This window comes from Lissotriton helveticus, chromosome 9 (assembly GCF_964261635.1).
Source record: "Lissotriton helveticus chromosome 9, aLisHel1.1, whole genome shotgun sequence".
In the NCBI taxonomy this organism is placed as follows: Eukaryota; Metazoa; Chordata; class Amphibia; order Caudata; family Salamandridae; genus Lissotriton; species Lissotriton helveticus.
Window position 1 is genome coordinate 573458460 of NC_136070.1, and position 144179 is coordinate 573602638.

General features: G+C 45.7%; 1 protein-coding gene across 1 annotated transcript; it reads right to left on the minus strand.

The window, feature by feature from the left end:
• Positions 1-6815: 6815 nt before the first annotated feature.
• Positions 6816-110537, minus strand: KCNK4 (potassium two pore domain channel subfamily K member 4). Its single transcript, XM_078662309.1, has 7 exons — positions 110514-110537; positions 102672-102863; positions 38423-38543; positions 17300-17460; positions 16752-16938; positions 14002-14141; positions 6816-7373 (listed from the first exon to the last, which is right to left on the minus strand). The coding sequence occupies exons 2-7, from the start codon at positions 102858-102860 to the stop codon at positions 6816-6818; spliced, it is 1356 nt and encodes a 451-aa protein (XP_078518435.1). The 5' UTR covers positions 102861-102863; positions 110514-110537.
• Positions 110538-144179: the final 33642 nt, after the last annotated feature.

Below are 144179 nucleotides of genomic sequence, written 5' to 3' on the forward strand. Positions count from 1 at the left end.
TCTCTCGGCCACGAGCCCCTGTGGAGCTGGCCTCATTTCATTATGTGGTCTTCCGCTTGTCCAGCATGAACTATTACCTCCTAATGTGTGACCCAGAGCATGCGGTAAGGCAAGGAGTCGCAAGTGGCATGGCCGCTGGGACCAGTGGTCTGACAGGCCTTTTGGCATTGAGATAGGTTTGTTATGGTCTGGTCATGTAAAAGGCAGCAGTAGTTAAGGCTTTGTGGTAAGAGACTAAACTCTAAAATACTAAGACAAGCAAACTGGGGGACATTGTTGCAGTTGCCAGCATAGGGAAAGATGGTCTAGCACGCCACTGGAAGAGCACGGTTTGGTGGACAAGCAAAGCACTGCCTTGAACTGCGTCCTCAGAGCAGCAGTGGCCCTTGCGCCACTTTTGCGTCACCTTTCCCATGTTAAAAGTGACGCAAACGTGGCGCAAGGGGCTTGTAAATGTGCCCCAAAGTATTTTTAGGGGAGAGGGTGTGGCTTAACGGCTATGGCCGACTTTGAAGCTGGGGAACCAGGCTCGAGTCTCGGCAGTGACGCGCAAACATCCATGATTCTGGCCAAAACACTAAGGGGCAGATTTATGAAGGCCTTGCGCCGCCGGTGCGTCATTTTTAACATGGGAAAAAGTGATGCACCGGCGGCGCAAGGCTTCATAAATCTGCCCCTAAATTTCCCCGTGCCTAAAAAATGTAATGTGTCCGTCTGTAATGCAACCGGTGCTCATGTAAAGTGCTCTGATACCTTTGGGTCGAGTTTGCGCTAGATAAAACTGCACAAAATAAAAGAAGGGCTTGGAGGCACTGCAGAAGGTAAAAAACTAGGAACACCACAAGCAACACTATCTGCAGCGGCTGACACACCTGAGGGTGTTGTTGTGATCACAGAAGCCACACAAATACGTGTACACAATATACTCTCAGATGAGTTCTGCCCTTCACATGTCTGGTGAGCTACAACTGGGGAGAAAGAAGCTACGGTCAGTTTGTACAAAAATCATGCAAGCTAGCAGCTTCTCTATTCTATAGGCAAGTCTGAGTTTGACATGCAAGCAATTGATCTCTGCAATAGGTGTGCAAGCAAGCAGCCTCTGCAATAAGCGTGCAAGAGAGCAACTTCTGCAACAAGTGCAAACCGGTTCAGCGAGTACGCAAATCAGTAACCCCCATGAGAGCACATGCATGCAACCTCAATGTGATGTTAGTGAGCTGGGTGTGCAAGCCAGCAAGATGAACAATAACTGTGAAAGTCACAGAGCACAATAGTTACTTCTGTAATGTGTGTGAAAGCCAGGCAGTTCTACAATGAGTGTGTAATCCATAACCTCTGTGATGAGTGTGTCAGCCAGGTACATCCGCAGGTGCATATCAGCTAGTGACTTCTGCAAGTCTGTGACCTCTTCAGTAAGTGTAAAAGTCAGCAACTTCTTCAGTGAGTTTGCAAACTAGAGACCTGTTCAATGGTTGTGCAAGTCAGAGGCATCTGCAAAGACCCTACATGTCACTGAACTGAGTGTGTGTGTGTGTGTGTGTGTGTGCCAGAATTCTGGACAATACATTGACAAGTATCAGAGCATGCAAGTTACTTCTGCAATGAGTGTGAAAGCTAGCAATTTTCGAGTGTGGAAACCAAGGGGCATATGTACAAGAAACTGGCGGTGCACGGTGTTACGCCACGCTCCGACATTTTAAAAACACAGGGATGTGCCGTATTCAGAAGAATGCAGCGCACTCCTGTGTTACCCCAGCGCTGGAGCTAAATAACACTGCCTAGCGCCAGCGCAGGCACCCTGGCGGCATGATGAATGGGTGCCTGCGCTACAGGGGGGATTGTTTATGTGCAGAAAGGGACACCTTACTGCACATAAACAATCAATAATGGCGATGTGCTCTACCTTTGTGTGCTGCAGAATGCAGCACAAATGGAAAGAGAAAAATACGAGAAGAAATAAAACCTTTCTCCTTGTATCGCCTGCTTAAGACCAGGTATTCCCTGGCTGTATTTTTGGAGCTGCCCCATACATTATAAATAGGAGGCCGCATCAAAAAGAAATGGGTGTTGCAGCAGAATGCCAACTGCAACACCCATTGCACCCCCTTTCATGCAGGAAACGACCTTAACAACGCGGTCAAAACAACGCAATACATTTACATCGCTGCTTTTACAGCGCAAGTTGTTACCACGATTTGCACTGGAGGGCGCTCTAGACTAAGGAATAGTGTGATTGACTATTCCAACACCTTCCCTACTGTACGTAGACTGGTGTTGGAATAATAAATCATACTATTCCTAAGTCCAGTGCCCTACAGCGCAAGTCGTTGTAACGACTTGCGTTGTAAAAACAGCGATGTAATGTATCGCGATCTAAATGATCGCGTTGTAACGTCATACATCCTTTCATGATGAGTGTGGCATGAATAGGGGCATTGTTTACAAGGTGGCGTTAAGCCACGTTAAGTGGCTTAACGCCGCCTTGTAAATATAGTGATTGAGTTAATGCCACCAGAACATCGGATAAAGTGATGTTCTGGTGGCGTTAACTCCTTGTAAATATGTCTCCAGATGTGAATGAGTGGGATGTATGACATTACAACGCATGCTTTTACATCGCATGCCTTTACAACGCGGTTTTTACAACGCAAACCTTTACAACGCATAGCGCTTTGGGGTGCTGGATAGTGAATAGTTTGATTTACTATTCCAACTCCAGTCCCGGTGGACACTAGGGAAGGTGTTGGATAGTAAATTAAACGTATTCCCTATCCTAGAGCGCTCCCCAGCTCAATGCGTTGTAATGGTTTGCGTTATAGAAGTTGCATCGTAAAGGCACTGCGTGGTAAAAGTTGCGTTGTAAAGGATGTTTCCGGAATGAGTGAGCAGATCAGGAACCTTTACAATAAGTGCCCAAGATAAAAAGTTCTGTGAGTGGAAGCCAACAATGTCAACAGGAAGTGTTTAAGCAAGTGCCTTCTGTAATAACCAAGAATCCCAAAGATAAGTACAAACTATAGATTGCTAAACAAGGGAACGTGATGTGTGTGCAAAGTAGTTACTTCCATAACAAGTGTGAAAATAAGTAATATCTGCAACAAGTAGGCAAATCAGCTACTTCTGCAATGAATGTGAAAGCCATGGACTTTGGTAGTTACCTCTGTAAAGAGTGTGCATGCCAGAAACCTTTGAAATAAGTTGTAAGGCAGCAAGCTGTGCCAAGACTTTAAAGAAAAGTTATTTTTTCTAAAATGTGAATGCAAACCAGAAAACTTAGTAATGAATGTGCAACACTGCACTGCCTTGAGATGTGCAAGCCAAGCACTCTGGTTTAATGCCAAGAGATGTTTGAAGACATATCACACCATTAATGCCCACCAACTTTCAATCAATAGAGCTACGTCAATAAAACTGCAAGTCAGCAACTTCTGAAATGAGTGTAAAAGCCCTAAATGTGTAGTGAAAATGTAAATCAGAAACAGCTGCTATGAGCGTTGAAGACATGGGGCAAGGGGTTGTCTCCTTGCCTCATAAGGCTGGGGCACCATGTTTCAAATCTGGCCAATCATGGAGCAAATATGTCCATTCTGGTACTTATAACTTTGGTTTCTTTGCATAGAACCAGTGGAGCTAGCAAACCCTAAAACAATGGTTTGTAAAAGAAGATCCTAGGACTGCAAACGTGGCATCCAGCTGGCATGGATGGAGAAATCGACATTACGTAGGGTTATGCAATGAGGGTGCATGCCAGGAACATCGTCACTTTGCATGCAAAACATAGATCGTAGTAAATAAATGCGCATGCCAGCCACCTCATTAACGAGTGTGCAAGTCATGGAGCTGTGCAATAAAAGTGCATGTCAACTACCTAAGCAATGAGCTTGCAAGCTACAGTAAGTACTTAACATTCAAGCAGAAACACTCAAGGTTCACAGTTACTGGTGTCAGAACATCACGGCCAGAGAAACCTTGACGACAACCCCAGTGCCTTCTTAGGGGTCTTCTCAAGAGGGTATTCAATCAAACTGTAGACTGTAGACTAACGTGCTACCAGAATATTGTGGCAAAAATATTTAAGAACAAAATATCAAGAAGATAAATTAATATAGGTAAGTAGAGGTGTACATTGATGGTATATATTACAATATATATATATATATATATATATATATATATATATATATATATATATATATATATATATATATATATATATATATATATATATATATATAAGTCCAACACGTTTGGACTGCCCCAGTAGTCTTGAACACGACTGCTGAGGCAGTCGAAACGCGTTATGAGAACTATGAATTAAAGAATTTGCACTGCAACCTGTCCGATCCTGAGTGTGCGTTTTCACTGGACTCGTTGTTTTATGGACTTACCAGCGTGCTCCGCCGGGGAATGCACCATCTCTCATGGGTCCTAGGTTTTGGAAGGAGCAATTTCGTTGGAGAAAGATATATATATATATATACGATCCACCATACCCGGCTGTTTCCTCTGTTTCAATATTGCGGCAAGCCTGCGCGGGTGCCGGACACCCTTAAAATTGCGCTCCAAGTTTTCCTCCCATTCGAAGAATACACGCAGGCTGCTTCTGAATGCTTAAGTGTTTTTATTTAAGGCACAGAATCTGGTAGCTGCCTACCGACTCGTTTCGCCACTAAGGCTTGGTCACGGTCTATAAATAAAAACACTTGAGCATTCAGAAGCAGCCTGCGTGTATTCTTCGAATGGGAGGAAAACTTGGAGCGCAATATATATATATATATATATATATACACACATATATATATTCCACAAACACCGTTGCTGCAACTTCTCTTCCACTGGAACAAACGGATATATATATATATGTTTTTTTTCTTCAAGGTATGTAGTGTGGAGTTAAGACTAATCAGTAAATCTATACTTACCTGCATGGAGTAACCTCCTTGATATTTTGATCCTCATTTTTTTTGCCACAACATTTTGTTAGTATGATATTTCTGTTGTCGATATTTCGACATACATCCTCAAACAGGAAGACCATTCAACAATGGAAGAGGGAGGATGCCCCACCAGCTTGCAACCATCCATACATCTTCCGTTCCTAGATGGGTTTCAATCTCCAGACAAATCAGGCTCAATATTCAAACTTGCATACCTTGTCCTTAGCTGTCCCAAGTTTACTCATTGACAATCCTTGGGGTCAATTTGAGGCTGATACTCATGATTTCTACAATTAATATTTGGAATGGATTTGTGTGCAGCTTCAAAGGCATCTGGCATAAATATTGTGCCCTAAGTATTGTCAACAGTGAAGTTAATAGAACATTTACAACCAGTGGGACAATATTTACGACACAATACATTTGTCATCCAATATTCCTGTACATGATGTTCTGACGTACAACCTTGAAGACCAAGGTAGAGTATCCTGTGACTTTGCTCATTGTATAGTTTGTTGTTTTCTTAGAAAAAAAAAGAATCCCACATGTTCACAAAATCATCAGGACACCCCATTCATTTTCATGCAGAGATCCTTGAATCTCATTAAATTTTCCATAGGAAAAAAATATGATCCGGAAAATTATAATATTCTCTGCAGAACTGAATGGGCTTTTAGTAATATGGGATCCTTTGAAAGTGTTTGTAAGTTTGTTTCTAAAATTACAAGGAGTAGTGATCAGACTTCCCACAGAGATCTGGCATGATCTGAAATAAGTATTCATTGGGACTAAGAAGATGGGTCATATACATAAAACCTCCCTGTTTGAGCAGGAAAGTATGACTATTAAAAGATTCCTTGCACCAGCCACAAGTTGGGCTAGTGTATGGGGAAAACTGGGGGATCACAAACATGGAAGAGCCTCTGAAAGGACAGAAAACTCAATCACGAATAGGCCAGCTGCACAGGAAGCCTATACAAATCAATGGGTTAGACATCTGGATATGTACCATTACAGAACTAGAATCTGAAAGGGTTAGTACCACTCCAGTATAAAACTTTAAGCAATGGAGAAGTTACAAAACAAGCCAGGTGGTCATCAGGTCCTCATTTTAAGGCGTGATATCCCATGAGACCACTTTTTGTTCCCAAGACACGGCTGATCCCCTTTTCCATGCTGAGTAAGGCAGATTGGACATGCAAGAACAATTTTGGAGAAGTCTTTAAAGGCTGTACACCTTGAAATCAGGCGTCTGTGAATTTAATAAATGTGAAGGGTTAGTGGCAGCTAGGACACTTGTTCATGGCCCCAGAATATGGCAAAACAGCAGAGGCATCATCTTTGAAACACAACGTATGTTGGATCTCTGCCTTGTTTGGAAGAACATCACTCCTTGGGAAGTCAAAAGATTTTCACAGTATATTGGTAAATGTTCAAGGCACGACGTAGACTTCTGTATAACTTTTAAGTTGTTTTTTTCTTGCCTTTTGAACATTTTACCTTTTGGTGAGCCCTAAAAAGCCTTCATTGTATTCCAAGTTTAGGTTTGTAATCATTGCTCTTCTGTACGATTCCTGTTTCAAGGAAGTTCAGGTATTTTGTTGGAAGGGGGTGGGAATAACAGCCAAGCCATTCAAGATATAAAACAGCCACATTGCCAAACAGAAGCCTCACAATGGCTGCCTCACACCAAGGGACAATGCACTCAAGCCTCCATTGTGAATCAATTGTGCTCCCAGGTGAATTAAATCAGCTGAATAGATGGTGTAGTTTGGATTCAGGTACACAATGACATTGTATTGGACTGTTGTTTTCTCCACCTAAAGTACAATTGAGCAGTGGAGAAAAGACTGAAGGAAGCAAGCCTAGTGCAAAGTGCTACACATTCTCTCCCTTGTCTCTGGTTCTTGCAACTAGGTCAATTTTGGTGTCCACTTGCCCACTGTCTTCCTTGGTGGCTCGGTGGAGCCGTTGTCTCCTCTTCTTCTTGCCCCTAAGCCGTACATCGTTTGGTCCTCGTTCACTCTGTGTGTCGGAGGACTCATCAATATAAGCCATGTTCTCACCAAAGTAGTCAATAGGATGTGGTTGGTTCGCTGTGTTGAGGCGGTTCATCTCTTCCACCCGCTTGGCCTCTACAGTGCTCGGGGAGGGGTTCCTGGACTTCACTGGAGTTTGAAGCTTCTCCTTGGAGTAGTTGTTTGGGTACTGATCCTCCTCCTCTTCCTCGTAGTCCTCTTCCTCGTCCTCATACTCATCATCATCATATTCTTCCTGGGACCCTTCCTCTTGCCCTGGCACTGTGGACTTCCCTTTTCGTCTCCTGCGTTTATGCAGCTTGTCCGGGAAGTTAATGCTCATCCCTCGATGCGCCATTTTCATTTCAGCCGTCATGTTGGCGGTCCAGCTTGCTGCATGTGCTGTGAGGCCTCCCATCTGGAAACAGAGTAACAAAGCATTGGACAGTTAGAAGAGGAATACCTCATCATCTCTCTCTCACATATCAAGCTCTTCCTTCACAATTAGATAAAACGATTTTGTGGCTCTGTGCTGGCTCAAGGCTATAGATAATTTACACATTCCATGCCATTCAACAGACCAGCGGTCAGATTCGAACATCTCTATGCAAGAAATTGCTTGTATGGTATGTTATTTAAGAAGTGAGCCCCTGTGTGTCTCCTAATAAAATGGGAGAGACACACAGGTAGGTTTAGACATGACTAAGACAAACCAAAGGAGAGCAAATATTTACGCCCCCACCTTCTGCATGGGGCATATATTCTTTCGATGAGAAACACAGAGAAGCAGATGTACAATACCTTTTTGAAGGGAACCATTATTTATGTGAAATTGAACCTCAAAAAATATTAATTTGCCGTGTGTAGGGTTGGTGGTAATTTATGCATGTAAATTTAGTCCTACACTCTTGAGTAACTTTACTACCTTTGACTGTTGACAAAATCCGACTGTAAAGTTATGCAAAAGTGTAGATTTACATGTCTCCACCCCCTAAAAAGGTGCCTAATTTAAAAGTGTGATTTACTACTGTAAAAACAGTTCTAAGTCTAACACTACTAATGGCCATCACTGGTAATGCAACACGTTCACATAGCAAATAATGGAGGTAGGGTCTTTAATTAAACCCCAAAGGAAAGAATGTTAAATTAAATTAAAATAAATTGTTAAAAATATATATAAATAGTACATTATTTAATCAAATCAAAACATATTTCAATAACCACTTTTGCATTTAACAACTATTTTTGACAATACATTTTATTAAATAGTATTAAATAGAATGAAACTGTTTTTCTATAGATTATTTTTAATAATTATTAATGCATAACAAAAAACATATTTACACTTTGAGTGGGAATGATTTTGTTTATTTAACCCTGACAAAAATAATTATTATGTAATTTAAATAATTTTAAATAATTTATTTTTTGTTCAAAATGTAGTTAATTTAAAAATTCTGTTATTTAAAACATATCAAATTACATTAAAATTATGTTTCTCAAAGTTAAATTAAAAAATAAATCCCCACCTAAAGTAAATATTGTGTTTTATTAAGCAATAATAATTATTCAAAGTTATGTATATAATCAATTAAAAGTATCCTGATGTACACTACATTCACAAGTGTGATGATGCGTATATAAATATACGAGCAATTTTGGATTTGAATATATATATATATATATATATATATATATATATATATATATATATATATATATATATGGAGTGGGACTGACAGAACCCCGAAACATGACAAACTGCAGACACTTCTTACATATATGAGTGGGCAGAAACTAATCTCTTGGTTATACAAATCCATGATACCCATAGACAGTGTCAGGGCTACCTGTGTGAAAGCACTGGATAGATGACTGACTGACAAAGAATAGACTGCCGCATTGCAATGCACCCGACAGGTCTCCAGAACTACCAGATGCAAACACACTCAGCTCAACTACCTCCACACTACTTACCCTACACCACACAGACTGAATATGATAGTGGAAACTACAGACAAGGCTTGCCCACTGTGCTCATTGAAGGAGACTGATTTTTTGCATATGGCCGGAGGATGCCCGACAATAGTTGATTTTTTGGGGCACAGAGAAATTCAGGATTTAGAGCACACAACACAATAGCCACACCCTGGCGAACTGAAAATGTGCGTGCTGGGCATGGGTCCCAGACCATCAGCCGTAAAGTTAGGTTCTACACTCATAGACCTGGGCCTAATCATCGCCAAGTAGGTGATTGAGATACACTTGAGATCGCCATATGGACCCCTACATAGGAGGTGGAAGGCAGCATTTATGAATGGGACAACAGACGAAAAATCGGCGCTGAGACTAGAGGAACAAAGGGAGTTTGCGCAGACTACCACTTGCAGACGACTGGGCTCTGCTAATGGGCCCATTTACAGGGCAGGAGGAAGAGCCAGAAAGATCCCTATCTCCATTGTAACTAGCACTCCCCGGAGAGCAACGGCAAAGAGGAAAGAATTGATGGTGCCGGGCGCTGCAGACACTCAGACTTAAACCAAAGGGTGGAAGGGCAATGTGGCCAACAATAAAAACATTGAACTATGGCTGGGTGGGGGTATTTGACGTTCTGGCTTAATTGCTGTTGTTAAACAAACTTTCGGATTCCTTGATGGGACAATAGGACATGTGATTATTCACCTATGTACAACTGTATTCTGAAGATATCTTGCTTGTATTCACTGCTGTGAGACTGTGATTTCCGGATGCTTGACAGCTATGATAATAACCAAATACCATGTACCAAGAATGAATTATATATATTTATATTTAATAAAATGCATTGTTACATTCATTTTGAAAGCAAAAAGGTTGTTAAAGAACTTTGCAATTACATTGAAAATGTATTATTTGGATATATTTTTAACATTAAACTATATTTATTTATATGTTTAAGTATTTAAATTAATGTAATTTAATGTAACAATATTTCCTATGCTGTTTTATTTAAAATCCTTAACTCTATTGATTTATAGGGGAGGGTGTTGCAGTACAAGGGTTTTGCCATGGGTGGTGCTGGACTTACTCCAGCTCTGAGATGGAGCAATGTGCTACCATTTTTAGTCCATTTTTGGATGGAGTAACTTTAGAAGTGCAGTTAGCAAATAGGAATGAGCTTACTCTTTTAGGGGAATTTATTTGTTGCTCCCAAAACCACTCAGCACACTTCCCTTCTCCTAACCCCTCCTTACCCCTACTCATTCCCCTCCAGTTTAGTAGCAAATATTACCCATTTCCCAGCCATTCACCTCCATCCCTCTCACGGTCACTACTAGAGCTTATACATGTGCAGAGACTCCATGCTAGAGGAAGAGATCTCTGCATCCAAAAAGATAGGAAAGGTAGAAGGATAAACTCCGTGTGTAGGTTTGTGAATAGCATTTTGTAGAACATTTTGTAGTACTACAAAACATACAACAAAATGTAGTTTGTGAATAGGCCCCTGCATTTTCTTGGGTGCAAGAGTGATTTGAACTGATACATTCGCCTTGTCTTGTGGCCCTACAATTGCCTCTCTCTGGCTTTCACCTGGGTCTGTTCACTGTGCTAGATGATAGCAACACCTGGTCTTAGCTCCTGCATGATCTTTTGTAAGATGTGGTCACTGTCCTTATTGGTGGGCACGCACGTCACGCTTTTTGGGAGGACCTGGGTCAAAACGTGATGTGTACCCCACAGAGAATGAACTCGTGTGTCAAAGTTAAAAAAACATGTCCTCCAAGCAAACAGAAAATAAAGCAGCTTCAGTTTTTGGGCCCACTGATTGCCTTATCATTAAAAATAAAACAGGACAGGCTTGTTTTAAATCTATATTGACTGAAGCACAATGTGGTGCCCTGAAAAAGCAGGGGGAGAACAACCCTGCCTCTGTCTACCTCCCAATGGGCCTCTTGGTGAGCAGACCACATGAGTCACATGTGAAAGTGGCTGGAAGTGCTGGAAAAAGCACCCAAAGGGGATGAGTTAATTGACCTCTTACAGGGCTGCTGAAGATGTGTGTTTGTGGGATCTCCAGCACCCATAGGAGAAGACTGCACAGCTTTCTGGGTGCCTGGACCTATAGGATCCGACAGCATGATAGACTTGTAACCACCTTCATTCAGGCACCGGTAGTCCTGGGTTTCCAATACAGCGGAAGTGACCAGCTTGCACACTTTCAAGCACCCAGGTGTGAGGACACACAGTGGCAAGTCGCGTCCCCTCCAGCATGGCAGTCCCATGGCAGGCGCAAGCTTCATAATATATCCATGCTGATATGATGCTTATTATGATGTGAAATAAAAGACCCTCTCCTCTGGAAATGAGTGATTTATTCCGAGACCTCTGGGCCTGAGGATGAAGAGGGGGGAAGAGTTGGGGCATTTTATCATACTGGAGTATCCATCAAGAGAGAGAAAAATACTCCTCAGTAAAGTTGCCTAATCATTCTGTAAATTCTTGGGTACCTATGCTGTGTAGGTTATAAGGATAAATACGATCTGTAGTGTTCCTCCGTGGAGAACGTAGAGGTGGAAAACTTCCAGGAGCACCTAAGCGCCAAGAAGCAGGAATCATGGGTCGCTTTGCAAGCGAGCAAGTCCTCTGCCCGGTGACAGCATCCCAGGACTTCTTATGCTATACTGTGACCAAAGTCACTGGGGAGAAAGGAAAGGCATCCTCTCGGTGAACACTGAGGCAGGAAGTCTGTTCTTGTCAACATGTACCCCCTCAATGGGTATGTGGTGGAGAGGGCTTCTTTTTGTTGACAGTTTCCCTTGAACACAATATGGCGCCTGCTCTAGGAAATATGGGTTATTAGGATCCCCAGTGACACCTTGAGGGTTTCCTGGATAGAAAATAAGAAGGATTAAATGACTAAAGTAAACACTGACACCAGTAGGTATAATCTCATAGATGATGAGTGATTCAAAAATATACAATAATATAGAAAGGTTACCTTCTTAATAATGTTTAGTAACTGCAATGTATGTCGAGCAGTCACACACCAAAGGCCCTATTCGCAAAAGCAATCTGAGACAAAAGTCTAAGTTTATGACATTGGTATTCACAGAGGTAATTTACGAGTCATATCTTTACGTCCGCCGTCGGACAGGTGTCTCTGGCTTCAGCCATACTCTGCACACCAGGGCCATAATCTCCTGCTCGGGGTACACTAAGTTGTCTGTAGTGTTGGCACTACAGTCAAAACTGATGGGAGCGCAAATTGTAGACTACATGTACCATGATGCAAAGGAGCAAACTTTTCTGGGTTATGATGTAGTGTCTGACCACACCCTTTTCCCTGCCCAAATTGATGTTCATGACCTTCTCTACCATTTATCACACGTCCCTAAAGTTCCTTTTTGTAAAAATTGCATTCCGGCCCATTGATTACACTTCATCCAGCCCGAGCCGTAGAGTACGACCCATGCCGGAGAGCAAGGCCTGGGTGCGGAGAGTACGGCCGAAGCCGGAGATTCCATCCCGACTACAAACGTAAAGGTACGACTCGTAAATGACATCTGTGAACACCAAAAGTCGTAAAGTTAGACTTTTGTCTCAGATTGCCTTTGTGACTAGGGCCCAAACTTTATAAACACATGTACTATTCTGTAATGGACACCTCTAGGAGAGGAGAAGATCTGTCCCAGAAACAGTGAGTTTACAGGAAGAGGGAGGACCACTCCGATCATCTCCTTCCTAATGATAAGAATTCTGGGAAAACCAGCAGGCACAGGATATTTACCAGTCTCTTATAACATCACAGCACGCGTCTTAACTAAAGTAAAGAATGTTGTCAATACATTACCACTTTTGAAAGGTGCATCTAGCCTAAAAAGAGAATATGCATTTTTGTCTGTACTCAAGTGTGTATCCAATGAAAGTGGGTGGCCATTCAAAATTGTGGGGTAAAACACAGGCTCTGGTGCTCAACTGGTTGACACCTACATCTAATCCCCTTGTTTCTCTCAGTAGCACACTGAGGAGACATTAAGACCCATTGGGATTGAGGACTCACAGATTATGAAAGTCATCTGTATGCACACCAGAGCCCAGTGAATGCACAACTGCCATATGTAAAGTGCAATTTAAAAGGCAGGAGAAACCAAGAACAATGAACCAGTGATTTGTCTGTGTGTTTGACTGATGAATGTTGTGATTGTGTATCTCTGTGTTTTATTGGGGTCAACTGAAAGCATTTCTGGCAAAATCCTGAAAAGTATTTGGCACAATGATGAACGCTGCACGTTATCCTTCGGTCGCAAGGTAGCTACATGCTTGCAAACTAAAAGGTTTTGCTTGCAAATTTGCATTATAAGCCCTCCACCACGGATTATATCAAGTGAGCTTCAACAATAGCAGCTTGAAATGTATTGTCTGGCTTGGCTTGAATTATTCTCTGGTGTGCAGTGGTATGATCTGTATAGCCTCTGTAACTGGGTATTTCTTGTTTGACCTGCTATAAAATGAAGTGCACATATTGATCAAATATAGTCTAGTGCAATCAGATATCCCCTAGAATAACTAAGGTGTTCCCTAATAAGCCATTGAGTACCTTGCTATGACACGTCATGCATTGATATGACCTGATCTGTTCCTAGCACATACTGAGCGTAATTTATGCCGGTGGTTACAGGTGGTGGGCATAGGCTCTCATTGTTTAGGCCCAGGACTTATTTTTGATCACTAGACTTTAGCCGACATCCAAATATAGAAAAGGAACAAGGAACATAAAGAGAGGTGAACACCAACAAAGGGAAAGACTAGACATGAAAATAGTACATGCAAGAGAGAGATTAAAAAAAATGGGAAGTGTATGGTGGAGGAGACAGAGGAATGTAGTAGAATCAAGATTGGCCAGCTTTGGTATTTGCTAACCCCAGCCTTCCATTGTGCTGATGGTGGGCTCGTAAGGAAAACTTTGGGGTCCTGCACTTCTGTTTTTACAAATAAAGCACGGTTAATGCCTGCCCTTTAGAGAAGCCAATTCCCCAGTCTTACAGACCATTAGTCCTCCTTCTTACCTCCGCTTTGGTTTTTCTGGATAGGACCCTCAACCAGTTCCCTATCATGGTGAGGATGGAGGCAAAGTAGGCCAGGCCCAGCAGGATCCAGAACCAGACCAGCGGCTTGTACCACATGTACTCCCGCCCCGAGCTGTCACCTGAAGATGTAAAACACACAGAGAGTTGATCACTCACAAAAGGAACACAACGTACTTCCTCGGGGACATAGAATTTCCTGGGACTTCTAACGCTCCACAGTTTTATTTTTTTATTTTTTTTAAAAAGCCCCTCTCTAACACCGGATTGTCATTTTCAGACAAGTGACTTGAATTTGTACTGTAACAAAGAATAAAGTGCTTTTTTAAAATGTATATAGTTGAGCCCCAGAATCACTTGGTTTAGCATCAGTAAAGTTGTTTTCACAAATCTGCCCTCCAATTGGATTATGGCACTGAGACTGCCACTTGTCAGGTGGATTATCCAGTAGAACTAGCCCCATGATGTCTAATAGGCATATGCTAGGAGTGCAGGGAGCAGAGCTAGCCCTCGGGATACACTGGTCGTGTAGGCCAAAGATAGCAGACATATCCCTTAACTCAATCTGACATGACATTACATGCCCCAGTCAGCAGATTTATCCCTAAGATTATACTGATGTTGAGGGCTGAGGCCTCACACAGCTGAACTATTTGCAGGTTGTACAGTAGGCAGTGCTTAATTTGTAAAAGAATAAGGCAGGGCTCCAAAGATTTGCTCAGAAGCCCGCAGCCAGAGCTACTGAATGTCAGCGTGCCGTATACCAAAATTGGGCAGTCTTGATTCCCCCTCATGCCGCTTTTATCCATCAGACACTTCCTGCTCCTTTAGCTCACTCTTGCAGGTACCTGCTTTCTCCATTTGTTTTGGTTTTTCTGTCTTTCTCTTCCCCCTTCTTACCCCCTTGTGTGTCTTTCCTTCTTTTGCTCTGGGTCAAAGTCTGATGAGGAAAAATAAGTGCTGTTCCCCAAAAATGATTGTAGGTGGGCCCCACCTGCAACCACTGGCTTAAATTAAGCACTAGTGCAGGCATATGCTAAGACCTCAAACCGTAGGTCTATCGCTCAGGTTACAAGACTCATAGGGCCTCATTTACTAGTTTCTCACGCACCCCAGTGTCGCATCCGCAAAATCTGCGCTGGGTGAGAAGGAGAGAGCAGGAGAGCACCATATTTACATAAATATGGCACTCTCCTCCCCTCTCCCTAACGCTGGCAAAGAAATGTGTGTTTGTGCGCCACGGACACACCTTTGCACCATAGTGCAAGGGTGTCTATGTGAGTCTAGCATAGATTTTGTACTAGAAAGATACCTTTTCAGTACAAAATACTATGCTTAGGTTAATTTTACCCTTTTCCCAGTTTATATGTGTGCTGGACAGTGCAGCACAGATGCAAAGTCAGAAAATAAAGGGGGAAAAAGCATTTCCCCTTCATAGCGCCTATCTGAAATAGGCGCTATATTCTGATGCTAAACCTTGTCTACTTTTTTAAGTAAATAGGGTTTAGCAACAGAAACCTTGGATGGTTGCATGGGAATGCCCATGCACCACCCATGGCGCCCCTCCTTGGCGCTAAGTAATGCAAAGCAGCAATATACACTTCTTTGAGTTACTTTCAAGTGATTGTAAAACATGGCGTTATCTTAGTAAATAGACCCCAAAGACTCAACAGAAAGCTTGACTATTCTTCCGGTTGCACAGATTAGTTAGAGATTTAACAAAAGAGCAGAGGCTTGTTGCAGAGATCTTACAGGAACAGGAGAACCATGGGGCATATTTCCAAGGATGTGGTGGAGCGCAGCATTAGCCTTCTTGGCTTAATGCCGCGCCTCGCCACTTCTGAAACTCAGGGCTGCACCTTACTTACAAGAATACGGTGCAGCCTTGCGTTTCTCCGTGCACTGGTGCTAATTTAGCTGCCTAGCGCCAACACAGGCACGCTTGCACTATGGTGCAAGGGTGCCTGTGTTGATGGGAAACACATAAACAGTCTGAAATGGTGTTTTGAAACTACTATGTGTGCTGCTTAATGCAGCACGTATAAAAGTTGGAAAACGTAATTTCTTTTAATGACTGTGTATTTGCAGGAAAGGACACCTTCCTGCACATAAACAATCAATGGCGTTTTGCTGTTTCCATGTGTGCTGAACAACGCAGCACACATGGAAACAGCAAAAACGAGGAGAAATTAAACATGTCTCCTCGTTGCGCCAGGGTAAGACCAAATTTTCCCTGGTCTTAGTTCTGGCGCTGCCGCATATTTACGCCACCCTTGTAAATATAGCGCAGCATCAAAAGCAATGGGTGTTGAGGTGGAACACCCACCCCAACACCCATTGCCGGCCCCCTTCACGCTAAGTATAGCACAAAGGGTGCCTTATTCACGAGGCTTAACGCTGCCATGTGAATAAGGCGAAGCCCCTATTGCCACCTCAACGTCGAGATAGTGACGGTGTATTGGCGATAGGGGCTTGTAAATATGCCCTCATGTGCCAGTTTACCCACAGGCATAGGCCACAGGATGCAGAGCGAATCTTCAGGTTCAGTAGATGTTATGGACTCAGCTATCAGGCAGCAAAGCAACCTCTGGGGACACAGTTCTTCTTATTATGCTATACTTATTTCCAAAATTCACTGCTCATAGATGCACTATTCTCAGGCAAAATAGCAATCCCTCAGATTACAGGGCTCTTACTTGTTTCAGCCAGAAGGTTGCTCAGGTTTTACTCACCTGCCACGTAGTCCCCGAAACCAACAGTGGTCAGGGTGATAACCACAAAGTAGATGGACTCCAGCAGGGTCCAGGCCTCCACCCGCTGAAAGATGAAGGTGGGCAGCATCACAAAAAGCAGGCAACCAACCAGGATAAAGAGCACAGCCGAGATGACGCGGACTATGGTGGGACTGACGCGCCACTTCTACAGACAGAGACATAGAAAGAGAGGAGAAACATGAGTGGAACAGAAATAGGCAATGGCCGGCCTATTGGGGAAAGTCTGGGATCTCCCAAAGTCTCCAACCTATGAAATGATTGGGCAGAGGCAGTCACATGTCAGACAAGTGGGGCGTCTCTCAGCAGCGCCTCCAAAGAGGCAGCACCACTTGAAATGTGAATTAATCTGCCACACTCCGGCCACCTTTCAGAGGTACGGACCTATCCGGGAGGTGTAGTAATTCCTCTACAGGTCAGACCACCATAGGGAAAATGTGACAAAAGTAAACAGGTGGAGATAAAAAGACTGGGCCATTGTTATTGTCCCATTCCTAAAAATCACTTACCAGAAAAATCTGCTCCACTTTGCCAATGGCTTTCCGCAGCGTGGAGCCCAGGTGGTCGCCAACGCCAGCCAGCAGGATGCCAAAGAGTGGGATGCCCACCAGCGCGTAGAAAATGCAGAAGAGTCGCCCTCCATCTGTCTTGGGTGCAGAGTTACCAAACCCTGGATGGGCAGGGGAAAAAACAAATCAGGGTCAGATTACCTGAGTCTTTCCACCTATTCTTCATCTCCACTTTGCCAACCGTCTATCCCTCTTTGACCCACCCCCATAGCAGCTGTCCAGACCCGTTTTCTTCATCTCTGCCCACCACTCTCCATTCCCTCTCCTCTGCTCCCTTATCCCCAACCTCTGCCATCCTCTGTCCTCGGATGTCTTCCTCTTTGAACTTGACCTTTCCCCTTCTTCTCAGTCACTGCTGAGTGTGACTTATACCGCTCTAAATTTCATTAAAAAATATTTGGAACTTTACAAATCCTTGATGACTTTTGTTTCTGGTGATTAGAGGGGTAGGGCATCTGTTGTGAGGCCTGAGCATGCTGCTTATGTCTGCAGGGCTGGCCTTGTATTGTGGGGCCAGTGCATGCTGCTTTGATCTACTGCTGTTAAGTCTGTATTGCCCAAGACATCAGCTCTGATCTGAAACTCTGTAGTAATATTGTAGAGCCACGGCATGCAGCAGTCGCACAGAGGGCTGTCTTTGTGTACTGAGGTCAGACACACTCCTTCGGTCTACAGGGCTGTGTCCGGTGGGTCCTGTGAAGGTAGGTTTGATCCAGAGGCTACTGGTTGTTATTGTGCGGCCAGGGCATGCTGGTCTGATCTCAAGTGTTTCGGTTGTATCGTGGGCCGTGATGTGGTACCTTGATCTGTAGTTTGTATTAAGTGCTCAATTTGTGAAAAAGAAAAGTGCCAGGGCTCTTGTCAGGAGGCCACTGCAGCTTGCACCACACATTGCCCCTGCTGTGCTGCCAGTACTATTTCAGGCCCCCAAACCAATAAAAATGGCTTGGGAGGCAGGTGATAGTCATTTTTAATGTATATTAAATTAGTAATTAGCTGTTTTTGTGGTTATCTCTAAATTAGCCAAACAGCACCACCTTGTGGCAGACTATCACAAGCGCCGGTGATGACAATTAAGTGCTGGTGCTGAGCACCAGAAACCACCTGCTCAAATTAAGCACTAAGTCCCACACATGTTGCCTTGATGTGCAGGATTGCGCTTGTATTGTTGGGCCTTGGCATGCTGCTTTTCTCTAAAGGGCAGTGGTTGTATTGTGAGACTGGAGAATGCGTCTTTAATCTACCAGGCTGAGGATGTGCTTTGGGGCAGTCTAATCTGCTTTTATCTGCAGAACTGTGATTGCATTGGGGCTGGGAGATGCTGCTTTGATGAGCAGGGTTGTGTTTGTATTATGGGGCCTTGCCACGCAGCTTTGATTTACAGGGCGGTGGTTATGTTGCAGACTGATACATGCTGACGAGGTTTTGATGTGGGTCAGGACACATATTTTCAGTTTTGATTTGCAGAAACATGATTTTGATGTTGATTTGGATCTTGTCAGGTTCAGGAACAAGTATTTACATAGTATACATGTAACCCTGCACATCAGAACTGAAAGCATTCTGTCTGAGTCCACAACACAACCAACGCCAAGCTCCTAAAACATTCAATTAACAGGGAAGTTAATTAAAATACTTGACATGGACATATAAACTGTATTTGTAAAGGGCGAAAAATTACCCCTAAGTGTATCAAGGCGATGAGGGCCCTTGGGAAGATTAAGCGAGCTATTGCTCAGAGTCATATGGTGCTGGGCTAACTTGCCGCAGGCAATCGAATCGTGAGCCCCCGTATTCCGGAGTTAGCCGCCCTTGCTGCTGCACCACACCTCTTCCTGTGGGAAGTAGATGCATTTAAGAAGGCACTACTGAAATGAGAGCATAGTGGTAATATGACTACACTAATACCAAGCATTGGCAAAGCCAATAGGTCCTGGCAATCCTGTCTTTCAGCTACGTGTTATGGAGTGGAGTGGATATAGGTGGTGTGTAGTGGAATTATATGGGTTGGATTGAAATCTTTGTTGTGGCTTTGTGTGGTGTGGAAATGTGTGGTGATGTGTGGAGTTATGTGTAGTGGAATCATGAGGTGTGGATTTGTGTGTTGTGGCGCCGTGTGGCACTGGAAACTTGTAACGCATATCCCATAAATATAAAAGGACTCTTGTCATATTCTACCTGAAAAGGCAGATCCATCACAATGACATATTCTACCTATATTTGCACTGAAAAGATGCCCTTGGAGTCACCTTGGGCAGTGGATGTTGATAAGCCACTGCTGAGGTATTACCAGCATCCCTCCTGTACCAATCACCTACGTTTTTACCCACAGAGAGGTGGACACAGCTACCACTTTGGTCAACAAATCCTCTAGGCCCAACCACACCAGAATATACCAAACATTTCAGTAGACCAGAGGGTAGCCATTTTGTGCTCTGTTCCTCGTGGTGATGAGGGAATCAGCATGGGTGACCCGAGCTGCCACCCGTGTGCTAGGGGATGCATTTCAGGATACATCAGTAAGGTATCCGTGGTGGAGACTGAAACCTTAAACACAATATAAGGATCCCTGGACAAGTCTTTCTCCTTAGCTGACTGTAATTTTCCAGCACCTCTACCGCCCAACATACTTCTCAATTGCCACTCTGTCCAAAGCTGGTATCAGAACGATTGTATCGCTTTTCAAGTAGGATAGTCATCTTGACACTTCTGCAGTTGACTTCACCTTAACTACTGTTATGTGTAATTGGCAGCAGCAAACGACCACATCTTACTTAAATTAATTCATTTACAACCACTTCCCTGTACTCAGTTTCAAATATTCACTCTATGTGGCTTTGTTTTTATTTGTCTGTATAAGTTCACAAACCTACTTTTTCTTTCCAAAATATTCAAACTTTGTCAAAGAGATCTGAATAGAAAACAAATCAGTGGCAATGTGCTCGTTCTATTTTCAGTCACACAATATTCAATTTTTGAGCTTCATCACATCCATGAGAGCACTTCTTTTTTACAGAGGTAACAGCAGTTGTATTTTTTCCATTATTGTGTGCTGAGATGATATGATGGTTGGCGCTTGGGGCCCACTCTATGTTTGAAACATTGTGTTGGTCTTGAGAGCCAAATGTATGATGGTGGGCAAGAATTTTGGCACCCCATGGATACGTATTAATGGTATTGACGACTACATGAGAAGCTGTCGGGTTGGGAGGAGCGAAAGGTTGCCAGGGCCTTGCCAGAACTGATCGGGGTGGGTTGTGTCCTAATGTGGTAAGGGAGGATGTCCCCAAGCCCAAGAGTTTGGACAGAGAAGCATCCTTTTGTCAGAGACAAACATGTTCAGATGCTGCTAATACTTAGAGTACTACAAGACTTGCTGACCTGACCGGTCAATTAGGTAAAGGAGGCAAGGCTTCAGTATAATAATGCTAGCGAGGTAAAACACTATTGGAGAAAATGAGCAAATATAAATCTAGAATATTCTCAAAATATATGTTATTCAAATCTAACATGGTCAGCAAAACAAAGCAGTGGTGGCTGGTGGAATTTGAAACTGGTGGGGCGTAAGGATAACGAATCAACGTATGCGAGCGAGCGTAGCCAGCGAGCCCGACAGCAATAAGAGGGGTTCGGGGGGGTTCTTTACTTGAAATGGTTTCTTTAAAAAAGGTGTTCCAATTTTTTCAAAACATTCTTTAGGAGTGGCTCTTTGAACATCCCTGGAAAGGACAACCAAAGTAGGAAGTCCATGATAAATGTGCATATAGAACTACCAGGGAAAAGTCTACCTTTTTGGCAACATTCTTTAAGAATTAAGGTGTAATATTCACCATTTGGTCAAAATGATTTTCATATTCATTTGATGGAGAGAAGCTGCCCTGAATGAGTTCAAGCCTCACTCGCTCCCTCAGTTCCATTTTCATATGGTTCAAAGTGGGGATTATTTTATTTTTCTAATTTCAGGCCAAACTTCTCCCTCTGCTCAAAAAACCCTCACTAAACCCAGCCACTCCGGCTAGCTATCGACCGATCTCACTTCTCCTGGCTGTAGCGAAGGTGTGTGAGAAAGCAGCCCACAAACAGCTATCTGAGTTTGTTGAAACTTCCGGCGCTTTACACCCAGCCCTGTCGGGCTTAAGGTCCTCTTATAGTACAGAGACAGCCCTAGTTGAGATGGGGGAGGCTATTAGAGAGTGCCTAGATTCTGGCGGCAGAGCAGCACTGATTTTACTGGACCTCTTAGCCGCGTTTGACACAGTACCACATCCCCAACTTTTGGCTCGTTTGTCTAATATCGGAATCACCAGCTTGGTGTGGGATTGGATTAAATCTTTCTTGGAGAATAGAACACAGCAAGTGTGGCGGTCCCCTTTCTCTTCCACACTGAGAAGTGTAACCACTGGCGTCCCCCAGGGCTCTACCCTGAGCCCTCTTCTTTTTAATGTTTATGTGACGCCACTTATCTATCTGGTATTGCTGATGATACCCAGCTTCTCTTTACGTGAAAGAAAAACGATCTATCCCCTGATCTAGCAAAAAATTGTCTTGCTGAAGTCTTCAAATGGCTAGCGCAGGCCCATCTTAAATACAACGAGGATAAGTCAGAGGTTCTCCTCTAAGGGTCTTTCCCATCGCACTTTAGGCATGCCATTTGGCCCGAGGGTTACCCCATGCCCAAGTCAATGGGGTGCCCTGTGAAAAACTTGGGGATATGGTTTAGTGGGGACTTCGGCTTCCTACCTCAGATAAAAAAAATGGCTGGAGTATGCTTTGGCACATTGAAACAACTCAAGAAATTTCTACCACTGTTGCCTAAGGCTGCTAAGGAAATAGTGACCCGCGCTCTCATTCTTTCGCGATTGGATTATGCCAATGCATTATACATTAGCCTCCCTGACTAGCAGCTAAAAAAGCTTCAGACCATCCAGAATGCCACCGCCAGAGCACTTTTAGGCATTTTTGGGAGGACTAGCACCAAGCAACTTCTCAGGGATCTGCACTGGCTCCCGGTGCGTCAGCGTGTACTTGTCAAAGCTCTCACTATTGCTCATGGTGCCCTATATAAATCGAGCCCCACGTATGTTAGGAGACGCTTTGACTTCTATGTGCCTCTTAGACATCTTCGCTCCACTGGGCAATGCCTGGCTGCTATCCCTGGCTACCACCTTGCAAGAGCTGGAGGTAGCTCCCTCTCTGTGAGGGCGGCTAAGGCCTGGAATGCCCTGCCCTATGAGCTTTGGAACACCCAGGATCTGAGGCTGTTTAAAAACAGCTAAAAACTTTACTTTTCAACTAACCAGTCAATCTTGGCCCTTGCCGCCTGTCTCCTGCAAATTGGCATTCGAACCGGGACACTTTCAAGTATCTGAGCGCTTTACAAATGGAGGTTAACATAACGTAACATAACTTCTACCCTGGTGGAAGCTTCCCGCACACACAAATGAGGTACTGTAATGGCAGAAGCGGTGTAAGCTTCTCTCACACTTAAATCGGGTCCAGCACTACAAAAGCATTGTAAGTGTCCTTTAGTAGTTGTTGCAGAAGGTCCCCAGCCTTACTGCTTCTCCAGTCATGTGCTAATATCTGAAGGTAGGAGGTGCATTGGTGGCTGCTCCAATTTTGGGGTGGTGGGTCAATGTGGGGCAACGCGAACGGGATTGGGGGTGAAGGGAACAAATTAAAAATAAAAACACTAGCTGCCCCTGAGCCTGCTGCTGTGGTGCTCTTCTCCCGATGCTGTTTAGCTGCACAAGCTCCCAGGGGGCAATCACGGCATTGCTCTCATGCTGGTAATACCAGCATGAGAGCAGTGCTGTGATTGGCTTGAGCGGGCTAACTTGACGCTCACTCAAGCCCAGGGAGCCTGGGGCTTTTCTCCCACCCGGCTGTTGCAATACAGCTTGGTTGCAGAAACATGAGTGTGCATGTCTACTTGGCCGGCCGAAGGTGGCCGGCCAAACTGACATGCACACTTACAAGTGCCCAACACTCTAAAGCGTGAAGCTAGGCAGGATCGCCCCCACCCCTGCCCTAACCTCAGTTGGCAGTAATGAAAAATAAATGATAATAAAATGGTTTCAATAACATTTTATTTTTCAGTGGGGCGACGCTACTCCTCCATATTGGAGGAGCCACCCCTGAGAGGGTGTATTCTGATGTGAGCTTACAGTGATTCCTCTCACTGTGACCGGGGGAGTTGACCGAGGAGAGTGGGTGTAATGGGGCGGCCCCTCATCTACGAATAGATAGACTAGGCTTTGGGAAGCAAGTGCTACTGGGAGCCAGCTGGGAAAATCTGGTGGCTACAAATTGTTGTTTTGTGCACATACCAACCAAACCAAATAATGAGCACACATCCTCCCAATCGATACATCATAGACAGTGCTTGAGATGTACCCAGCACTCCACACCCTTCCAATATCACATAATCTGAACTCCGTCAGATATCTAACAGCACCCTCCTCTCAAAAATATCCATGTACATCATCTTTCCAGATGGACCTGCACATAGTCATCCTTATAAGTCACAAGCCAGACAGAACTCTAAATCACTCATGATCACAAGACGTCAATAAAGCCATAAAGGCGGAAGACCACTGCCAAACAAGCAGCGCTGCCTAAACTTCACCAACATACACCCCAGAAACACCCTGATAAAGTCAGCAGAAAGTCTTCTGTGCACTTAGCCAAACGACTGTGGTGGGGTTGTTGTGTTTGTGGGTGAAAAGTTTGTATTGCCTCTCTTTGTGCATTTCTCTTGGTGCTTTTCTCCAACAAGGCATCAACTGACTCCCAGAACACAACATCTAACACCACGATAACACAGGAAAGTAATTCCAGTTTTGGAGAATAACAGTTTTATTTCCAACTACTCTTCCCATCCAGATCACAAATGTACCCCCAACTTCACCATCAAAGCACTGCTGTAAGCAACCAGAAGCATGCAAATAACCAGTGGGGTAGCTAGGCCTTTTGCCACCCGGGGCGGTCCCAGCCTTTTCCGCCCTGCGGTGGGCATAAGTGCGGGGGTGCTGGCGAACAAATCCTGCTCCAGGTAAGAGCGCAGGGGAGGTCCCCCCCGCTACACCACTGCAAATAACATACCTATGTTAACATGTACCTGTGCTTGATTAAAAATCCAACAGCACTCTATAGCCAACAAAACACCACACACTTTGTTCTAATCTCATCTACTAACGGTCATACTCAGACAGCACACATTAGACAGAACCCCCTCATCCTCAACACACTTACAAACGTATCAAAGCCATATTGCTGGTAAAGAACTACCAGAATCAACACTACTGTCACTTACAACACCAATTTACAACCTAGAAAACATACACATAAAACTAACATAAACAGACCTTCCCCCACCAACATTGCATCATAAGATACCAACCTAGGTTGTGATACATATATACAAAGCCATTTGTTGCAGCAGAGCAGTGGACAATTGATGGCCCTCAACACCCAATGGAGCGAAAAATGGAAAACACTTTAGCACACCAATGGAAAACACCATAAATCTTTCTTGATAAAACTCATAAAACACTCATACTAACTCCTATAAACTACTTAAAAATGTAGCACAAAACAAACTCTAAGAAGTACCAGCAACCAAATAGCACAAATCCAAATATACTATCCAGCAACACTTTCCACCAGTTCAACTAATAGCATTTCAAGAACCACATAAAAATGCCGTCCATATAGGGAATGCGCTAGGGGTTGGCGGAATTTGCGTAATCGCGTTACACAAATCTCCACACAATGGTAAAAAATCTCCGCAACATGCAGAAATTCCGCAAACACGAGGAATTGCTTACTCGCGATGCTTTTTTCCTGTTCGCAATTGGTGTTTGCGTGCCCAGGGGGAAATATCTCGCAAACACATATTTTGAGTACGCGAACAAGCAAAAAAATTCGCAAACTCGTGAAACGCAGAATTTTGGGCAATTTCACGTTCTCCGCGAAACGTGAAATTACTCAAATTCCACGAGCGGAACAGAATTTACCACCCAGGCCTAGAATGCGCTTGAATGTAATGGAAAAGGTAACTGGCAATATTCAAATGTGAAAAGCATAACAAACCACAATACACAAAGCTAATAACACAAAATAGTTGACAAACCTCCCAACACACATCCAACACAACTTCAGCTTGCGCAGAATTACAGTGCATTTGGGTATCACAGTTCTCGCAAAAGAACACCCCCTACACGATGCATCAGACGTCAACCAATCACAGAAAACTTTAAACAGAATGCATAAAACCCTCCTAACATAGGCCAAATAACAAAGCAGATAGATGCCAGGGCACTGCAGCACCACTATTACTTATAGTTAATTCAATTAAATAACAATATGCTAGAACATGGCGACCCCAATTAACCTGAACAGCAAATAAATGGTTTTGGCAACACCTCCGGCCACCCTCATTAAACTTCAAAACCTGTCGAGCGGTTAATAAAAACAACTATCGTAAACAGCTGCACCATAAATACATCACTGGTACTACAGTTCATAAAACCAGCCGGACCCTGAACTAAATCAGCATTATTGCAAGGAGATAACAGATCCCAAGGGCGCTGCAAGGTCAGACTAATGGCAGAATACAAGTCAACCATAGCTTGAAATGGATCAGTTGATCAAGTTTCTACCCAGCACATTTTGCAGCATGATGAACAGCAAAGGAGAGGCGTTTATGCTAAGGCAAAATTCACAATCACAACAATGGCCTGCCTCGTGCACTACTAAGGTAATAACTGCACAGACCTGGAAATACTGGGGGGCATATTTACAAGGGAATAGTGGAGCACGGCTTTAAGCACAAATGCGAACACCACGCTCCGCCATTCAAAAACGCAGGGATGAGCGGTATTTACAACGTTATAGCATATCCCTGCGCTAAATTAAGCTACCTAGTGCCAAACCAGGCACCCTTGCAGCATAGGGCAAGAGTGCCTGCGTTGAGGGAATGATTGTTTGTGCAGCACACATAGAAGTTACACATCGTCATTTTTTAATGATTGTTTATGTGCAGGAAGGAACACCTTCCTGCACACAAACAATAATTCATGGTGTTTTGCTGTTTCTATGTGTGCTGCAGAATGCAGCACACCCAGAAACAGCAAAAAATGAGGAGCAGTTAAGCATTTCTACTCTTTTTGTCATGTTAAGACCAGGTTTTCTCTGTCTTAATTTTGGAACTGCCTCCTATTTACACCACCCTTGTGCATAGGGGGTAGCATCAAAATCAATGGGTGTTGCGGCAGAACATCCACTGCAACATCCTTTGCCCACCCCTTTCACTGTAAGTATAGCGTGAAAGGGTGACTTATTTACACAGCGGTGTTAAGCCACGTTAACACCACCTTGTAAATAAGGTAAAGCACAAAGTGCCGTTCCGGGCTTGTAAATATGCCCCTGGGTCCAATCTAAGGATAAAGCCACCAAACATTTTTCACCTGCTTTCAGCAGGCAGAAAGTGTCTGCGGCAGGGCCGTTCGTGTGAGTATCAGGGGGTTCAGTGCAGGCTTCTGTCTATCTAGTGGAGAGGGGGCGTTATTTGCTACCCCCAGGCTGCTGCACGGGTTGTCAGGGCTCCCAGCTCTGCTTCAGCAAAGTGAGGTTCCGGTCTCCAGACCCAGAATTATCGCATCTTCAGGAACCTATTATTAGAAAAGGCGGTGGAGGTGCATTGATTTGTCATCAGCACCTTTAATATTAGCAACTGATTGCGCTCTACTATTTGGGTGAGTGGACTTTATCCCTGCAAAGTATCTTGGGGAGGAGGTGTGGCCTAGGGGCTAGAGCTGCCAACTTGGCAACTAGGAAAAGAGGTTTGAATCCCAGCCTCGGCTCAATGCGTGATTCCGGGCCAATCACTTCATCTCCTTGTGCTTAAAAACATGTGCAACAGAATATGGTTCTTATGCCTATGTCCTATACAAAACTTCAAAAAATAAAAAAAAATCAGTTACGGCATTCACTCAAATATATGTGCTAGCTTACAAACCAGTAAAGCATCTACTCTCCCAATTAATAGCCCAACTTGAATGTGCCACTTTAGTAGGCAGATTGAATTTTTGCCTCAATAATCCTAAACCCTCAAATATTCAAGGACGACTTCTCATTTTATGATCCTACGTTTTTAAGTCGCGCCTAGCGGCAGCGCGCATGCACTGCTTGCTCTGCGAGGCATGCTGTATTAGAGTATGCACTGGAACCCCCGCCCACTCTCCTCCCATATTTGTCATATGCTTGTGCCATTGTCCTTTGGAAATGCTGGCTTCTGATTTGTAAATAGGCTTGTCAGTCCCTCCTTGGTACCGCCTTGTCTGCATTTGTTACCTCCCATAACGACTGGACCTTTTACAAGGTCTCCTTCATAAGTCGGTGAGCACTATTTTCTTTAATGATATTCCCTATTCCACCCACAACGTCTCAGCAGTTCCTCTGGTTTTACTAATGTATTTATTTAAATTATTGTGCGTCCGCTTTAACTATAGCGGCCACGCTTATTTATTTATTTAATTAATAACACTGTCCGCTTTCGTAATGTAATTATTTACATTATAGTGCATCCACTTTAACTATAGCAGACACGCTTATTTATTTATTGTATTAATAATGTAGGCTGCTTTCGTTAGGCCCAAGCAGAAGACCATTCTGCCGCTAACGATCTAATTAGGAGGTAATTGGCCTTCCTGCTGTTGTTTTTCAGCTAGTATGCATTTTTTTGTTGCTATTTCCACTCCGCCACTGAAGAAGAAATCAAGCATTTGCAATGCAATAGATCTCACATTTACGCAAGTTTAAGCTATTGGCATTGTAAATGACAATACCTTTTATTTATGTTTTAAAAACCAAACATAAATAAAAGGCATTGTCATTTACAATGCCAATAGCTCAAACTGCGTAAATGCGAGACCTATTGCATTGTAAATGATTGTTATCAAGTGCTGAGTGTCACTTTGAGGATGTTTCCGAGAGCTGCAGGCGAGCAAGAGTATGGATAGTTATTATAAGGGGGTTAGAGTCCTATCTGCGCAGGGGGCCACAGCCCAATATTTGTGACTCGCTACCCCTGTTTATGAGGAGTTAGGGTAAAAGTGGTTTACAACATTTCAGTTACCAGGCTTTTTCCTAATCAAATGTAGTTTGGTCAGTCTGCCTTTTCTTAATCAAATGTAGTTCAGTCTGTCTTCTAGCTCAAATTTCAGTAAGTTCTTTTACCGGAGGCCCTCAACTTCCAACAAGATTCCTCCATAGTTTACTTTTTTGTATGATCGATGTGTAAGGAGGTTTGCTGTTGATGATCACAAGTTTCTACTGAAGAAACAAACACATGTGACAAGGATTTTATCTGACTCTATTTATCTTGAAGCCATCGCACCTCAACCCAAAGTTTGGTCTGAGTCATTTGGACCAATTACTCTGCTCTCACTGCTTTCATTAACACTGGGACTGTTGAGGAGTAGGAAGCCTCTAAAATTGACCATCATCAGTCAGTGGAACATAGCTAGCCATGCATCTTTGGATCCACAATTGAACTAGGACATTAGGGGGCCTTATTACGATGTCGGGCAAACTCATGTCTGCCCGACACCGTTGCGGAATCGGGCGACCGACCTCCGGTCGGCGCACCTGACCGCAGCATTAGAATGCGGACGCATATGGTGCGGTCGCATACACCCATTTCTCAATGGGAGCTTGGGCTGCGGCAGTAAATCGGCCATAGCACAAGCTCCTATAGAGAAATAGGAGAAATTGTTTGTCACTACACCGTGTGGCCGGCACCTCAAGGTGCTTGCCACGCAGTGCAAGGATCAACAGGGATGCACCATAGGTGCCCTCTCGGCTCCCAACCGGGGTCTCGTTGAATTAAGTGTGTGGGAGACCGAAACGTCGACGCCATTACACCTTTTGTTGTTTCAAGAATACATTTATGAAAACTGAAGAAATCGAAAATACTTTGAATTGGTGATACTGTATGGCAATTTATCTTATCTGGTCCATACGAATGTGCAGAGGGTGTACGATACTGTTGTGGACACAAAAATTATAACAATAGTTCTTTTGGTTGCCGTATATGAATTGTATATATATTTATGTTTTGCACTAGAAACTTTAAAACTTGAAACTAAAAAAACAAGATTTTCGATAAAAGAAATATCATCGATACAACCTTGTCCTGTGTTATATTGAATTATTCGTTCATGTCTATGACGACACATAAATAAGAAATGGCTTGTGAAAAATGATTCCTCAAGGAGTGCTGTCTATTGAATTGAATATACCCATTTCCTTGGGGAATAGTGGGTTGCCCTATTTACTGTTGGGTCATTGTAATCTCATCGGCGGAAATGCCGTCCATTGGGCTTACCGTCAGGCCTCTGACTGGCCGACGGACTCCTTGAGCCGATGGGAATCCAGCCGTAATAACCGTCCGGTTTCACCTTTGACTGACTGCATCGTAGCACGACGGTCGAAAGTGAAACCCACAGTTAGACTTGGAGGCTTTCCGAGTTTCATCGTAATGAGGGCCCTAGGTTTCTAATTGAGAGCTCTCTTTTCAACTGAATCTTCTCAACCATAGCCTATCAGTAGAGTCTCACTACTAATATATGACAGGTAATCCACTTAATTGTGATAGATGGTAAAAAAGACAAAGTGGACAGTAGAAGTAAATAAAGATTCTATAGACATCTTGAAAAATAATAGGCCATGTCAAATTGAATATCCAGATTATCCTAATTAACTATAGAACAGTGGCTTTATAGCCATTGTTTGGGAAATTAGTCTTGAAATCGCTGTGCTTCACCCTAATTTTAGCAATTTTCTGTGGGGTAACCCAACCAGTTAAAAGTGTGGGGCCACACTTGTTTCCCCACTCGAAAATATGTGTTATTTCAGAAGGGGAATTAAACAATGAGAGGGAGTCCCGGTATGTGTGTTCATTATCTTTTATTGTCCCTTCAACAAAATCACCCTAGGTTTTTTATAGTACTCCCACACACGAGGGGCCTGATTACAAGGGCTGGTAATTTCCAATCCTTGCGTAAACTCCGCTTTACGCATGGGGCGGAATTACAAGTTTGGCTGTATTTAATGCATCTGCTAATGATCAGATTCGTTAAAAACTTCAGCTGTTGTTATATTTCGGCAGGTTAAACCTGCCGAACGTTGACTGAGGAAATTGTATGGTATTTACCGCACCATGCGTATTTTGGTGTGTTAAACCCCAAAATCTGCATGTTATTTCCCACAAACTCATGAGAGGTGTTACTTATCACACAAAATAAATAATGTATGCTGTGGTATCATTATTTATCATGTACGAAAAATAATACTTCAACTCATAATGATCCCCTAAGGTTCCTAGTGGCATTCTTCATCATAGTGTCCTTGTCCAGAAACAACATGTATCTGAATGGGCTCAACATTGAGAATCAAGTAAGCTCTTTGGTATTTATTGGGGGATCCTAAAGTTAAAATTCTCTAAGATACCAAAAGGTATGTGGCAACGTTAAAAGCATTAGATTCCCAAGCTAAATACCTGTTGAAGTGTTGGTGATTTGGCTGAAACATGTTGACCCTGGGACGCTTGAGATACGAATGCTCTTGCAAGGTGTTCCCATCTATTTTTAACATTGCCACGGTTTCCTTGTAAAAAGCACAAACCTCTGGGCACCTTAGACAATTTTAACTTTAGAAATCCCTATAACACCAAAGAGCTGCCTTGATTCTCAACGTTGAGCCCATCCAGATGCGTTAGATATCTGGAAGAGGACACTAAGATGAAGCATGCCGCTAGGAACCCTAGTGTGTGGGAGAACTATAAAAAACCTGGGTGTTGAAGGGGAAAAACACATAGGGAGTAAACATTAAGGGGCTACCTCTTGGTGTTTCTTTAGCTAAATGTTATTGTGAAGTTGAGCAGACCTCTCCAATGCTTCTGAGTAACTTATGTTTCAGAAGGGCTTCTTAAGACCTGTACTAAAAAGTATTGCTTTTTAGCCAAAATCTTTGCAAAATGTTACCATAAAATGGGTCCACGTTTAAGCCCCATTTTTTTCTGAAATTTTCAATAGATTGACATGATAAGGCTTAGTGAGATTTGGGGTTGGTATTGCAAAAAAATATATCAGAGCTGATTTAGGTATATGGTCAAAATATCGAGTCCATAATATAGACTAACACAAATAATCGAGTCCAAAATATAGAATGGACAAAATATCGAATGGACAGAATATAGACATCAAAAATATCGTTTTTAAGGTAAGTAATGTAATATCGATTTAAAAAATATAGAAAGTCAAAATATCGAAGTACATAATTTAGGTCATTAAAAATATCGAATTTTTAATAATATCGAATTTTTTTAAGTGTTTTGTATGTTAGTATATGTGTGAAAAGTGTATATTTTTTTGTAATTTATTTTAAGTAATTAATTTTATATTATTTAATTTTTGCGTAATTTAATTCTGTAGCAGGTTGTGGGTTTATAGGGGAATAGGGTGGGAAGTAATTTAATTATAATTAATTAAATATGTTAATTAATTTATTGGTTTTTTTTAATAAATTGTTAATTCATTTTTAATTGGTAATCAATTAATTCTTAATTGATAATTAATTTTTATTAATTGATAATTATATTAATAATATTAAAATAAAATTCTGTAGTGGGTTGTGGCTTTATAGGGGAATAGGGTGGGAAGTAATTTAATGATAATTAATTAAATATGTAAAAAAATTATTGGTATTTATTTTGAATAAATTGTTAATTAATTTGTAATTGCTAATTAATTAATTCTTAATTGATAATTAATTTGTATTAATTGATTAATAGATAATTAGGTGAACAATATTAATTTATTTTCTGTACCGGGTTGTGGGTTTATAGGGGAATAGGGTGGGAAGTAATTTAATTATAATTAATTAAATATGTAAATTTATTTATTGGTATTTATTTTGAATACATTGTAAATTAATTTTTAATTGGTAATTAATTAATTCTTAATTGATAATTAATTTTTATTAATTGATCAATTGATAATTATGTGAATTATATTAATTTATTTTCACTAGAGTGGGAATAGTAAAATTTACCCCTATGCTATCCAACGCTTTCCCTACTGTTGCACTCACTGGAGTGGGAATAGTAATTTTTACCCCTACGCTATCCAACGCTTTCCCTACTGTTGCACATTCTGGAGTGGGAATAGTAATTTTTACCCCTACACTATCCAACGCTTTCCCTACTCTTGCACTCTCTGGAGTGGGAATAGTAAATTTTACCCCTATGCTATCCAACGCTTTCACTACTGTTGCACTCTTTGGAGTGGGAATAGAAATTTTACCCCTACGCTATCCAATGCTTTCCCTACTGTTGCACTCTTTGAAGTGGGAATAGTAATTTTTACCCCTACGCTATCCAACGCTTTCCCTACTGTTGCACTTCCAGGAGTGGGAATAGTAATTTTTATACTCCCGCTATCCTACGGTAATAATATTGTGTATTTTTATTAATATTATGTTAATATATATATATGTTTTAACATATATGATAGTATGTTTTTTTTATAAGTTAAATTAATTATTTAATAATTTAAAGGTAATTTAAGTATTTTTAACTATATTTTAGCTATTTTTTTTACATTATTTTTAAGAAATTTGATATTTTTACAAAGTATATATTTTTAAACGATATTTTGGATTCGATATTTTGGTACTTACCTGTTTGTAGATAGGAATTCGATATTTTGTCTGTCGATATTTTGGCATCGATATTTTGGGTAGGCTATATTTTGTCCCTCGATATTTAGTCAGTGATCCTTGATTTAGGGTCTCAGTTCAACCCAATGCAGAAAGAACAATTGATGGACAAAATGTTGAACAATGTCAAACATTCACCCCAGTACAGAGATCTGGGCCTACATCCATTGTTTTTTGCTCCCCATGCCATTCCAGTTTAAACCCAGACATATGCAAATCAGTCTTGACCCTGCGCCTCATGGGAACAGTCCAGCCTGAACTGCCAAGCCAGGTCTTCCTTGGACCGGAAACAAGCATCATGGGACTGGTTACGGGGTAATACCCCTCATCAGCCTGGCTAGTTTGACTTGAGTGGCATGGAGAGCACGGGACCCCTGTTTGGGCATAAATACGTGTATTTCATTAAATATGCAGAAGCGTTTCATCATAGTACTAGGGGAGGGCAGTGAACTCTGCTCCGCCAAGGAAGTTTGCAGAGTTTTCCCAACTCCACGCTCTGCGAAAAAACTCTGATTCTGCCGATTGGCGGAGTTTGGACCCACCCCCTACATCCAACATCAACGCAGCCATGCTTCGTCCCTAAAAGAGGAGAGGAGGACTCACTGGCAGTCACCGCTCCAAAAACTTTAGCCATTCTACATGGCCTCTCTGTGGACCCACTGCTCATCCACCTGTTCTGCAGTCATTCTCCCTCCCGCTCAAAATGTCTCAAAGGCCACCTCGATTTCAGCCTCCGACGGCACACTGGATTCATCATGTTCTGCCTGTCTTGTAGAGCAACAGTGCTGAGGCAGAAGCAGGATGCTAACGATGATATCATTGCAGTGTGTCACGTTATGCCCTCCTTCTGATTCTTCCTACGTGGAGAAGTGTGGCTCAATGGTTAGAGCGGCAGACCCTGATGCAGTAGTCTGGCCGGGACCAGGGTTCAATTCCCGCCTCAGCGGATCTTGGACTCAATTTCCCCGGACCTGATAATTCTCGCCTCGGTGCCTAGTCTAATCATGGGTCCCACTCTGAGCAATAGCTTGCTTAATCTCCACAACGGCCCCAGCAGTGCTTGGATGCCTGGCTTCACCTTGGGGGTGCCCAGGAGTGGACATTTCACAGGAAAGCCAGGATGGGTTCCACAGCGGTATGAATACAGCGCTACGAGACCTCTGGGTAGAAGTTATAAATACAAACACATTTACATTTATGTGGAGGGGCAGTACTTTTCCCTCCCTGCCGGGCCCAGGAAGAGCGCTAGATCACCCAGTATCGTGGGACACACATAAAGGAGGCACCCTTCTGCCCCAGGCCTGGTTCCTACCCCCGGCATGCCTGCAGCACTGCCTGAGGCTGGTCCTGCTGTGCTTCATATGAGAGAGTCCACTGGGTGAGGGTGGCATGGGGGGGGGGTGACCTGTGGAAGGAGCCCAAGGACTCCTTGAATCGCCCAGGCTGTGGGTATGCGAGGGGGTTCTCTGTTTCTGGACTCCTTGTGCATCGCAGTGCACTCTGAGGCTTGAAGTCAAAGGCTAAGCTATGTTCTGGTGATATGTGCCATCGCTCAAGGAGTTACTGGAGACATCCCCAGCAAATGCATCAGTTGGCTGCTCTGCAGTTGTTAGCAACTGATTCACAACCAGATTACACATTAGCCTGCTTTGCTTAGTCCAGGAAAAGATGTACCTTGGAATGGTAATCTGGTTTATTTTTCAAATGAACAAACAAGTGCATCCTGTTACAATAGAAGGAAGGAATAGCCTAAATACTGAAAAGTGCATTTAAGGGTTATAGCTATGATAGAAAGGATTGTGGACATAAAGATGTAGAGCACAGGATTATGGGCAGCAGTCGAAGCACATTAAAAAGAAGTTTGCCTGATAAAAGCAAACTGACAACAGAGATGGATGGTGGCTCGTGGGCCCGTCCCTGTCAATCACGGGATGAATTGGCCCTGGAACAGCATGAAGGTAGCATGCTACCAGGGGCGGGTCTAGGCTCATGGCGGCCCTGTGCAGGGAGCGTAGGTAGGGGGCCCCGGAAGAGGGGGTCCGGGCGGGGCGGTGCGGGGAGGCCAGTGAAGAGGGGGGGTCAGGGTGTTTGGAAGTGGAACAGAGGCGGAGGCCGCCAAATCCCTGCCAGGGGCCGCCACCCAAATATGTATCCATCCTCAGAGGATTATTATATTAAGGATATATATTGGCGTGGTGGCCCCTGGGGTTTGGTGGCCCTGTGCAGGTGCACAGCTTGCACATGCCTAAGGCCACCCCTGATGCTACTTTCCCTGAAGGCGTGGAGAGCAAGAAGAGAGTGAGTCACCAATTGGGAAGCTGCATAGAAAAGAACATCACCGGCCTCTGCACTCACTAATAGCAGATTTGCCTGATACAAGAAATCCTCTGTCACAACTAAGGCGGGGCGGAATTCTGCAGAATTCCACTGAGACTTTTTGCAATTCCGCGGAATTCCACGTAGTGCAACTCCGTTAACTCCGTCCACCCTTACTTACTACATCAGACTATATCAATGTATTGAAAAGCATTTTTTAATTTAAAAAAAAACATAAACATTAATACCTCCTCCCACCCTAACAACAATGCCAAGAGTGAACTGAGGGGCAAATAAGTTGTCACATGGAACCCTCTGGGTGGCCTGGGTAGTTATTATACTTGAACAACATTCTAGTTTATTAAACAAAACACAAGAAAAGGTTTTGTGCAGCGCATTTCGTGAACTCATGTATTTCAAAGTGCTAATATGTGGTCATGAAGAAAAAGGAGGCAGAGTGAAATAAAACAATTGCCTAGGATCAGACAATTTGGTCAAGTGGGGAAGCCGGGATTTATACCAAATTTTCTGGTTTCACATTGTTCAATCTTGTTCCATTGCAATGTAATAATCAAGTTACTCCCTGTTTACACTTGAGTCTCCCAAGATAGTGATAGCAAGTAGAGAAGTCTTACCCCAAGGTGCGGTAGAGGTATAGAGATTCAGATACAACATAACACAGTATTGTCAAATCTATACCTCTTCTAGAGACTAGGGGCTTAATTTAGAGGACAGCATGTATGAAACCCTCCAATAACTCAAAGCCTCACTGGCCACACCATCTATACGCTTCGCTTCCTCTATGCCCACCATTTTCCGAATGTATCCTTCCATTGCAAAGGCACACTCCTACCCAGCTGGCATCAATGCGGCCCTCAGGCACACCACAAACCTTACTTTGTGCCCCCAGGGAAATTGTTTGTGAGTATCCATGCTCTAGCAGTTCAGGAGATGGGCTGGTCGCTTATTGGCAGTAGCAGAGCAGGAGACATGTTGACTCAAGTGGGACATAACACATGTTGACCATTGTGGTGCAGGAAATATGTTGTCCCTAGTGGTGCAGGACACATGCTGACTCTAGCAGTGCAGGAGACACTTTGACCTGAGTGGGGTAGGATACATGTTGACCCCATTGGAGCAGGCGACAAGTTGACCCTATGGGTGTGGCACGTGGTGGCTTTAGTGGGGCAGCACACTTTTTACCCCAGCAGTGCAGGACTCAGCTTGACCCTAGCCAATCAGAAGACACGTTGACCTGAGTACGGAAGGATACATTTTGACCCCAGTGGTGCAGAGACACATGTTGACCCATGGGTTGTGGGACATCTTGGCTCTAGTGGTGCATAACACTTTTCACCCCAGCAGTGCAGGACACATGTTGACCCTAGTGGTGCAGCAGACACGTTGACCCAAGTGAGGTAAGATATATGTGAACCCCAGTGGTGCAGAGGACATGTTAACCCTAGGGGTGTGGCACATGTTGGCTCTAGTGGTGCAGCACACTTTTTATCCCAGAAGTGCAGGACACATGTTGACCCTAGCGGTGCAGGAGACACATTGACCTGAGTACGGAAGGATACATTTTGACCCCAGTGGTGCCGGGGGACATGTAAACCCTAGAGGTGTGGGACATGTTGGCTCTTGTGGTACATGACACTTTTCACCCCAGCAGTGCAGGACACATTTTGACTCTACCAGTGCAGTAGCCACTTTGACCAGAGTAGGGTAGGATACATGTTGACCCCAGTGGTGCAGGGGGCATGTTAACCCTAGGGTTGTGGGTCATATTGGATCTAGTGGTGTAGGGCACATGTTGACTCTAATGGTGCAGAAGACACTTTGACCCCAGTGGAGTAGGATACATGTGACCCCCAGTGATGCAGGGGACATGTTAACCCTAGAGGTGTGGCACATGTTGGCTCTGGTGGTGCAGGACAATTTTTACCCCAGCAGTGCAGGACACATGTTGACCCTAGCGGTGCAGGAGACACGTTGACCTGAGTACGGAAGGATACATTTTGACCCCAGTGGTGCCGGGGACATGTAAACCCTAGGGGTGTGGGACATGTTGGCTCTTGTGGAACATGACACTTTTCACCCCAGCAGTGCAGGACACATTTTGACTCTACCAGTGCAGTAGCCACTTTGACCCGAGTAGGGTAGGATACATGTTGACCCCAGTTGTGCAGGGGGCATGTTAACCCTAGGGTTGTGGGACATATTGGATCTAGTGGTGTAGGGCACATGTTGACTCTAATGTTGCAGAAGACACTTTGACCCCAGTGGAGTAGGATACATGTGACCCCCAGTAATGCAGGGGACATGTTAACCCTAGAAGTTTGGCACAAGTTGGCTCTGGTGGTGCAGGACAATTTTTACCCCAGCAGTGCAGGACACATGTTGACCCTAGCGGAGCAGGAGACACGTTGACCTGAGTAGGGTAGGATACATTTTGACCCCAGTGGTGCAGGGTACATGTTGACCCTAAAGGTGTGGGACATGTTGGCTGTAGTGGTGCAGAACACTTTTCTACCCCAGCAGCGCAGGACACATGTTGACCCTAGCGGAGCAGGAGACACGTTGACACAAGTGGGGTAGGATACATGTTGACCCCAGTGATGCCAGATACATGTTGAGCCCAGCAGTACAGGACACATGATGACCTCAGTGGTGCAGAACAAGCACCTAAACTGAGCCGTGTATGACCCATAGTCAAATACAAAGGCCACATGGTGAACCTAGAAGTACAGAAAGAAATACCTAGCTGTGCATTCCATATAGTGAGTGTAGTACTGCAGGACACATGACCTAACGGTACAATATATATGTTTAGGAATTGCACAATATATGACTTAGTTGTGCATTACTCTGATAAGTGGTTGTCTTGGTGTTTCACAACATACACTGGCCCTCACAGTACGTCACTGAGTTGGTATCCTCCTGCCTCCTCACCCAGGTACTCACCGATGGTGGTGATGATGGTTCCAGCAAAAAAGAAGGCGCTGCCCACGTCCCAGTGGGTGCTGCTGCCGTTGGTGGCATTGGCCACTGGGTCTACGCCAGCCCCCATCGCCTCCTTAACTTGCTGAAATGAGAAAGAGAACACTAAGAGTAGAGAACCAAAGGTGAGAGAAAGTCATTGGCTAGCTTACTGCTAACAAGAATAGGGCCTGCTTTCCAATGGTACTGGGGAGGTTTTGACCATTTAAACTCGGGCCTCTCTACCGAGACTGACTGCAACAGTCCCAAATGTACAAAGGGACGCTTTCACAACTGGTAACTGGAATGGCACACCACCCACCCATCAAAGTTAATTTCACTGAGGTCAGCAAGCACATATAATTTTATTCCTGTAGCGCCTCGACTACTAGTGCCCCATGTGGGATGCAATCTTTATCGCACTAGATAGAATTCAGAATTTATAGAATGCAATTAAGGGCATCTATTACCTTTTTTGACCAAACAGGGGTATACCATGTCCATTTTGGTGCTTACTACACCAAAATCCGCATATGCTGGTATTTACTAGGCCTTTTCCTCCAGGTAACGTCTGGCTGGTTTGAGCTGCCAAAATGTATTTCTGAGTGACTTGCACCCAGCCGTTAACAGGTGTGATACATTTCCCACAATCAGTGGTCTCAATCCCTGTGCAAAGCAAAAATCGTAAAAATCATAAGGATAGAATACCTGTTTTATTGTTTAGCAATTTCTCCTGTGGTCAGGGCTGGCTGTAACACTGGTGGCGCCCGGTGCAACAATATATTTTTTACGCCCCCATGACCACCTCCTCGGATTCCCTCACTATCACCCAGCAAAAGTGTCCCTCATCTCTACATAGCCCCTCTCTCACATACATTTATTTTTTTTCAACCGGTGGTAAAGGCTGGCTTTACTAATCCACTCAGCTAGCCATATAAAATACAGTTCTGTTCTTTACAGCAGGTACATTAACCCTCTGCCCTACTTTATGGCGAGTCATACTTACCACTAGACAAAACTGCGATCTCTCGCTCTCTAGTAGGAACATTATTCACAAGGGATATCTTGAAATTTTTATTGCTGCCTGAAAGTTGCAGGCATAAGGAATTCTGCAGCATGTGCTTTTAAATCTTACATTATTGCTAAACACAGCACATCCCTTAGGTCAGTACCCCGCCTCCAGGTCAGCAACCAGTGCAGCTGCACTGGTTGCACTGCCCTCATTGTGGCACATCCCTACCAGCAGAGCTACATCTGTATTTTTGACCACTCTTCTTGTTATCCAGTCCAAGGGAAAAATATATTTAGGAGAGCATTAAATGTGATGAATCATGCCAGGCCCTGAAATTTCTCCCCAAGCCATAAATTGCATCGGACAGGCGTGAGCAGATGTGTTGAATCCTAGACGCCTTATTAACAGTTCATCCCTGTTCCCGCAGCTGGCTCTGTGAGATGAAGGATGCCACTCTGTCCAAGGGAGTAGGCCGAAAATGAAAAATGCCCCAACTTTGAACTAAAGTGCTGATGCCACCAATCAAGCAAAGCAAGTGAGCCGAACCCTCCATAGAAGAGCTTTCTTGTCTCTCCCATACATGTATCAATTTATTAAGTTTTTTTACCCTTACATCCACCTACTGATAACCACTATTTCACCTTTACATTCTGTCATCCATTCATTCTTTCATCCATCATTCCATCTTTCCCTACTTTATCCATTCATTCATCCATTCACCCAATCTGCCCTCCATCCATCTATCCACCACTCTGTCATCCATTCAACCATCCATACATTCTGCCATCCATCCACTCTGCCATCCACCTATCGACGTTGCCACCCATCCATCCACCTTCTTCTCCATCCATCCACTCTGCTATCCATTCATCCATCTTCTACTCTGCTATCCATCCGTCCACTCTACAATCCATCCATCTTGACAATCTACATCTAGACAATCAATCCATCCCTACACTCTGTCATCCATCTATCCATCCTGCCATCTTTGCACCCATCCACTATGCCATCCATCTATCCATTCATCCACTCTGCCATTCATCAACCCCCTCTGCCATCCACACATCCCTCTGTCCAGCCTTCATCCGTACACTCTTCCATCCATCCATTCATCCACTCTTCCATCAATCCATTTATCCATTCTATCTACATCCATTCTGCCATTCATCCATCAAGACATCCACCCTACTACCCAACTATCCATTCATTCACTCAGACATGCATCAATCCACCAATTTTGCCATGTATTCACTCTGCCACCCATCCATACACTCATCCATCCACCCATCCATCCACTCTACTATCCATCCAATCTGCCATTTCTCCATTAATCCATCCATCCATTAATTCAATCACTTTCCCATCCATCCTTTCACTGTGCCATCTAACTCTGTCATCCATTCAATCATCTTTGTACCCCCTTATCTATGCTATCCCTTTGCTCTGCCATCCTTTTAACTGTCCATCCACGTATCCATCTATCCATCCATCCCTTTGCTCTGCCATCCTTTCAACTGTCCATCCACGTATCCATCCATCCATCCATCCTTTTGCTCTGCCATCCTTTCAACTGTCCATCCACGTATCCATCCATCCCTTTGCTCTGCCATCCTTTCAACTTTCATCCGCCTATCCATTCACTCCCATCCATACATCCACTCATCCGTCCCTTTACTCAGCCATCATTTCTCCAGTCTTCCACCTATTCATGAACTCACACATCCATCCACCTATCCCTTTACTGTACCATCTTTTCACCTGTCCAGCCATCGATTATTCACTCATCCTTTCATTCATTCATTCATCCACATACTCATTCGTCCATACCTCCTTCTGTTCACCCTTGCTTCCAGTATTCACTCTTTCTTTCCTTGTTCTATTTAACCAGCTGTTGTTTTCCTTGCTCCTGGCTGCTCTTCTATTGATCTGTATCCCAGATTTAATGATGAGCATTTGTCTGCCGAGTTGCAGGTGGAAGAGGCCCATAAACATCCCCACCCCCTCTGTAGCTGCTAAAAAGGGGGGGGGCGGGGGTAGATGACGCGCCCCGCTCTCATTCACTTTCCGCTTCTTCAGTCTCTACCGCCTGAAGCGAAGACGCGGCCATTACTGAGGTGATCATTCACCCGCGTGACGCCGCCATGTTTATTGTCACACCATTCCCCGTGTCCTGGGGCAGCTATTGGTTACTCGGAAGCTTATTGGCGAGTAAAGATTGTTTACAGCTGGTGTCCCAGGGCCTTGTCTACCATTACACTGCTCACAGACTGGCAGACTGCATTTATAGAGTGAGCCCCATTCAGATGCCAAGTGTGCTGTTTGAGTATTACTTAAGCATGGGCGGATTTTGCGAATTGGCAATCCGCGAAATTGCGTATTTACGGATTCGCAATCCGCAAAATCCGCGAACTCTCGCGAATTTTGCGGATTCCTTTTTTTTTTGTTCGCAAGTGTTTCTGCCATTTCGCGAGGGTTTTTTACCAGTTCGCAAACGCGAACTTACTTGTCGGGTAGCAATGGTCGCGACCATGTTGTTTCTACATCTGGTTCATCACAGCACCCTCTGTTTCACCACTGCCACCCTCTGTTTCACCACTGCCACCCTCTGGCTCACCCATGCCACCCTCTGGCTCACCCATGCCACCCTCTTGTTCATCACTGTAGATTTATGGGGGGAAAAGCACACCTGCCCTGCCTCAACTGACATGAATGAATTTGGGGCTGATTAATGTGTCACTGAATTTGAACTTCCAGGCTGGCACCTGCTTCCTTATCTGTAATTGCTTTCTGTTGCAGTGTAATTTTTTTAACAGGACCTTTGTTGTATACTTGTAGCTATTCTCTGAGCCTGCTGTGAGGGTCAGAGCAGGGTCATAGAATAGTTGCAAGTAGGCAACTGAACTCTGAAGGGGCCCCTCAGGAAGCACTACAGGGAATGGTTACTAATGATAAGATTGAACTTTTGCACCTGCTGAGTGCTTTCAGTTTTGCAAAAATCCAAATATCCAGCAGCATCCACAAAAAGTAATCCTTCCAGGCACTACAGGGAATGGTTACTAATGATAAGATTGAACTTTTGCACCTGCTGAGTGCTTTCAGTTTTGCAAAAATCCAAATATCCAGCAGCATCCACAAAAAGTAATCCTTCCAGGTCAAGATCCAAATTAAAGTGACCAGCACATGAAGAAAGCACTGGGAGGAGCCTGCTGGACAGGAACAGCAAGTTGGAGACTGTGGGGCACTTCCTTCCTCCCCCCCCCCCCCCCCAAAATGGACTCCTTGCAAAAAAAAAGTGCAGGCAAATGTCAACCTGAGGAGTTATTCTGATAAAAATCATAATTTTTAAGGTTTATGCTGCCTGCTGGTGGATTTCTTGTGCAAAATTGCTAATTTTGCAATCTCGCAATTGCGAGATTGTCGCTGCCCGCCGCATCTACGTGTTCGCAAGTGTTTACTCCCGCGAAATTGTATAGTATTCTAGTTGGCAAGTGCGATCAAGCAAAAAATCCGCTTCGCACGGATTTACGAATTTTCGGCAAGTTCGCGAGAGTTCGCGGATTGCGAATTTGCTGAAAATCCGCAAAATCCGCGAGCGGAATGGATTTTACGCTCATGCTTAGTATTACTCTGGGCCGATGTTCTAGGAAGGCCACAGAAGGCAGCTGTGAACGACCACAATAGAGCAGCACGTTCCAAGAAATTACTTCTAAAAAGCTAATTTTGGGAGGGCATGAGGGCTGTTTGGAGCTCCCAAAGGCAAAATGGCATTTTGCTTGGGTTTCCAAAAGTCATGTATGTATGAACAGTCATGTATGGGTTTCCAAAATTTATGTATGTATGAATCCGTGGCGCAACTAGACCCAAACTTTGGAGGTGGGTGGGGGATAGGGGGGGGGGAGGGTTATCACTTTCACCGATAAAGCAGGACAAGCTTTTCCAGAAATGAGGTAGGAACCGTCCTGATAAATACTAGGAAAGAAAGAAGTGATAAACTGTGCAATTTAAACATATTGGAGAAACCCGATATTATAATAAACATATGTTCGTAGATTTGACACTGTTCCTAGGTTACTCACACTGCTCTGTAAAAAAAAAATTAACAACCCCCTTTTTACCAATTCCCTGATTCATGTTGTGTCAGGGCTATCTGTTTGTGAAATATTTATCATTTCAAGTCCGGAAAATGCTCATGACCCATTGTCAGCTTTCGAAGTTACAATTTTAGTTTAACGTATTGCGATGCTTCAAAACTATTCATGGGTGAGGCTGCTCTTGTATTGTATTGTATTATAATCGCATTTATATAGCGCTTACTACCCCTGATGAGGCATCAAAGCGCTTTTTCGGTGAGTAGCGCGCTTTTTCGGTGAGTAGCACACTACTCCGGGACCCATAGAGGATTAGTATTGAATTAGCATACTGAAACATTCAAGTACATTTTAAGTGGTGGATAGGTTAGTCAGTTATTTGGATTCGGATTCGGAAAGATAGCAGAATCTTGAAGCACGCTAATATACAAGTCTCAAAATATTAGGATTAGAACAGTTCTTAATTTGAGCTGGTGGTTGTAAGTAGAACCCAATTACACTCATTTTTGCCGTCCTGCGCTTATTTTTACTCATTAGACTATGTTTCAGAACAAAAGTCTGAAAAGCACAAAAGGGAAAAGAGAAAGATGGAATAATTGTGACAAAGGACGAAAGCAAATGCAAAAAAGAACCTGTAAGAGTGAGATAAAGAGCTTTAAGAATCAAACCTGAGAGAGTGGCTTTGCCTCCTCCCACATTTTGGTTACCTTGAGTACAGTATTTTCTTTGGTAGAAGGTGTTGGCTGCCAGGTATGGTGGGTTCGGGGGACAAAATAAGTAAACACTTTTTTAAAAAAACGTACCTTAAACGCCATAGTCGCTGCCCGCAGCATCGCACTCTTCTTTCTCTGGGCACAGGCTCCCAGACTGCACTGCAGCCAATCCTGATGGTGCATCAACGCAGCATCAGGATCAGCCTGAGCACTGACATCTTGCACACCCATGTAGACTGGGAGTCTGAGCCTGCTCTCTCCAACCCAGCAATGCAGCTGGGGCTGGCGAGAGCTTCACTGCGCATAAGGGTTGGGCCAACCTCAGACGGCCAACCAAACCCTCATGCGCAGTGAAGGAAGGGCACTACCACTCCCCCACCAGCAGTGTCATCACCCTGGACCCGTCCCTAAGACTCGTCAGAGTCCTGGGGGCGAGTCCAGGGGGATTAAAATAAAAGTATAATAAAACAGATTTAAAACCCGTTTTATTATCGTTTAATTGGATGGCCGTGGCTGACACTCGCACATAAAAAAATACAGACACTGATTCTCCCACACAGTTGTAAACACTCTCTTTCTCACTACTTCTCTTGCCATTTTTCCTACATTTGTACTCTGTCACTCAAACAGTCTCACAGACACACACACACTCCCATTGGTCAAATCTGATTTTATTATGTTAGAAAAAGCTTGTACTAAAGATGTTTCGTTATTATCAGTACAGGTTTGGTGGTCATGGGTGATTTTTACAAGAGGAGCACAGTTATCTTTATCCGGGATTGGTCATAACTCTAACTCTTATCACTCTTTTTGGAAACCTGTTGACATATATTTATCTTCTTAAATATATATTTATATCTAGTTTTTATTGCAGTTATAATAGACAAATGTTTTTGTATAGTAGCTTTATAGTTGCTTGTTAATGCAATAATTTTATATTTGTTTCCTTTCCCTCCGCTTTTTATTTTTCATTGATTACTTGTAAGGTTTGTTATCTAATGCAATCCATTTGATGCTCTGGTATATCTATATGATGGTTAGGTATTTTCGCTCAATAATATTTTTCAGTATTGTCTTTATGTTTTGCTTAGTATGAAAACTCAATCAAATCTTTTGAACATAAAAAAAGCTTGCACTGCTGCTTCCCTTGCTATACCAGTCTTGCCTTTCTGTGAAGCTTAGCAAAAACATTTTCTCTATAAACTGTTAAAAAATCATAACATATGGACTCCTTAATGCTTGTTACAAGTTATAACTTGTTATGATGTGAATGAAAACGTGCACTTCCTTAGAATAGCTGTACAGGGCTTGTATTTGGTTTCACTTGTGGATCAAGCAGTTACAGTATTGGAAATGAACAAATCCACTTTCTAAAATCCACTTTCTATTATTATAGCATTTAATTGATCTTATGAAATGCTTGACTGCTTTGGCAACCATGGCTTTTATCCAGTAACACTTTGCATGTTGGGATTTTCAGACCCAACAAAGAATGTTAAAAAAAAAAAAACATTTCCCAGAATGAAGCATTGTGGTGAATGGAAAGCAAGGACTGACTGACAGCATCACACAAGACAGTGGGAAACTACGCAAAACGTTTTAAAACAAGTTTCAGGGTGTGATTTTCAACCTATATTTTTGGAAACAATCAAAGATTATTCAGTGAAGTGGTGAAAGGGTAACAATTGAATTTCATTTATAAATGTCAGAATCCGACTGATAACTGGCAAACATTCAAACCCCTTTAAAACAGTGGAGCTTGCTATAAACATGATTGGCTATCACAACAACAGCCCTGAAGGGCCAATGTCAAAGCACCACCCACAACCCTCACCCCTCCATTGCACATGCTTTGTAGCAGCAGCAACGGAACATGTCTTAATTGACGAGATGAACAGAAAACCTCAAACAGAAAACCTCAGTGCTGGTATTCATGTTCCCATGCACAGCACAGGCTTTAGTGTGCTTTCACAGGCCCCGGCCTCTCAGCCAAAATAATGATGGGGCTTGAGTCCTAGTTTCCTATTTTTTATAACCTTGGTCATAGTTTGCGTAGTAGCGCTACGCAAAGTGCACTTCGCACTATACGAGCTAAGTGAACTGCGTAGTGCACTGTGCAAAATGCTGTTCGCACTGATTGCACAGTGCCGGATGCTTGTCCGCACTGTGCAATCAGTGCAAACAGCATCTTGCACAGTGCAAGCGGTCGTATTCTGCCGCTCGAGTAGATTTGTACTCGAGTGGCAGCTTTCTCAACGCGGATTGGTAGTTTTTCATCACGAGCGGTCGCGAGCATACATGACCACTCGCAATGAGAAACCTGACTTCCCCGCGTTGAGAATCTCGCCGGGATGTTATTTTGCTCGCTCACGGTTGCCAACTTGACGTTGAGTACAGCGAGCAAGTAAAAAATGCTTGCTGCTTTACGCTACGCGTTTTTGCACTGTGCTACGTGCAATTCGCGTAGTGCGTAGTTGCGCAAACTACTCAAACTACACGAGCGTAGCGTAGTCCTACGCCCAGAACAAAATACCCATCATTTTCACTGCTCAACCTTCTCTTTCATGCTCACCCTGAACCGTGCCACATCCTCAGACAGCTCTCCACTGTGGTACCTGTCTCCAGAGACCATGCAGGCCAACGGGGTCCAAATGCTGATCTACACCGTGGCTCCAGCAGCAGCGAAGACAGCAGGCCCCTATCCAGGCCAACGAGGCCCAGGTGCAGGATTAAAGATTTCCTCTGGAGCAAGTCCTGCTGCCCCTACTCACAACACATCGCTGGCCTGAAGTCCCCAGTCAATTCCTTCACCAGCACACAGCCTCTGTCTTCATCCTTAGCATGTTGCGCCTGCTTCCCCCTCTGCAGCCTTTGCATGCATTCTCCTCCTGTACCACCTTACCACCCGCTCCCAGCTCATTCCCATAGCCTCAGACCGATCCTCAATCCCACATCATTCCCTCAAAGCCTCAGCCCTAATATCCCTCCTTGCTCCATCCCACATTTTCAGTCCACTCTCCCTTCTTGCACCGGCCTCACATTTGCTGATGGAACAGACTAGGCATCTAGTACTATGAAAAGAGCAGGTAACCTGTGGGTGCCTTTGTAGAAATACGTGTATATTCATGAGAGTTGGGTAATTTGTATGTGTGCTTCACATAAGAGGTGTGCTCGTGTAAGTGCTGGGTGATGGTGAATAGTGTGAGTGAGAGTAGTGTGAGTGGTGTGGCGTGAGTGTGGGGTGAAAGATGTGCCAATGTGAATGCAGGGCAAGTGAAATCAGTGCAAAGTGAGAGGAGGGCACATGAGATTTCTAGGTGAGAGGAGTGTGTGCACAGTGAGAGGAGTGAGCACAGGGTGAGTGGTGTGAGCAGGGTAAATGCACAATGAAGAGTATGAGTGCCGGGTGACCAGGATGCCTGTGTGAGTGCAGGGTGAGCAGTGAGGGTGAAGGGTGAGAGAGCGCAAACTGACCTAAATGTATGAGTGCATCACACTTACCTGTAGTAAGCACAAATCATGAGGAGAAATGCCATGAGTGCTAATAGTATCTGCAATTATATTCTAAATGTATAGCTAATATAGAGATTTAAGTAGAAGTGGAACTAATACAGAAATGTGTGACACTATATGATTTTATTAGAGGTGATTATTCCTAAATCCATGTCGTGTAGCTGTTAAAATGTAAGATGGTAGGTGGTTAAACGCAGAATGTGGTAGGCCTCAGGGCCAGAGCTGGAGGGAAAGGGAAGGTGTTTCTTTTCACGACACAGATTGTATTAATGTTTTGGTCATTGCATTAATGGGCCAGGATATATAAAAATGTTTTACTGAATAATAGAATAAGAGTATTAACATGCTTTAATTAATGAAGAAGTTGAATGCTATAATCATTATGAAATATTGTAGGCCTGAAATGTTTTAACGTTGATTTACACGTACATGTCTGGGCTGAGAAATGTTGCAAGCCTTTTAGAAAGTCTATGAGAGTTGGGTTCTTGGCTGCAGATATCTGTCTGCAAGGGATAAGGGGGAATCCAATTATAAATGAATGAATAGAGGTCTGTTCAGTAGACGGCCCAGACATGGAGGAGGGTTCCGGAATGTTTAAGGGGTATCAGCGGGCCGGAGAAGAGTCTGAGAAGCAAGGTCAACTCTAACGTATGAGGCCCAATACAAAGCATCATGGAAAAAGCCAGAAGCTACACCACGTGAGGGGCGTCTCGCAAGGGGCGTCTCAAATGTTGTTGACTGTTTTGTATTAGGGACAGCACCCCTGGGTGGAGTTAGAGCAGATACCTGAGGACCCTTTAGAGAGCGGATGGGTAGGCAGAGAGGGGTCATGACTGGAGAACTATAGGTTTTCACCAAGAGACTTAGAGTGAGTGACTTCCCTTGGGGGTCATTCACTGCTGACACCTTTGTTAGGTTGGGGACTTGGTTAAGTAGGGATACCATCTAGAGCAGGGTAGGGACAGCCTAACCTGTGCGTTTTCCTCCAACTTAAATGAAGGAGCGATATGCGTCAATGCTGATAGCTTTATTATTCTTAGAACTTGTGTTAGTGATTTCAGTTGCTCGTCTGAGGGCTTTCCGAGAGCACATGTATGTAATTGGACCTGTGTATCTCGTGAATCTCATTCTGAGATGCCTGTATTTGCAGCTTATCATTTCCTTACAATAAACTTTTGAAAGCTAGAAGTTGTCTGTGATCTTTGAGAGCAGAGTCCTTTATTGGGTGAACTAACTTGGAAATGGGTGTACTTCGACCTTAAAGACAGGCAACAAAGGTTCAGTCGACCAGATCGAGGTTTAGATCAATAGTGCTAAGGTATCGATCAAAATCTCGCCCTTCCAGTTGGTAGCTATAGAGGATGGTTGCCTTCTTGAGGACGGTAACCTAGGCCAGGTTAGCTTACCCCAAGGCCCCTAGAAATCGATGATCGGAAGAACAGCCCGCCGAAGAAGATCCGGATGACGTGAGACAGAAAAAGCAGCAGTATCGGTCGAGAGTGAGTATAAAGGGTTATGCGTGTTAGATTGCGGTGTTTTGTATTGTATCTATGTTGTAATGTCTGGCGGAGTTGAATGTCTGTAGAGTGACTGTGGAACAGGTTGTGAGCGCGCGCAACCGGTGGAAATCTTAAGTTCAAGGAGAGCTTAAGTGGTTCGGGTGTATCGGACACCCAGAGTAATTGTCAACTAGTGTGAAGGGGGTCATGAGGTACCATTGATCACCCGAGAAGACCGAGATAGGGGGAACGTAAGAGTGAGTGCGTGAGTAACGGACGCTGGTCGGAAGTTACTGTGTGTGTAAGCAACCTATCAGAGAGACGATAGACATTTCGTCAGTTGTGTTGACAATTACAGATAGACTGTGGACGTACAGTCGAGAGAAGTGACCGCTTGGTCGGAAGTAGTCATTTTTCGGTGTATGAATGGGACGCATGCATAACCGGGAGACGAGTTGAGAAAGGAGGGGTGCTGCTGCGAAGCGGAGAAAAGTGACGTCAGAAAGGGTCGCGACGTGATTGGCCGACCGGAGAAAGACCGCGCTGTGATAGGCCAGCTAGCAAAGACGTCAGACAGGGTCGCGACGTGATTGGCCGACCGGAGAAAGACCGCGCTGTGATAGGCCAGCTAGCAAACACGTCAGACAGGGTCGCGACGTGATTGGCCGACCGGAGAAAGACCGCGCTGCGATAGGCCAAGTCAGCAAAGCCGCGACAGGATTGGTGGATTGTCATCAGGAAGTAAACAGAGTAGCGAGGCTGGATATTTTGCGCATAATTATGAAGTGTTTTAAATGGTTGAAAGCGGTGTTTAAAAAAGAGAAGCGGGGATCGTATGAAGGGGAAGAAGCCCCGCCAGAGGGTACGCCAGCTCGTTACATGGCAGTGAATGTTGGGTTGCATACGATCCTCTGGATATCAGAGTGGAGTAAGATTACGGAAGGAAATGAGGAACTGACGTTCCCGAAGTACGGGACGTTCAGATTAGAGGTGTTACATCGATTAAAATCAGTCATGACCTCAATGAGACCCTTGCCTAGACCGACCCAGTTTGAAGCCCTTGAAGCATGGATTAGGGCAGCGCATGAAAAGAATATGAACAGACGACAAGAAAGGGTGAAACGATCGGTAAGGGCAGTGCAGGATGCCAGGTGGGATGCGGATGCTAAAAGATGGAGAGTGCATAACCTGGAAGTAAATAAACTGTACCCAGTGTTAGAGGTGCCCGTAAATAAAAGCCCCCTAGAGGAAGATGACGAGAGCGAAACAGAGGACAGCCTGATAAACAGATTATTGACAGACAGGCCACCCCCGTATAATAGAGCAGGGGGAGAGGTCGAGAATACAGAAGGAGAAAAGGGGGGCAATGCAGGAGAGCATAGACCGCTTCCCAGTTCAGAGTGGGATCCTGAGCCAAAGAAAGAGTTGTCCCAGCCTAGTCAGGTGCAGCAGGTGGTCGGTAGGTTTGTGGTGCAAAGAGCGCCGGAAACGGAGAGCGCCACATCCTACCCATTACCAGATGCACTACAGGTACCTGTTACCATAGGTCCTATAATATCGATATATGACCAAGAGAGAGCAAGAGGGGAAGAACGGGTACGGAAGGACAGAGAAAGAGCAGAGAAGGCAAGAAGGAACGATACGATCAATTCCCCAAGTCAGATGCCGATACCAAGAGAGTGGAGCACCCCGATGCACACAGCAGGGGACCCAGGAGGAGATCCTGGGGGCCCTAGATGGCCAATGGATCTGAGGGGATCTGGACGAAAATCCTTTCAAGAGCTAAATGAGTACATGAAGCAGTGGGATGAGGCAGTGAAGGCTCAAAAGAACATCATAGCTGCGGAAGCTGAAAGGGAAAGTCAGGACAGCCGAGCTCGGACTCACTGCGGGGCTGGGGAGAGTAGCCCGGAGTGGGACTGTAGAGAGAGAGATAGTAGGGGAGTCACCCATTGGGCCCGGAGTGGAGGTAGAACAGACCTGGAAAACGGGGGCCCCGGGAGTGAAGGGGTGGCGCGCCCAATTCTCAGTGAAGAGGAGAGGAGAGCACAAGAGTACAGAAACAGCTTTAAGTGTCCACACTGTGTGCCTGGCACCAGAGAACTGAATGGGAGTTGTGAGAGGTCGCACCATAGACCCTGTGATGATGGAAATGAGCGCAGCCCAGGGAATATGGGGAACCAGGAAGGATCGTATCGGATACTGAGTGATACGAGGCAAAGGGAGAGTAGCGACCAGAGGGAAAATAACAGAGAGGTGTACGGTGAGAGGAGAGAAGAAGAAGAGAATGGGCAGAGCAAGAGTAGGGGTAACAGGCCCGTGTTCCATCACCTTCCAAGATCGGATGGCCGAGCATGGGACCTGGAGAGATGGGAGCAAGGGAGGCCACCCATTAACTCTCCCGAGCCCAAACGAAGAGCTCGAAGTTGGGATGGTAGGGAGACCAGTGAGCCCCCTTCAAAAGACATATTGCGAGCTGAGATAAAAGCCAAGAGACTTGATGTCTCCAGCTTAAGGTCAGACCTGGATGACATGGTAGATGGTACCCTGCCTTTAGAAAGAATGGAAATGTATGAGCAGGATGAAATACTGTATATGGCAAAGGACATCACTCGAAAGGCGAGAGCAGTTCATGAGAAGTTAGTCGAACTAGCAGGCAAATATATGGTGGATCTGTCAAGAACCAAAGCATTACAGGGCAACCACAGGCTACATTACACAGATCGAGACCTAGATGAGAGGAGAACGATTGGGCTGAAAACACACATAAGGGAACTGATCGCTGGAATAAGGACATGGAGGGCACTAGATAAGTGGGAAGAGAGGTGGTCCAAGAAAGGGACCGGCAGGAGAAGCACGCTTGGTATGACACCAGGACTGCAGGGAATAGAAGCATACCCTTTGCGGGAAGTCGCAAATGGGAACTATGTGCATGTCCCTTGGAGTAGGGGAGATTTAGCTGCTTTTACCACCTCCTTCCCCAAATTGCGGGAAAACCCTGTGGAGTGGTACAAGCAAGTCGAGAGGTTTGTAAAAATCTCAAAGGTCCTATGGATAGATCTGAACACGCTGTTTGACATTGTAGTACCAGGAGATCTGTGGACAGCATGCAAGGTTAGCGCTGAGTGGCCCACAACGGAGCCAGAGAGAGATGCCAAGACTAATGGGCCGTCCGAGATTGTGATGGCAAAATTCGAGAGAGTGATGACTTGGCTGAAAGAGAAAGTGCCAATGCAAGACATAGATTGGGTCAGAATAGACCGAACCAGACAGGAACCCAAAGAGACAGTCCATGAATATTACGAGAGATTGCTGAAGGCGTTTAAACAGTATAGCGGCTTGGATGTAATGGATCCAAAGGACATAGGGCAATTTGTGTCCAAGTTCGTCCTGGGACTGAGACCGGATATTAGTTTAATGATTCAGCAACACTCGATTTGTTGGCAAAGTAAACCCCTAGACGAAATACTGAGATATGCCAGGTACTGCTGTGATGAGATAGACTCCAAGGCTAAGAAACTAAAAGAAAAGTTGATGGTGGTACAGATGCAGGCAGCAGGAAAGGGGGGACCGCAGCAACAGCAGCAAGGAACAGGTACAGGAGGAAAGAAGCAGTACAGTCAGAACAAGGGTAATGAGGAGAGTACCACCTTTAGACCCAGAGTAGACATAGCTGCCTTGAAGAAAACGACTAGGTGCCACCAGTGTAACGAGGTGGGGCATTGGAAACGCGAGTGTCCCTACAATGTAGAGATAGGAGAACAAGAGATAGAGGAGGAAGAGGTTCAGAGCTCACCTACAAGAGGGGTGACGCCATACCAAGGAAAGGTGCTCAAAGGGGGGGGGGCTCCTCCCCGAGCCCAGTTCCCGCAGCCTCCTCGAGTAGGGACTGTGGGTAAGACCTATAGACAAATGCCCCTGTTTGTGGAAGGTGAAGAGTGCTATTATGTGGACCCATTAACCGGACAGAGAGTGGAAAGAGAAGACTGCACCCTCGGGGCAGCCTTAGAGGTGGATCAGAGGGGACCCTATGTCGAAGCAGAAGTAGCAGGGTGCCCTACGACATTTCTGGTGGACACAGGAGCCACTAGGTCCACGATCAGATCAGCTGCAGTTCCAGACTTGCCCATGTCTGGAGAGACCATACAAGTGGTAGGGGTCGCAAATAGGAGAATAACCAGCCAATTGACAGAACCGGTACAGGTGAAAATAGGGAAGTACAGCGATGAGCACCAGTTTGTGGTTTGCGATTCAAGTCCTGTGTGTCTGCTAGGGAGAGACCTGTTGTGTAAATTGAATTGTACTATATATTGTACACCTCAGGGAGTGGAGGTATTGACCAATGATGATGACGCAGATTTCAAGGTTGCAAACTCAAGAATATGCGTGGAGCTGTACCCTACTTTGACAGTAGATGAGCTCCCCTGGGACTTGAGAGAGACAGTGGCACCAGAAGTATGGGATTTCACTGGGGAAGAGATAGGTTTGGTCAAAGGGGTGGACCCAGTGAAAATTGTAGTGAAACCGCATGCTGAGTTCCCAAGAACACCCCAATATAAATTGACTCCAGAAACGATTGCAGGCATAAAACCCGTGATCGAGTCCATGATTAAACAGGGAATACTGAAAGAAATCGTGGGTAGTCCATGCAACTCCCCGATTATGGGTCTGCAGAAGCCAAATGGGAAATTTCGGATAGTGCAGGACCTCCGAAAGATTAATAACATAGTCGTTTCATGTTGTCCAGTGGTACCGAATCCATCAGTGATACTATTTCAGATTCCATTCCAAGCAGAGTGGTTCACAGTGATCGATCTCTGTCAGGCTTTCTTTTCGATCCCTCTGGACGAAGAAAGCCATTTTCTTTTCGCATTTAAGCTGGAAAATCGCGTCCTAACATGGTGTCGTATCCCTCAAGGGTATACAGAGAGTCCATCGATCTTTAACCAGCTTTTGAAGAAAAATCTTGAAAGTCTAGTGCTGCCCCAGAAGTCAGTTCTGGTCCAGTACATAGACGACCTCCTCGTGGCGTCAGAAACAGAAGAAGCTTGCAGGGAGGACTCCATTGCTTTGTTAAATCACCTAGCTGCCAATGGGCACAAGGTGTCCCCGGGAAAATTGCAGTACTGCCTGACAGAAGTGCAGTACTTAGGACACAGAATAGAGAAAGGCAAACGAAAGGTGTCACCAGACAGGATAGAGGCGATCATGAAAAGGAATGCGCCTAAGACACAGAGAGAGGTCAGGATGTTTCTAGGGATGGTGGGTTATTGCCGACAGTGGATCGCGAACTTTTCACTGAAAGCAAAACCCTTGCAAAAACTGACGCACAAGGAGGTGAGCGATCCGGTACCATGGGACAAAGACTGTTTGATGGCATTCTTACAGCTGCGAGAGGACCTGTGTCGTGCTCCGGCATTGGGAATGCCTGATTACAATAAACAATTTTTTCTTTACTGTTGTGAGAGAGAAGGTTGTGCGTTGTCTGTGTTGGTCCAAATCCATGGGAATGCCCGTAGACCAGTTGCTTATTTCTCGGCTACTTTAGACCCAGTAGCCGCAGCGTTGCCCGGATGTCTCAAATCCGTTGCTGCAACGGGTGTCAGCATTGAAAGATGTGAAAATATCGTCATGGGGCACCCGTTAGAGGTGTGCGTGCCCCATTCTGTTGAACTGTTGATGACCAGGACCAAAACACAGCATCTGACCAACAGCAGGCTCACGCGATATGAGCAAGTTATTCTTGCTGCAGAGAATGTGACCCTCAAGAGATGCTCTGTTTTGAACCCTGCCACCTTGATGCCACTTCCAAATGATATCGATGATGATGATGAATGTACAGACCATGACTGTCTCGATGTGACTGAACTATGCACCAAACCCAGACCCGACATCGTAGATGAGCCACTGACCGACCCAGATGAAGTTTTCTTTGTCGATGGCTCATGTGTAAGAGACGAAGTTGGGCAGTTGAGAGCGGCTTACGCTGTTTGTACAATTGCTGGAGTTGTGGAAGCTGGGTGCCTGGAAGGAGTACACTCCGCTCAGGTAGCCGAGATTATTGCCCTGACACGTGCTTGCTTGGCAAGCAATGGAATTCGAGTCACCATTTACACCGACAGCCAATATGGTTATGGGGTAGTTCATGATTACGGGCAGTTATGGTCTCAAAGAGGATTCATGACCTCTTCAGGCTCTCCCATTCGCAATGGAGAGTTTGTGCGCCTGTTGTTAGAGGCGTTGCAATGCCCAGCAGGTATCGCAGTTGTAAAGTGCACCGCACATACCAAAAATGAGGACTTTGTTTCAAAAGGCAATAGATATGCAGATGAAGTTGCGCGGTATTGCGCGGAGCAAGGGTACTCTTTCACAGAGGTGGAAGTGGGCGGCATAAATGTAAGGACTGAATTAGCCATGATACTGGAAACTGTTGATACTTGGGATGAACTGTCAAACATGCAAGAAAATGCTCCTGATTCTGAAAAAGAAACATGGGAAAAGGCAGGATGTGTAATGGGTGAGTCCCAATTTTGGGTCTCAGCAGACGGCAGAGCAGTGTTGCCCAATGAGATGGTGAGTCCAATGGCCAGACTCATACATGGTCCCGTACACTTAGGGAGAGATGCTATGCTGAGAGTGTTTAGACAGACTTGGTACAATCCTAAGTTTAGAATAGCAGCAGAAGCAGTGTGCCAGCGTTGTGTGACCTGTCAGCAGCTGAACGTAGGAAAAAGAACACCAGTTACACTGAGTCACATAGGAAGGTCTGGAGGTCCATTCAACAGAATGCAGATAGATTTCATTGAAATGCCAAGATGCAACCGCCTTCGCTATGTCCTGGTGGTTGTTTGTGTGTTCTCCAGATGGGTTGAGGCATACCCTACACGTAGGTGCGACACCCTCACAGTGGCCAAGATACTGCTTAGAGAACTCATTCCTCGCTTCGGGGTGCCGGCCTTTTTGGAATCAGATAGGGGAACGCATTTTAACAGCGAGCTTGTGAAGATGATTTGTGTAGCACTAAACATAGATCAAAAGTTGCATTGCAGTTACCGACCAGAAGCTTCAGGGATTGTGGAGCAGATTAATGGCACAATCAAGGCCAGGATAGCGAAAGTGTGCTCCTCAACGACCCTGAGTTGGCCTGACGCTCTGCCATTGGTCCTCATGAGCCTTCGTAGTACCCCAGACAGAAGAACAGGGTTGTCACCACATGAGGTGTTAATGGGGAGAGCAATGAGGCTGCCATCTGTCCCAACTGCTGCACTGTTAAATATCACAGATGATATGATCCTGGACTATTGTAAGGGGCTGTCTGACGCCATTCGTTCTGTGTCCCTTCAGGTGCAGGCTGCCGAGGTTCCATCGTGCCAGGGCCCGTGCCATGACCTGTATCCTGGGGACTGGGTCCTGGTGAAGAAACACGTGAGAAGAAGCTGTCTGGATATTCGTTGGCGTGGGCCTTTCCAGATCATCCTGATCACGAACACAGCTGTGAAGGTGGGAGGCCTGCCCAATTGGATCCACGCGTCACATACGCGAAGGGTTCCAGCACCTCTGGAAGAAACAGCTCCTCTCTCGGATAGACGTCCAGCAGAGGACCGAGAAGCCATAGAGGGGGCTAGCCAAGCTGTAGAGGTGCCAGCGGAAGCAGGGGAAGAGTCTGACCAAGCTGAGGACGGTCAGTACAACAGCGAAACAGAAGACGCTACAGAAGGAGAAAGTAGCTGGGAGTACGAGTCAGACCCCGACAGGTCTGAGAGAGAAAGAGAACAGACAAGAAGGAGAAGGAGTAGAAGGGCACGTGGAGAAGCAAATTGGCCGCAAAGAAGGAGCTCTAGCCTGAGGTCAACTCCAGAAGTAACCCTTCCTCCGATATCAGAAGACTCAGATCCGGAAGAAGGTGCTCAGGGCGCTGAAGCACCAGACCGAAGAAGGTCAAGAAGAGTGCGTGTGCCTAACAGAAGATACTCCACACCTGAGTGGACATATCTGGCGACAAATGTCTGTGAAACCGGAGACAGGGAGGATCCGAGCGGTGGTGGTGTCCAGTTCTGAGCCCATTATCACCGTGGAAATACGACTGTTGGTACCCGGTGTCGAACAAGAAGGGTCACTAACATTCATGCTCCCCAGACCTCCCCGCCTCAGCAAGTTAAAACACATGTTTCTTTCAGAATTGCAATTCCCCGACTTTGGTACAACGATAACAGCACATGAAGAGCACAATCTTCGCTTGGAAATATTGAACTATGCTATTGAAGCAGCAACAACAAATCTGATCGTAGACTGTTAAGGACTTTGTAAATAAAGCAAGCAGAAAAAGAAGATTACCTAGCGCCCAGGAAGCAGAGAATTTTAGGGAACTTCCCTTGAGTTGATGGAGAAGGGCTAGGGTTGTCTTTTTGAACTGTTAAAGGACTTTTTGCGAAAAAGGTTGTCAGCTTCCAGTTGTGTGGATTCTAAAGACAAATGGATTAAAAAGAGACTGTAAAGGAACGAGAGGAAAAGAACTTTTTGCTAAGAAAAGAGAGAGCCATATTGTCTGACGAAATGGAGGCCGGCACCCCGAACCGCAGAGCTAAATGTATAATAGGTACACTAATAGTAGGAGTGATAATATTAATAGCTTTAGTGGTAACAATTTCTTATGTAAAGGGACATAAGGAAGAGGCAAAGGTAACTGATGTGAGTTCTGTAGCAACGCTTACACCTACTGTTGCTGGTGAGAAAAGGGAAAACACTCAAGAGAAAGCGTTATTAGCTGCAGAAGCCCGCAGGTTACACGTAGACGAGTCCCAAGGAGACTTTAGGTCAAATGCTTATGCTAAACTCTTATATGAATACGTGGATGCCATGGAGGTTAAGGATTGCTATGTCTGCATGCAGTTGCCTGCGTCTGTAGATGAAGGAATCCGATATCATCACCTCCCGCTGACATATGGCATTACATGTAGCTTATTGCTTAGTATATTTTATGAGAGAGATAGTTTTGAATACTATTTCTCCAATTATGATTCAGTGTTGCCAGAAGTCCCAAATTATAAGCAGATGAATAAATGGGATTACTGGAAGAGTGAAGACAGATTGGCCAAGTTCTTCATTCCTTGGATTACCTTAGATACTTCACATGCCCGTAGAAATAACCTGACATGCAAGGTGTCAGAAGTCGAGAAGAAGTTCATAGGGCAGGTGGATGATCGATACAGGAGACAAAAGATTTTGAAAAAATCAGGACAATGGAAAACAGATTGGACCGAGGAAGAGAAGGCACACAAGAGAAAGGGTAGTAGTGGTCCAATAGCTTTAGATAAAACGCAGAGAGGAAAGCTATGTCTTCACCGAGCCAAAACGTATTATGAAAATGTATACGTTGGAGAAGTTGACTGTGAACATGCTTTCAACATAGAGTACTATACTAAAGATTTTCTGAAGGGAATGCAAGTGATTCCAAATGTGTATTTTGTATGTGGAAGAAATGCTTACGTGAGACTACCTGACAACTGGTATGGATCATGTTACTTAGCAATTGTCTTCCCCAAAATATATCATGCACAAGACTTAGTGATCATTGAGGGCAAGACATCATCGAGGGGAAGGAGAGATGTAGGAGATGCCGAAATGGTTGGAGATGTCTTTGGAGCTATGTTCCCTCTTTTAGGTCTAATCCTTAATGATGTTAAAATTAGACGGCTGGCAACAGTCGTCGACAGGTTGTCTGCCAGCACTGCTCAGTCCTTAATGCTGGTAGAAGGAGAGATGCAATCGATAAGGGCTATGGTTCTTCAGAACCGTCTTGCATTAGATGTCCTACTAGCAAAAGAGGGCGGAGTCTGTAAGGCTTTGAAGGTCCAGGAATGTTGCACTTACATTCCAGACAATTCAAAACCCCTTGAGAAGGTTATTAGGAACATAACTGGTATTCACAAAGAGATCGAAGACTTGAGTAGAGAAAATGTCTGGGAAAAGGTGGGCCACGGAATGAGTGCAGTTGGTGGGTGGTTTTCCACCTTAGGCAAAAGCTTTGTGTGGTATATTCTAAAACCTGTCATCATAATATTGATCTGTGGGATCAAATTGTGGGGATTGGTGAGGGTATTCAAATGGTACAGAGCAAGAAGGTCAGAAAGGGCCCAAAGAGAGCAGCTGCAGAGATTGGCTGCCATACAAGATAATCAGTACAGGAGTCTGAGGGCTCTGGAAGCGCAGAGACAAGTCATGATACCAATAACTGCAGTTTAAATGTTGGTGATGACCCCGAGAGGTCATCAAAGGGGGGAACTGAGAGAGCGCAAACTGACCTAAATGTATGAGTGCATCACACTTACCTGTAGTAAGCACAAATCATGAGGAGAAATGCCATGAGTGCTAATAGTATCTGCAATTATATTCTAAATGTATAGCTAATATAGAGATTTAAGTAGAAGTGGAACTAATACAGAAATGTGTGACACTATATGATTTTATTAGAGGTGATTATTCCTAAATCCATGTCGTGTAGCTGTTAAAATGTAAGATGGTAGGTGGTTAAACGCAGAATGTGGTAGGCCTCAGGGCCAGAGCTGGAGGGAAAGGGAAGGTGTTTCTTTTCACGACACAGATTGTATTAATGTTTTGGTCATTGCATTAATGGGCCAGGATATATAAAAATGTTTTACTGAATAATAGAATAAGAGTATTAACATGCTTTAATTAATGAAGAAGTTGAATGCTATAATCATTATGAAATATTGTAGGCCTGAAATGTTTTAACGTTGATTTACACGTACATGTCTGGGCTGAGAAATGTTGCAAGCCTTTTAGAAAGTCTATGAGAGTTGGGTTCTTGGCTGCAGATATCTGTCTGCAAGGGATAAGGGGGAATCCAATTATAAATGAATGAATAGAGGTCTGTTCAGTAGACGGCCCAGACATGGAGGAGGGTTCCGGAATGTTTAAGGGGTATCAGCGGGCCGGAGAAGAGTCTGAGAAGCAAGGTCAACTCTAACGTATGAGGCCCAATACAAAGCATCATGGAAAAAGCCAGAAGCTACACCACGTGAGGGGCGTCTCGCAAGGGGCGTCTCAAATGTTGTTGACTGTTTTGTATTAGGGACAGCACCCCTGGGTGGAGTTAGAGCAGATACCTGAGGACCCTTTAGAGAGCGGATGGGTAGGCAGAGAGGGGTCATGACTGGAGAACTATAGGTTTTCACCAAGAGACTTAGAGTGAGTGACTTCCCTTGGGGGTCATTCACTGCTGACACCTTTGTTAGGTTGGGGACTTGGTTAAGTAGGGATACCATCTAGAGCAGGGTAGGGACAGCCTAACCTGTGCGTTTTCCTCCAACTTAAATGAAGGAGCGATATGCGTCAATGCTGATAGCTTTATTATTCTTAGAACTTGTGTTAGTGATTTCAGTTGCTCGTCTGAGGGCTTTCCGAGAGCACATGTATGTAATTGGACCTGTGTATCTCGTGAATCTCATTCTGAGATGCCTGTATTTGCAGCTTATCATTTCCTTACAATAAACTTTTGAAAGCTAGAAGTTGTCTGTGATCTTTGAGAGCAGAGTCCTTTATTGGGTGAACTAACTTGGAAATGGGTGTACTTCGACCTTAAAGACAGGCAACAAAGGTTCAGTCGACCAGATCGAGGTTTAGATCAATAGTGCTAAGGTATCGATCAAAATCTCGCCCTTCCAAGGGTGAGCTGCGGAAGTAACTGGTGAATGCTTGGAGAGAGGAATTAGCCCAGGGGGAGTGGTGTGCCCCCCTGTGCAGGCATAGTGAGCTGCTCGAGTGGTGGGTAAATGGAGTGCCTGTGTGAGTGCAGGCTGAGCACTGTACCTGTGTGAGTGCAGGGTGAGAGGGGAGAGGGTAGGGTGAGTGGTGTGAGTCCAAGGTAAGTGATGAACCTGTTTGAGAGGTATGAGTGCAAGGTGAGTGGTGTGCCTATGTGAGTGCAGGGTATGGAATGTGTCTGTGTGAGAGTGGGGAGAGAGGAGTGAGTGCAGGGTGAGTGATGTGACTGCAGGGTAATGATGTGCCCATTTGAGTTTGGGTGCAGAGTGGGAGGAGTGTGCTTGTTTGTGATTGAGTGCGGGGTGAGCGGTGAAAGTGAAAAGTGAGTAAAGTGTCATGTGAGCGCAGGGTGAGTGGTGTGTGAGTGTAGAGTAAGTGCAGGGGGAACGGCGTGGGTGCAGTGTGAGTGCTGTGAGTGCAGGGTGAGCATGAAAGGGAAGGTGAGCAGTGGAAATGATAGGTATTTTGTCTGAATGCAGGATGTGTTCCAAGATTGAGCTGAGTAACTCGGCGTGTTATTGACGCATTTGCCCCTGCGGTGCAGAGGACCCCGAGCTCCAGGGGGCCCCCTTATCACAGTACACTGATGTGGGTCGGCATTGTGCACGGGATGCACATCTAGGACGTCATCAATGAAGTGGAGAGGTGTGCTAACTAGAATGATAATACAGCACAGTCCAGAAAAATGTTTGAGAAGGTTGCTCTGTGCGTTAAGATTGAAGAATAGAAAGCCAGTTTCCTGGGGTATGGGATTGTTTGGCGTGGATGGGCTAGGATGATTTCTTCAGGCACTTGGCATGAATGCCCAGAAATAGGTGGATTCGGTGTACTGTCTGCCCAACGGCAGAACTGACAAGGGGAGCTGCATCATGCTCTGTGTGCCAGTGGTATCAATGATACACTATGTTAATTTTGATACTCTGTGAAATGCCGCAAAATTGGCAGACTGTAAAGTGCGTGATCTAAATGTGCACTCTGTTATTGACACATATGCTGTTGAAGTGCTGTTTATCACACCCTGGAAAGAAGTGGAGAGGTGAGACGCAAACTGATGAATACATCTGTGGTTGCAGGCCAGAGTGTGCAAGCTTTTTTCTTTAGGATTATAGGCCAAAGCCTGCTATGATGACAAAAGCAACAACATTTAGAAACGTAAAACTAGAACTAAATGTACATATACACAAAACTACAGCATTGTCATAATCAAAAGGAAGGAACCGCCCCCCCCCCCCCGGAATATTATTATAATGTCGGCATGTTAATTGTCATTACATGCCATTCAAAACATTTATTACTGACCCTCAAGATAATAAACAATAATAATCCATATTTGTAAAGCGCAAATTTATCTATCACCTTTTAAGGTTTCGAGGCGCTTGGGGCCGTCGGGGAGATTAAGTGAGTAATACTAAGCTGCCACCAACACCGGGGATCAAACCGTGAGCCCCGCACTGCGGAGTCAGCCGCTCCAGTCACTGCACCACACCTCTCCCACCAGAATAAGTGCAATGAACAAATATCTATTTTGTGCTAAGTATGGAAATTAATTTGTGATAATTGTAAATATTGGCTTCAGTAATATTCTTGAGAAAGGTTTTTTTTTCCGCACAATCCGTGTTGGCTGTATGGAAAGTGGTGTGTTGAAAAGCAAACTAATAGGAAATGGAATCAAATCGAATGAAATAAATTGGTATATTGAAGATAATGAAAATAAAAAATATTAAGCATTGAAGAAGGACTGTAGTTCTCTCAAATTCAAATTCAAAAGAGACTTTATTTCGGTTTGATTCAACCATAAAAGTACACATTCCATACTATACATACATTAAACATTAGTAAATGTAATTACAAAAAATAAGTTTCCCTAACTACATTATTTCCACAGAACTGTAATTCATTAATATATTAACATTCATTGATCCAGACAAATTCTCATTCTAAGAGACAATTTTAAAAATTCAATTATTTGGAGGATGCTATCACTATGCAACAATTGTAAATATAAAAAGGCTGGTCGTATCTGGTTAAAATTAAGTTTCTTTAAAAGAACGAGCAGGTAACGCTTACGCGGATATTCATAAAATCTACATAAAAACATAAAGTGTAACATGTCCTGTGGAGACTTTCCGTCGCAGCCACAGGATGCAGGAAGTTTATTAAAAGCATCTTTTGTTGGTCTTATAAGCAGATGATGGAACAAATTCAATCTAAATCTTGTTAGCAGAAACTTTTCATGGGTACTAAATGTACCGAGTAGATAAGGCTCCATTGTCATACAGGTTTTAGCCATGATATATTTCCTTACACTAGTTTTCTGTAACTCAGCACCCTCCCTCGCAGCCTTCCGTCGCAGAAGAAAGGACTGCTTAATTGCTTCAACGTCCCCTTTTATAATTTCAGTCGGACGATCGAATAGTTCAGGGCGGCCCAGATCACAGAAACTGGTTTTTAAATACCTTAACCATGTGGTGCCTAGTGCCTTATCATGAGAAATGAAATCATTTACAATCAGGTGTGTTAAGGGGATGTCTTGGCTCAGCCATAATTTCAACCAGCAGGTCAATGGGCACAGGGAGAGAACATCGCTCAAATATTCTGCTCCTAACTCCTCATGAACCGCAAAGTTGGAGATGGCGGCCGGGACACACAGGAGGCGTTTAAAAAATGCATTTTCTGCAATCTGTAGTTGTTCACAAGCCATATAACCCCAGAGTTCACTACCATAGACTGCAGTTGCTACTGATTTAGCATCATATAATTTCATCACTGCAAGCGTTGGCTTTTTCCCTAATTTTGAAGCAAAGTTAAAAATAGAAGCATTAACCCTAACCACATCACATCTTTTCTTTGCAAGTTGTGGGCCCCACGACAGTTTAGAGTCAAAAAGAACTCCTAGATAAGAGAATGTATTGGAAAATGGAATTACTACATTATCTAGTTTAAATGTGTACTGTCTTTTTGGTCGATTACCAACTTGCATAATGAATGATTTGGAGTTATTAACCAGCAGATCTCTTTCTTCCATAAACTTTTTAAAGCATTAAGTAACAATTGGAGACCTTTTTCAGTTCTAGATATTAAGACCGCATCATCTGCGTATAAAAGAACGGGAATACTCCTTCTCCCCACCCCAGGACAATCAGCTTTCACCTCCTGCAAAACTCTATCAAGTTCATTTATATAAAAATTAAAAAGGAAAGGGGCTAGTATGCAACCTTGGCGCACACCCTTCCCAGTTCTAAAATTCTCAGTTACGCACAACTCTTGGGAATACCTGACATTCGCACTTGTATTGCTATGTAGATCAACGAGAAAATTCACAATTCCACTGTCAACTCCCTTCTCCCTCATGGAACCCCAAAGCCTTCCCCTGTTCACACAGTCGAAGGCTGAGGATAGGTCCATGAAGGCTAAGTGGACTGTGCCTTTTTGGGCAATACAGTATTTGCTGAGTATTGAGTAAAGTTTTATACATTGTGTTATGGTTGATCGGCCACTGCAGAAGCCATACTGTGAGATAGACATGATGTTATTATCCATCACCCAGTCGGAAAGTCTCTGCAGTACGATTCTCCCAACTATTTTAGCCATGGAATTAATTAGGGAGATAGGCCTATAACAGAGTGGGCTGCCCCTGTCCCCCTTCTTAAAAATCGGGACAATGGTGGAAACCCCCCAAGAAAATTGGCACCCGACTCTAGCGGCCGCATTAATAACAGCTTCAACAATCGGTGCCCAAAAATTAGGATCAGATTTAAAAAGGTCAGGGGGTATCCCATCAGGCCCTGGCGCTTTACCAGCTGTAAGCCCCTCTATCCCTTCCATTACCTCTCCTCTATTTACTATGAAGGAGGCTGCCCCATTATCGGGGTCAGTATTCTTAATATTGTCCACCGTGCCGCCATATAGTTGCTTAAAGTGTACTACCCACTCCTCCTTGGTTATGACACTTTCTAGTCCCTCTTCTGGATCTTGCACCAGGAATGGTTTCTTGACTACCGCCCAGAATCTAGAACTATTTTTCAGGATTTGTGGATCCAAGATCTCATTCCACGCCTCGTTCCTCAGAGATTCTTTGCGAGTAGCAGTGGCTAGTTTAAACTCTTTGCGACACCCTTTGACTGTCTCCTTGTTACGGGGGTTTGCTGCCAAGGCAGACCTTAGGTTGCGCGCAGCTTTAGAGCATTCCTGATTAAACCAACGCGGTCCCTCTTTGCCAGACTTCTTTGCTGGGTCTGTCATTAAGATAGAAACTTTGTCTGTAAGACATTGAAATGCAGACAGGACCTGCATTGGATTAGAGTCATCCTGAGTGCAGCTATTAATTTCAGCACTACAGGTATCTTTGATGTTTTTGTATATGAGATCAGGAGTACACATAGCCCATTTTAGGCGGCGTCTGCCATCCGTGGTCCTTACCCTGCCCATGGACAGGCTACAACTTGTATTAGCCACCCAGGGACCCCTAAGGTGGATAGTCAATGGATTGTGATCGCTGAATTCATTATCTTCGATGGAGAATGAATCTGCAAAAACCTGCATTGGCAATGTTAATAACATATAGTCTATAAATGTCCCTTTCCCATGCCCTTTGAAAGTTGGAATATCAAAGCGCTTCATGGGATCACACAATGCCATTGTTAAAGTAAGATCATGGTCATATAATAAATCATTAAAAAAGTCCCCCTCCAATGTATGTTCCAAGTGCAGGCCCTCATGTCTAGCACAATGGATTTCCAGAAGATTTTTCATTAGGAGGTCCCCGCAGGGATGAACATTAAAATCACCCATGATCATTAGGTTATGTGAGCAGTCCTTCATTGATGAACTAACATAGTTATTTAAGGTTTTTAGATTATTAGAGGCTGTGCATGTATTAGTAGAATTATAAAAATTGATCAGACCAACCATACAATTATCTCTGGTTAAAACTAAGCCTAGAATACCAGGGTTACTTGATGCCCTTCTTTGTATTGTACATGACATAGCTACAATCAATCAATCAGGGGTTTGTTAAAGCGCGATTACTCACCCGTAAGGGTCTCAAGGCGCTAGGGGTGGGGGGGTGCAGGTTCCATTCCATCAAGGAGGGGGTCTGTCGAAGAGCCAGTTTTTGAGGTTTCTTGCGAAGATGGGGAGCGATGTTGTCTGTCTGAGGTGGAGCGAAGGGCGTTCCATGCTTTGGCAGCGAGGAAGGAGAAGGAGCGGCCTCCCAATCTGGTCTTTCTGGTGCGGGGGACCACGGCGTAGGAGAGCTGGGCTGATCGTAGGGTCCTTTCGGGTGCGTGGAATTTGAGTCGGCTGTTCAGGTATGCTGGTCCGGTGCCGTGGAGGGCCTTGTGTGCGTGGGTGAGCATCTTAAAGGTGATTCTCGCCTCGACGGGGAGCCAGTGGAGTGTGCGCAGGTGCTGGGAGATGTGGCAGTGTTTTGGCAGGTTGAGGACCAGTCTTGCGGCGGCGTTCTGGATGTTCTGTAGCTTGCGGATGAGGTTTTTGTTTATTCCGGCGTAGAGTGCATTGCCGTAGTCGAGTCTGCTGGTGACCAGGGCGTGAGTGACTGTCTTTCGGTGTTCAAGGGGTATCCATTTGAAGGTCTTACGAAGGAGGCGGAGGGTGTGGAAGCAGGAAGATGAGACAGAGTTGATCTGGCGGTCCATTTTGAGCTCGGAGTCCAGGATGATTCCCAGATTGCGTGCGTGGTGTGTGGGGGTTGGCGGGTTTCCGAGGGCGGTGGGCCACCAGGTGTCGCTCCAGGCGTCGAGGTTTGGGCCCATGATGAGTACTTCTGTTTTGTTGGTGTTTAGTTGTAGGCAGCTGTTTTTCATCCATTTGGCGACGGCTTCCATGCCTTCTCGAAAGTTGCGTCTGGCGGTGTTGGGCTCGTTGGATAGGGAGAGGATGAGCTGGGTGTCGTCTGCGTATGACACGATGTTGAGTCCGTAGGTTCTGACGATGGGGGCAAGTGGAGCCATGTAGACGTTGCAGAGCGTCGGGCTGAGGGAGGAGCCCTGGGGACTCCGCAGGTGGTAGGTGTGGGGTCAGAGAGGAAAGGGGGAAGTCTGACCTGCTGCGTCCTGCCGGAGAGGAAGGAGCAGATCCAGTCGAGGGCCTTGTCCTGGATTCCTGCGTCATAGAGTCTGCGTATTAGGGTGCGGTGGGAGACTGTGTTGAACGCCGCTGATAGGTCGAGGAGGATGAGGGCTACTGTTTCTCCTTTGTCCAGTGGGGTGTGGATGTCGTCTGTTGCGGCGAGGAGGGCGGTTTCCGTACTGTGGTTTTTTCTGAAGCCGGATTGGGAGGAGTCGAGGATGTTGTGTTCTTCAATGAATGTGGCGAGTTGGCTGTTGATGGCTTTCTCGATGACTTTCGCTGGGAACTGGAGCAGGGAGATGGGTCTGTAGTTTTTGAGGTCGGTGGGGTCCGCTGAGGGTTTCTTTAGGAGGGGGTTCACCTCGGCGTGTTTCCAGTCGTCGGGGAACAAGGCAGTCGCCAGGGAGCGGTTGATGGTGTGGCGGAGCATGAGTGCGATGGTGTCGGCGGCTCTGTTGAAGATGTGGTGGGGGCAGGGGTCCGTGGGGGCCCCTGAGTGGATTGACTTCATTGTCTTCAGTGTGTCTTCGGTGGTGAGGGCTGTCCAGTCATCAATCGCTGGTTTCCGGGTGTCGGGGGTGGTTGGTGAGGGTTCAGTGTGTTGGTTGTCTTTGTCGAAGTTGTCATAGATGCTCTTGATTTTGTGGTGGAAAAAGGTGCTGAGTTTGTCGCAGAGGTCTTGTGAGGGAGGGATGTCGGTAGACTCGCTGGTGGGTTGGGCGAACTCCTTGATGATGCTGAAGAGTTCCTTACTGTTGTGTGCGTGGGTGGAGATTCTGTCTTCAATGGCTTTTTTCCTCGTTTCTCTGATGAGTTGATGGTGGGCGTTGGTGGCGGCTCTGAAGTTGTTGTGGACTTCTGTGGATTTGGTGTTTCTCCAGGCCTTTTTGAGGCGGCGGCATGTGCGCCTGGATTCTCGAAGTTCGGTGGTAAACCATCTGGCTTTCTTGGCACGGGTATTGTTGTTTTTCTTGAGGGGGGCTATGGTGTTGGTGCTGTCCGAGATCCATCTATGCAGGGTTCGGGCTGAGGTGTTGGGGTCGTCGTTTTCCGTGATGGTTGGGGTGGAGTTGTTGAGTGAGGAGGTGAGCTGGTCGTCGGTGATTTTGGTCCAGTTTCTTTGTGGAAGCAGGTGCTGGTGTCTGTGGATGGTGGGTGTTCTGAAGGTGAAGTGGACGAAACGATGGTCGGTCCATGGGAGTTCGGTGGTGTGGCTGAAGGTGATGGAGTTTCCTGTAGTGAAGAGGGGGTCGAGGGTGTGTCCTGCTGAGTGCATGGCCTCAGTCACGATCTGGCGGAGTCCAATGTTGTGGAGGTTGTCCAGGAGGCATGTGGTGTTGGGGTCCAGTTGATTGTCGAGGTGGAAGTTGAGGTCTCCCAGCAGGGTGTAGTTGGTGGATGCGATGGTCTGCGGGGAGATAATGTCCATGATGGATTTGGCGAAGGGTCCGCGGGCTCAAGGGGGTCGGTAGATGAGGGTTCCTCGGAGGGCGGCGGTGGGGCTGGCCAGTATCTTGAAGTGAAGGTGTTCCATCAGTTCTGTAGACTCGTCAGGGAGTGTGCTTAGGCGGAGGCTGGATTTGTGGACGATGGCGAGTCCTCCTCCTGGGTGGGTGGGGCGGTCCTTCCTGGAGATCTTGTATCCTTGGGGGATGGCGATGGCGATGTCCGGTCCCGAAGTGGTGTTGGTACAGGTTTCGGTGAAGAATGCCACGTCCGGGCTGGTGCTGTTAAGTAGGTCCCAGATTTCTGTGGCGTGTTTGTGGAGGGATCGGATGTTGAGGAGGATGCATTGCAGGGTCTTCGGTTTGGTTGTGTTCTTGTGGGCGGGTTGTGCTGGATCCGTGTTCTTGGCGGTGCTGCAGGTGTGCCGGCCGCGGTGACAGCTGAAGGGTCCATGGGTGTCGGCTGGTGATGCTAGCTTGTAGTTGTTGTTGCAGCCTGGGTTGAGTGCGTGGAGTGCTGCTGGGTCGTAGCGTTGGCGGGGCGGAGGTCCAGGGTTCCTGGTGCTGGTCGTGGACGGGTCACAGACGGGCGCAGACGTGCTTGCCTTTGACGCGCCTTCGGTGCACCAGCGGTGCGCCCGCAGCCCGCGGCCGCGCAGTGGCCGCCATTAAGTAGGGGTCGGGGAGGGCTGGACAGCTGGGAGGCGGGAGCGGGGAAGGGAGCTGGATTGGGCCGGTCGCGCTGGGGGGGGAGGGGCCGCAGGGGCAGCAGCGGCGGTGAAAGGTAAAGGGAGGAAAGAAGGGATAAAGAAAAAGGGAAAATAGGCAGAAGTAAGGCACAAAAGAGCAGAGATGCAGAAAAGAGCAGAAAGGTGAAAGATAGAAAGGGTAGAAAAACGAGTGAAGGAGCAGAGGGAGAGAAAGGGAAAATGGGCAGAAATAAGGCACAAAAGAGCAGAGGTGCAGAAAGGTGAAAGATAGAAAGGGTAGAAAAACGAGAGAAAACGAGTGAAGGAGCAGAGGGAGAGAAAGGGAACAGAGATAAACGTGACCATCCCCCCCTTTGGCCTGCCTCTGCTTACTGCTGTAGCAGGTACAAAGTATGCCTTGTATCCTTCAATAAAAAGGTCACACTCTACTGACCAAGTCTCTTGTAAGCATATAATCTGAAAGCATTTAATATATTTAATCCAGTTCTCATCTTGCATCTTAGTGGCCAGCCCGGCAATATTCCAACAAATAACATTATTTTTGTGTATTTTGAGCTGACTTGCCTCTATAGGCTGATCTACTGCAGTGCTTGCAGTGCTTAGACCCTCATGCTCCTCCAGTCAATCACAAGCATCCAGGCCCGAGAACACTTCAAATCTATTCTGTGTGGCCATATTAAACCCTCTCCAACTCTGATCAACAGCATTATTATTCTGTGCAGGCATCTACCATCCATTCACCCCATGGCTAGCAGTATTATACATGTATGGTGCTGCCGGTGTGGGTGGACGAGTTTGGGACATTAGCCTGGAACCTCGAGAATCTTTGGGGGTAATTGGCCCAGGCGCATAAAAATATCCTAATGGACGCACACAAACACTATTTGGGCTATACACTAGTGAGGATGCACGCAATAACACTGTAGCAACATGTTGTGGATGTTTGAAGTTAATAACCACACAATCCCCAGTTGTTGATTTACACGAGGTACCAACCCAGTTGACCCTTTCTGTCATAATAGTGAGTTGGAAAACCACAGTTTTTGTTTAGCCAGGCCACTGTTCTGTTTTTCAGTGATTCTTTAGACTCCCCATGTGGTAGAGCAGGATGTTCTTCAAAGCATGGGACATTTGTCAACACCATCACATAGGGCACACAGTCAGGCGGAAGATTTACATTCCTAAGTTTTATTCTCTGGGTTGGCACTGGTCTGCTACTCAAAAGTGCAGGCGCTTGTTTTTTTGTCTGGATTGCTGCTGCCGGATTAATAACAGCCCTGGTTTCTACCAAGCCTTGGGGACACCGCTGCTGCACACTCTCTGCCCTGTCTGCCTTTCCCTTCACAACTTTGTTAGGAATAGTTTTTGGGGCAATCGTTTGTGGGGCAGTGGCAGGAGCCAGATGCGCCGCCAACAGTCCTCCCAGCCTTTCAACCTCAGAGGCTACTGCATCCAGTCTAGTTAGTAGAGGATTAACCAATTCCGTGATTTTCTCCTCCATCTTACTTATTAGTTGACTAATCAGGTTCTCATAGTGATTTGAAGTTAAGCTTAACCCCGCCCTCACTATTACCCTCCAAATAACTAACACCTATAACAGCGTTAATATCCTTACTAACATTAGGACGGGAAGTATCAGCTCTTTTTTTTGTAGTTTTTCCCCCTCGTTTCGCCTGAGTCTTTCTACACTTTCCTATTGGTCTTAGTGTTGGAGGGGCCGAGTCTGATTCTTCAATAGACGAGTTTTGCAGATCTGAATGCACCTCCGCATGTACCTGTACCTGTACCACAGTCCTAACTGCCCCTTCACTACTTGAGTATGGGTTCCCTTATGTAATTCCCTCCGTCCCTTCTATCACTTGAGTGGGAATATTTTCAGGTGATACAGGAAGATTACTACGTCCTAAAGAGGCCCTGCGCTCATTGTTGATTTGGTTAACCTTTTTAACCAAAAAGTTATCCATAGTGTTCAAACCAGCAACTGGCATGTCTTTGGTATGTCTAGACATTACGCTAACAGCTGTACTCTTCACGTTTAAAATAGTAGATCAAACCACCAGTAAAATCACAGTTTAAACCTATAAAGCAATTAATATACTAACAGAGATTAAACTTACTAATGAGTCCAAAGTCTCACATGAATGATATAGTTCTTGAAATAGATCCAGGGTCTGTGGCCCGACCCGACCTCTTCCGGCCACTGAGGGCCAAAGAGGGCCCGCCCTTTGCCCGGGCTTGACCCGCGCGCGTCCCGCGGTGCGGGAGGTGTTCCCTCCACTTAAGGCGCCTCCAGGCGCGCTGATGAGCTCACTCCCGCGCCGGTAGCAGGGGCAGCTGGGAGTTGGAGTTTAGCCCGGACGTTGCCCTCACGGCGCTCGGGGCTTCCTGGTAATAGCAGGTAGGGATAATGGCAGGACTGGGCAGGAGCCGCAGGAGCCGTTGCCCTCACGGCGTGTCCTCTTCACAAACAGGTAGGGCCCCCAGGAGCTTCAGTGCTCCCTCCGCTTAAGGCGCCTCCAGGCGCGCCGATGAGCTCACTCCCGCGCCGGTAGCAGGGGCAGCTGGGAGTTGGAGTTTAGCCCGGCCGTTGCCCTCACGGCGCTCGGGGCTTCCTGGAAATAGCAGGTAGGGATAATGGCAGGACTGGGCAGGAGCCGCAGGAGCCGTTGCCCTCACGGCGTGTCCTCTTCACAAACAGGTAGGGCCCCCAGGAGCTTCGGTGCTCCCTCCGCTTAAGGCGCCTCCAGGCGCGCCGATGAGCTCACTCCCGCGCTGGTAGCAGGGGCAGCTGGGAGTTGGAGTTTAGCCCGGCCGTTGCCCTCACGGCGCTCGGGGCTTCCTGGTAATAGCAGGTAGGGATAATGGCAGGACTGGGCAGGAGCCGCAGGAGCCGTTGCCCTCACGGCGTGTCCTCTTCACAAACAGGTAGGGCCACCTACACAGGAAAAGCAAGCAACAGACCTTCTGAGGGCTTAGCCTGTAAAGCTGTGATTGGCACAGCTCTACAGACACACCCCTAGGAAGTATTGTGAATTGCCAAAACCAGGGCTGGCCTTAGCACTGGTGGCACCCTTAGTGACAATCTTTTTTTGGCACCCCCCCCCCCCATATGACCTCCTCCTCGGATTCCCTCACCTCCATCCAGCAAAAGAGCCCCTAATCTCTCCATTGCACATCTCTCAATTGCATTTCACTTGTTTTAAAGCGCTGGTAAAGGCTGACATCACTAATCCACTCAACTATCCACACAAAAAAACAGATCTGTTCTTTGCAGCACGGATATTAACCCTCTGCGCTACTTTATGGTGAATCAAAACTGCCACTGCATTAATCACAAGAGTTATCTTGACATTTTTATTGCTGCGGGAAAGCTGAATGCACAAGAAACTCTGCAGCGGGTGATATTAAATCGTACCTTATTGCTAAACACAGTGCCCCTCCCCTGAGATTAGTGTCCCCCAACTCCACGTAAGCGCACAGTGCGGCCGCACCGATCCACTGCCCCAAAGCCTGCCCCAGCCAAAACGTACAAATCTACACCTGTGTGTAGAACTAGGGGTACACACAGGGCACAAGTCCTAAAAAACGAAGTGGGGGGACGCTGACGTCACGACAGGAAGTGACGACAAGAAAGGTGGCTTGCACCATCAGACTCATTGCCTCCCCTCGCTCACCCCTTAGATGCGATTGCATCAGAGAAGCCAGCGCATGAGCAGCGTTCTGGATGAGCTCCCATCTCGCCCCAGAGAGGCCAAAGAGTGAATGTGTGGCTCCATGTGCTCCAGTTATCGAGCTCCCGGTAAAATAAGTGGGGGGATGCCGTCCACCCGCGTGGTAGCCCGACTCGAGCCCTGGGTACACATATGGGTGTCTCAGTCCTCTTTCTATGGCTATGTTTGGAGTTGATAGTTAATGGAACTATGCTCCAGACAGATCTCCACGGTTATTAAGTATGCCATGATCCACACGCCTTTTGTATTAGTTTCATAGCAGCTCTGGATGCATGATTGAGTTGGAGCAACATAGATGCTACCAGGTATGTCACAAAGTGTACAACAATTGGGTGTATGGGTATGATCCAGGATTACAACCCAAATGTTGATTTAGCATGCAAACGAACTGTCCACAGTCAAGGTTTTCAAGTCCACTTAGGGATACTACCCGGACTCCAGTGTTGATTGACAGTGTGCACTGGACAGATCAAACAGGAATCCACTGGTGTTAAAAATGAGCTAGAAGTCGCAATAGGTCCACAGGGAATAATTTAATTTAGGTCCCCTGTATCATAAGCATCCAGTCACAGTTTAACATTTTGAGTGGCAATCGGGGTCTCCACTGGCTCTCCTGGTTCCCATTTGCAACTTGGGGAGAGAATGTGGTCTAACGGCTAAGGCGGTCGACCTCGGAGCTGGGGAACTGAGTTCGAGTCTCGGCAGGGATGTTCAACATCCCGTGATTCTGGGCAAATCACGTAATTTTCCCGTGCACAACAACAAAAATGAATGTGTCTGTATGTAAAGTAACTGGTTCTCATGTAAAGTGCTCTGATAGCTCCGGGTCTAGTTAGTGCTATATAAAACACCACAAAATAAAACAAGCATTGGCATTGCCAATAGGTCTCGCTTGTGGGACCTTATAAGTATTTAGTTTTGCAGCACAATATCCTTGTTGCATAATCGGATATTGTGCTGCAAAACTAAATACTTATAAGGTCCCACAAGCGAGACCTATTGGCAATGCCAATGCTTGTTTGTTGTTGCAGTTTTATATAGCGCGAATTCGACCCAAGGGCATTGCCGCGCTTTACACGAGCGCAAGTTACCTTACACAAGGTCAGATTCATTTAAACGATTTGTAAATTACACGGATTGTGGTTACGCAGTACACTTCCTGGTTGGTGACTCCGGGGGAAAAGCCCAGCTGTGCCCTTTGGTGCCAACCACTCTCCGTTCCAAGCTGGTGTGAGCAGAGCATGTGGCGGGGCTTCGATGCGCTCGGCGTGAGTTAACCCCCTGCTCCCCGGGTTGAGGGGGGGGCACTGTTTGCTCTGTGGTCACCCTCCCTCGCGCTCTGTACTTAAAGCTGCTTGTTTCTAGAATAATACCAGTAAGGTTTCGGATGAACTCCTTGTAAATCGGAGTCTCGGTTTTGTTTTTATTACTTGTTTGTACCTACTAAAGCAGACAGAAAATAAACAGCCTGTTACTCAGTCTGCATTTATTTTTTGATGTTCATTTACAGATTAAATACACGTTTCAGTCGATTACTGACATCTTCGTGTTAAAAACAGCGAACCATAAACCTGGATAAGTACAACAAATTGAAAAAAATATTTATGGAAGAATACAGACAAAAATGTTTAAAAATAAATGTCATAAAATAAGGAGCCCTGGTAATAATAAAGCTGTGGTCCGTGCTGGTCCTGGGCTCCCGGTGTGCCGTGGGCCTGAGGCAGGGGTTGCTGGCATTCCATCATCACTTATCTTCGTTGAGGGTTTTTCTAGGACTTAGGGTAGTTGTTTATAGGAATTTGGTAAAGGAAGTTTTCCCCCCTGTTTTTTTCCCTGTAACCTCGGGATCCGGTACATGAGATATGCTTGTCCTTCCTCTTATCTTTGATCGAAAGCTCAGCATTGCGTGACGTCAGGCTCACCTAGAGCCCCGGTTGTCCTAGACGACTTCAAAGTGTTATAAGTAAATCAAAAGTTAGCATTAAACAACTGTTGTAACCAACGATTTCAAAGGTGATGTGCTTCCATAGGCTTTGGTAAAGCAGCAGCACCACCCAGGGAGGCTGAAACTGGGTTTAATTGAACGGGGAATCTCCAGCTGGCAAAATTGTATTTTGTCTGGAGTGCTGAAAATGCTTGTGAAAATCCTCTGCCATGTGTTACCAGCTACAGTGCAGCATCGCTAAGGCAACAGAATGTGTGATCGTTGGCAGCCGTTACCCCCGCAGCGAGCTAAATCTCTCTCTTCCCCTTGCTCCCGAAGCCATTACACAATAGGGGAGGCAGGATTATCGGACAGGGACCCTGGTTATCTCTGCAGCCGCTGAATGTGTCGTCCCGAGAGGTGTGCAGTATGCACGATTTTTTTTTATAAAGCGGTTGCCGTGCTAAAATATCAAGCACAGCACTCATGCATATTAAAGTCATGAGCATGGCGCAATAACGAAACCTAAAAGAAGCTGTCGCCATTACGCGTGCTTGTGTTAAAAACTAAATGAATAAATAAATACACAAGGTGGGCATACTGTGTGGGGAGGCGGGAGGGGGCTGAAAGAATGGGGCGAGCCCTAAAAAACAAGCTGCTGGGAGAGGAAAAGGGAGTGGGAGGAGGGAACAGGCAGATGGCCAGAATGCGAGTCACGGCCTTTGAAGCACGGCCTTGCGGTCGTGAACAGGGATGTAATTAGAGGGGAGGAGGGGGGAGGAGAAGTGGAGAACTGAGGCCGAGCAACAGATGCTTTAAAGTGGACGCGCTCGAGGCAGGCAGATGGAAAGCGCGTGCAGTAGGGGGCGGAGCAGATCCCTAGAGTTGCATCAGGAAAGCTAAATCAGCAGGCGGATGCGCGTTCACGATCACATGCACTTGAAGAAAACGCCGGCTGGTTTAGCTTTCCTGATGCAACTCTATAATTCGATCCTATCCATTCCTGCGGAATGGGACAGGCTCGACCTAAAAAACTGGTATATTGTGATGTAGAGTTTCGGGTCCAACCACACTTTGAAAATAGTCTTTTTTGTAAATGCAAGTCATACAGAAATAGTTGCTCAGTTCTGGAATCAGGACAGCCTGTGACTGCCTGGGCTCGAACAGGGATACAACAGCAAGCAATACCCTTAACAGGCCCTTTTCTGGGCCTGGGTGCAGACTTGGTTCTGAGTCCAAAGCAGTTCCAGGGGAATGGTCCCTCTGTCCTTTAGCTCACTGGTGGAAAGCCAGGGCTAAAGATAAAGCATTCCACCTTCGAAAATCTTCACTCGCTCCAACACAGTGGAGTGTACACTTTCTGGATCATTTTTACAAAACTAGAGAGGTGGAAGGTACCAACTGGTCAAAGGGTTGTACTTTCTTCGAAGTGGCAGGTCAGACTTTCAAATGGGGTTAGGGCTACATCCACATGGCTATCTTTCCTGCTGAAACGAGAAGCCACATGCGGCAGTTATTTTGTGGATTTTCCCACCTGTACCGTCTACAAAACCTAGACACCCCGCGAGAGTGGAGGCCATCTCCAGGTAGATCGGGGTGTAGATCTGCCAAGACTTTGAAAATAGTTTATTTCATTCTTTTATGTCAACGTTGAATCTGTCCTGGATGGATAAAGTGTTTGGGTGCTGCTTTTCAATAATGCATCCAGACATCAGTCAATGGTGAAACTACAGGGAGAGGGATGTTCTGGTAAGGTCAACTGGTCAGTACATTAACAGGATCACTGGATTTGACTTAAACTTGTGCAGCAAAGACATTTTGTGCTGAATGAAATATATCCAAGTAGAAGTCACCATCCTACATACGGGCTTCAAACTCAAGGCCAAAGTAGAGAGAAAACACACAACCAGGCAGACCTATCGTAATGGAGACAGGATGTCCCTGTACTCCATCCACGAGACACATTTGTCACAACATTAATGTTTATGAGCATTTACAGAACACTGTATGAAGCTCATTGCCTACGCTCAAATTGCAAACCCGAAGCCCAAACCTTGCCCTGACCATAACTGCAAACCCTAAAGCATGACACATCTCTAAATCACGATCCAATAACCTAAGTCTAAATCCAGCCCAGTCACGCGAAAGGGGAGAACCAAATTATAGAGCAGGTTTGACTAAATTATGCAGCAAGAAAAATCTAATTATGTGGCGTAATGCAGCACATTTTGTGTTACCAATAATTTATATATTTTTAATTTTGACACAATTTAACACTGTTTGAACAAACGTTTCACCTCATTAGTACCAGTTTAACGCCTGAATATAGCAATAAGCAAGTGAAAATTAACTAGTCACAATTTGCCAAGGGCCTTCCTCTGCATCACAAAATGTGGTGCCTCCTTTTTAGTAGCTTTTGATCCATTGATCTAGATTTTTTTTTGTTAAATTCTGCAAATTCTGCAGCAAATGATTTAGTGGCAAATGCGGAAAATCAATATTAATTATGAAAATGCAACATTGGAAGAATAGCATAATTCCATTTGTCCTGCCCATGACTCACAACACTAACCTTCGCCCTATCTCAAGCTCTTAACACTTAAACCCCATTCGTAACAGGAACCCTAACCAAACCTCACCTATCTGAGAACCGCAACCTTCCTCAAAAAATATATTTGACCCATCATCCATATCCAGTCCCATAGAGTAATCCACACTCTAAACCGTACACTACCTTATAACGCATATGCTTACCTGTAACACATGCACTAAGTTGTATCCTAACCCACACCGTGACCAATAACCCATTCCATAACTCAAACTCTGACTCATACATAGCCCATGCTCTAACGAATAACCAAACTCATTCCCTTCCACATACAAGTGCTATTACCCTGACCATCAGCGCTGGCACTTTGCGGAGACCCCTGCCAATGTGAGCTGTTCATGTCATCATGGGAAGTAGTGGTCTTGTGGGCATTTATGATCACCCCAGACAGGTACAAATGAGTGGTACCCCTGGCAGCATGGTATGTTTACCATCAGGTGGTCCTACCCTTCTAGCCCTACCTCGGGTACCCAAGAGATTATGTGGGCCATGATGGGATGCCCGGGCAGGGACCAATGCGCTGTGTGGTCTCCGGAGGTGCCAGAAATGTTTGATGTGACAGTTTCTCACCTGGTCTTTCTGTACTATGTTGCCCTCAAATGGGGATGTAAATAGGATATGTGCAATGCAGTGTTCGCGTTTGCTGTGTATTTTGCAATATTTTCTATTGTTTAATGTTATTTCTTTACAGTGGTTTTTATACCACCTTGTTTTATGTGGAGTAAATTTGATACGTCCTAACCCAAGAAGTTGAGTCTGTTGCCTTTGTGGGGGTCGAGGGGACAGCGCAGTTCGTAAGTGTGGTTGACCCCATCTCCATCGCACGAATGAGCGCACTATTATTAGCCATGATTGCATTTTGGTAAACTCTTTACTCTGATGGTGTGATGTGTTCACGCGCAGTTTAAAACAGAGAGTAATTTCTTCCTTTTTAGGTTTCTGTATGGATATTTAGGGCCCTCATTACCAGTGGCCCTCTAGTGTATCCTTGATGTCGTCACCACTCCAGGCAATTCTGCGTAGAGTCCTGTTTCAGGGCCTGGAAATACTGAACCTACAGTAACGCACTCTGGGCATGATGATTCCATAACATGGGCCATGGGTGGGAGCACACACCAGACCTGTATTTGCAGCAACCTCTCTCCTCCCCCAACATCTTCTCCCCTGGAAGGGGGGGGGGGAATATGCATATTTGGGCCCAGTATTTCTGATCCGTCTGTTATTCCCCATTCCGGAAGAAAAAAATAATGTTCTCCAGATTGAAATGCAGGGATATTGGTTGAAAACAGAGATTTTGGCCCCAGGTATCCCTGAACCTAACTCTGACCACCCTGTAATGTGGCCCTTAGTATCTGCTCAGGATCAGTTCACAGGACGCAGTGCAGCAAACAATGTTGCAGCACTGAATGAATGGGAAAAAATTGTAGAGTGCCCTATCCACTAAGATATGACGCTCTTCAACTCCTTTCTAGCGCTGGCACACTTGTGGCTGCCTAGAGCCAATGCAGGCAACCTTGATCCATGCTGCGTTGTGGGCAGGATTGTTTTTGTGCAGGAAGGGATACCTTATTGCAAAAAAAGCAATCTTGTAAAGCAATTTCCTCTCTCTCTGTGGGATTCAGGATCCATTACACATACAACGAGGAAGTAAGTAGGAGAAATATTTACTACTATGCCTCACTGGGGAAGGAGTGGCATTTTGACGCATTTCCAGGTTTATTGGCTTTAGCAAATCGGGACATTCGCCAAAATCCATGGGTGGATACATTGGTTCCCTCATGCTGCACCCATGGAACACCTCCCAGATGCAGTGTAACGCAACGCAACTCAAGGATCTGCGTTGTTTTACACTTTTTGTTTACCATGCCACGCAAAGCGTCACAAGTCAACCCTTCCACTAACATTTTGCTTCCCGGCTGCGCCCAAAAAGTGGCCCAACCACGGCGCAAAATGTTAGTAAATCGGGGCCTCAATATTCTGTATTTGGCACGTAATTTATTTATAGGAACTTGCAGGATTATGTGCTTTGGAGAAATCTCACTCTGGGGTAATTTAGAACAACATGACCTTCTGGAGTATTTCATTAGTTCGCCATCAGAACTGTCTGAAAATCCTTAGCTTGTCAGCCAACATATTTTTAAAAAATTGCTTTGACCTCAAAGTATCTGAAATTGTCTTTGGGCAAAACAGTCCCTCCTCCAAATTCCCATGGAAACAATTGGAATCTGTAACTTGTGGAGCAGTTTACAACAGTGTTACTAGGTCTGAGGATTAATGTGATTCACCACCCCTTGGCTCATATATTCTCAGTAAACTGTATAATTAAGAGAATAAATCCGCTACCCCCCTCCCCACCCCCATTCACCACTCTTGTTTTAATGCCAAAAGCCGAAGACCGAGAACTTTAAAAAGCCATAACAGTGCAGGAACACTGCAGCAAAACATCAGCAGAGACTTGTAAAACTCCAGAGTTCATGATCCAAAATAATGTGTGTTACGCGCCAATTTGCCAATAAAGCTGCACAACAGTGGATTTATTTTCTGTGATGTTTTGTGAAGCCTTTCCCAGCGCCATGGTAAACGTGGAGCTTTCTGATAAACATAGAAGAGGGTTTTTAGGGCAGCTGAGATGGAGAACTGCTCCCTTAATTTTTTGGGGGGGTGTTCAGGGTTGGATGGTAACCGAAACCGGCCATGGTACACTGCTGGGCCGGCCCCCCTGGAGAAAAAGAGGGCTGCGGCCGAGCTGTTTCCTAGTGCCGGTTTCTAATGATTTTTTTGGAGGGGGCCGATATTGCGGGTGCCTGCTACAGCCAGTCCGGCCCAGCGGGTGTTGCAGTCCAGGGGAGGCTAAGAGTGCTATGGGGGTGCGTTAGCAGGTGGAGCTTGTAAGAGGTCATGAAGTTATGGGTTACCCTTGTAGTAGGCGGTCACTTAGCATCGGTAGATTTGTTAGCCAGGGAGCACTGATGTACGCCTTCGCACGACAGGTATATCAGGTGGACAAGTTAAGGCACTGGAGGTGCTGTGGAAGGGTAGACCTGTTAGCTTTGTGGGTGTACATGCAGAAAGGTGTTGGGTGTAGAAGGCGCCCCCAAGGCTTTCGACAGAGGCTGTGGCAGCAGCAATCCTAGCGTGCTCCCCGCCAAAGTCTAAAATTAAGAGGCCCGAGGTTAAAAGGATCCTTGGCCAGTGGTGGTGCCATGGAATGGTACAGGTGTGGCGAGGGGTTGGAAAAAAATTAAATAATTCACTTATCTGGCTGCCGGCTGTCGCCTCTCCTCTGTCCTCTTCTTTTGATGCACGCAGGCTCTAAAACTCCCCTAAGTCAATCACGACGCTGATGTCACCAGCATGACAGCAGGGTCGTGATTGGTCAGAGTGCCCTGGTTCGGCACTCAGACGGGGAGTGGGAGCCTGTGCATGTTCTCCACACCTGTTGTGCAATACAGCCAGGTGGAGAACATGGTAAGTGCACATGACTGTTTGGCCGGCCCAAGATGGCAAACCGCCATGCGCACTTAAGTCTGACAACCACTCCTCCCCCTGCTGGCTGTCACAACAGCCCAGCCCCACCTCGCCCAGTTAAACGACCTCAGTAAGGAACAATAAAATGATAACATCATTGTGTTATAATTTAATTTTTCCTTTTCGTACTGCTCAAAGAGCAATGGGATGGAACTCCTCCATCTTAGCTAACCCTGGGCGAAGTACTATGCTACGCTCACGTAGTTTGCGAAGTTTGCGCAACTTCACACTACGCAAATTGCACGTAGCACAGTGTAAACACGCGTAGCGTAGCAGTAATTTTTTGCTTGCTCGCGGTCCTCGACATCAAGTTAGCGACAGCGAGCGAGCAAAATGACATCCCGGCGAGACTTTTTCCTCGTTCGCGTATGCTCGAGACCGCTCGCGATGAGAAACTACTAGTCGGTGTTGAGAAAGCTGCCGCTCGAGTATAAATCTACTTGAGCTGCAGAAAACGACCGCTTGCACTGTGCAAGATGCGGTTTGCACTGATTGCACAGTGCCGGATGCTTGTTCGCACTGTGCAATCAGTGGGAACAGCATTTTGCACAGTGCACTACGCAGTTCGCGTAGCAACACATAGCGCTTCTACGCGAACTACGCCCAGGGTTAATCTTAGCAGAGGAGCCGCCGCTGTCCTTGGTGGAGGACGGAGATGGGCTGGGGGTAAATGGTAAGGGTCACCCTTCAAGTTATTATAGGCTGCAGCCGACAGGGACAGGTAAGGCAGGCAACTGAGGAAGGGCCCCAGCCACAAAGGTACACTGAGAATTGCCTGAGTGTTGGAGTCGCGACCCGGGAGGTGGGAATATAGCTGCATAGAGTAGGAGCACAACAGACAAAAGCAGGAGAAATCATAGAAGGACTGCGGTCCTTATTGAAATGACCAAAGAGAGGGCAAGCACTCCAGTTAGTGGAGGCCCTTCTCTAAAGTGATGGCCAGTGAAGAGGTAGGGGAGAAAGGGTGGGATTGAACAAGTGGATCTGAGGAAAGGGCATTGATATGTGAAACAAGGGGCCAAACTACTATTCCTCAGAAGAGGACAAGAAAGGGAGCTTGGGGAGGAAGATGGCAAAAGGCAAGTCCGGGATGTGAGGGTGGGAGAGAGAGATGTAAGCAAGACTGCGAGTGCATAAGAGATAGAGGATAGGAAGGAGATGGTAGTAAGAGGATATGGGTCCTGGGTGATGAGAAAGCAGTGTAGTCAAGGGGTAGAGGAGAAGAGAGTCAGAAAAAGGTGGGAAGTGTGTGAGGGTGGACTGTGAGTCAGAAGGGGAAGATGAGCAGGGAGAGGTGAAGCAGAATGGTGACCAGATGAGGGATTTAAGCAGGAGGAAGATGAGATCTGTTGACAAGTGAAGCAGGGCAGACCTGCTGGGAAAGTACTTTGTGGCTCCACTGTCCCAGAAAGAAGGCAGGATTTGGTTCGGTGTGTCTAACGTGGGACGGGTAAGACGAAGGTCAAGGAAGGTTGGGAGCATCCGCCTTGACAAGGATGGCATCAAACTATGGATTGAAGTGAGATGATTATGGGGTAGATGATGGAGAATTGCAAGGTCCTAGTGGTGTGGAGGCAAACAGGTTGGATTATGAGGGGATGGCCGAGACAGAGATTAAGATGAGAGGATGAGAAGGTGGAAGAATAGGAGATTGTGGAGTTGGTTCAGGGGACACTTGAGGACAAGCAGGAAGAGTGGTCAGTGGTGGTCTGAGGACTTGAGGTGGTTGCGAGTCCTGGGGTCTAATTGAGAAAAGGGGTAGTTGGCGTTTTATATGCGCAGAATGTGTGGACTGCTGTGACTTCACTGAGAGTGGTTTTGGAGGACAGGAGACTTTTAGGAGGACAGTAGGCTTCAGTGCAGTCCCAGATCTTAAATCAAGGGAAGATGGGGAAAAACGTTCTGGTGTTGTGCATAAAATGTCCCAATCAATTGGAGTGGGTAGCAAGGACAGTAACATGGGTAAGGAAGTGCTTTTACTAAAAGGAAAATATGTATCTGACCACGGCAAAGCCACTGACATTAGAGAGGAGAACAAGCGTAATGTAGAAGTGGAGGAAGGATCATTAGGCAACATAGTGATGACTGGAACAGGAGATACAGGAGACACAGGAAGAAGAGAGTGGGCAAGAAGAGAAAGCATAATAACTTACCTTACATAGATATTACTAAGCTCTTGAGTACTCATGATGGCTTCAACAAAGGAGAAGTTAAGGAAAGGGGAGAAAGTGGAGATTTTTAAGTTAGAAGTTAGAGCCAAGGAGGGTTCAAAGGAGGAGGAGGAATTTAAGCTTTCAACGGAGCGAAGGTTCCAGTATCTTTTGAGAATGAACAATTGTGTTCCTTATATATGCCAGTATGTACTGTGAGAAATATACACTGCACTATTCAAATATATTGAAGTAATAAGGAAAAAGCAAGTAACCTTTAGGAGCAATACCTCTGTTTGTTTCAGGGAAGAGTTCTGTGCGTTTCGGGCAGAGGATGTAGAGGGAAAGAGAGAAGAGTTAAGGATGGATTTGTGGCTGCAATGGATGGTCCCGACTCAACCAGCCCCCACAGTGTATACAGCTAGCGGTTTGGTGGACTATTGTCCCTTTCAATGGAGGCGTGCCCAAGATGGGGTGATCAGTGCAGGCAGGGGTCGGACAAAACACTAAGGATCTTGTTGGGTTTACAACAAGGGACTCTGCATTGGGCATATTGCAGTTTTTAATGGGAATACTCAGACTGTAACAATAACCACCCAATGCAGTACCCAGTCTGGAGGGGGGCAGAGGAAACAGAGAGGAGGTTGGCATCATCAGTCACCGAGGGGAGGAGGCATGGGAAATCATGGGCCTTTGGATAGACTGAAATGGAGCCCATAGTGGCTGGCAGTTGCTGCAATTATCAATTCAAGAATTCCATTTGTCAATTTTTGTGTTAAGAGACACTGCCTAAGGTGGAAGGGTCAGTGGCGGCCGTCAACATTAAAATATACTGAGCCGCGATGCCCCAAAAACTCACCATAGATGTGGCAGAGCCACATCTGGTGCCTCTCTCCTCAGTGGTGACTCCAGCAGGTAGCAAGGAAAGGAAGAACTTCCTCCCTTATGCAACGTGATTCCAACCAATTCTGGAGCTGCAGAGCAGCTGCAGGATTGGTAGGAGCAGGCTACTCCAGTGTTGATTTTGCAGCTTGAACCTGTGGCTGCAATCCCTAAGCTGTTTCTCAGCATTGAGATTGCGCAGGCTGAAGTGCGCATGTCAGATTGGCGGGTGGTAAGAAGCTGGACAATCTGACATGCGCACTGGCAGGGGCTGCAGTATTAGTGCAATTACACGAACCAGCCCGCCCACTGCCCTCGCGCTATAACAGCGCGAGCCTGTGACCAAAATAAAAAGTATTTATTACCATTTTATTAATGTATGTGCCAGCTGCGCTCACAGCAGGCGGGTCGACGCTCCTCCGCCATAACAGAGGAGCCGTCACTGGGAAAGGTATGCCCAAATGTTAATCCTGAGCTTGCAGTGTCAGAGGGCTTAAACTGCATTTCACTGATGAGGCCCAACGGAGCTGAAACCAGTCTGGGCTGCTTGTGTTCCTTTTCAGAGAGGAACTGACTTGGTAGTCTGTCTGAACTGTTCTATGTGGAGATTGGCCAAGACTAACTGGCATATAGTTTGATTCCTCTCACCTTCCTAGTGAGGCTCAAACTGGCCTCACTAGAAGAAGAAAACTACGCCAGTTTCAGGAAGAACATAAAGACCTGACTCTTCCAGAAACAACTATGCTAAACCATGCTCATCTCATACCTCTGCTCAACTACATGTCATCGGCGCCGGGAAACCCTTTTTGGGTAGCTGCGCGCCATACAAATGTAAAAAAATAAATAAATAAATAAGCTGAATGTGTTGTGGGGCTGCCTGTGTTCACGTTCAAAGGAGGGTCAGACACGGCAGTTGGTTTTGGACATCCTCTGTGGTGCGTGACCAAGACCGAGTTGTGCATGGTTGTTCCCTCTCACCCCACTGATGAGGCCCAAACCAGTACTGCGGTACTTCTGTTCCCATTCAGAGATAAGCTGGCCTGGCAGTTCAGTCTGGATCATTTCTTGTGGGGAGTGGGCAAGACTGAATTGTTTCTGGCTTACCCATCTCGCCTCAGTGACTTCACCTTTTCTGAGTGTTGAGCACCAACAAGGTCGATATTGGTGTCTGTCTGTCCTCATTCAGAGGGCATCAGGACTGGCAGTTAATCTGGACCTTCACTGATGAGGTGTGGCTAAAAGTGACCAGCACATGGTTGACCACTTCCTCTAATGGCATAAACAATCTATAAAAACGATGGACTTAAGATTCATTCCAGGATTCCGTTCACCACTTTTTGTGCTGTCTAAGCGCTTATCCTTCCACTGTCATGGATAACTTAATGGTTAGCCCAGGAAAAACATGGCATCCTAGTGCAGGAAAATACGTTCAAAGGCAATGTCTGCAGAATGTGATGGTGTTCTTAAAAAGAGAACTAAAGTGGCTGTGGTGCTTGTAGAATTATGGATGGCAAAGTACACAAATAAATTAAGCGAACTACACTTAATTTAGAAGAAAACAAACAATTGGAACTTTTGTTTGGGAATGGGTACAAGGAATCAGAATATGAATTTGTTTTTACATTTAGTGCAGGGTGGCTTATGGAATTTTGTTCTACTTAGGGAACTGAAAATTATGCACAGAGGCCTTTTTCAGTGCATTGCGAGGATTTTTGGTGCCAATGGTAACAAGCATCTCCAATGCAATAGGTCTCGCATTTGCAAGAGTTTAAGCTAACAGATCAATAAAAGGCATTGTCATTTACAATGCCAATAGCTCAAATTCTGGTAAATGCGTGACCTATTTTATTTTCAAAGCAGTGGCTGCCTTTGTCTTGGGCTGCTTTGAAAGTGAAAGCGTGCATGGCGTGCTGAGTGTTGCAGAAATGCATGTCTTGCCTGCAGTAGGAGAAACTCATGAAAGAAAATAGTGATTACAGACAAAATAAGTTTTCAAATGAAGACAAGGTGGTACTAAGGAGGGACTAACATGCCTATTAATGAATCAGAAGCCATCATTTACTAAGGACAATGACACAAGCCAATGAAAAATATGAGCTGAGAGTGGACGAAGCCTGAAGTCCATACTCGAATACAGCATGCCTCGCAGAGCAGCGCATAGGAAGCCCAGGCTCTATCTAAAAATACATTTTGCTTTTTTCACATCCACTCCCCTCTTTTTTAGAAAATAATGTTGTATTTTCTGCTTCCAGGTAGAACTTCTCTTTCTGCTACCACTGCTCGTGGTGTCATAAAGCAGTTGCCTAGCTTCATCTCATGGAAGCCCCAACTGTGCATTAAACAGAATTTTGGCACAAAATGTGAACCAGAGCAGTAAAAGGTGCATTGAACGATAGTGGGCGTGGAGTGCAACTTTGGAGTTTTGCTATCACCAGATCGGGGATGTCTAAAAGTGATAATGGCAGATAGACAGGGGGGGACCAGTAAGCAATCGCTGCATCGAGGAAGTGGTGGGCACAACGCATGAGGAGCATTAGGGAGCAAAGTAGGTCTGCGCACGCTCAGAGGCTGCAGGCCACAAGGGAAGACAACCTGTGAACACCAGCTTTCTTTGGATTGAGTAAAACATAGACAATGACTGAGACAGAACACAGACTGAGCTAGTGCTTCATCCAGCACGGTGATACAGGGTCAGTTGAACTATACGATTGTGCAGCTGCTGTGTTTTTCGCATATTTATGGATTTGTTGCATTTGCCACACAATCCATCATCTGCTGCGTAATCTGCAAATTGTAGCAAAACATGTGTGTTTCTAGCGCAAACGTTTGAAAAGTACCAAAAGCGCAGCTACACATGTTGCAGCGCAGTTGAAAGCCCTTGGTAAAGGGTGACTGGCCACCTTTCTGTTGATTATTGCTAAATTTGAGTGTTAAACTTCTACTGATGAGGTGTAACCTGTGCCCTGACAGTGTTAACAAGTGTAAAAATGACAACATAATAAAGTAATACCATCACAAAATGTGCTGCATTATGCTGCATAATTTGCCATTTTGTGCCGCATAATTTAGTCAACCCTGCCACATAAATTGGGCCTCTTCTGCCACATAATTCCAGTGGCCCGCTATGATGATGCAGGAAGGGGCTGCCCAGCTCAGGAGTAGCACTGTGACTCAGCCGGCCACTGTGGCCTGGCCAAACGGTCATCTGGTGGTAGTCGGAAGGGATACTGCGCGTTATTATAGTTGAGTGGTGTGGCTCAATGGTTAGAGGCGGCAGACCCGGAAGCAGAGAACGGCCCGGGACCAGGGTTCAATTCCCGATGCGGCAGGGTCGTGGACCAGGGTCAGCGGACTCGATAATTCTCACCTCGGTGCCTACTCTAACCAGGGATCACACTCAGCAACTCTGGGCATTAGCTTGCCTCATCTCTACAATGGCCTCCCACATTTGCCGGGGATGCCTGGTTTCACCTTGGAGATACCCAGTAGGGACCATCTCACAGGGATAGCCAGGACGGGTTCCCCAGCGATCTACAGCGCCACGACGCCTATGGGCATGTAAATGTAAATGTATGTGTCTTGTAAAGCGCACTACTTTAAAAGACACATACATTTACATTTACATTGCCCTGGAAGCCCCCACAGCAGATGCTGATCGCTCTTTTGTTCCTCAACCTGTACCCCAAAGACCGGCTCCCCGTGGACATCATGCCCGCAAAGACTTCATCACCCACAACCTTTTATTTTGTTGGCTGGTCAAGAGTATTAATTTAGCGTCTTTGCTCCATTTTCTCACCTTTTGTGTGTGATGGTACAGATTTGTGAGACAATGAGGACCCCATTGGATTTTTTGCACTGCTGTTTAGGGTTTTTGAAGATTAATTACATACATAACATTTTCCTAGGTTTGGCTGGGGTTCTGTTTTTTGTCTTTAAGGGGCAGAACCTCATGCCCATGAAATGGTCCATCATCTCTAGGTCCACAAAGTAGGGAAGACGGTTTTGGGTCAGCGGCTTGGATTGTCTCTTTCCCAGTACATACCCCACTTGGGTGCTCAAGACAGCCTGAAGACAACTGTTGATGCAGATTATTTGCCTTTAGTGTTACAAGGAGGTGTTGTATGACAATTTTTTGCCCAATGTTAGTGAAATAAGAAAGAATAGAAACAATAGAAATGTTGTTTTTCCTTATCAAATTTAGTATATATAACATTTGTATGCAAAAAATGTTAACATATATTCCCATAACCGCAGCAGTGTGCCTACAGAAAGTCATCATTAGAAGAAACTCCCAAAATATACATCAATACATTACAAGCAGATGGTAGCCTGATCCCTGGGAAAAGACAATTTGACCACATCCCTCTTTTGTAATCACACTGAACTGGCTCTCCACTGAGGCAAGAGGTGACGATTAGCTTGCCTGTACTACTCCTCGGCCACTTCGCTCCAGCTTAGTATTATTCCACACATAAGTTGTCAGTATCGGGTGGTTGGTGACAGCTTTGGAACATAGTGGCCGATTATGATGGCGGACGGACCTGAGTCCGTCCGCCACCATAGAGTAGGAGGGAACCTCCGCATGGCCTGCGGGGTTCCCTCCTGTGCAATTAGGATGTGACCGCCACCCTGGCGGTCACATCCTCTATTTTTACCATTGCGGCGGGTGCGGCTTCAAGCTGCATCCGCCGCAATGGTAAAAATGCATACATTGCATTTGTATGCAGAAAGCGGCAGGCACCGTGCGGTGCCTGCCGATTTCTGCATACAAATGCAGGGGGGTACCATAGGTACCCCCCATGTGCACCACCCACCCCCCCTTCACCCAGGGGGCCCGCAACGGCCCCCCGCAGTGAAGTTACACATGCTTTTCCACGGTGGAAAACCCGCTGCGGAAAAGCATTTTTTTCAGCCCATCCTAATCTGGCTGATGGTGTCTGAGAGACACCGTCACCATATTAGAGCTTTTCCGCCGCGGTTGTAAGCCAACCGCGGCGGAAAAGCTGCGGACAGATTTCTGGACCCACCGCCATCCTAATATGGCGGTGGGTCTTCTGAGGCTCCGCAGAGGATTTTCCGCATCCTCCGGGCCGGCGGTGGAATCCGCCGGCCCGGAGGATGCGGAAAATCATCCATCATAATCGGCCCCTTAGACTCCTTGCATCTGGAAAGACCATCTTTTAAAGAAATCAAAGACCCTGAAGCATTCCTTCTCTGAGAGTGTCCCTAGAGTATGGAACTCAATCTCTGTACAAGAGAGTGCATCAGAAGTATATCTGCTTATCATTTGTTAAAGAAAACCTTAAACCTCTGCTCCTCGAATGGCACCTTACTCAGCACCTGTATTTGAGAGCATGAACCCTGTATTGCAACATTTATGTAGTGCCTACTTACCCTATGTGGGCAGCTGAAACACTTGCTTTAAGTACAACTACAAGATTTCCCCTTCTACGATCATATCATTGGTTACAGCTGGCCTTCCTGTATCTAAATCTGGATTTATATTTCAATCTTACCCATTTATATTACTCTCAAGAATTGACTATTCTTTTGCCCTGTGTTTTGTTATTGGCATCCCCATGTCGACCATGTAACGTCTATAGGCCACATGTATCATGCATTTTACCTGTCTCAACTGCCTGATTCACAGAATCGAGGTGTTTGTGACCAGGAAAATGCTTTTTGGTATGAATGAATTTCAAATTACGATTCGGTAACATGATACCAAATTGCAATTTGGAATAGCGAACACATACTGATTCTGTATTAGAAAGGGGCGTATTTATGGTGTCCCTTCCTAATACTGAATTGCAGCAGCATGTACGAATGTTTTGCAACCGAAATGCGGTCACAAAACATTCGCATTTTACCACCTACTTCAAGTAGGTGGTAACCCACGGTAGTCTGCTGAACCCAGCAGGCCACCATCCCTGTGATTTTTGTGATTCCTAATCAATCAATCGTATCATTTGTAAAGCGCACTACTCACCCGTGAGGGTCTCAAGGCGCTGGGGTGGGGAATGCTGCTACTGCTCGAAAAGCCAGGTCTTGAGGAGTTTTCTGAAGGTCAGCAGGTCTTGGGTCTGCCGTAGGTGGAAGGGGAGGGTGTTCCAGGTCTTGGCGGCGAGGTGGGAGAACGATCTGCCTCCTGAGGTCGCTCTTCGGAAGCGGGGGACTGTAGCGAGGGTCAGGTCGGCGGAGCGGAGCAGGCGGGTGGGGGTGTAGAAGCTGAGTCGTCTGTTGAGGTACGTTGGTCCGGTGTTGTGGAGTGCCTTGTGTGCATGGGTGAGGAGCTTGAAGGTTATCCTCTTGTTGACCGGGAGCCAGTGCAGGTCTCTCAGATGGGGTGTGATGTGGCTGCGGCGAGGGATGTCGAGGATCAGGCGTGCAGAGGCGTTCTGAATGCGTTGGAGCCGTCTCAGGAGTTTGGCCGAGGCTCCTGCGTAGAGGGCGTTTCCATAGTCCAACCTGCTGCTGACAAGGGCCTGGGTGACTGTTCTTCTCGTTTCAGTGGTGATCCACTTGTAGATCCTACGGAGCATGCGGAGGGTGTTGAAACAGGAGGAGGAGACGGCATTGACCTGTTTAGTCATGGAGAGGGTGGAGTCGAGGATGACCCCTAGGTTGTGTGCATTGTCGGTGGGTGTTGGAGCGGTTCCCAGTGCGGTCAGCCACCAGGAGTTGTCCCAGGCCAAAGGGTTGGATCCGAGGATGAGGACCTCAGTCTTGTCCGAGTTCAGCTTCAGTCGGCTGTTCCTCATCCATTCAGCAATGTCCTTCATTCCTTCGTGAAGGTTGGTTTTGGTGGTGTGGCGTAGGAGAGGATGTTGAGGTCGTGCCAATGGGCGAGGTGGGCGAGCGGTGCCTTGTAAATGTTAAACAGGGTTGGGCTGAGGGATGAGCCCTGGGGTACGCCGCAGCTGATCTCGATGGCTTCGGAGCGGAAGGGGGGAAGACGGACGCTCTGTGTTCTGCCGGAGAGGAAGGAGGTGGTCCAGTCCAGGGCCTTCTCTTGGATCCCAGCGTTGTGGAAGCGTGTTCGTAGTGTGTGGTGACAGACCGTGTCGAAGGCGGCTGACAGGTCCAGGAGGATGAGGGCCGCCGTTTCTCCGTTGTCCAGCAGGGACTTGATGTCATCAGTGGCGGCGATGAGGGCAGTCTCGGTGCTGTGGAACCCGGACTGGGAAGGGTCCAGGATGTTGTTCTCCTCGAGGTAGCGGGTCAGTTGTTTGTTGACGGTCTTCTTGAAGACCTTTGCCGGGAACAGAAGGGAGATGGGCCGGAAGTTCTGGAGGTCCTTGGGGTCCGCCTTGGGTTTCTTGAGTAAGGCGTTGATCTCGGCATGCTTCCAGCTCTCAGGGAAGGTTGCTGTCTCGAAGGAGGTGTTGATGACTTTCCGGAGATGGGATGCGATGGATGTGCTGGCTTTGTTGAAGATATGGTGTGGGCATGGATCTGACGGAGTTCCGGAGTGGATGGTGTTCATGATCTTGATGGTGTCATCGTCGTTGATGTTGGTCCAGTAGAGCAGGCGGTTGGTGCAGATGGTGGTCGTGGGGCGGAGATCTCAGTGGTTGTCGGGGCTGTCGTGGCGTTGAAACTGTTGTGGATGTCTGTGATCTTGCAGTGGAAGAAGGTGGCCAGCGAGTCACACAGGTCTTGCGAGGGTGGGACGTCGTTGGTGTTGGAGCTGGGGTTGGAGAGCTCTTTGCTGTTGTGCGCGTTGTTGTCTAGGCGGTCTTTGAAGGAGGCCCTTTTGGCGGATCTGATGAGGTGATGGTGTCTGCGGGTGGCATTCTTGTGGACGGTGTGGCTGTCCGGTGTTCGTTCACGGAGCCACATCTTCTCCAGCTTTCGGCAGGCTTGCTTGGAGGCACGGAGGTCTTCAGTGAACCAGCTGGCTTTTTTGTTGGTATGATTGTTGGAGGGTTTCTTGATCGGGGCGAGGGTGTTGGCGCAGTCGTTGATCCACTGTCTGAGGTTGCGGGCGGCGGTGTCGGGGTCAGTATGGTCGGCGGGTGGGCTCTGGGCGAGGGTGGTGGTTAGCTGGTCTTTGGTGACTTTCCTCCAGCAGCGGTGAGGCATCTGTTGGGTGCGGTGGTGGGTTTCTTGAAGGTGAAGTGGATGCAGCGGTGGTCGGTCCAGTGGAGTTCGGTGGTATGGTTGAAGGACATGTGGGGGCTTGCAGAGAAGATGGGGTCAAGCGTGTGACCGGCGGAGTGGGTGGGTGTTGTGACGAGTTGTCTGAGTCCGAGGTTGGCTAGGCTGTCGATCAGGGTAGTGGAGTTGGTGTCGACTCGTCATTGTTCTCGAGGTGGAAGTTCAGGTCCCCGAGGAGGATGTAGGCCATGGAGGCGAGGGCGTGTGTGCTGACGAAGTCGGCGATGGAGTCGCTGAACTGTGGTCAGGGTCCGGGCGGTCTGTAGATGAGGGTTCCTCTGAGGGTGGTGTTGGGGTCGGTGTGGATCTGGAAGTGCAGGTGTTCGGCGGTGCTGAGGGTGTCTTCGGTGTTGGTCGAGACTCTGAGAGTGTTCCTGTGGACGATGGCGATTCCTCCTCCCGCTCTGTTGGTGTGGTTCTTGCGGGTGATCTTGTAGCCTTCCGGGACGGCTATGGCTATGTCTGGTGCTGAGGCGGGGTTCAGCCAGATCTCCGTCAGGAAGGCGATGTCTGGGGAGGTTGAGTCGAGTAGGTCCCAGAGTTCAACGGCATGTTTTCGGGCGGAGCGGGCGTTGAGAAGGATGCATCTGAGGTGGTTGGGATCTTTCCTGGTCGGCAGCATGGTGGGGCCGATGCTTGTGTAGCTGCAGTTCCGGCAGGTGAAAGCTCCGTGGGTGCGCTTCGGGGCGGTCAGGAAGCAGGTGTGTGATCGTCCGGTGTTGAGTGCGTGGAGGGTTCTGACATCGTAGCGGTGTCGGGCATCGTGGCGTTCGTGGTGTCCAGGGGTCCTGGCGCTGGGCGCGGTCCAGGCACGGATGGGCACAGATGGGCCTGCCTTAGGTGCGCCTACGGCGCGGCCGCGTAGCGGCTTCCATAGGAGGGGATGTGGGAGGGAGGAGCAGCTGGGAGCGGGGCAGCAAATGGGATTGCAGGTGGGCGGGGCATGGGAATAAAAACAAGTCTGGGCAAGAAAGCAAGTACAGGCACAGGGGAATAAAAACAAGTCTGGGCAAGAAAGCAAGTACAGGCACAGGGGAATAAAAACAAGTCTGGGCAAGAAAGCAAGTACAGGCACAGGGGAATAAAAACAAGTCTGGGCAAGAAAGCAAGTACAGGCACAGGGGAATAAAAACAAGTCTGGGCAAGAAAGCAAGTACAGGCACAGGGGAATAAAAACAAGTCTGGGCAAGAAAGCAAGTACAGGCACAGGGGAATAAAAACAAGTCTGGGCAAGAAAGCAAGTTAGGCACAGGGGAAAAATACAAGATTAGGCAAAAACAATGCAGGCAGAGCCGTGCCGCAGCGTGGGGTGCGACCTGCCTGCGAGCAGGGTCATAGGTCTCAAATTGTAATCTGCCTCATTAAAATTAATGAGGTAGGTCGATTTGCGACCCATTAGGAAATGCTAAATGAAACTCATGGAGTTTCATACATTCATACAGCGATTACCTAATTGTGATTCTCAGAGAATCGCAATTAGGTAATCGCTATTTGAAATAATGATACATGTGGCCCTATGTTTTCTGTATCTACTCTCCATAACACAAAACTAGCAACTTGGCACTTTTGTCAATCACTCATCAACCCTCTGGGTTTAGATCATGCCATTGAAAACATCTAAATAAATCAATATAAACAAATATGAAAATTCTTTTAAAGGTGAGGAAGCTTTCTCAACCGGTCACACCACATATGAGATTGCAACCGAGGGTCAAAATCTACAAGCTACACCAGACAAATAGTCTATAACTTCCAGCATTTCAAGCCAGTAAATGGAAATTCCACATAGCAGAGATATGGGAGTAAATACCTTCTATTCATAAACCGGTGTTGGGAAAGTTTTAAATTCAAGCATCTTTGTTGTAGGTAAACATGTCTCTGGTAGATACTTATGTTACTGATTGGATGTCACACTGAACACTCCACAGGTACACCTCTGGCCAGAAAGCAAACACTCACCTATTCTATAATCCTATTTTGAGGCACTCGGCCCCGAGAAACGTTGATTTCGTCTTCACTTTGCAATAAACTGATTGCTTCTAAGTCCATATTTTGAATATATAATATGTGTTTTCAACCTTCTGCTTTCAAACAAGGAGTAAAGTTCACGTGCAGCCTAAACAGATGGCGTGACATATATTATACATTTACTAAAACCATTTCTGACTGTGAGGTAGCCTGCATACTGCAACTAGGAGTCCCTTTGGATGGCGGTCTATTATTGCATGATAATGTCTGGTTTAACATTGTCCAACACTAGAAAACAACACAGAAGTCATACTGCTGCTCAGATAAAACTGCCTTTAGAAACCTGTTTTGAAAATAGACAGGACCACAACTGAAATGAGGCATATATTAGTTGTGACAAGGTTTTTACTTTTTTTCACGAGCCAAGATTTACAAAGTTCTTGGTTTTCGCATTTCCCTACCTTTGCAAAGTTTCCCGGTTTACCCTTTCCCTCGCTCCTGAGAAGTTTTCCACTGCAAAGCAGGAAACATGTCTATGCTGAGCGAGATCATTTTCACTCTAATCATAGTTGCCCATGCTTTGAAACTTATGCAGGATTTTCTCTGCAAATTTACTTTTGAGGATGTTTTCTGTGCACGGTGATGTTGCACCTCAGAAACCTACTACTGCCCAGATTTATAAAGGTCTTGCATCACGTTTGTGCCACCTTTTCAGACCTGATGCAAAATTCTGTTTGAGACTTAGTTACAAACTATCGCAAATGGCAATTTGCATTGGTTTGTAACAAAAACTAGCCCAGCACAGCTTAATGCACTGCTTTGAGTTACTTTGCATCAGGGAGGCTTTCCATGAGTGGTGCATAGGCGTTTCCATGCATCCACCATTGGATCTGGGCAAAAATCTATATCTACAACAACTTGTAGATGTGGATTTACGCCATGATTCTGCACCTACCAGCGGCAGCTGCCATAAACAAAGGATGGTGAGGCGGGTGCAGTTGCCCGGGAGGCCTTGCAGGGGGGAGGAGGGATCACAATATAAAAAAAAAAAAAACAGAAAACAAACGTACCTTTTGTTGCAGTGGCCGGCCGTCTCCGCGTTGCGTCGCGTTTACCACCTCACCACTTTCTGGGTCCTAGCAGCCGCAGGGACCCAGACCCCCATTGAATCCCCGTGCTGCAGAGCAGCGTGGGGATTGGTCTGAGCAGGCAGGAAAGATGCCCTACTCAGCGCAGGGAGTCTGTGGGGTTATTCCAGCCTGGCTGCTCAATACAGCTGGCCTGGAGAAAGCCTAAGTGTGCATGTGTGTTTTTGTCAGCCTGAAAAGGGTGGCCAAAACACATATGCGCACTTGGGGAGTGGAGTGCACGTAGCACTCTTCCTTAACCCTCCCATGCTTAAGCCCCGTCCCTCCCAACACCGCTGGCTAAGAGCCAGCAAATGTAAAATAAAATGATGCAAGAGCATCGTTTTATTTTACATTTGCTGGCTCTGAGCCAGGCAGTGGGGCGACGATCCTCTGCCATTGCGGAGGAGCTGCCACTAGCACATACCTGAGGCTGGCGTAACAAGGAGAAATATCTTTATTTCTCCTCATTTTGTGTGCTGCATTCCACAACACACATGCATAGAGTATATAGCCTTAAACACTATATTTGTGCAGCAAGGGACCACTTTCTGCACAAAAACTATGCAGACCACAATGTAGACTCCATTGTGCTATGACACAGGGGTGCCTGCGTTAGTGTATGACTGCAAAGTGCACCAGCAAATGAAGAGACCAGCACTGCACCATTTCTTTGCAGATATGATAACGTTATGCTCTCTCTATTTCACGCTTCCTTGCACAGCAACTTTGCTTGCAGCCCTGACTTGTGTGAAGCTTTAGTAAATCTGGGCCTAACTGACTCATTCCGAGTCCTGCACAAGAACTTGACAGTAAAACTGACGGGGTAAAATTATCACTATTCACCACTGGGTTTGTAGTTTACCAGGGCACAATAGGGAATAACAGACAAGTAATACCCGGAGGAACTTGTGCAGGAAAAAAAAACCTGGGAACAGTCCAGTATTTATGCCTGGAGAGGAATGTAAAATCTGAAGCAAACACTGAGTACAATTTCACATTGAATATATATATATATATATATTGGTATTTGCATGGAGCTGCATACGCTTCACTCCCCCCTTGGTATTTGCATGGAGCTGCATACGCGTCACTCCCCCCCCTGCTGTTTTTGAAGTCTCTTCACTGTAGGAGCTCAATCAGTGGACTCCAACGCCCAGCATGCAGTTGGGTTGCAGGAACGGCGAGAGGTGTCTTACACTTGTGAGGCGAAGGAGGGGCGAGTGGTCACGTGATATGGAGTGGCCACAACCTTAACATCAGAGCAATGGACCCCCGTGAACACGAAGGACACATCTGAAACGGGCACTGAAGATGGACATTTAAAGTCTGAAACGCGTCTGGCTAGCGTTTCAAGGACCCTTTGCTTGCCCGCGCAAATTACATCAATAAAGCTGTTTGCTTTTTACCCCCAGAGCTGGTCACACTCTTTCTTTTTGTGGAGAGAGACTGGTGGTGATATATATATATATATATATATGTCAGGACTGCCGACTGTTTGAACAATTAAAGAATGTAAGCTCCGTTGTGGTGTGCGGCTAATCTTTCTCTGCAAGGAGGAGTTTTTAAAGAATATACAACGGTGTGGTTCTACCGTCAGCGACGCACCTCCAGTAAGCGCGCCAGTGCCTGCCCGCAAGAGAACCCTTTTTGTTGGACCGCCAAGCGACAAAGGGCAGACAGGTGACGCCAAAGACTATCTTTGGCATGGATCTCGATCAGCAAATCCCAATGGAGGGCAAAAAGCTATACATATTAAAGTGGACTACAAGCACCATAAAGCACCGCGACTAACTGTGGGCGTTCCATCGGGGGCGTACAATGATTTAAAGTGCAATTCCTGTTGGCTCACTTTTACTCAAACATATGTCAGCGGCGCACCTTTGATAAAGGTCCAGCCGAACGAAACATGTCAGGACTGCCGACTGTTCGAACAATTAAAGAACGTAAGCTCCGTTGTGGTGTGCGGCTAATCTTTCTCTGCAAGGAGGAGTTTTTAAAGAATATACAACGGTGTGGTTCTACCGTCAGCGACGCACCTCCAGTAAGCGCGCCTGTGCCTGCCCGCAAGAGAACCCCTTTTGTTGGACCGCGCAAGCGACAAAGGGCAGACAGGTGATTCCAAAGACTATCTTTGGCATGGATCTCGATCAGCTTTGAAAATGAGCTAATTTGAGGCGCAACAAACTTTACATTGCACACATATGGTTTACTAATTCCCAATGGAGGGCAAAAAGCAATAAATATTAAAGTGGACTACGAGCACCATAAAGCACCGCGACTCACTGTGAGCGTTCCATCGGGGGCGTACAATGATTTAAAGTGCAATTCCTGTTGGCTCACTTTTACTCAAACATATGGCAGCGGCGCACCTTTGATAAAGTTCCAGCCGAACGAAACATGTCAGGACTGCCGACTGTTCGAACAATTAAAGAACGTAAGCTCCGTTGTGGTGTGCGGCTAATCTTTCTCTGCAAGAAGGAGTTTTTAAAGAATATACAACGGTGTGGGTCTACCGTCAGCGACGCACCTCCAGTAAGCGCGCCTGTGCCTGCCTGCAAGAGAACCCTTTTTGTTGGACCGCGCAAGCGACCAAGGGCAGACAGGTGATGCCAAAGACTATCTTTGGCATGGATCTCGATCAGCTTTGAAAATGAGCTAATTTGAGGCGCAACAAACTTTACATTGCACACATATGGTTTACTAAATCCCAATGGAGGGCAAAAAGCAATAAATATTAAAGTGGACAACAAGCACCATAAAGCACGGCGACTCACTGTGGGCGTTCCATCGGGGGTGTACAATGATTTAAAGTGCAATTCCTGTTGGCTCATTTTTACTCAAACATATGTCAGCGGCGCACCTTTGATAAAGGTCCAGCCGAACGAAACATGTCAGGACTGTCGACTGTTCGAACAATTAAAGAATGTAAGCTTCGTTGTGATGTGCGGCTAATCTTTCTCTGCAAGGAGGAGTTTTTAAAGAATATACAACGGTGTGGTTCTACCATCAGCGACGCACCTCCAGTAAGCGCGCCAGTGCCTGCCTGCAAGAGAACCCTTTTTGTTGGACCGCGCAAGCGACCAAGGGCAGACAGGTGATGCCAAAGACTATCTTTGGCATGGATCTCGATCAGCTTTGAAAATGAGCTAATTTGAGGCGCAACAAACTTTACATTGCACACATATGGTTTACTAAATCCCAATGGAGGGCAAAAAGCAATAAATATTAAAGTGGACTACGAGCACCATAAAGCACCGCGACTCACTGTGGGCGTTCCATCGGGGGCGTACAATGATTTAAAGTGCAATTCCTGTTGGCTCACTTTTACTCAAACATATGGCAGCGGCGCACCTTTGATAAAGTTCCAGCCGAACGAAACATGTCAGGACTGCCGACTGTTCGAACAATTAAAGAACGTAAGCTCCGTTGTGGTGTGCGGCTAATCTTTCTCTGCAAGGAGGAGTTTTTAAAGAATATAAAACGGTGTGGTTCTACCATCAGCGACGCACCTCCAGTAAGCGCGCCTGTGCCTGCCTGCAAGAGAACCCTTTTTGTTGGACCGCGCAAGCGACCAAGGGCAGACAGGTGATGCCAAAGACTATCTTTGGCATGGATCTCGATCAGCTTTGAAAATGAGCTAATTTAAGGCGCAACGAACTTTACATTGCACATATATGGTTTACTAAATCCCAATGGAGGGCAAAAAGCAATAAATATTAAAGTGGACTACGAGCACCATAAAGCACCGCGACTCACTGTGGGCGTTCCATCGGGGGTGTACAATGATTTAAAGTGCAATTCCTGTTGGCTCATTTTTACTCAAACATATGTCAGCGGCGCACCTTTGATAAAGGTCCAGCCGAACGAAACATGTCAGGACTGTCGACTGTTCGAACAATTAAAGAATGTAAGCTTCGTTGTGATGTGCGGCTAATCTTTCTCTGCAAGGAGGAGTTTTTAAAGAATATACAACGGTGTGGTTCTACCATCAGCGACGCACCTCCAGTAAGCGCGCCAGTGCCTGCCTGCAAGAGAACCCTTTTTGTTGGACCGCGCAAGCGACCAAGGGCAGACAGGTGATGCCAAAGACTATCTTTGGCATGGATCTCGATCAGCTTTGAAAATGAGCTAATTTGAGGCGCAACAAACTTTACATTGCACACATATGGTTTACTAAATCCCAATTGAGGGCAAAAAGCAATAAATATTAAAGTGGACTACGAGCACCATAAAGCACCGCGACTCACTGTGGGCGTTCCATCGGGGGCGTACAATGATTTAAAGTGCAATTCCTGTTGGCTCACTTTTACTCAAACATATGGCAGCGGCGCACCTTTGATAAAGTTCCAGCCGAACGAAACATGTCAGGACTGCCGACTGTTCGAACAATTAAAGAACGTAAGCTCCGTTGTGGTGTGCGGCTAATCTTTCTCTGCAAGGAGGAGTTTTTAAAGAATATACAACGGTGTGGTTCTACCGTCAGCGACGCACCTCCAGTAAGCGCGCCTGTGCCTGCCCGCAAGAGAACCCTTTTTGTTGGACCGCGCAAGCGACCAAGGGCAGACAGGTGATGCCAAAGACTATCTTTGGCATGGATCTCGATCAGCTTTGAAAATGAGCTAATTTAAGGCGCAACAAACTTTACATTGCACATATATGGTTTACTAAATCCCAATGGAGGGCAAAAAGCAATAAATATTAAAGTGGACAACGAGCACCATAAAGCACGGCGACTCACTGTGGGCGTTCCATCGGGGGTGTACAATGATTTAAAGTGCAATTCCTGTTGGCTCATTTTTACTCAAACATATGTCAGCGGCGCACCTTTGATAAAGGTCCAGCCGAACGAAACATGTCAGGACTGTCGACTGTTCGAACAATTAAAGAATGTAAGCTTCGTTGTGATGTGCGGCTAATCTTTCTCTGCAAGGAGGAGTTTTTAAAGAATATACAACGGTGTGGTTCTACCATCAGCGACGCACCTCCAGTAAGCGCGCCAGTGCCTGCCTGCAAGAGAACCCTTTTTGTTGGACCCCGCAAGCGACAAAGGGCAGACAGGTGATGCCAAAGACTATCTTTGGCATGGATCTCGATCAGCTTTGAAAATGAGCTAATTTGAGGCGCAACAAACTTTACATTGCACACATATGGTTTACTAAATCCCAATGGAGGGCAAAAAGCAATAAATATTAAAGTGGACTACGAGCACCATAAAGCACCGCGACTCACTGTGGGCGTTCCATCGGGGGCGTACAATGATTTAAAATGCAATTCCTGTTGGCTCACTTTTACTCAAACATATGGCAGCGGCGCACCTTTGATAAAGTTCCAGCCGAACGAAACATGTCAGGACTGTCGACTGTTCGAACAATTAAAGAATGTAAGCTCCGTTGTGGTGTGCGGCTAATCTTTCTCTGCAAGGAGGAGTTTTTAAAGAATATATATATATATATATATGTATATATATATATATATATATTCCAAAACGGCAACTCCTTTAGAGACACCAAAAGGACACAACCGGGATCGAGGCAGAAGGCTTGTTTATTGCTGCAAATTGTGGCATGATGCATTTCGACAAAAAGTCTTCTTCAGATGCCATATCAACTTGAAAGAAGGGAAACACCTCGATTTGAACCTTCTTGGCTCCTCCTTTGTTGAAGGAGTACAGCTGGCCCCCTTAAATAATGAAGTCTCTGTCACATGATCTAGTAAGGAGACTACCACTCCCAGAAGCCATCAAGTTCGAAATTGTCTTCTGTGGGGCTTTCAAAAGTTTACATGCTGTGTGTGCCATTTTCGAGGTTAGTGATATTACCTTCGTGGTTTTTGTAAAAACAAAACGCTCTGCCTCGGGTCCCCTTACGCTCGCCTCCAGTCCTTTCCCCTGCAGGGTCACGGAACATCAGGTCTGTGTCTGTGCTCCCCCGTCAGATCCGGGCCGCTTTCATGCAGAAACCATATGCTGGGGTCGTCTATGAGGCGGTCCGAGGCAATGTCCAATTTGATTGGGAAGCAGAAAAAAACACCAGGCTTTCCCTCGGACTCTTCAAAGCGGGTCCTTCTGCACGCGACTGGTTGCGTGCTGAAATACTCCAATATATATATATATATGATTCCACAAAATTGCCCACGAGCTTAGAGGAGCACACTCGGTTCACCTCCCATCCAGGACTTCAGAATCAGCCTGCTGCAATGTTACAGATTGTTGAGCCTGACGCGTTTCGAGGAAAACCTCTTTTTCAAAGGCTGCTTTTTGTATGTCTCTCTTTCAAAGGCTGCTTCATGTGATAGAAAAAGGCGCAAGGATTGCTCTTTCCGTTTCCATGCTTTTATTGGTTGCTGGTCCACTGGTGATTCCAGCTAATTAACATACCAATTGCATTCTGGGACATCTAGTCCTCGAGCGTTTCGTTATTCCCCTTGGTGGGTCCCAAGCACCTTACTTTCAAATTGCACATTTTAATTAATGTCCTTGAGTAGGATTGTTGCAGGTTGAGACAGTGGCTCGCCGTGCTGGATATTATTAGGAAAAGTTCCCAAACTCAGCCTCTCCTTAATTCACGAGATGGTGCCTCCTCTCTCGGCAGGGCTGCCGAGTGTAAATGATTCCACAAAATTGCCCACGAGCTTAGAGGAGCACACTCGGTTCACTCCCATCCAGGACTTCAGAATCAGCCTGCATCATTTACAATCATTTACACTCGGCAGCCCTGCCGAAAGAGGAGGCACCATCTTGTGAATACATAAACTTTCCATACATCCATGTGAAGGTTCTTAAAAAAAAAAGCTTGGTATACATTCACATTCTTGATCTCTAGGCCCTGATGTTTTTAGGATCCCATGCAGGGAGTGACACAATAGATTTTGTGTTCCTCAGACACAGAAATAGCTGTTCCCTAGCACCATTGTTATATTTATGCAGGAAATGGGGAGCGGCACTCATTTTTGGAGACAGAGGTATATTTTTCATCTTCTAACTTTGGCCCAGAACACAAGTAACACAGAAAATGGAAAAATAATGGTGAAGAGAAAAATAGGAAAACATTGATTAAGGGAGAAAGCAAGGATGAAAAGGAACCTTTAAGAGTGAGATGGAGAGAATGGAAGTGTATGGTGGTGGACAATAGACATGATGTGGAATCAAGACTTGGCAGTCTCGGTTTTTGGCAATCGCAGAATTTGGCAACCTTGGCATAAGGCAGCTCAGGCGGCAGGCTCCTAAATAAAATTTAGGGCCCTTGTATTTCTTATGATTAAATTCCAAGTTTTGCACTGCCTAGCCCCAAACAGTCTTACCAGGATCAGCTCATCGAGCTGTTCGGTCTCCACGCAGCTGTGCTCGGACAGGAAGCTGATGCGCTTGGCGGCCAAGGTATCCTGCTGCATCCGCTCGTAGGGCTGCTCCAACATGCGGAAGACGACGGCACCGGTCACGAGATAGATCAGCACCACAGTGAAGATGGCGAGCACGGTCTTCTTCTTCATGACGTTGGAGCCGGGGTCGCTTGGTTCGGTGTTTAGGATGGACTCGTCTGAGGAGTAGGATACAGGGAGAATGCCCTCCTGCTCGTTGGGGCCTTGGTAAATCACTGGGCAACAGAGAGAGAGAAGACAGGAAGGTTGGCAAGGTTGACTAAATAGTGCTGTAGCTGGTATATAAAACTTTATAAATAAATAAATAAATATATATGTTTAGGTACCAGAAATATTTTCAGTAGGTGCCGACAACAATAACTCAATTGGTGAGGACCATCCAGTGAAATGGAAAAAAACAGTTCTCTTTACCCAGTCCTACATCTCTAACAAATGCAAAGAATAGGCGTTCCAGAAGGTTCCTTTGTTTGATGACGTCTGTTTGGGCTCACCAAATGGCTCCTTTGTTATCAAACGGCCTCATTTCGACTTACTTAGATACTCCGTTCTAAAGGCGGCAGTTTCCCACCTGCCATTTTGCAAGTGTTATTGTAGCCTTTGACACTTGTAATATGGCGAACAGGATAGAGGCCAAGTTTGTGATAGAGTATCCCGTCCGCTAAGCTCGAAATGAAGCCCAAACTCTTCAAACCAGTGACAAATAACAGCAAAAATGTTGCCACAAGGCCAGTCTATAACCCATAAAGTGTCACATTCTCAAATCACAACATGTTGCTTTGAAGTGGCCACAGGGGCACACAGTTGCACTTTACAAAATAACTACTTAAAAACATTCAGAAGTAAAAAAATAATTCACGACATCTATATCGTAATCACAGTTTCAACAAAATAAGCCAAACATGTTTATAACAAGGAACTGCCAAATACTGCTATAAGCCTTAATTTAGTATGCAAAAATGTAGAAAAAACACAGTAAGATCGAACATTATTTTGAGAAGGATAATCGAGCATAGACTAAATTACCTTGCAGTGTGTTATGCTGCGGTATATTGTGCTGTATATCAGAAAAGGTAAGTGAATGGTGTGTTTATGTGCTCATTTGTGTGGTCATTTTGTAGAGCGCTGCGACCTGTGAACCTTTTTTTCTGTACTGCTCTTATTAGGTGGACTGCAGATGGACAACGAAGACACCTTCGCTTCCCGCCTTCCACTTTACATGGTGGAGAAAAAAGCTTTTTCCAATGTGTGTGTGTGGAAGATGGTGTATGAGTGTCTGCGCGAGTATGTAAGCATGTGTGTGCGCATGATTTACAGTGCGTATAAGTGAGATTGTGTGTGTGTGAGTGTGTTTATGAGGTTGTATTTATGTGTGGGATACTTGTAAAGCGCACTGTTACTCTACCCGAGTGTCCTGGTGCTGTAGACCGCTGGGGAACCCGTCCTGGTTTTTTGCCCTGTGAGATGGTCCCTTTCTGGGTATCTCCAGGGTGAAACCAGGCATCCCCGGCATCTGTGGGGGGCCGTTGTAGAGATGAGGCAAGCTTAATGCCCAGAGTTACCGAGTGTGCTCCCTGGTTAGAGTAGGCACTGAGGCAAGAATTATCGAGTCCGTTGACCCTGGTCCAAGACCCTGCCGCGTCAGGAATTGAACCCTGGTCCCGGGCCGTTCTCTGCTTACAGGTCTGCCGCCTCTAACCAGTGAGCCACACCTCTCCATTCTCCTCTCCATTTATGACTGCAGGTGTGTCACTGGCACCTCATATGTTTGTCGGTGCCCATGTTTGTTCAGGTTTTTATGCTTTTAAACAGGGACAGAAAATAAATTTAAAGTATATTTCCAGCGCTTTTAGAGCCTAAATATGAACATCCTGGTATTAGGCCTATCATGAAGGTATTGAATGGTAGTAGGAGGTGTGATCGTAGGGTACCCTCAGATATTTTATTGTACTTTATTGTATTGCAGTATTGGTGTAGCACTTACTACCCTTATGTGTGGTGCTAAAGAGTTTGTCTACATGGGTAGCATGTGTGTGGTTGTAAGGATGTTGTCTTTGTTTTGATCCCATGTGGGAAGTGTTTCCATGTCATGCATGATGACCAATGGACTCAGCACATAGCAGTGTGTTGGATGATAAAGTGTGAGAGACAGTCATGTAGTTTTATGGGTTTTAGTATGCTGGTAGTTTTGAACAGGTCTGCAGGTCCCTTTATGGTATTTGATATGATATGGACTGGGTTGTCCAATCTGAGACTTTAAGTATAGTTGCGGTCCTGAGCTATCATGGTTGGAGGGAGAGAGAAGTGGAGTGCTCTGCTGGGATGGGCATTTTTATTATCATCTCATATGTAAGTGCCTGTGACATGTAAAGAAGTGGTCAGATTGTATAGATATTTGGGACCTGCAGTGGAGGACTAGATTAAAGTCATCCAAATTGTCCAGCAATGTGTGACAGATCTGATCAGTTATTCCATGCCTGTTCTTACATGATGCAGTGTTTTTTTGAGGAGGTGCATCTTTATATATTTCCTAGATTGGAGCCAGGTTAGGGCGGACCTAATAGATACAAAATTACAATCCAGAACCTGGATGCACAGAGGGAGAAGACTTGCAGCATTTTTTTCCACTGGTCTCCAGCCTGATGGAGTCCCGGTTGCAGGTGTGTTGAGTGCCACCAGAGGTGGTAAGCTTGTCAGCTACACAGGCTGGGGTGCCTGTCAATATGACTCTGTAGATGTTTGAACTGGTTTTGAAGATGGTGCTGGCAGAGAAGGGGAGTCAATGGACTTTCAGTAGGGTGAAAGTTATGTGGTGACATTTCTTCGGTCATGCTGCTGCGTATAGGATCGGAAGAATCTGGAATACTGCATAAGATACCCTGAGTAATTCCTTAGTTCGTTTTGGAGTTTCACCTCAGCTCTCCGTCTCCTTTCACTAGCTGAAATGTGTGGGGAAAATGTATCGTTTCCTTGGAGTTGCACAGATCTCGTAATTTCGATGGGGCTGTCAACACGCAAGACCTCCTTCTTCAAGGATTTCCACGCTACCACCCTCCAACAGTACTGTGGTAAATAATGACCAGACGAGTTGCGGTGAAGCACAGTGATTTATTCACGTTAAGTACCACAGAGGTCAGCACCACAAAGTGCTGTTAACTGTCACACTAGGGCTCCAATTCTCACCATTCCATAGCACATAACATTGTTCAAGCAAACGGGAGGGAAGAGCTTTAAGCGGGTCGGGTCACGCCAGTGTTGGACAGAAATAGGCCCCTATGGGGCTCTTTTTAGATACCCCAGCCATCTTATGCCCGGTCCTGGCAAGAAAAACTGTAGGGCAGGCCTAATAAACATGGATCATGAGGCACTACATGAGCCACACATAACAATTAATTTGATGTTTTAAAGGCATACCAGGCTGCCATGCCGCATTTCTGCTTTCTCTGCTCGGTTCAAGTAACGAGGCTAGGGTAACTTTGGATCCTCCTACAGCTCCCCCAAGTGATATCAGTGAACCTCACTCTGCCTGCTGGATGAGGTGGTGTTTACAACCGAACTAGAATCATCCCTGGGCAGACACAGCATGGAAGAAGGCGAGCCACGGCAGGGACAGGACTGGATTCTGTCTATCATCTGAGAGTGCTATTGTGGAGATCTCTGTACCTTTTAATGAGACTTTTATTACTTTTACTAAAAGGGCTGCTGCAGTTTTAGGGATCTGCCCACTTAAAGTGAAAAAAAGCAAATGCAAACAAAGAGAATTGAGTTTTCCTTATAAATAGAGTATAATCGGCACTGAACAACCCATTTGAGTAGGGTTGTAAAAAACATGGTCCTTGAAATCCAGTATTGGGAATATGAATAAACGTAATGACATAAATATGTGTCTAATGATTTTTGCCAAAGTCTCCACCTTGCTCTATACGTGATCAAAGGGCAGGCAGTGGCCACAACAAATATTTGTGTGATAGATTATAGTTTGGTGACCATGGGGCACATGCATCAAAGGTTTTTGCGATCCCAAACAGTGCGATTCGCAAAAATCGGTCATTCGCGATCGCAAATTGGTCTTTGAAGATGCATGCCCCGTCACTTGCCGGCAATGCCCCGTCATTTGCTGGCAATAAAATACTGATTTTAATGTTTGCGGACGACACGTTGAATATTGCAAAGACCCCGAGTGGTCTTCAGAGGGCCCTGATAATCTTTGAAGAATTCTGTACAACCCGCGGTCTGGAAGTCAACGTGTCGAAAACAAAATTGATGTCTTTTAATCCTCACAGAACTTTTAAAAGTAAAATATTCATGAACAATCGCCCATTGGAGCAAGTAAAAGCATTTACGTATCTGGGGATCAATATCCAAAAAGACCTAAAATGGAAGCAGCAAATTGACCTGGCAACGATCAAGCACCAACAATTGTCTGGAGTGCTAATTCGGGAGTACAATACTTCAATGACCAAACCAATTAGCCCAGTGCTCCAGGTTTACTATATGAAGGTAGTCAATTCTGCACTTTATGGAGCAGAGCTCTGGGGGTATGAAACATGCCCAACCTCACGTTTGCTGAAAAAAGGTTTATGCGTAACATCACAACCCTCCCTCAAAGCACACCAGGGTGTCCCATACTGTATAATCTAGGAAGAAAGTCTCTGGTTGAGGTCGCAAGATTACGCCCCCTACTATACTGGCGCAGACTCTGGACCACACCAGAACTGAATCACTATGCTGTGGGCTTCCTGGACATAATAATGACTGACACATTTCACAAAATAAGATGGCTGAGAGAAATTAGAGATGCTCTAATAAGCTCGGGCATGAGACCCCCCTGGGAAGAACCAGTCACAGCTTGCTTTCCTTCTAAAAAGATCCTGAAAGAAAAACATTGTGAGATGATCACGCACAAAACACAAAAAAAAAGTGTGCTATTGACACTCACGGGAAACTTTTTGGAATTCAAATGGACCTCCAGTCTTTAACCATATTGGGACATTATAGCTAAGCCACACAACAGGAAACTATATTTTCAGTTTAGGGTGGGCTCATTGCCAACTAGAGCTTTTATAGCTAGTTGGTCCAACTCATGCGATGATAATATCTGTCCTTTATGCCAGATCCAAGAGGAGTCGGTGGCACATTTACTGTTTGTCTGCCCAGCTTATGCCGCTCCCCGCCGGGTATGGCTTGTGCCAATTTGTAAATCACTTGCAACCAGAAGGACCGAAGTAGCGGGAAGAATTCTACGCACAAGCGCTTCTATCCCAATCATCACTGCTGTAGCAAAATGTTTGGGTTGGTCATGGGCTATTAGGTAACCCTGGGCGAAGAACTACGCTCCGTTCGCGGAGCTTGCGGAGTTTTGGCAACTCCGCGTTCTACGGAGAACGCGAAGCTGTCGATTACTCCGCGATCCGGTGCGTAGCGTAGTTCTCGCGCGCTGAATAACATTATCGCGTGCGCCGGGGTAAGTTCGCGCCCGCGATCACGCACTTTGGAAATAAGGGAACGCAAGCGGGCGGGACAAACCTCTTGAGTAACTTAGCGCGCTAGCTATCTCGAGCATGCAGGCAGCGCCCCGAACACGCGCACCGCGCTCCCGAAGACGAAAAACGGCGCGCGAACGGGTCTAGCAAGCTACTACGCATGTCCGCGGAGCTACGCGAAGGTCGCGGAGTGCAACTGCGTCTTCGCGTAGCTCCGCGGAGTGCGGCTCCGCGAACTACGCCCAGGGTTACTATTAGGTCACACTCCCTCTCCACCTAACATATGCTATTTTTTCACTAGTATTTGGAAATTCAACTATACTTTGGCCAAGATGCATCTTACCTTGTAACCAAAGTTTAATACCTTGTAGCAGTGACTTCCAGCGGTGCTTGCTTTTAGTGGTTGTTTTTAGTGATAGCTACTAACACTATTTTATGTTTTTTTTAAAAAAATGTTATGATGATCCAATTGCGTTTAAAAAAAAGTCTGTCAATAATGTTTAGCTACTTTGCACATTGATAATGAACTATCTTTTTAGTAACATGTTTTGTATTTTGCTTTTATGACTAATTGTCGAATAAAGCTTGTTTGACTGACTAAAAGTGTTTCCTATGCGCAATTTAAGAATTCGCAATTATTTGCGAAATTCCTAAATTGAAATTTCATTTAAGGAATAGCAATTTGCGATTCTTTAAATGCAATGCTAGAAGCACGTTCAAATAGCAATTTCCTTATTTGGAACCGCAAATTACAGACAAATCAAACTTGTCTGTAATTTGCAAAAACTTTGGAAAATGCACTAAAATGCATTTTTTTAAGTTTTAGGTTACACACACACATGCCCTTGGGGCATGTGTGTGCGCAACATGGGTGCACATCACAATTTCAGGTGTGTAACAGGCTGTCATTTTGACACCCTTGCACCCTCGAAATTGCATGAGCAATTTGCGAGTACCTACTGGTACTCGCAAATTGGGCATGCAATCTCCAATTCATTCCTATGGGCCTGTAGGCCCGTAGGAATGAATGGGAAGGCATTCCTTAATTGTAACTCGCAAGTTGCAAGTCGCAAATAAGGGAATGTTTAGGAATCGCTATTTTTATAGCGATTCCTACATGCATAGGCTTTTGCGATTCCTTAATTGTAATTCCTTAATAATCGCAATTGAGGAAATGCAAAAGCCTACCTTGATGCCTGTGCCAGTATGTCTTAGCCTGTTGAAAAGTAACAAAAATAAAAATGTTTGTTTTCTCTTGTTTAGCATTCTCTTTATTTTACTGTTATGTTTATAATGACGCTTCATTTATCTAATCAACTATATATTTAGGTAAGCTTGACATAAGCAATACTGTAGGACAAGAGATAAAACAATAACTTTGGATCCTCCTACAGCTCCCCCAAGTGATATCAGTGAACGTCACTCTTCCTGCTGGATGGGGTGGTGTTTACAACCGAACTAGAATCATCCCTGGGCAGACACAGCATGGAAGAAGGCGAGCCACGGCAGGGACAGGACTGGATTCTGTCTATCATCTGAGAGTGCTATTGTGGAGATCCCTGTACCTTTTAATGCAACTTTTATTACTTTTACTAAAAGGGCTGCTGCAGTTTTAGGGATCTGCCCACCTAAAGTGAACAAAGGCAAATGCAAACAAAGAGAATTGAGTTTTCCAAGTTGCAAGTCGCAAATAAGGGAATGTTTAGGAATCGCTATTTTTATAGCTTATGTCTTTAATTACAGTATCCATTAAACACAGCGCTTGAAAGCTGCAGACCTCTAACCACTATATGATTTCAAAATTATTTTGAGTAGCCTCTGTGTATTTGAAACCCAGAAAAGGGTTGATGAGCTGCATGAACAATTGCCAACTTTCCCTATTTAGGGCAGAAGCTTCTGACCATTTCCACAAAAGTTGATGTCTCATTATTTTTACTTTGTCTATCTTAAAACATTTATTTTTCTGATGCAAGTCACTGGTTAAACGCAGCACCCTCTTTCTACTTCCAGGTCTCCCTGAGGGCCACAAATACTGGCCTCCTGTGCGGACCATTTTTCCCCCCGTCTCATTTGCCTATTGTAAATGTAAATGTACAGGAATTTATATAGCGCAAATCACCGAGCGGTTTCTAAGCGCTTGCTTAGGGAACCCGTCCTGGTATTCCCCTGTGAGATAACCCCGGCAGGGTATACGCAAGGTGAAAGCCAGGCATCCCGCCACGAGGGGCCGTTGTGGAGATTAAGCAAGCTATTGCCCAGAGTCCCAGAGTGTGAACCCGTGAATCGAGTAGGCACCGGAGCGAGAATTGTCGAGTCCATTGACATTTTAGGACTCAAGACCCCGCCGAGCCGGGAATTAAACCCTGGTCCCGGGCTGACCTCTGCTTCCAGGTCTGCCTCCTCTAACCAGTGAGCCACACTTCTCCATTCTCCATTCTTGCTCCTCCCTCCCCCTTCACATTTGCCTTCTTCCATTCCACCCCCACCCACCGCAGATGAAAACGTGGTAAAGAAAAGTCACAATTTTCACAGTAATTGGGTCTATGCCATTATTAGGCAAGAAGTCTTGGGTCAGAGAGGATGGTGAGGAGGGACTAAGGAAGAGGTGGGTTGGGGAGGAAGGGGACACGTGAAAACCTGTCTCTCCCTGCAAAAAAGATCACAATTTGAGGCATTCTAAGTTGTTAGTGTACATTTTATTTACAGTAGTGGTAATCTGATTGCATACGTTGGTATTTTAAACTATAATAACACATATTTGACTTTTTATCCTGAAGACAATGTGCACTACCTAATGGCTTGCCAATTTTCTTTCTCCTAAGAATATTAAAGTCAAATCTCATAACTCAATGTCTTAATGTCAGTTTGATTACCACTGAGCATGTAATTCCAGTTTGTCCAAAGCATGACCAAACAGTTGTACCAGGAATTACAACTAGACTCTAATCTACCCCTAGCTTTGTAAAAACCTGAGGCGGGTCGGGGGCAACCGATATTTGCCCGGCGGTATTGCCTCTGTGACCCTCTAGTTATTTAATCAATGAAGAGGCAGGCGCTGGAGACTGGAAAGCAGGAAACAAGGTTTTTTTATTCTCTCCGGAGGAGAACACAACGAAACGGACAGAAGGTATCGTTCTGAGGTGCTCTAACTGCATCCCTGAGGCCTGGCCTCTTATACACAAGTTTATGACTTTATTGTACATTACACATTCATGTTAAAGCTTTGATGTATGAAAAAGACATTCCCGGAACTCCCTTTGAGCCCGTTCCCACACACATTTACAGTCGAAGTCCCCACCCTAGTCACAACAGGTGATGAGTATCACGCAGCTGGATATTCCGCCGATTCACGGAATGTGGGGGTTTGATCGGATCTCATGGAGTGGGGGCTTTGATCAACCCGGGGATCCTTTGATGGGGGAAGCTTTCTATTGTACGGGGAGGGGCAAGGGATGGTATCGGCAGAGCTGGGTGTCGGCCTGGGAACGGGGAAGACAAAACGGGCACACGGGGAAAAAAGGGGGTTTGCATCTAAGGGCCGGAGATCATGAAAGGGAAGCAGGGAGGTGTCGCGCTGGGAACAGGATGAGGGCCTGGGGCAGAGCAGCGCCGAAGAGGGGTTTATGACTCAAGGCAGGTGCAAGCAGGGGGTGGTCAGCGTGCAGGCTTAGTGAAGGCGAAAGGCTATGTCAGGGGCCAGCAGCATGCAAAAGGGTTCGTTCTGATCGGGGCATCTAACAAAATGGCGGGCGCGCACGACAAAAGTGTGGCATCAGGGGGAGAGGCAAGATGGCGCAGATAATGTTCACCGAAACGTACTAATTTTCAACAGTCCTCCCTTTAACATATTCAAGACATCTTGCTGGTTCATTTTCTATTCGGTTCTATTGTGGTGGGCATGAGAAAGAAAACGGTAGGAACCCTAGATGAAAAGAGTCGTAAACAATACATTTTAACATTTCTAGTTTTTAGGAGGTGAGCCTATTTGATAAACTTTGATCAATTTGTCTAGCAGGAAAGTCATAGAAATGCAATACAAAAACGATTCTGTAGCGTGAGCAGCAAGTATCTTTCATACTGGCAGGTGATTACATATATATCAGGTTCGGATTGGAGCATGATCAATACAAGGGCGGCTGGGAGAGAAATGAGGTCTTAGCAGAAACGGCGATTGGGGACGTCAAATGTTCGAAGTTTAACGAGTTCTCATCATTCTTTGTTGCCTTTCGTTGGCGTTGTTGAGCACCGGCGGTGGAGCTACAAGTCCAGCTCTGTTCTAAGTTCTGTGTTGCAGGGCACGACCCTTTCCTCGCGTTTCTGGTCGAAAAGGTCCTTTTCGCCCTGTGTCCTTTGAGGTGTTTGTCAGAAAGTTCAGATGGAAGAAGAGCGTACAAAACAGTCCATAGGGTAGGTCAGAGGAAAAGGGGGATGGAGCAAGGCCAAATTAGGAACAAACTAGGGGAACGAGAGACTTCCAATAGGCGAGCGTGTGACCGAATTCAGAGAGCGGGGACTTGTCGACAGACACTGGACATCGAGCAGGGGCATCAGGTCGACCCTTTCTTCTCATGTTGTCGAAAACAGTGCCTCGTCCTGCAGCTCTTTTCTGTCGTGGTCTCGCCTTGGCTAATGTCGCAGGTGTTCCTCAGTCTGCAGTCAGGCCTCGTGCTCCCACATCCGGTCCTTCTCTCCTCCAACAGCAGTACCCTTAAACAAGTTCGAAAAGACAGTCTTTAGAGAATTTGCAGATGAAGATAATCAAAAAGTCTATTTCTCTCCCAGCTCCAGGCAAAGAATGAAAATGCCCGTTATATTGGTGTTCACAACTGGCATATGAATGACCGGAGACGGGCTTGTTGGATTTACTATGACTTTCCTTTACAATTATTTACTACGCAGGTATTTTGCCGGGAGACGAACATGGCTAAACATTTCCTTTCTATTGATGCATCCTGCTTTTCAACTACTACGGGGTTCATTTTGATGATTTCTTTATCTTGGACTAGTCTGTTAACCTTGTAAAACATCATTCTGGATCCTACGTAACCTTTTACAGCCCGATTACTTAATTAGGAAGGACAGGGGTTTTATGGGAAACAACCAGGGACATAGGAAACTTGTGGTAAGGGCATAAATCGACCCATCTCTCACAACCGGAAATGAGGGGTAGTTTCATAATTCCAGTTTTTGGGCGGCTGATACAGGGGAGGTAACAGGGGTGATCATTTTTCCGGTTTTGGGTATTGCGACATTTCGGGGAGGGGAGGGTCGCGTATTCTGAGGTCCTTGTTTTATACCATAGGAGCCGTTGACCTGTAGTTCCCTTATTTCGGGCCAGATTAGGGAACCTCTGTCGCCTTACCTGTCCTTTCCCTTACGGCCCAACCTCGGTTCATTGGCTTCTAGCGGAAAAGGAGAGGTAATGACGCGGTCTCAGGGTGATTGTATTAAAGACAAGTTTTTGTGCAAATACTGACGGTATTTGAAGCCAATTAGGTGGTGTGCTAGGGGTGGCAGTCTGCCAATTTCGGGGCTAATCACTCGGAAGAGTGGGAGTAAAAAAATAGAGGGAGAGAGAGAGAGAGAGAGAGAGAGAGAGAGAGAGAGAGAGAGAGAGAGAGAGAGAGAGAGAGAGCGTAACGGCAGGCTAAATAGTACACGTGCAACAGAGAGGGTGGCAGTGTATTCAAGAAAGGCTATTTAGTGCATTACGCAGTAAAGGGCATTCACGGGTCTGCGTTAGGATCTTGTAATCATGCAGTTTGAGCATTAGACAGGGTAGAGGGGACGTGCTTTGAGAAAAAGGAAAGAAGAAAGGAGGTACCATGTTGTCGCACTTCTCGCATTCTCGGTCCTTCGACCAGTTGGGTCGACGCCTCAGTCACACACACACATTCCCTCATAGTTTCGCATCATACGTGACATGGGTTCATTCGTCCAGTCTGGTTTAAGGGTGATCACTTTTTATCAGGTTGTGCTAATTTTTCGGGTTTGTTCGATACGTGAGTAGTTTGCAGGCGTGCTTAGACACCACCTTGCGGCGCTAGTCCGCTTCGTGTATTAGACATGGCAAGGCTTCGGATCTTCGCCACACCTCGGCTGTAATTTCTGATGTAACCTGCAGAGGGAGGAAAAAAGGGGGTGGGGGAGACAGCGTTCGCGCACATTCAAATACATGGATTCATAAGTCCTTTACTTACCTCTTACTCGTCTTTCCTCCTCGGGGCAGGGTTTCTGGAGTCGGGGGGGGTAGTGTGTCCATATAGGTCGTGGGCGGGGAAACGTAAAAAAAAGGAAACCAGAGGTGCCTAGTGCGAGGTATCTAGTCAAAGGATGTATCTCACTATCGGGATCCTTAAACCTCTTTCAACGCTGTGGCGTTCTAAGGTTCTTCGGTTCTTGGGTCAGCTCCGTTCCCTGGTACTTTGGAACGTTGTACTTTATAACATTTACATTATTTCATTTCACCCTCCCTTTACATTCCGTCATTTACACCGTTCGTTTTACCCGTCCTTGGAAGTCAAGGTCTTCCCCTACGCGAGAGTTCATGGGTCAGTCGCGTACTTTGAAGGCGGAGTGTCGTGTTGTCGATCCGATCCGTCCCCCAGGGCTGGGCAACCATCTTCTTTTAACCTTAAAGAGAGAGCAGAGTAGGGTGCACAGAAAAGAACTTTCCCACCGACCCCATATTTTTAAAATAAAGCATGCAATACCCGTCCATAGTTTCAAAAACTTTATTTTGCAAAATCATTTCAGCATGAGGATTATGAGGGTGCGGTCGTATTTGGCCGGTCGTGGCAATGGCTAAAGTGCGTACAGTGGGGGGTGTCGTTTGCAGCAAAAAAAAAAAAAAAAAACACATCGGAAAGTTTTACTCATTCATTTGTAAGAGACTAAAACGTCTATTAATTGGCTGGGGGTTCGGGGGCATTTATTTTCATAATTTAGAAGCATAATCATAATAGTGGTAATCAGATTTCCTATATGCATACCGTACGTGAGCGTCGTAAATGAGGTTTATATCAGTTATAAAAATATAATACATTGTACATTTGTAATCAACATTTGTAACGGGGATCCTTTCGTACTGTTCGTCGAGTGAGTTCTCCTTGTCTTTTCTAGCCAAGTGTACAAAGGATCATATAAAATCTTAGAACATCAAGTTTATATTAGTGCGAAGGAACACCACGAGGTGTTCGTAAGTTCCGATTGATACCAGCGCCATTTTGGGCGGGGCCGGCTCAGTCCGGAAGCAGCATCAGGGGGGAAATGTTTCCCATTACTGGCAGTTTGGACCAGAGTCCTTTTCGGCAGTTCTAGAATTCATGCTAACAGAAGGAGTGGCAATGTCATGTTTGTTTCGTTGGCGATCAAGGCAGCCGTCCCTTACCGGAAGCCTGCAAAGGCCGAAGGTTCCGCCGGGGACCCTTGTAGGATCTTTAAGGCTGCGGAGATGCTGTCGGAGATGGGGGCTCGTGCTCCAAGGGGCAAATGTTCGAGTTATATTGCTGGTCAAAGTTACTCTAGTGGCCGGGGCCCGCCTTCCAGCGGACCCAGACGCCATTTTGAGGCCCTACAGGGGCCACTCTCGTCGAGTTTGCAAGAGTGGGAGAGATCCTTCGGAGTGGAAGGAAGAGGTCTCTGTTTTGTGAAAGCGGGACGTTCGGCTGGGGTGCAGCTGTGATGCCCCCACCTGGGGGGCGAGGGAGACTGGTTCGCATCGTCTCCTTCTCCCGGTGCACTCCAGGCCGCTCCTTTTCATCGCCCCGCATGAAGGTTTCTCCACATCCGGTGTTCCCCAAGACCTGTGCTCGGTGCTGTGGGAGTATGGCCACCATTGCACGTTCGGTGCTGCGCAAGTACTGGGGTGCCACCATGGTGTGTTCGGTGCTGTGGAAGTATTGGCACCATCGCCTGACTGGGGGTGTTCGGCGTCGGGCCGGGGGCTGGGAAACCTCCTATCGGTGGAGGTGGGAGAGGCTCGTCCGCGTCGCCTCTCCCTCCCAGCCCAACTTGGACAAATTGTTGTGGAGGTACGTGCAGGACATCCCGCCGTCCAGGGCTGCTGCGGCTGTGACGGAAGAGAAAAGGAAGAGGTGCCTCGTTCTTCTCTGGACATGTGGCGGGACTGCTTAAGTCTATCCAGGCCCGTTGCGGCTGGCCGAGGAGACATGTGGCGGAACTACCTACAACTGCCCAGGCTGCTGGCTCCTGCCTCTCCTCCGGCTCCCCCATACGTTAAGATTTCCTGACCAAGAGTTGGCGGCCGGGCCCGCCTTATATGGGTTGCCGTTGGTTGGGCGTAGCCGTAACCCTGCCCTACTTTGGAAGGTTCCAGGATGGGGGGGGCGAATGTTCTGTTTGACTTTCATTTTCTACAGTTTACCGTTATTATTCCTTGTTTGTTGTGCTAAATTAAAAGTTCAAGTTCATTAATGGTCTACGGATTTTGTTTTACCATTTCTTTCTTTTCAGGTTGCTTTTATGCTAAGTTTCTGCTAACAGAGGTTGAGTAACACGGAAACACGTGTAGAGGGATGACGCAGATTTGTACATTACATACACATAAACTCAGACGGGGGACAGTACAAGTACGACATACAAAGACCCAAGACGAATATAAAACAGTTATTGGTCATAATTATCTCTTTCCGTCTGTGAATTTGAAACGAGGCTGGGTTCCCGTCTTGACGTTGCCCGACCTAGGAGAACTTGAGCATGCCGCTGAAATTGTCCTGGCGAAATCTGTGCCATCGGGCATAATCAAACGTGGTGGTTCTGTCTGGTCTGTCTATGTAAGTCGGGTTCTTCTTTGTCTCGCGCTTTTTCTCGTACTGCCGGTCTGTCGTTCTTGTCGGCCCTTTGCCTTTACTCACGCTCAGTAGAGTCGGGCATTGGGCTTTCCAGTGTCCGACATACCTACAAAAAGCGCATTGGTTTTGCCCTAAGTCTGGTCGTCTTTTGCATAGTGTCGGGGGATAAGTTGTGGGTAGCGGTGTCCTGGGGTTGTCCTGTCGGTATATTTCTCTACTTGGTTTGTCCTCGTCTTTTCTCTGTCGTTGCATAGCCTCTCTGCGCCACATACCGAGACTGTCGAGCATAATCGGCGTTGTTTTATTATTTCGAAGGGCTATTTCTAACGTTTCTATTTTATCAAGGTCAAAGGATCCTGCCAGTGGCCACTGTTTGTTTTGACTATCTTCGGTATACCTGTGCCACAATTTATTATAGGCTATGGTGACTAATCCATAGTTTATGAACATGTCCTTATTAGGGGTGCCTTCTAGTGGAGCTATATGGTCCACCTCTAATACACGGTCCGGGCTAAACAGGCTATTAATCAGTGGGGAGAAGACAGACATGACGGCTCGTAACGAGGGACTAAAAAGTCAGCACTGCCTATCTTATCACTAGGTGCAAAGACCGGACAGAATATTTCTATTCAACGTTGTTTGCAGGCAGTGAATACCTCATGGATCAAAAATAATAAAAAGACCAATAAATAACAATGGGGAGAATGAGTAGGTCCGCAAAGATCTGCGTTACCTACCCTTTTCACTATCTGCAAAAAGGGTGGTCTCTTCCCTGTTTGCAGACAGGGAATCTCCAGGAAACAATAGTTTTGCGAACAACAGTTCAGTTTCAAGTAATTATTGAGTGGGGGAGAAAAAATAAGCACGGCTGCTGCCCTACCTATCCTCCACTGCTTGCAAAGAGAGAGCCCGTTGTTTCTCCGTTTGTAGACAGTGAATCTCCAAATAAATAAAAAAGAGCAATACTAGTATTTTTAAACAATCAAGCAATCAAGCAATCATTTCGCAACTTGTCGTGATTACACGACCTTACCCGGACCATGTGGACAGTTTCTTGTCTTCCGAATCCAGCGCCCGATCGTCCTCTTTTTCTCGTATTTCTCACGGCACTCCTGATGGTCCCCAGTCAGGACCGTAGATCACTCGAGAGAGGTCTGTTCGGAACTAGTGAAGTTCGGATGATCGGCTGCCAGACGAGGGTCTATTGGGCAAGAGCTCTCCCGATCGTTGCAGTCGTTCACTCTGTCGTCGGGACCTCTCCCACTGGATCCACGAGTCGCTGATGGGCCCCACGCTTGGGACGCCAATTGTAAAAACCTGAGGCGGGTCGGGGGCAACCGATATTTGCCCGGCGGTATTGCCTCTGTGACCCTCTAGTTATTTAATCAATGAAGAGGCAGGCGCTGGAGACTGGAAAGCAGGAAACAAGGTTTTTTTATTCTCTCCGGAGGAGAACACAACGAAACGGACAGAAGGTATCGTTCTGAGGTGCTCTAACTGCATCCCTGAGGCCTGGCCTCTTATACACAAGTTTATGACTTTATTGTACATTACACATTCATGTTAAAGCTTTGATGTATGAAAAAGACATTCCCGGAACTCCCTTTGAGCCCGTTCCCACACACATTTACAGTCGAAGTCCCCACCCTAGTCACAACAGGTGATGAGTATCACGCAGCTGGATATTCCGCCGATTCACGGAATGTGGGGGTTTGATCGGATCTCATGGAGTGGGGGCTTTGATCAACCCGGGGATCCTTTGATGGGGGAAGCTTTCTATTGTACGGGGAGGGGCAAGGGATGGTATCGGCAGAGCTGGGTGTCGGCCTGGGAACGGGGAAGACAAAACGGGCACACGGGGAAAAAAGGGGGTTTGCATCTAAGGGCCGGAGATCATGAAAGGGAAGCAGGGAGGTGTCGCGCTGGGAACAGGATGAGGGCCTGGGGCAGAGCAGCGCCGAAGAGGGGTTTATGACTCAAGGCAGGTGCAAGCAGGGGGTGGTCAGCGTGCAGGCTTAGTGAAGGCGAAAGGCTATGTCAGGGGCCAGCGGCATGCAAAAGGGTTCGTTCTGATCGGGGCATCTAACAAAATGGCGGGCGCGCACGACAAAAGTGTGGCATCAGGGGGAGAGGCAAGATGGCGCAGATAATGTTCACCGAAACGTACTAATTTTCAACAGTTTCCTCCGAGATAAGTGCTTTGATGATGCCTTTAGTTGATCTATGGAACCGTTTACTAGCAGATAGCTATTGACCGGAAAAAAAACAGATTGCTTTTGAAGATATAACTGTAAGCTAATGTGGGCCAGGGAATAGAACAAGGAAGGCTACAGAAAACGTAGAACATTGTGCCAAATAATAGTGTATCAGGAAAGGCAACAGGGACTCAGAAAATACTACCATCAATTTGGTTCTGATCAGAGAGAACAGGCACCCCAGTGCGACAACCAGTTAACCATAAAGGTATCTTAATGCCACATTTATACTCCTTGATTTGATTATGCTTTGTTGTTTGTATTGTTTATGGTAAATAAATATACCTTTCTGCTATTTTATCACCATTTGCTGAACGCAACTTTATCAATTTCTTGAGCACACAATTCTAGTTGTCATGATTTAGCCCATGACCCTATTATTGTTGGCCATGCTCACTTATACCATTGATCAGACAAAGATAGCTTTCCCAGATTTTTTCAAAACCAACGGATAGGAACAATGCATTGTTGTACATGCGTTTTCACCCTAGAAGTCTTATCCACAATTTACCATTTTCTCAATTCCTAAGAATTACGAGAATTTGTTCAGATGAGTGCATCTATTATGCGTATATTAGCACAGAAACAAAAATATGAGGACACAGGATATTCAGAGGACATTTTGGCAAACTGAATACAATGAACCAGCCAGTTATAAATATCACAGTTACTCATCAAAAGGTTCAAACCCAAGGATAATCAACCTATTTTCGTTTCCAGATACTCCACAAGCTCTGTTGCGAGGAAAAAAGATTATTAATACTAGATGGGAATTGCTACAAAATGAGCCTGAATTCAACAACATTTTCAGGGATCATCTGAATCATGCACATACAAGAGTTAAAAACTTGAGAGAATTACTGGCCACATCGGCCGAGAAGGGTGATACACGATGGGAAGGAACAAGGAAATTTTTAAACTGCACTCATTGCAACAATGTAATTACAGGGGCAAATGTAACACATCCAAACACAGGAGAATACATCAAATTGAGACACCCATCAGATTTCAATACTAAAAATGTAATATATTGTATCAAATGTCCATGTGGCAAAGCATACGTTGGGAAAATGGAGATGAAGATCAAAATAAGAATGACGGAATACAAAAGCAAAATAAGAACACAAAACAAAACATCAAGTGTGGCAGGACATTGGCAAGAAGCTAGACATTCTATATCCCAATTGTGTTTCCAAGTGATTGAGACACTAACACTAAAATTGGGCAGTGACATAACTAGAACGTTACTCCAAAGAGAAATTTACTGGGTCAAGCGTTTGGACACATTATTACCAAAAGGCTGCAACGACAGAATGGATATGATCTGTTATTTATAGCATGATGTTTACAACACAAGTACCGCGGTTAGTTCCAGAACAGGCACATATACAAACTACATTTTTACACAACTATTAGTAAGCTCATTACCGAATTAAAGCACGTAGGAATTTTTGGTGTAGCAAAAGCTCAAGAGATTAAATGTAATGTTGGATTTTCATGTAACATTACATCCATATTCTGAGACAGAATAACTATGACTAATAGCACCTTCAGCAGCAGGGCTTTTAGCAGCATGAGCATGTCAATGAAGAGATTGGTAGTCACGGGGAGTAAGTAATATAGACAGCTTAGCATGTTTTATTTATGCTCATGTCGAGGGCGAGGGGTAATACTTAGACTTACAGAGCCTAGTTTCCCACATAGTGTCGGGTCATCAATAGTTATCAGTAGGGTTATCATGTTTAATAAAGGAAAGTTACAAAGCATCTTCATCCTGGTTAGGATGGCGATCATGAATACAGGATGTCTTATTCGCGTTTACAACATGTTCTCGATTTGTATTACCTCTATCAACGTGTGCATTTATTTTCATCGCGGGTGTGCAAGGAGGCAGACACTGGCGTACACATCATTGGAGCAGTCAATCGATAAGATATGGAGAAGCCTGGACTGTTGTTTTTTTTAGAATACTCAACAGAGCCCCGAGGTTAAACAGACATTGTGCTATATGATTACAGGTGGTGTTAGATCGAGGAAATACAGGGACGGCAGCAAAATGGGAAATACGCGGCGGCTTTCAGACTAAAGTAAGTTCTATTGGTCTCATTACATAACAGAAGGGGGTAACAACATTGTTATTATGAGTCTCATAGGTGTTTGAAAGGTCGGTATTTTGTTATAGCGCATCCGAGAAATTCGAGCTCAAGAAATCCAAATCAATGCAGTTTTCAGATAGTAAGTAGAACGGTAGTTATGAGCATGCAATGGTGGTAACAAGAGATGACATCGAGCACACTGGGACATAAGATACAATTGTGCACGTATGGGGGTTACATTCATTATACACCATGGTGATTCAATATATTAAGATTTGTGATACGTTTGATATTGACTGTGACTATAACATGACGAACAGGACCTAATACACTCCTTATTGGCAGGAAGGTGTGATAATGGTTTTTCCTGGTTGGCATCACAGGTCATTTCACTTGCAGTACAGCGTGCAATATAGAAGGCATCTACTGGTGGTGAATATTGAAAATGATCAGGTCATAAGATTGTTTTAAAAAAAAATAGATCTACCTTTAAATCAATATGTTGTATTACTGTTTCTTTTGCAGAATGGCCCCTGAAGAAGTGATTCAAAGTCCCGAAATGCATTGGGCATGCAGCATTCAACTTGGTAATAACATGATCATGTAATCATAAAGTGCATATTAACGTGGAGAATGTGTATGTGCAATAACCAATATATTGTATATTCATGAATGTGAATGAACCATACAATTGTGAATTTTGGTAATATACAAATATAAATAAGGGAACAGAATGTAATGATATTTTAGCAAGGTGATTAATTTGTTAGGGATACCCAAATGTGTAGTGCACACTCCTTTCAAGTTAAAATACTAGAGATTATTGATCCTTTACCAGGTTTGCCACTCCTCTTTTAGAGACCCCCAGTTGTTTCATCCCACTTAAAGTCCTGTGGCACGGGGTAAGGAAACAGGAGCAAAGCAATAAGGGAAGACAGGAAAGGAGGAGGGCAGGAAAATGTAACTACCTGTAAAACCTGTAATATAAAAGCTGCAAATGAAACTACACATGAACTAAGTTATTATTTTAATATGGCAGATGCCCCTCATCTCGATATGGACCCTCTCTCACATTTGATTACAATTATGAATAGGAAATGCTACTTAAGACAATGAGGACTGAAATATATAGGAGTGTTGAAAAAGGCAGCTTTTAGAAGAAGTACAATTCAGGCAAATCGATGTGTAGGAATATCGATTGATTTATTCTCGGTCATAAACCCATAACTGCATCAATCGATATCCGTTAAGTGAATGCCTGATTCCAACGCCAACATTCCAGGACACCCACTGAACTGACATCATAAGACTCAAGCCGTACAAGCCCAGTACAACTTATAACACTACTAAATACAACATCTCCCTTTCAATAAACATCATAAACAAATTAAATATATCATAGAAACAGATACAATATATAAAGGATATACATGTATAAGATTACTTAGAGTAAAGAAGCAAAGTCTAAGATTGAAATGAGCCTCATAAAACATAAAAAGAAATAAACATACAGGAAAAAGTGTCAATACATTTCCCAGAATGAGACACATTATCTCCAATAAATGTACATCTTTAGACCATGGCATAATCCTTAAAATTGTCAGAGACAGATCTTACCCTCATACTCTTACTCCTTATTTCAGTGCCTTGACTTACATGTTGAGAAAAACTACAATTCCTGGATGACTGAAGACCAGATCCCACACTCAAAAGATCATCAGACACTTCATCAACAATAAACTCCCCATTTTGTTCTTAAACCTTGCTCATTAAAGAATCCAAACCACACCAATCAAAACCATCACCAATTCCGTTAACCTGAACCCCACTCCTTATCTTTTAAATTGTTCCAATGTAAGTTTTACTACAGCACTCCTCAAGTAGTTTAAAGTTTATTTTATTTAGCAGAGTTACTTGAAACCATTGCTACAAAATATTTCATTACGTGTCATCAGGTATTAAAAAATATTATAAACCAATTAAAAAACATTATAACCAAATGTTGTTTACAGTACATTAAAGGAACAAGTAGTTATTTTAGCAGCGTCAGTCTTTTCCTTGTCAGCTGTATTACTCTTCTGACTAGACATTTTCATCTCCACTTGTCTTAAGAATTTTACAAAGCGGCAGTTTAGCTGCATGTCCTCGGGTGCAAAACATGCCAGCACAGCCTGTCTCCATGTGCGAATACCTCTCTGGTTAGAAAATGGTTTTAAAAGCTGTCTCCTTTCCTCTGTTAGATGCTTGCATGTGCAGAGGAGATGCAGCATATCTTCTTGCGGTGTACCACATAAACAACAATTAGGGTCAGATTGGTTTTTCAGCCAAAGAGGAAAGTGCTTTGTGCATGGCAACAAGCCTAATCTGCATTTTAAAAATTGAATTTTTGTACAGCACTCTTATTCCACCATCTTTTATCTTTAACAAAACTGCAGACATGGACTCTCCCACTACTTGAACTGGACTTGAAAACGTAGGGGCATATTTACAAGAAAATGTCGGAGCGCGAAATTTGGCAGTGTCGTGTTCTGACATTTTGAAACCACAGGGATGCGGCATATTCACAATAATATAACACACACCTGTGTTTTCCCTAGCGCTGGTGCAAAAATAAGCTGCCTAGCGCCAGCGCAGGCACCCTGCCGCCATGTTGCAAGGGTGCCTGCGCTGCACATAAGCAATAAATAATGGCGATTTGCTCTTTCTATATGTGCTGCAAAATTCAAAACACATGGAAATAGCAAACAACAAGGAGAAATTATTAATTCCTCCTCATATCCCCATTCTAACACCTGGTATTCCATTGCCTTAGTTTTTGGCGCTGCCTCAGCCTTGTAAATCTGGGGCAGTATCCAAAAGCAATGGATAATGTTGTGGAGTGCCCACAGCAACACAAATTGCACCCCCCTTTGCCTCAGAGGACTTTGGCAGAAAGGGGCATATTTACAAGTTGGCGCTAGGCCACACTAAGTGGCTAAGCGCCACCTTGTAAATATGGAAGATGGCGCTACATCACAGTAACTCTTCGGTAGCAATAGGGTCTTGTAAATATGTCCCTTAGACTCACTTTCCACAACTTTTAAGTGATTTGTTATCAAACCCCAGTCTGCCTTGCAAATCTCCACATTCTTCACAATTCTATTATAGTCAAAATACTTTTTGCCTATTTTTTGTTTAGCAATAACCTTTTCACATACTCTAGACAAATCCATTCTTCCAACAAAAGACCCAACTCTGGCTTTTACCCATGTTGGATTCAATCCAGAAACAGGCTTCCTACCTCTTGACAACAAAAATGGTGATACTGCTGTGATACTATATTGGGTGCTTTTGTAGCTCCAATCCTTCTCTTCCAAAAACTAATACACATTAAATCTATTGGGTACAGCAGTTGGTACCTCTTCCTGACGACTTACTCTCTCAACTAAACCATCTGAAGCAGGATTATAGCTAGGTACCTTAATATGTTTAATAAAATTATTTTCAAAGAATTGCAACGTTTCAAAAGATATAAAATGTGATCCATTATCTGCAAAAATAGCTTTAGGAACACTCTTAACGTGAAACAATTGATCTAGAAATGTCTTCACTGAGTTAGAATCAGACGTTTTTACAAAAGAATAATATATCAATTTAGAGTAAAAATCATTAGCAACCAACATATATCTTTTTTTTTTTTTGAAACTTTTTATTAATTTCATAATACAAACACAAACAACTTGCAAGGAATAAAGAAAAAGAGAGACAGCAATATAAACAACGTTGCAGTACATGGTGTGTGAGCGGGAAGGTCAACCAATGAGCGTTTGTTCCATCGAGAAAGAGTCTCGCAGGGGGGGGGGCAGAAGGAACAAAATGTAACCAATACACAGTAGTAAGTGGAGGAACCCTCGGGTTACGGGGACGTAGGTGCAACATCTGGGTCAGGGAGAGGGGGGGTACATATATCGCCACGGTAAGTGTTCCACTGAGTCCATATCTTCCCCCATTTGCGGGGGGTACCCCGAGAAATATATACAGTTTTTTCCCTGAACATGCACCAGTCCATGTTTTGTTTCCATTTCCGAATCCCGGGTGGTCCCTGAGCGCCCCACAGTTGCGCAATGTCTCTTTTGGCGATCATATTGCCCAAGGTCACCCATCGAAGCTGCGATACGGAGTAATCGTTTGGTTCCCAAACATTCAGCAAGCATCTCCTAGCCTCCGGCATCGATCGCACCCCCGTAACCTCACTCATCACCTCGTGCACACGGGTCCAGAATCACACTATCTCAGGGCACTCCCAGATGATATGTAAAAAGGTGCCCAGGAGACCGCATCCACGCCGACACAAACCATCCACAGAAAAACCCATGTGTACCAAACGGGGACCAGTCACATACACTCTATGCAGGATTTTGAGTTGCACAAATCTAAGACGCGCCTGGATGGCCACCTCTTATGGGGAGGAGATCGCCGCCCGCCAGTCCTCATCGTCCAGCTCCAGCCCATCACCAATCCAGACCTCTCTAAGGCGAAACAGGAGATCAGACCTGGAGTTGATCAATTTTTTATAAATAAGCGAAATCGTACTATCAGGAACATGTCCGTCCAGTACCCTGTCCTCAAGCGGGGACGACTCCGGAATCTCCACACCCGAAGGGAAGACCGAGAGCGCCGCGTGGCGGACCTGCGCATAGCGAAAAAATTCGCGATCGCTCAGAGCGTACTCGGTTTTCAATTCCTCAAACGTCTTCATTCTCCCCTTAGTCCAAACATCATCAATCCTGCTGATACCGATCAAGTCCCACCTATCAAACCCCTTCGACTGCCAGAGTGAGCCAAGTCTATCGGACGCGTACAGTAGGGTGGCATGAGTCAATTTATCAGACCACCCAAGCGCCATGGAAGCATGTCTCCACACCTGTACAGTGGGGCCCGTCACGTTTCGAGGGGTAAGTTTCGAGTAGAGGGCTCTATTATAGTCACCCCCCGGTAACAACCATTTGTCCATCGCGAAGGCCGGATTCGGCAAAGGGCCATACATGCAATGATTTATTGCCCCCAATTGAGACGCCCAATAATAGCGACGGATATCAGGCAAAGCAATTCCACCGTCGTACCACGGGAGCGACAGTTTAGCAATGGCGATCCGGGGCCTGCCCCCCCACACCAGTTGTCTCTGTAAACTCTCAACCTCACGGAAATATTTGGCCGGGACAACGTCAAGTGTGTTTTGCAATGCGTAGAGGAAGCGGGGCAGTGACATCATCTTAAACAATGCCGCTCTACCTAGGGGAGAGAGAGGAAGTTTCCCCCAAGCGACAACATCTGCCCGAAGGCGCTGAAGAGGGGACAGCAAGTTACGGTCAAACCGCAGTTCAGGTTTCAGAGTGATAAAAATGCCTAGGTATTTAAATCCATCTCTCACAATCGCGATAGGACAACCACTTGGCAGCAGGGGGGCGTCTCCCGACAGGACGTATACACAGGACTTCGACCAATTGATGACAAGACCCGAGTTTTTGCGAAAGGACGTTAAGACATCGAACAGTACAATGAGGGATTTACGGGGAGATGTGAGATACAGCAAAATATCATCAGCGTAGAGAGATACACGGTCCTCAAACTCCGAATTCCATCTAATGCCCTTCAGGGACGGCTCCCACCTCAACCAGGCCGCCAGCGGTTCCAAGGCGAGAGCAAACAACAATGGGGACAGGGGACAGCCCTGTCGCGTCCCCCTGCCCAGTGCAAAGGGTGCAGAGACCCGACCATTGACCACCACCTGAGCCATGGGACCGGCGTAAAGCAATTTGACCCACCGAACGAACTCCGGACCGAAACCAAACTTGGCAAGAACCGCCCACAAATACGGCCATTCTATTGTATCAAACGCCATCGTAGCGTCCAAGGACGCCAAGATGGCGGGCTCACGTAGCGTCTCGGCCCGTGCCAAGACGCCATGCAACCTTCGGAGGTTAAGCGCTGTGTTGCGATGCGGTATAAAGCCGGATTGATCAGGGTGAACCAGGTCCCCAATGACAGTCACCAAACGTGTCGCCAGCAGCCTGGCCAAGATTTTAGGCTCCGCATTAATGAACGAAATGGGTCTAAAAGAGGCACAGCGATCCCGAGGTTTACCATCTTTGTGGATGACGACAATAGTGGCCAGTCTCTGGTCTGGTAGGAGAGAACCCACCTCCAAAGACTCAAGAAACATAGAGCGCAGATGTGGAGCCAGCGAGTCCGGGCGTAGTTTATATAGCTCAATGGGGAGCCCATTAGGGCCCGTAGCCTTGCTGGATCGGACCGAACGGACAGCAGCGGCAATCTCGTCCACAGTAGGCGGTGCATCCAGAGCATCTCTATCAATGTCAGGCAATCGGGGAAGTGCAATATCACGCAATAGCAGGTGGGAGTCCTGCTCAGATCGATCAGACACCTGGGAATACACCTCGCGGAAATAATCGGCAAAACATGTAACAATATCAGCAGGGTCTGTACAACACTCTCCATTCTCTGCAACAATCACAGGGACGACACAACTTGCATTCTCCCTCTTATCCAGCCAAGCAAGTAATTTCCCAGCCTTATCACCCACATCATACAGGCGGCCCTGCTGTTCCCTTCCCATTTCCTTAGCAGCTTCAGTGACCAGAGCCCTGTATTCATGTTGTTTCAACTCCAGTAGATGTAACCCCTCAGCAGTGACCCCAGATTCCAAGCACCCCTCCAGGGCTGTGACCTCCCCCTCAAGGCGAACCATCTCAGCACGGTTGGCCAACTTCACGCTACCAATCAACGAGAGGGCCTGGCCACGAATGACAGTCTTGTAAGCTTCCCAAAGTAAACTAGGGGAGGAAACAGAGCCCACATTTTCCGCAAAATAACAATTGTGTGTTTTAACCAGCTCAGCCCTGACCCTGGGGTCCTTCAAATACCAGGGGTTAATCGGAGCCACTCGGCCTGCCGAACCCTGCCATGCATCAACCACCAGCCAAAGCGGAGAATGGTCCGAGATACCCCTTGCCAGATGTTTAACTTCCCGTATGAGGGATGCATGGGCCGAGGGCAGTAATATATGATCTAACCTCGAGAGACTACCATGAGCACCAGAATGATAGGTATATTGCAACTGCCCCGGGTGAAGCAATCGCCAGCAATCAGTGAGCCCCAGCGTCTCCAGGAAGTCACTCAACCAAGTCTGGGCCTTCGGCAGTTCCCGGGGAGGGTGACGGTCACACATCCCCGAGACCACCGCATTAAAATCACCCCCAACCAAAAGCAGACCCTCGGGGAGACCCAGGATAAGTCCACTCAGATCAGCAAATGTGGTGGCTTGGAGGCCCGGGGGCACGTACACGGAAATCAGAATAAGAACCTTCCCTTCCCAGCGCCCCACAATGGCGGCGTATCGTCCCTTATCATCCAGTATGACATCATCAATGGCCAAGGGGAGGGAGGTCCGAACCAGAATGCCCGCCCCCCTGGAACCCGAAGTGAAACCCGAGTGCGCCACAAGGCGATAACCACGCCTATTCAGAGCGTAGCACTTGTTGCCGAGCAAATGAGTCTCCTGCAGTAAGACAACATCTGGAGTCAAACGTTTCAGCAATTGCAGCACCACCCTCCTCTTGATCCCATCCCCCAACCCGTTCACGTTCCAACACAATATCCAAAGTCCCCTACCCCCATCCCCGAATTCAGCCCCTCCCCCGCCCCACACCCAAAGCAACTGCAAAAAACAGGAGTGCGCCTTTCCTTCGCCTTGCAAGTAACAATAAAATTCAAACCAACAACCCAGTCCCCCCAACAATGTCAAAACAACTATACCCCCCACCCCGCACCCCTGCTGAAGACCAAAGAGCCCCATAAACTTGCAGTGTGCCTGTCGCCCAACCACCCAACTAATCTACGAAAAGAAAACCCAGGAGGAGAAAGGACCCGTTCACCCCCCACCCACCCCCAAAAAGACTATTACTTGCAAACATGAATGACACAGCATAGCACAGTTCAAAGCCAACGTGAAGGGCACGGGGTCAAAGTCAACATCTACTCCTGCTCCGTCAGGCCGCCGTCCGCCCGATCCGACCTGCCAGAGTCCTCAAAAGGTTCTTGATCCGTAGGCAGCGAGTCAAGCCAGTCACTCACGACCCCAGGATGGTCGAAGAAAAAAGTACAATCCCTATGAACCACCCGCAAACGGGCCGGGAAGAGCATGGCATACTTCATAGACCTTTCCCGGAGTCTCTTCTTGACCCCTTGAAACCCCAGCCTCTGTTTCTGGACCTGTTGTGTAAAGTCCGGATAGAAGCTGACAGTAGAGTTCTCAAAGGCAATGGGACCAGACTGCCTCGAAGCCTGCAGGATAGCGTCTCTGACGCGGAAATGAAAGATCCTCGCAATGATGGGTCGAGGGTTAGCACCCGATTTAGGTGTGCCGCCGGGGATCCTATGTGCACGCTCGACAGCGAAAAACTTGCTGAGACCCTTGGGCGCCAAGTGATTCAGCACCAGGTCTTCCACCAATAAGTCCGTCGAGGCAGCAGTCGATGATTCCGGGACCCCAATCAGGCGGATGTTATTGCGCCTGGCATGGCTTTCATAGTCCTCCAGGCGCCCAGAGAAATAGTCATTAGCTTTCCTCAGATTCCCGACTTCAGCCTGTAAGTCAGAGACGTCGGTGACCAGGCTAGTGGTCTTAAGATCCAGGGATTTGACCTTTTCGTTTGTCTTTGCCAAATCCGCCCTGATCAGATTGACATCAATCGACACAGTATCCAGTTTGAGAGTCAAGGCCTCATATTGTTGCCCCAATGAAGCCTTCATACCGGTGATGGCGCCCATGAGATCCCGCAACGAGGGCTCTTCCTCAATCGATGAGTCCTCCGGCATTGTCGTCGAGGGTTTAGATGCTGCTCCCGGCGATCCTTTAGTAAGGGTGTACCGGTCCATAATGTTCGTTTGCAAAGCACTCCCTCGAACGCCCGGTTTAGGCCCGCGCTTCCCACTCTCTGGCTTGGTGGCCATCTTGGATCCTGGACCCGTACGGGTCGCCTGTTGTCGGGTAAAAATGGTGACTGCGGTGGCAAATGCAGGACCAAAAGGGCGAAGGTGGTGCCAGTCTCAGAACTGAAAGCCACAACAGATCGGCAGCAGGAGCGGATAGACCAAAAGTGTAGGCACGTCCGGCCGTCTACGCAGTTGACAAAGTCAGGTTGATCTCCGGACAGGAATCGAAACCAAAAGCGGTCGCCAGCCCATGCAAGTCTGGCAGTCCGTTGTTGTTCACTTACTGAACGGCAGGCCAGACAAGATAGCTCGGGCGTCACCATGGAGCAGGCCAGAAAACTGCGACAGTCTGTAACTCTGGACCCCGAAGTCCAAAAAAGTTTTTCGAAACAGATAAATGATCAGTAGAACTATGCCAATAAACACCCGTCGTCCGAACCAGGATAAAGTACAGGATAGTCGATGGAGGTGGCGAGGGTCCGGGAGCCCTGTGCTCACGCGACCATCTTGGGTGCGCGCCCAACATATATCTTTAATCAAAATATTGTTAGGAGCTTCAAAAACCAAACCTAATTTATCCTATGGTTCTTCGGGCTACAGTGTAGAATTTAATTGACTGTTAGCCAATGTTCAATGGTTATCAGAAAATAAACATTCTTTACCTTCAACAAAACCCCTGGACCTGATTGTCAATCCCAGACCACTAAGAAAACGTGTTTATCCAATACACAGTTGCCAAAATTACCATGTGTCCTTTATGGGCAAACTGAATTATTCTGTCCTGCAAACAAAAAGGTGGCACCAACACATCATGACAATAGTCAGCTGAGAAGTCACTTGAACTACAACACATAACTCAATATCTAACAACTTCTCACAAGACCAACCTTTAGCAATGTAATCCTTGATCGTGGACAAAATTTGATCCTCCTTGTAACACTTTTTCCCATCTTCCTCAGTTATATTTGAACAAAATGAAGCATCAACACGTGCAGTAACACACTCATCCTCATCATATGACTCTCAATTTCATTGGTCATCATTAATAGATAAACATAAAAGACAGTCTTATCTTTTTATCCCCAGGCAAAAACTTGATGTCAAAATTAAACTGCTGTACAGGTTACAACAACCGTATCAATCTTGTTGAGGCTTTATTTGACTGACTGCTTCCTAAAATGTAAATCAAAGGTTTATGATCTGTATATAAATCAAATCTAGTACCCCAGCCATACATTTTACATTTTTCAGCAGCCTAAGAACATGCCAAGGCTTCTCTCTTGATAGTTCCTTACTTGCAGTCCGCTTCATTCGACATACGGGAAGCAAATACAACAATTGTTCACAGTCATTACACATTTTGCTAATGTGTGCGCCAAGACCACATGCAATGAAACCCACAGTTATAATGCTCTTGAGATCATGACCAAACAGTTTTATAGCAGAAGTATTAATAGACAAATGTTTTGTTTTTAACAAAGTCCTCATCCACAATACTCGAAAACTCATACCAGGTCCCTTTCTTCAAGAGATTATATAAGGGTTTTACAACAAATGCATAACTTTAAAAAATCATGCTTAATATTCATACAGACCTAAAAAGGATCTACGTGAATCTTTGTCTTTAGGAACATGAGCATTTTGAATAGCATAGGCTTAATACCTTAATGTGTTATGTTGTGTGCAAGATAGTCAACCTGAATGACAAAAAATTTGCATTTTCTTTGTTTCAGGTCATGCCCTATTCTGTAAAACTATATTGATTTGTATAGCACATTAGATCATCAGAGAGGGTATTCAGGTGCTTTGGCAGGTGTGTAGGTTTGTGGTCACCAAAGAGCTTATACGAAGAGCCAGGTCTTCAGCTTCTTGCGGAACTCAAGTAGTGAGGAGGAGGAGGATCTGAAGTGTTGAGGGGGGCCGTTCCATGTCTTGGGTGCGACGTAGGAGAATAAGTGACCAAAAAGTTTTGTTTTTGAGTATGCAGGGAATGTGTGCGAGTGGGAGTGAGGTAGAGCGTAGGTGTCTAGTGGATGTTGAAAGTACATGCGACTGTGCAGATATTCTGGTCCTGTTTTATGTAGGGCTTTGGATGTGTGCGTGAGAACTTTGAATTGGCTGCACTTGTAAATGGGAATCTAGTGAAACTTCGTGAGTTTTGGTGTGATAATTGTGTGGTGTGGGAGGTTGAGTATGAGTCTTGCAACGTTTTTCTAGAGTCTGTGTAGGAGTTGATTAGAGATACTGGCATACAGAATGTTGCTGTAGTTCAGCCTGCTGGTGATGCTTGTGTAATAGTCCGGCTGGTGTTTATAAGCAACGATTTGAAGATGTTTCACAGCATGCGTAGGCTGTAGAAGCAGGAATTGCACACTTCATTGACTTGAACCGTCATGTTGGGCTTCTCATCAAGGACGATCCCTAAATTTCTTGCGTGGTCTGTGGATGTTGATCCTAGCTCTGATAGCCACCAGGTGGAGTGCCATGGGGTGGTCTTGTTGCCAATTTTGATCTTGTCGGAGGTGAGTTTCAGACAGTTGGTTTGTATCCAATCTGGTACCATGGTCATGCAGTTGGTGAAATTGGTTCTGGTGGTGGTTTTCCCGTCTGTTAGGGAGAGGATGAGTTGGGTGTCATCGGCATAGGAGATGACAGTGATGGCCTGTGTTCGGGTGATGCTTGCGATTGGTATCATGTGTTTGCTGAAAAGGGTGAGGCTGAGGGACGATCCCTATGGGACTCCATATATCAGAGTCTTGGTCTCTGAAGTGAAGGGTTTCAGCCTGTCCCTTTGGGTTCTTGCCATGAGGAAGAAACAGATACATCTGAGAGCGGATTCTTCTCTGTCAGTATCATGGAGTCTTCTGATGAGGGTGCTGTGGGAGACAGTGTTGAAGGCCACAGAGAGGTCGAGGAGGGTGAGTGCTGCTTTTTCTCCTCAGTCTAGGATTCTTCGAATGTCATTGGTGGCCGCAATGAGTTTTGTTTCGGTGCTATGGTTCTTTCTGAATCATGATTGAGTATTGTCTAGAAGATGGTGAAGTTCGGAATGGGTTGTGAGTCACTTGTTGATGGCCTTGTCCATCAATTTGGCTGGATAGGGGAGCAGGGAAATGAGTTGTAAGTTGCTCAGTTGATTCAAGTCGGCTGTGGGCTTCTTGAGGGGGGGGGCTTGATTTCTGCAAATTTCCATTGATCTGGGAAAGCAGTGGACACGATAGAGGTGTTGATGATGACGTTCAGGGTGGTGCCGACTGGTGATGTTCCCAGGCTGTAGATGTAGTTGGGGCATGAGTCCTCTGGGGCCCCTACGTGCATTGTCCGCATGATTTCTGCTGTGTTGTTTCTGGTGATGGTTGCACATTCGGTAAGGTAGCCGTATTGGTTAGTGGTGCGTAGGTTAGCAATGAGTTCTCTGCTTTTGGGTTGGTGTGCGAAGTTGAAGTAGATGTTTGCGATTTTGCTTTGGAAGAATTTGAATAGGTTGTCACACAGTTGTTGGGAGGCATCAATGTTGTTGAGGGCGAGGTGAAATCCTTAACGTTTGAGAAGATCTCCTTGCCGCTGATGGAGATCCCTTCGATGCTGTCTGCTGGTGCTTTTTTTTAGTGTCTCTTATTTGCTCGTGGTAGCGTCTGAGTGCAGCCTTGTAGGTAGTTCTGTTGGTTTTGTCGTGGTTGGCTCTCCATTTTCTTTCTAGCTGGTTACAGTCATTTGGCGTCTCTGCAGTCTTTTGTGTACCAGCTGACCTCCTTCTTTGATCTACTATGCTTATTGCATTTGATGGGTGTGAAGGAGTCTGCGCAGTTCTTGATTCATTTGTTGAAGTTGTTGATCTCCTTGCCGAGGTTGTCTGTGGAGCCAAGTTGATCCATCCTCGGGCGGCTGAGCCAGTCTGCTTCTGTGATTTTGCCCCACTTGCAGCTTGGAATACTGAATCTGGGAGGGGTGATCACTGGAGGTGTGTGGATTCAAAAGTGGATGCTCGAGTGGTCGGTGCATGTGAGCGGTGTGGTAGAGCTGTATTTGATGCTATTGCCTGTGATGAAGATGGAGTCCACTGTGTATCCTGTGGTGTGTGCAGGTTCTGGGACGAGCTGGGTGAGTCCGATGTTGCTCAAGCTTTCAAAGAGTTCTGTGGAGCAGAGGTTGTTTTGGTCTTCCAAGTGAAAGTTGAGGTCACCTAGAAGAATGTAGTCTTGGGAGTCTATGATGAACGATGTGAACGGAGCGGCAAAGTTGGTGATGAGGATTGTAAAGGTGGCTCGTAGTACTGGTGGTCGGTAGGCAAGAGGGCCATTCAGGGTGAAGTTTTCAGAGCATTGCTGCTTGGTTATTTTTGTCATTTTTTTTATTTTTGCAAGCTTATGTCAGAACAATAAAGAGACAAAAAAGAAAACTTGTAGCCACTTAAATGTGGGTGCCATATACGCAGGCGAGGCCTAAAAAGGATCCAGAAAAAAGCTGCTATTTCCTGTGCTGATGGGTGATCGGAAATTATGTCCTCTTTCTTGGCTTCCTCTTTTAAAAACGGTTTTGGTGGGAAAACCAGTTATGCCACTTCCTGTGCAGAAGGATGATGGAAAACCCCTTAGAGGATCCTACTGGCTTGATTATTCCTTGTGCCTAAAGCTTGTTTAACAGACTTTTCAATTCAAGTTTAACAGATAAAAGTACTGGCCTAACTTTCTATACTACTGGCTTGGCATTTGATTTTAATATGACCTTATGCTCAAAACATTTTACAAGTCCCACCTTTTTCTCCAAAACATTAGCATATTTAGTAAGTAACTTATCAAGATCATTAACCTGAATCAATGCTACCATATTCAAGACAGGCAACTCACCAAGAACAACTGGATTTTATGAACATGGCTTCAATAAAATTCCTAAGTTCCCCTGATCTTGCCAAACCATGATATCATGTCCCTTTTCAGCTACATATATTTTAGTAAAAATCTCTCTTCTTTTGTATTTTAAAACATCTTAAAAGTATCCTACATCCTACATATAACATTGTGATATCAAATTCTCTGAAAGCTTTTGGATTAATATCAGTTGACTTTAAACATTTCTTTGTACAAAATTCACCAAATGTAACATCCAATAAAACAGTAACAGGTGAACCTGAATATTCAATAACAGAGATATGTACCTCACCCTATAGTTACATCACATATGGGTCCGTTGACCATTTTCTGCTGGGCATTGACCATGCCCATATCAATAATCAATACCACATTGGTTAAATAAACCTCCCCAGACCTCTTGTACAGATGATTCGATTTGATTAACACTTGAAACTGACTTTGCATTTCTACATACTGCTTGAAAATAAACAATTCTCTTACATCCATAACATCTTTTTCGTACAGCAGAGGCATGCTGCACAGTTCCCCATGTGAAATTTTTACTCAAGTCTGAAACACAAATTAGAGATCTTTTTTCACAGGATTTTTTGTAACCTTATTTCTCCGGGATACCGCATAAACATCCAAATCATGCATTTCACTGACTTTACAGGCAGACACGCTATGCGTAACATCATAAGCTAATACTTTACTGGACAGCAGAGATCTTTCCATACACTTGGCTTCATCCATCACTTCATCAAGAGAAGGATTTTAACAACTCAAAATCCTTCCCTGAATGTTCTTTAAACTACAATTGAAAACTAATTGATAATGCAGATAAATGTCTAAATCGCTGCCAAATTCACATTTTGCAGCTAACACAGATGCCTCCACATTTTGCTTCTTTTGAAAAAAATGGTGCCTTTCGAGTGTGGACGAAGGTTCATCAGAATACCATTTGCCAGGATGTATGACGGTACGACGCGGGCTATTACCACGCATACCGTTACAACGCGTTTTTTACAACGCAAGTCGTTACCACGACTTGCGCTGTAGGGTGCGGACTTAGGAATAGTTTAATTTACTATTCCAACACCAGTCCCCGTGGATAGTAGGGAAGGAGTTGGAATAGTAAATTAACTATTCCTTGTCCTTGAGCGCCCTCCAGCGCAAGTCGTGGTTACGACTTGCGTTGTAAGAGACGCGTCGTAATGGTAGCGCGGGGTAACATCCGCGTCATAAAGGATGTTCCCCTTTAGCCATGATGCTACTGTTTCAGGGTACTCACCCCTCCTGCAGAATGTTGAAATGGGTGAGTCCAACTCAGGTAAATTATCATACACATGTTGCACTGCACCAATCAAGTGATTAAATAGCAAAGCAGTACATCTTGCTGAATCATATTTCCTTGCATCTATTGCCACCATATAATTTTCAAACACTCTAAGCCATTTCTTCGAACCAACAAGTGGCTTGCCAGGATTTTGAAGAAAAGGTGGTGGTTGAACAACATTACTAGCAGTCGTCAAGTCAACTTGTAGAGTACAGTTAGCCAAAAATATTAAACCTTGCTTTTCTCAGCAAAAGTCGAAATGTTATCTCTTCACTCCTACCTAAAATACTGAAGAACAAGCTCAGTCTGTGACTTTCATTCACTTTTTTTTAAAAAACTGTTTGCAAAAACGCATTATAACTAGGAGTTAACCGTACAATGGGTGTAAAGTAACACGCTTAGAAAATACTTAAAGTCTTAAAAAGAATTAAATATATCAGGTAGCATGAATTTGTAAATAATTCACCTAAACTGGCAGATGCTGTGAATTGCTGCATTAGTTTGCTTAATTTGTCGTTTATAATGTCCACTAAGCTGCATCAGAGAACTACACAAAAGAGGAAACATTACCAGTGTACCTCTCGGTGCTATGGGAAGATAGCTGATGTGTGAAAATACTCAACTCAATAAAGGTTATTTGCTCATCCTGGAACAGACTGTATTCGGGTGGACCAATCAGAATTCAAACCTGTGACCAAGGATACAAGCATATACCCCTATACTGAGACATCTGTGTTAGCCAAATATATAAACACCACCTTATACATAACGTGCTCTTGTTACTACCACACTTGAGCACAACACACAGAGTTGTTAGGCACTAAAGCAAACACAAGGAGATGATGGACGGAGCGCTGAAACTTTTCAGACACTGACCCCCAGTCACTGGACGTGGGTCCCTTGCTCACTTTGTCACTGGATTCAAGCAAGCCTGGCTGATGAGGTGTGATTCCTCGAAACTGGTCCCAGGGTGTTTGTTTCTGGTTCAGGGGGGACCTGGCCTGGCAGTTAGGGCTGGTCTGTTCCTATGAGGAGTAGTGTCAAGACTGATTTGCGTATGGCTGGGTCCAAACTGAGGTGGCAAAAGAACGATGGGTTGGGATACTACGCCGAGCGATCGCCAGTGGTTAGACAAATTGCAAGCATTCCTCCCATCAACTGTTGTGTGTTTCACTATATAAATATAATACAGCTCTAAATATATGTATTACATACTTGGAAGCCCCTCTTTCATAGAGAACCGTGCAGTGCTTTAAATGGCACGAAAAAGGATGGGAGTGTCTCCAACGAGGTATGGCCAAAGAAGAGTAACTAAGAATCTTTTCCAACAGGCATTGCCTTTCTAACGAATGGTATGGCTTAAAACATGTAACTACAGTTCTTTGCTTCACACAGCATGCCACCTGTCCAGTATTTGGGATTCAGTCAATGAGTTTTCTGTTATTGCATCCATACATATAACAAACAACTGACAAATGCCTGAAATAAGCTAGACCTGTTGGCTTTGCCAGTGCTTGTTAGCAGTATAAAATAAATGAGGAAAAAATAATGTTTTTGTTGTTAATAATTAGGATTGAAAATATTTCAGTTCTGAAAATAATAGATTGTGAATTAAACATTACTAAGGTCTGCGGAAGGGGTGGTGGTTTTCGGAGTGTCTCAATCACTCCCGTTCTCAATGTCACTCTAGTTTTCTCTTCAGCCTCTCACTCTGTGAGAAACTTACAGCCTCCCCCCCACAGTATATTTTAAAATCTACCCTCTGCGTAGTTCACATCACCTCATTCTTCTTCATTCTCTCCTTTTGTAGGTACTTCCAGTCATGTCCTCCTCCTATCCAGCTCACCTTACACACAACCTACTAGCTCACTTGTACTTCCATTTATTTTCCTTTGGCGGGTTTGAGAGCTGTGTATGCCTCCTTCACACACTTTCACATAAAATGATTACTCCAATTGGCACATATGTGACCACTGCTCTGTGCGCTCTGCAAAGAGGCCACGGATCTAAGGAGCAGGTCATTGGAACACCTTCGTCATCCACTGACAGGCACTGTCATGCCCCTTCATACACATCCATCTACAATCCGGATTCACGCAGACACCTTAGAGGGGATCCAATTCACAGTATGTGCTATACAGGGTCAATCAATCAATCAATCATACCATTTGTATAGCGCACTACTCACCCGGGAGGGTCTCAAGGCGCTTAGGTGAAGGGGTATGCTACTGCTCGAACAGCCAGGTCTTGAGTTGTCTCCTGAAGGCGAGATGGTCCTGGGTCAGCCGAAGGTGGATGGGGAGGGAGTTCCATGTCTTGGCAGCCAGGTAAGAGAAGGATCTTCCTCCGGCGGTGGCTCTTCGGATGCGTGGTACGGCGGCGAGGGCGAGGCTGGTGGACCGTAGCTGGCAGGTGGGCGTGTAGAAGGTCATGCGGTCGTTGAGGTACTTGGGGCCCAGGTCGTGGAGAGACTTGTGTGCATGGGTGAGGAGCCGGAACGTGATCCTCTTGTCGACGGGGAGCCAGTGCAGGTTCCTCAGGTGGCTGGAGATGTGGCTGCGTCGGGGGACATCCAGGATGAGTCGGGCGGAGGCGTTCTGGATGCGCTGGAGTCTTTTCTGTAGCTTGGCTGTGGTTCCGGCGTAGAGGGCATTTCCGTAGTCCAGTCGGCTGGTGACGAGTGCCTGGGTGACTGTCTTCCTGGTCTCGGTCGGGATCCAGCGGAAGATCTTGCGAAGCATACGCAGGGTGTTGAAACACGATGAGGAGACGGCGTTGACTTGTCTAGTCATCGAGAGGGAGGAGTCCAGGATGAAGCCCAGGTTGCGTGCGTGGTCGGTTGGCTTGGGTGCGGTGCCCAGGGCTGGGGGCCACCAGGAGTCGTCCCAGGCGGAGGGCGAGGATCCCAGGATGAGGACTTCCGTCTTGTCCGAGTTCAGTTTCAGGCGGCTGTCCTTCATCCACTCGGCGACGTCTTTCATCCCTTCGTGTAGGCAGGTTCTGGCGGTGTCGGGGTCTCTGGTGAGGGAGAGGATCAGCTGGGTGTCGTCGGCGTAAGAGATGATGTTGAGGTTGTGCTGGCGTGCGATGGCTGCAAGAGGTTTCATGTAGATGTTGAAGAGGGTGGGGCTGAGTGAAGATCCTTGCGGAACGCCGCAGATGACTTCGGTGGCCTCGGAGCGAAACGGGGGGAGGCGGACCCTTTGTGTTCTTCCGGCGAGGAACGAGGTGATCCACTCCAGTGCCTTCTCTTGGATACCGATGTTGCTGAGGCGCTGGAGTAGGGTGCGGTGGCAGACCGTGTCGAACGCAGCGCAGAGGTCCAGGAGGATGAGGACCACCGTTTCCCCCTTGTCGAGCAGGGTCCGGATGTCGTCGGTGGCTGCGATGAGGGCGGTCTCGGTGCTGTGGTTGGCTCTGAAGCCGGACTGCGAGGGGTCGAGGGATCCGTTCGTCTCGAGGAAGGCGGCCAGCTGTCTGTTGACGATCTTCTCGATGACTTTAGCAGGAAAAGGGAGGAGCGAGATGGGGCAGAAGTTTTTGAGGTCGGGTCATATGTAGCATGAAGAAAACTTTTACTCCTTTGTGGCAGAGAACTGTTCATCATGTCTCCTCTTTTCTCTTTTGTCTTGCCAGTGGTGTGGCAAGGGGTGGGGGTCTGCCCCAGGTGGCACAGGTTTTAAAGGCAGCGGCCTACCCCCGTGCTCTTATCAGCGGCCGTTGCTGGGCAGCAAACGATGGAATATTGCCAACAACCTAGCCCCCCGCCCAATAATACACGTGATGCCGCAGGACAGCAAACGCGGGGACCCCGCCAAGGGTGGCAATAGTCTAGCATAAGTAAATAGGCATACCTCACTCATTAATAGTAGGATCCCTATTTCTCTACCCCATTTTTAATATACCACCGAGGAGCCAGAATAAATTATTTACAGCTCACTAGGCAGGTATTTTTAAACCACTTATCATATACCACTCCGCATTCACTTTCACCACTTACACCACACAAAGTCCATCACTAAATAGTGCTCCTACGTAGTTTGCAAGTCTCAGCACGCCTCAGCCCGTAGCGGACTGGGATGGCCCCAATGATGAAGCATGTCACCGTGGGGAAACCCTGGTGAGTGAGGGGACTCAAGAAAGAAACATCATTTTTCTTTCTTTTTACACTTCACAGTTATTCCAACCCCAACGAGCGTTGCGAATATGTCCTATAGGCCAGGTTTTTTTTACTTTTGTCTCCACAAAAGTTTTTTTTGTTTATGGCATAGTCTATGAATTTAAGAAAAAGCTAAGCCCGTCATGAGCCATTTGATACAAAGTCACTGGTTACACGCTTGTGAGCTTAACAGCCAAGATATCCCTTCATTTTAACCATACGAGTCTTGGCCAACACCATTTTCACATGCAAGAGTTGTGAATGGTGGTGTGCATCTCATACTGTAACTGGTGAATTTCAGTGTTTTTCAACATTTGAGGCAGAACCATAACTCAGTTTTTAACTGTATGTTGTATGTTTTAAAGAGAATATGTATAAAACAACGTCACTTGAAGCGATCCTATGGTTCAAGTCCACCCTCTAAAACTTGAGCTATTTCCAGTGAGCTGTGCATCATAACTCCGCCATACACTGCTCATGACCTCACACGTGATGTCAAAGATGGCATTACAAGTTGCAAGATCAGTGACATCACTTTTGAGTTCACATATCACATTGCCACGGACATGATCAGTTAGATCACTTAAAATGTTGCTGGGGCACTGTTGAGAGGGTGGGGGTTTCAGGGGTTACTATTTATTACTTAAGTATTTTAGTGGTAAATTCAGGGAATTTGAGGTCTTCCCACCTTATCATTTTAGGAGAATTTCAAGTGTTTTTATAACCATGAATTTGTCTATACACACTTATTCTATTTCAATTAAATTTTTGATCACACACAGGCAGCTAGAATATGTGATAGCAGAGGTACATTATCTTGAATAACTCTAAAATCATATGAGCAAAATTCTGCAACTGCCAAATAAGCACAAAGACCAGAGATAAGTCTAAGCACACGGCATATTCATCAGTAATATCTTAAAGTTTTTGGAGCGCCAGGTAGAATATTTTTGGGACTACACATCTGCAACCTTTTCGAATTGTATAACCTCTTTGGATTGTATAACCCATATTCTGATAATTCCAGCACACACAACACCAGACATTATTAAATATTTTTTTTTTGTATGTAAAATTCTTTATTTAGATATATAAAAGCATATCTTTAGAAGATTCTTCGAGCACATAAGTACAATTTTACAGATTAAAAGGAGTTAAGAGAAAAACAAAATAAAATTTGGCCAGACATTATTAAATCATATGTTATATCTTCAGAAAAGGGGGCACACAAACACTGCCGAAATATTTCTCGACAAATTCTTTAAACTTACACTAGGTAGAGCGACACAGTCTGCGGCAGAGGTAGGCAGAGAAAGAGGAATACGTTGAAATAGAGAAATATAGGTGGTATAGAGAGACAATTCACTTCACGAGGTGGGGGGGAGATATTGGAAGACGGAAGGAAGGCCCTGGGCAGTTGCAAATTTTGCCCATGTCTTAAAGCGTCTTTGACATTAATTGACCTTCCGTTTAGTCATTTTTTTTCATCAACACCAATCACTTAATTTGTGACATCAACAATGACAGAATGAGTGCTTTGTCTTGAAAATAGATAAAGAAAATGAAGGGAAAGTGTGGATGACTGTGGAAAAAGGAAGAGTGGTTTGCGAGACCAGTGCCTTATGTGGAAAATGTTTTATCTCAGGGTTGCCACGCCTCCTAAAACATAGAGGGGCAGATTTATGAAGGCCCTGCGCCGCCGGTGCGTCACTTTTTCCCATGTTAAAAGTGACTCACCGGCGGCGCAAGGCCTTCATAAATCTGCCCCAGAGTGCTTTATAGAAACAGCGTACTCCAGCACTAAACGATAATCAATGCTTAATTTGTAAAGGAAGAAGTGCTCTGGCCATGGCTGTATAGTCCTGATTCCACTTCATGCCTCTTTGATCCACCACCCATACCTCCTGCCTCTTTATCTCACTCTTGCAGGGTCTATCATCCCTCCTTTCTGCCTTCGCCCTTGCTGTTCCGACTTTATCTTCCTCCTTCTTTCCCTCTATTGCGTGCTCCTCTTTCTTGCTCTGGATCAAAGTCTGATGAGGAAAAATAAGTGCCATCCCCAAAAATGAGTGCAGGTGGGCCCCACCTGCAACCACCGGCTCAAATTAAGCACTGTTATAATTAAACACTGGACATATAAATGGTCGCCATCCTTGCTGACTTTTCCCCTTCCGTCTTCATACGCCCCCCCCCCACCCGCCATGCCGTCCAGGAAAAAGTTGACCAACGCACAATTTCCCATTTACAAGCTGCAACCACGCGTCAGCTCGATGAGGCAGGTTTGGAATTAAGGAACTGCTGATCAGAAATCTAGGCCCGCTCTGGGCTGGTGGGACTACCGCGCGCTCCTCTGACTGACAGTTCGCGCCGCGGGGGCAGAGCGGGAAATCTCATGAGCTTGGGAACATGTCAATCACTTTGAGGAAGCCTGAAAAACAGTTGCGTGGAACTCCAAACCAGTGGCGTAGCAAGGGTGCCAAGAGCCCTAGTGCAAACAAGGAATATGGCCACCCTGACCACTGGTTGGGTAGTGAAATGCAGCAATAATCAGGCTTTAGTGGCACCCCTCAGTCCATGGGCCCTGGTGCCAATGCACTTGCTGCACCATTGTTAGCTACACCCCTGGTCGAAACCAAAGGCCAAGGCATGTGAGAATGAGAACCCCAATGCCACCAGAAGACAGAATCACTGATAAACTAGGGTTCGGCCTTCTAGAAACTATGGCAGGTCTGGTCTGGAAACCACAGTCATCCTGGTAAAAATGTTTTACAAGAGGGTGTGATTAAAATAAGGCATGGCAGTCCACCTTGCTCTGAAGGTAACCTGTTACCCTACAGCCCACCAAGAAAGTGCCAGAGTGGCAGAGCGGCCAGTCCACACCTGGTCAAAGGTAGGGGTGACTCCTCCATATTAGCAGGGAAGCGGCACCCCACAAAGAAAAGCCCAAGGCCAAAGCTGAAATATAAAATGGTAAAACAATTAATTTATTACAATTTTATTTTTCAGTAACCAACCAATCCCGAACTGAGTGACAGGACGGGTCAGGGTCAGTGCATCCGAGTGGCAGCAGGGACCTGTGCACTTTAAAATGCGCATGTCTCTTTGGCTGTCCGTCTTGCGACGGGCAGCAGACATGTGAATGTTAAGCTTCTCTAACCTAGCTGTGTTAGCTCTTGAGAGCGCTCAGTGAAGCCGCTCCCTCCAATCCTGAGGCTGGCCTCATGCTGAAAAGAGCAGTGCCAGGATTGGTTAGGGGAGTTGGCTGGGTCCTGCACTGGAGCCTGCCTTCAGAGAAGAATGACAGAGGAGGACGTCACGTCAAGAAGGAAGGTAAGTGTATTTTTTTTTTTTTGTGTTCCCTGCCTCACCACACTCATCACCCTTGGTAAATGCCAGCTGCCACTGGTCATAGGGCTGTATACAATCAGGCCAATGCCGGGTCTCTGT

What these genes read in the sequence shown, in the direction of transcription:
- KCNK4 (XM_078662309.1), bottom strand. Translation starts at nt 102,860, where the DNA reads ATGAAGAAGAAGACCGTGCTCGCCATCTTCACTGTGGTGCTGATCTAT. An exon ending in AGCTCGATGAGCTGATCCTG is followed by an intron (nt 38,544 to 102,671) that starts GTAAGACTGTTT and finishes TTCTCATTTCAG; the next exon opens with CAAGTTAAGGAGGCGATGGG. An exon ending in CCAGAAAAACCAAAGCGGAG is followed by an intron (nt 7,374 to 14,001) that starts GTAAGAAGGAGG and finishes CTCTGTTTCCAG; the next exon opens with ATGGGAGGCCTCACAGCACA.